General features: G+C 36.2%; 1 protein-coding gene and 1 non-coding gene across 2 annotated transcripts; both read right to left on the reverse strand.

The window, feature by feature from the left end:
• Positions 1-10,775: 10,775 nt before the first annotated feature.
• LOC148943262 (tyrosine-protein phosphatase non-receptor type 9-like) lies at positions 10,776-91,334 on the reverse strand. Its single transcript, XM_089101070.1, has 4 exons — positions 91,199-91,334; positions 69,156-69,196; positions 26,141-26,374; positions 10,776-10,979 (listed from the first exon to the last, which is right to left on the reverse strand). Exons 2-4 carry the CDS (start codon positions 69,180-69,182, stop codon positions 10,776-10,778), a joined length of 465 nt encoding a protein of 154 aa, XP_088957196.1. The 5' UTR covers positions 69,183-69,196; positions 91,199-91,334.
• TRNAA-AGC (transfer RNA alanine (anticodon AGC)) lies at positions 40,270-40,342 on the reverse strand. The gene has a single exon. It is a non-coding gene; the product is annotated as a tRNA-Ala (tRNA).
• Positions 91,335-121,108: the final 29,774 nt, after the last annotated feature.

The raw sequence follows: 121,108 nt of genomic DNA on the forward strand, positions 1-121,108 counted from the left end.
GGGCAGGGTCCTCTAGGTAAACCTGAAGATTTCCTCGATAAGTTTGCATCGCGCCTTCGGGACCAAGAGATTCAGGTTTGGCTAACGAGTCTGGAAAAGTCTAGTAGCCTGCATTTTTATAGACAGATTAAAGATGTGTATGGGGAGGAGTTTTATTTGAAGCTGAACCTACCATGGAGAACCCTTAAGTATTGGTTGAAGGCGCGGGCAAATTGCATACTACTTCGTAAAGGATACTGGGAGTCTTATGATGAGGATGGCTCGGAAAGTAGGCGTGCCTGCCCCCTCTGTGGGGAGTTTGGGGATTCGATGGACCATTTTCTGAGTAGATGCCAAAGTTTGGCGAATTTTAGGGATAAATTTTTCCATGGGGATGTACCACTGCTACTGGGTATTTTGGGGACACCTTCGAGGGACCTAATTATTGCGTTAGGTTGTTTTATAGAGAACAGTCTGATGGCGCGGAAAGAAGCTGTAGTTTGAATTTGTTGAGTGTTATTGTTCTTTCCTTATTGTTTTTTTGTTTCTTTGTTTTTGTATACATGGCCACTGGTTTTTAAATACACGCATGTATGTATGCATGTATGTATTAAACAATAAATGAAACCCAAAACGAACAGAAATTAAATAAACAATCATAGCAAAAACATACAACAAGTAATAATATAAATGAATAAATAGATCTTAAGTGAGTAATGCTTAGATTGAATATGAAAATCAAGCTTAAAACGAAAAATAATATTTTGCTATTGAAGTATAAATGAAACTAAAAACGAACAGAAATTAAAAAAACAATCAATGCAAACAAACATACAATAGATATTAATGTAAGTGAATAAATAAATCTTAAAACAAGTGCAACTTAAATTGAATATGCAAATCAAGCTTGAGACACACAAAAATCATTACAAACAAGAGTTTGGGTATCGCCTCCTTCTCTCACTGTAAAAGTCTAAAACCTACTGCGTCATTGGCGCTTTACTGAAAACCAATTATATGACAAATATTTTCTTTCGTGCTTGACGTCTATAGCAAACATCACAACTATAGTAACTTTTCGAAGTAATGAACTCTCGGTACCAGAAATCATCATATATCAAACCTACAGTTTAAACTATTAGCTCTTTATTAAGTTGCGCTTGATAATCAAAGTTTCCCCACAGACATATGTAGAAAGCTATCTTATACTCCGAGCGGGACTCCTTATTTGGGCATAGAGTCCCTAGGGAGAACACGTGGATAATGGGGTCATTGACATCTTTTTCCAAGGTCGATTTATTTGCTGTTGTTGTTGTTGTTTTGGCCAAGTGCATGCTCGAGGTGAATGTTATGAGTTTCCAGAAATAGGAAACAGTTAGATCACGTGTTTCCTTCTCAGCCAATCAGAGGGCTTGCTTACATAGGATTTCCCCGTTACATAACAATTCACCCTTGAGATTTTGTATATAACGGGTATGCAATGTGATTAAATTATCAGAAAGTATTTTGACATAGTTGATGACACAAGAATGGATAAATTTGACTCTTTAGAAGCCTTGGCAACTTCAATTTGCTATGTAAGTCCTGATTTAATACATTTTCATTTTTTATTTTCAAAATAAGATTATTTTCCTTGGTCACCCTCCAGTATATTCAGGTAAATCCCCTCCCCCCTCCCACTCTAATACAAACATCACTATACAATCTTTATACTCGATAGAAAACATAAAATATGTTCTTTTACCCTCAAAACCTAACGCCCTCCCCCATTGTTTTACAACCAAAATTCTCATAATAGAAATAATTTTCTTTTCGTTAAATTTATACAATTTTAAGCATTCTATATCCTAGCAGAAAGCAACCACTGACTTCCGACAATTCTTAATGCAATATGCCGCTCTGGTTTGACATAATGAGTTTTGTCCCCCTTTTCCTATGTGTTTATGAACGCGGTGCCAAGTCAAAGGAACTGTTTCTCCGTCAAAATTAAAACACTTTCAGACAATTGCAATAATTTAGCGCAGGCCTATTAAATTTCTATTTGGAGAAGCGAAGCGGATTTTTTTCAAGCTTTCTTTCGATAAAGTTTCTTATATATTGCCAGAAGGGAGGCAGGAGTCCAAGATTTTTGATGGGGAGGCGATTAGCACTTTTAATAGTGAAAAAAAAGAAATGAAAAGATAATTGTTTTTACCATAATTGTTTTCGACTTCAGTGTCTAACCATTTCTCTTCGACATTTTAGTGATTTTAGCTATAACATTTGAATAAAAGGCAGTAAGATATATTTTTTATTGATATGCCTTGCCCTTGAATAAATCGCAAGATTAACTCAATGAGAGGGTAAACCTAGGGTGGCTTAATATTCCCAAATTTAGGGGAGGGGGTCAATTTTGTATCCAGGATTTTTGTTGGGGAAGGGGTTAACACTTTTAATAATGACAAAATAAAAATGAAAAGATAATTGTTTTTACCATAATTGTTTTCGACTTCAGTGTCTAACCATTTCTTTTCGACATTTTATTGATTTTGGCTATAACATTTGAATAAAAGGCAGTACGATATATTCTTTATTGATATGCTTTGCGCTTGAATAAATCGCAAGATTAACTTAATGAGAGGGTAGACCTAGGGGGGGTTACTTTTCCTAGATTTAGGGGAGGGGGTCAATATTGTTTTCAGGATTTTTGTTGGGGAGGGGGCTAGCACTTTTAATAGTAACACAACAGAAATGAAAAGATAATTGTTTTTACCATAATTGTTTTCGAATTCAGTGTCTAACCATTTCTCTTCAACATTTTAGTGATTTTAGCTATAACATTTGAATAAAAGGCAGTAAGATATATTCTTTATTGATATGCCTTGCGCTTGAATAAATCGCAAGATTAACTCAATGAGAGGGTAGACCTAGGGTAGCTTTATTGTCCTAAATTAGGGGGGGGGGTCAATTTTGTATCCAGGATTTTTGCGGGGGAGGGGGTTAGCACTTTTAATAGTGACAAAATAGAAATGAAAAGATAATTGTTTTTACCATAATTGTTTTCGAATTCAGTGTCTAACCATTTCTCTTTGACATTTTAGTGATTTTTGCTATAGCATTTGAATAAAAGGCAGTAAGATATATTCTTTATTGATCTGCCTTGCACTTGAATAAATTACAAGACTAACTCAATGAGAGGGTACACCTAGGGTGGGTTAATTTTCCTAAATTTAGGGGGGGGGGGTAGACAAAATTATTGTTAGTGGGGACACTAATTTTCCTTCTTTAAAAAAGGGGAAATTATTTTCCATACTAACTTTTTTCTCTTCTTTAAGGCAAATAGTGAAGAATGCCCGTCGCCACCCTGTAAGAGAGCAAGGGGTAAGGCAAATTGTGAAGAATGCCCGTCGCCTCCCAGTAAGAGAGCTAGAGTCCAAGATAAAACCCATGTGAGGGAGTCAGTTATACAACATGGCCACTGTCCGATGTCCTCTAGCTCTACACTGCCTGCCCAAGCTTCATCTGCACAGCCAGGCCGAAAACTCAAAAGAGAGTGGATGGTTACTTTCAATGCCGCATTTGCGGAAAATTGTGAGGTAGCTTACCCGTCATCCTCTTATCCTACATTGTCGAGGGTCTCAGGAACTATACAAAATCACGAGGCTGCCCTCGAACACACGCTACCTGGACCATCCGGCACCCAAGTGCAGCCAGGATTTGCAAATGTGAGCATTTTTTCTTACCTATCTAAAAACAAAACTATTTTTCAACCCAATATAAACTTGTCTCAGAGATATTAAAATACTATTTTTTCTATAATCTCACACCCCTTGTTTTAAATTTATCTGCTCCCCCCCCTCCCTGAGAGATCTAAATATAATGTAATTTTTTTGCATGTCTAAGAAACCACTCTTTCTAATCTTTGCTATTTTATTTGGTCCCCCCCTGTTGCTATATTTTCGCTATCTTATCATTATATTTTTTGCTTATTTTCTAGTTTACCGGTATCTCACAGTTTGAAACTCAACATTCTATTTTTCAACGTCAATATTATAGTTTTAATTTTTGGCATAAGGCTCCGCACGTGCATATAGATAGATCTTTTCCACCCCTTTTCCTGTTTAGTTCGATCATTCGCGGTTTTAGCCAAGTCTAGGTTTTCAATACTTTTACGTAATTCTGTTGTTTAGCCAAGAAAATAGCGAAATTGTCTGCAAAATTAACGATAGATATTTAGGACATTGGAATTCTATATATAAGAGCAAAACATGTTATACCCCCAAAAATAATAATTGCTATTTAAGACATTACTGAAAGGGGGAGACATGCCTCAATTCTATCACCACCAAAATGAAAAACAAAACTTTTTCTGCACGTGAAAAGTATGGGGCCGGGAATTTCACTAAGAAAAATATAGCCTTTTACAACCTGGCTCCCGGGAAGCGCTGAGGCTCGGAAGCGCTGCGGGGAAGCGCCGCGGGCCGGAAGCGCCGCGGGAAGCGCTGCGATGGTCTCTAATACAAAAAAAAATTACAACTTCTATGTAATGTGTTTTAGATTGTAAATATCGTATATTAAGTTGGAAATTGGAACTTTCAGAATATCAGTGGAGTGTGGAACAGTGAATTAACCAAATGCTACTATGTGCATACTGCTACTACTACTACTACTACTAAGCATGTTTTAAATAATAATAATCCAAATTTTAAAAAACAGTAGGGGTGATTTGAACACAATGAAAATAAGCTATTTTTCATTTATAGGTTGGACCATTGGTCCCTTATTCCTTGTCACCATCATCATCATCAGTTGGTGAAGGAGAGGAAGAACTCGCGTCTACGGAATTTCATGTCATTCAGGACAATTCATATATCAATGAATGGGATGGTACTGTTCGATTAAACGCCTTTTAATATTAATAGTTTTCTAAGTAATTATTTCAATGTAGAACCTAGCACAGTTGAGGAAGGTAATGTTCCTAGTTCAGAGGGTTGTCATTGCTAGGTCCAAACACCATGCTCATTTTAGACGATTTTACAAAAGAATTAAGTGGGAGCCCTCCTCTATCCCCCACTGATTACCTACTTCCACTTCAAACAACTGAAGTGGAGCATTCGCATACCCCAAATATTGAACAAAGTGGGGGAGGGGGTGTTGTTAAAATACAAGAGGGGGAGGGGGGTAATGTCCAATTCACGAATTTTCCAGACTTTCAATTATCTAATACAATTTTAAATGCAATAGTTGTTTACACTGTGACTTTTGGGGACCCTTTTAATTCACTTATGGGGGGAAAATTTGTTTTTGACCCCGTAGAAATTATGCATGAATACGTAATAAAATTCGTGCACTGCTGGAGAACCAAATTCAGTTTTGGGGGAGGGATTCAATTAAGGTTTCTATTGTTTTAAAGGTTTTTTATTTAAATGAGGGGAAAAGTGAAGTTTATTATCATTATATACATTCCGAGATGCGCGTGATTTATCCGAATTTAGAAAATTTTTTAGGGTGTTTTTTCGGAGTGGGTAGGTCAAATTATTGCGCATCTTGAGAACTATAACGAAAATGGGAGCGGGTCTGTAGTTTTATTTATTGAAAATTTAAGTGTAAATATTTGTAAATTTAAGAAACATTTTATTTTAAGAGGGGGCATAGGGATAAGGGTATAGTTTTAAAATATAATCCAGATCTAGCAGGTTGTCAAGGTGTCCAGCGGATTTGTTTTGAAACAGGTCAAAATTGTTTCAAGTATGCTTTCCTCATATCAGCATTCGAGCCTCTAGCACGTGATGCTACCAAGACGGATTTAGACGATTGGGCTGTACATGGGAAGGACGGGTCCAATTTCCCCATTGTAGATTTTTCTTGTTTAGAGGGGAAATACCCAGTAACGCTAAGATCTATTGATCTTTTTGAAAGGGCTAATGCCCATTTAAAGTACCTACGCAATTAGGCTAAAAATGAAGATATTTATGCCCAGTTTCAACTAGCTATGGCTAAGTTTGCTAAAGACGAACTACTTTGTTGTGAAAACGCAAAAACTCAGAAAAAATGTTCATTTTTCCTTTATTAGCTACACTTATATACTTAAATTAGAAATGTTTATGCAGAGTTTCAAATAGCTATGACTAATTTTCCTACAGACCAGCTATTTTATTGCGAAAACACACAAAATCAGAAAAAATGTTTAATGTTCCTTTAGTACCTACGCAATTAGGCTAAAAATGAAGATATTTATGCAGAGTTTCAACTAGCTAAGGCTAAGTTTGCTAGACACAAGCTATTTTCTTGCGAAAACACACAAAAACAGAAAAAATTTTCAATGTTCCTTTAGTACCTACGCAATTAGGCTAAAAATGAAGATATTTATGCAGAGTTTCAACTAGATATGGATAAGTTTGCTAAAGACAAGCTATTTTCTTGCGAAAACACACAAAATCAGAAAAAATTTTCAATGTTCCTTTAGTACCTACGAAATCAGGCTAAAAATGCAGATATTTATGCACAGTTTTAACTAGTTATGGCTAATTTTGCTAAAGACAAGCTATTTTCTTGTGAAAAAACAAAAAATCAGAAAAAATGTTCAATGTTCCTCTAGTACCTACACAATTAGGCTACAAATTAAGATATTTATGTGGATTTTCCTCGATGTATTGCTTAGATTGCTACACACATTCTATTTCAATGTGACAACACACACCCCAAAAGGATTTATTAACTATTTAGATCTATGACAGACGCAAAGTGGCCAATATTGCAGTTATTGAGTATGATTGTTAACGAGAACTGGCCCCATTTTCTATAGCACAGCTAAAACCTAGCAACAACACACGAGAACAGGAAAAATGATAAATGTACCGTTTTTCTAGATGCATTAAGACTAAAAAAGCAATTATTTATGCACAGCTTAAACTCTATCTGGATGAGTTTGCTAAAGACAAGCTATTTTCATGCGAAAACACACAAAATCAGAAAAAAATGTTCAATGTTCCTTTAGTACATACGCAATTAGGCTAAAAATGAAGATATCTATTCAGAGTTTCAACTAGCTATGGCTAAGTTTGCTAAAGACAAGCTATTTTCTTGCGAAAACACACAAAATCAGAAAAAATGTTCAATGTTCCTTTAGTACCTACGCAATTAGACTAAAAATGAAGATATTTATGCATAGTTTCTACTAGCTATGGCTAAGTTTGCTAAAGACACGCTATTTTCTTGCGAAAACATACAAAATCAGAAAAAATGTTCAATGTTCCTTTAGTACCTACGCAATTAGACTAAAAATGAAGATATTTATGCAGAGTTTCATTTTTAGCCTAATTGCGTAGGTACTAAAGGAACATTGAACATTTTTTCTGATTTTGTGTGTTTTCGCAAGACAATAGCTTGTCTTTAGAAAACTTAGCCTTAACTAGTTGAAACAGTGCATAAATATCTTCATTTTTAGCCCAGTTGCGTAGGTACTAAAGGAATATTGAACATTTTTGTCTGATTTTGTGCGTTTTCGCAAGAAAATAGCTTGTCTTTAGCAAACTTAGCCATAGCTAGTTGAAACTGGGCATAAATAACTTCATTTTTAGCCTAATTGCGTAGGTACTAAAGGAAAATTGAACATTTTTTTAGATTTTGTGTGTTTTAGCAAGAAAGTAGCTTGTCTTTAACAAACTTAGCCATAGCTAGCTGAAACTGTGCATAAATATCTTCATTTTTAGCCTAATTGCGTAGGTACTAAAGGAACATTGTACATTTTTTCTGATTTTGTGTGTTTTTGCAAGAAAATAGCTTGTCTTTAGCAAACTTACCCATAGCTTGTTGAAACTTTGCATAAATAATTTCATTTTTAGCCTAATTGCGTAGGTACTAAAGGAACATTGATCATTTGTTCTGATTTTGTGTGTTTTCACAAGAAAATAGCTTGTCTTTAACAACCTTAGCCATAGCTAGTTGAAACTCTGAATAAATATATTAATTTTTAGCATAGATTTGTAGAAAATAAATGAACATTTAACATTTTTTATGAGTTTTAATGTTTTTGCAAGAAAAAATCCGGTCTTTATAAAAAATATCCATCTCTAGAATAGAATCTGAAAAAATAAATAAACATAAATCCTAATAGCTTATTTTAATCAGGAAATAAGAACATTTTTTCTGATTTTGTGTGTTTTCGACTGAAAAGAGATTGTATTCAGCAAACGTAGTCATAGATTTTCGAAACGGTAAATAGATATTTTCATTTATAGTCTATTATCTTGTCAACTAAAGTAGAAGATAACATTCTTTATGATTTTGTGTGTTTTCGCAAGAAAATAGCTTGTCTTTAACAAACTTAGCCATAGCTAGTTGAAACTCCGCATAAATATCTTCATTTTTAGCCTAATTGCGTAGGTACTTTAAATGGGCATTAGCCCTTTCAAAAATATCAACAGATCTTAGCGTTACTGGGTATTTCCCCTCTAAACAAGAAAAATTTACAATGGGGAAACTGGACCCGTCCTTCCCATGTACAGCCCAATCGTCTAAATTCATCTTGGTAGCGTCACGTGCTAGAGGCTCGAATGCTGATATGAGGAAAGCGTACCTGAAACATTTTTGACCTGTTTCAAAACAGATCCGCTGGACACCTTTACATCCTTCTAGATCTGGATTATATTTTAAAACTATACCCTTATCCCTATGCCCCCTCTTAAAATAAAATCTTTCTTAAATTTACAAATATTTACATTTAAATTTTCAACAAATAAAACTATAGACCCGCTCCCATTTCTACTATAGTTCTCAAGATGCGCAATAATTTGACCTACCCACTCCGAAAAAACACCCTCAAAATTTTCTAAATTCGGATAAATCACGCGCATCTCGGAATGTATATAATGATAATAAACTTCACTTTTCCCCTCATTTAAATAAAAAACTTTTAAAACAATAGAAACCATAATTGAATCCCTACCTCCCCACAACTGAATTTGGTTCTCCAGCAATGCACGAATTTTATCTACACAGTCATGCACAATTTCTACAGGATCAAACACAAATTTTCCCCCCATAAGTGAATTAAACGGGTCCCCAAAAGTCACAGTGTAAACAACTATTGCATTTAAAATTGTATTAGATAATTGAAAGTCTGGAAAATTCGTGAATTGGACATTACCCCCCTCCCCCTCTTGTATATTATCAACATCCCCTCCCCCACTTTGCTCAATATTTGGGGTATGCAAATGATCCACTTCAGTTGTTTGAAGTGGAAGTAGGTAATCAGTGGGGGATAGAGGAGGGTTCCCAGTTAATTCGTTTGTAAAATCGTCTAAAATTAGCATGGTATTTGGACTTAGCAATGGCAAGTCCCCCTCTGAACTAGGAACATTACCTTGCTCAACTGTGCTAGGTTCTACATTGAAATAATTACTTAGAAAATTATTAATATTAAAAGGTGTTTAATCGGAATTAACCATACCATCCCATTCATTGATATGTGAATTGTCCTGAATGACATGAAATTCCGTAGACGCGAGTTCTTCCTCTCCTTCACCAACTGATGATGATGATGGTGACAAGGAATAAGGGACCAATGGTCCAACCTATAAATGAAAAATAGCTTATTTTCATAGTGTTCAAATCACCCCTACTGTTTTTTAAAATTTGGATTATTATTATTTAAAACATGCTTAGTAGTAGTAGTAGTAGTAGCAGTATGCACATAGTAGCATTTGGTTAATTCACTGTTCCACACTCCACTGATATTCTGAAAGTTCCAATTTCCAACTTAATATAAGATATTTACAATCTAAAACACATTACATAGAAGTTGTAACTTTTTTTTTTGATTAGAGACCATCGCAGCGCTTCCCGCAGCGCTTCCCGCGGCGCTTCTTGCCCGCGGCGCTTTCCCGCAGCGCTTCCTGCAGCGCTTCTCGGGCCCACCGGCGCTTCCCGGGAGCCACGGTGTAAAAAGCTATCTTTTTCTTAGCGAAATTCCCGGCCCCATACTTTTCACGTGCAGAAACAGTTTTGTTTTTCATTTTGCTGGTGATAGAATTGAGGCATGTCCCCCCCCCTTTCAGCAATGTCTTAAATAGCAATTATTATTTTTGGGGGTATAACATGTTTTGCTCTTACATATAGAATTCCAATGTTCTAAATATCTATCGTTAATTTTGCAGACAATTTCGCTATTTTCTCGGCCAAACAACAGAATTACGTAAAAGTATTGAAAACCTAGACTTGGCTAAAACCGCTAATGATAGAACTAAACAGGAAAAGGGGTGGAACAGATCTATTTATATTCAAGTGCGGAGCCTTATGCCAAAAATTAAAACTATAATATTCACGGCGAAAAATAGCATTTTGAGTTTCAAATGTTGAGATACCGGTAAACTAGAAAATTAGCTAAAAATATTATTATAAGATATCGATGCGATAGCAACAGAGAAAATAGCAAAGATTAGAAAGAGAGTGGTTTCTTTGCAAAAAAAAATTACATTATATTTAGATATCTCAGGGAGGGGGGGGAGCAGAGAAATTTAAAACAAGGGGTGTGAGATTATAGAAAAAATAATATTTTAATATCTCTGAGACAAGTTTATATTGGGTTGAAAAATAGTTTTGTTTTTAGATAGGTAAGAAAAAATGCTCACATTTGCAAATCCTGGCTGCATTTGGGTGCCGGATGGTCCAGGTAGCGTGTGTTCGAGGGCAACCTCATGATTTTGTATAGTTCCTGAGACCCTCCACAATGTAGGATAAGAGGATGACGGGTAAGCTACCTCACAATTTTCCGCAAATGCGGTATTGAAAGCAACCATCCACTCTCTTTTGAGTTTTCAGCCTGGCTGTGCAGATGAGGCTTGGGCAGGCAGTGTAGAGCTAGAGGACATCGGACAGCGAGCATATTGTATAACTGACTCCCTCGCAGGGGTTATATCTAGGACCCTAGCTCTCTTACTGGGAGGCGACGGGCATTCTTCACAACTTGCCTTACCCCTTGCTCTGTTACTGGGTGGCGACGGGCATTCTTCACAATTTGCCTTAAAGAAGATAAAAAAGTTAGCATGGAAAATAATTTCCCATTTTTTAAAGAAGGAAAATTAGTGTCCCCCCTAACCCTAATTTTGTCTACCCCCCCTTAAATTTAGGAAAATTAACCCACCCTAGGTCTACCCTCTCATTGAGTTAATCTTGCAATTTATTCAAGCGCAATGCATATCAATAAAGAATATATCTTACTGCCTTTTATTCAAATGTTATAGCTAAAATCACTAAAATGTCAAAGAGAAATGGTTAGACACTGAAGTCGAAAACAATTATGTTAAAAACAATTATCTTTTCATTTTTATTTTGTCACTATTATAAATGCTAACGCCCTCCCCCACAAAATTCCTGGCTATACAGTTGACCCCCTCCCCTAAATCTAGGAAAATTAACCCACCCTAGGTCTACCCTCTCATTGAGTTAATCTTGCGATTTATTCAAGCGCAAGGCATATCAATAAAGAATATATCTTACTGCCTTTTATTCAAATGTTATAGCTAAAATCACTAAACTGTCGAAGAGAAGTGGTTAGACACTGAAGTCGAAAACAATTATGTTAAAAACAATTTCCTTTTCTTTTCTATTGTTCTACTAATAAAAATGCTAACCCCCTCCCCAACACTCGTCATGGAGCCCCTCATTACCCCCTCCCCTAAATTGAGGAAAAGACAGCCCCTAACGGTTTCTCTAATCATGGAGTTGATCCTGCGATTTATTCAAGCGCAAGGCAGATCAATAAAGAATATATCTTAATGCCTTTTATTCAAATGTTATATCTAAAATCACTAAAATGTCGAAGAGAAATGGTTAGACACTGAAGTCGAAAACAATTATGGTAAAAACAATTATCTTTTCATTTCTATTGTGTCACTATTAAAAGTGCTAGCCCCCTCCCCAACAAAAATCCTGGATACAAAATTGACCCCCTCCCCTAAATTTAGGAAAATTAACCCACCCTAGGTTTACCCTATCATTAAGTTAATCTTGCGATTTATTGAAGCTAAAAACAGACCAATAAAGAATATATCTTACTGCCTTTTATTCAAATGTTATAGTTAAAATCGCTAAAATGTCGAAGAGAAATGGTTAGACACTGAAATACAAAAAAATTATGACAAAAACAATAATCTTTTCGTTTCTATTTTGTCACTATTAAAAGTACTAACCCCCACCCCAACAAAATCTTGGACTTACGCCCCCCTTCTGGGAATATAAAAGAAAAATTTTCAACATAAAGCCTGAAAAAAATCCATTTAAATAATAAACATATAAATTTCAAAGAACTTTGCTAAATTAATTAAAGTGTATGAAAAAGTGTTTTAATTTTGACGGAGAAACAGTTAATTTGACTTGGCACCGCGTTCATAAACACATAGGAAAAGGGGGACAAAACTCATTATGTCAAACCAGAGCGGCATATTGCATTAACAATTGGCGGAAGTCAGTGGTTGCTTTTAGCTAGGATATAGAATGCTTAAAATTGTATAAATTTAACGAAAATAAAATTATTTCTATTATGAGAATTATCATTGTCAAAACAATGATGGAGGGGGGTTAGGTTTTGAGGGTAAAAAGAACATATTTTATGTTTTCTATCGAGTATAAAGATTGTATAGTGATGTTTGTACTAGAGTGGGAGGGGGAGGGGATTGACCTGAATATACTGGAGGGTGACCAAGGAAAATAACTTTATTTTGAAAATAAAAAATAAAAATGTATTAAATCAGAACTTACATTGCAAATTGAAGTTGCCAAGGCTTCTAAAGAGTCAAATTTATCCATTCTTGTGTCATCAACTATGTCAAAATACTTTCTAATAATTTAATCACAATGAATATCCGTTATATACGAAATCTCAAGGGTGAATTGTTATGTAACAGGGAAAACCATATGTAAACAAGCCCTCTGATTGGCAGAGAAAAAAACACGTGATTTAACTATTTCTCATTCCTGGAAACTCATAACAATCGCTTCGAGCATGCACTTGGCCAAAACAACAACAACAACAACAAATAAATCGACCTTGGAAAAAGAAGTCATTGACCCTATTAACCACGTGTTCTCCCTAGGGACTCTATGCCCAAATAAGGAGTCCCGCTCGGAGTATAAGATAGCTTTCTACTAACAAGTGTTTGGATACGGCCTCCTTTCCTAACTGTAAATAAAAAACAAAAGCCTACTGCGTCATTGGCGCTTAACTGAAAACGGATAATATTACAAATATTTTCTTTTCCAGTTCTTACAGTATTGAAAGCAAAAATACAATTACAGTGAAATAAATTCTTGAACTGATGGATCTTTCAACAATTAATATCATACATCAAATATTAAATTTGATGTTGTTTATACTTTCCGATATTGTTCAAGACAAATATAGTTTTCAGTAAAGCACCAATGACAAAGTGGGTTTTAAAATTTTATAGTAAGAAAAGGTTGTCATATCCAATTTCTTATTTTTAGTGATATTCAGTCGTTTCAAGCTTAATTTGTCCGTTCAATTTAATTTTTACTCGTTTTAAAAATTATTTATTAATTTAGACTGATATCCACTGTATGTTTGTTTGCATTGATTGTTTATTTATTTTTTGTTCGTTTTAAGTTTCATTTATACTTCAATAGCAAAAATAATTTTTTTTCGTTTTAAGCTTGATATTTATATTCAATCTAAGCATTACTCGCTTTAAGATCTATTTATTCATTTATATTATTACTTGTTGTATGTTTTTGCAGAGATTGTTTATTTAATTTCTGTTCGTTTTGGGTTTCATTTATTCTTTAATAGTAATTTCTGGTCATTTTGAGTTTGAATTTTAAAAGGTATTTGTAACTGCTGAGCTTAAATTTAAAATTTCAAGTTTTTAAGTTTAAAGTTTTTTTTAAATTAATTTTTGTTCGTTTTTAATAGCGAAAAATTTTAAGTTTTTTAAAATTCCTCATTTCAAAATCAAACTTTAAAAAAAAATCAAATATTGATCAAAATAAGAAAACTGATATCAAATTAACAATATCAATGTGACAAAATGGGTTTGTGTCAACCTCGGAGTTTTTATTGTCTGATGTTTGAACTATTTTTAACAAAATTGCTGTCTCAAAATTTTTATCGGATGGGTTTTAGAAAAAAGGGCGTGGGGGGACTAGATTAAGCTTTGGTCTCTTTTGACTCCTTAAAACTGAACTAGAACTTTCTATTTTCAATCAAATGAGCCCTCTTAAATTTATACGAGTATCTCTTATATAAGAACCATGTATATTTCCAGAGTATAACTTACAGCGCCTATCCCTGGGCCCTGGGGGGTTGTGTCGACCCTGGAGTTTTAATATCTGATGGTTGAACTACTTTTAACAAAATCGTCACCTGAAATTTTTCGGATGGGTTTTTCACACCCAAAGGCGTGGAGGGCAGGAGGGGCTAGTTGCCCTCTGATCTTTTTTCACTCTGAGAAAATGAACTACAACTTTTAATTTCCATCCAAATGAACCCTCTCTGAAGTTATACGAGCATACCTTCCATAAGAACCATATATGCCTCCAGAGCAATACTTACACCACCTACCCGGTTCCTGGGGGGGGGGGGGTGTCGACAAAGGAGTTTTTCTTATCAAATATTAGAACTATTTTTTACGAAACGGCCATGCACAATGGAGTTATTGTTACATCATCTTTAAACTGTTTTTAACAAAAGGACTGCCTCAAATTCTTTATTAGATTCATTTGGGGAAAAAGGGCTTGGGGTGGGGACAGTTGCCCACGGATCACTTTTGACTCTTGAAAAGGCCACTAGAACTCTCGATTTACAATCGAATGATCCCCTTTTGAAGTTTATACGACGACCCGTTCTATATGAAGTGCCTCTGGGAAAAAAATAAATGGAGTGTGGGGGGAGGCTAGCTGCCCTCCAATCACTTTTGACTCTTAAACTCGTGAATTACAACTTTCAATTTTCAATCAAATGGGCCCTCTAAGAATTTTATACGGGCATCCCTTTCATAGCCACTACACATGCCCCCAGGGCATAACTTACAACGCCTACCCCTGGGCCCTGGGGGGCTGTGTCAAAACCGGAGTTTTTTGTTATCAGAACTTTGAACTATTTTTAACAAAATGTCTATCTCAAAATTTGTATCTGATGTATTTAGGGCGTGGAGAAGAGGGGCTAGTTGCCCTCCGATCTCTGTTGACTCTTAAAAAGTGAACAAGAACTTTCAATTTCAAATCAAATGAGCCCTCTCCGAAGTTCATTAGAGCATCCCTTCCATAAGAACTATATATGCCCCTAGAGCATTACTCATAACGCCTGCCTCAGGGCCCTGGCGGGTTCCGTCGACACAGGAATTTTTCTTATCTGACCTTTGAACTATTTTTAATGAAACGGCTATTTTAAAAGTTTTATCAGATAGCGTTGGGGAAAAAGGGTTATGGGGGGGGCTAGTTCCCCTCGGATATCTTTTGACTATAAAAAATTGAACTAGAACATTCAAAGTCGTATCAAATAAGCCCTTTCAGCGTTTTATGCGAGAATTTCTTTCTTAAGAACCATATATACCCCAAGTAAAACACTTGCAACGCCTATCCCCGGGCTCTGGGGGGGGGCGTTTTTGTTATATAATTTTTGAACAATTTGCAAAACACAGGCTATCTTTAAATTTGTAGCGGACGGGTTTGGAGAAAAAAGAGCGTGAGGGGGGGGGCTAGTTTAACTCTCTTGACTCCTAAAAAGTTAACTAGAACTTTCAATTTCCAATCAAATGAGCCCTCTATGAAGTTTATACGAGCATCCCTTTCACAAGAACCATACATGCCCTTGGGGAATAACTTAGAACGCCTTCCCCTGTGCCCTGGGGGGGATTGTATTGACACCGGAGTTTTTCGTATCCAACCTTTGAACTATTTTTTTCTAAAAAGATGTCTATCTCAAAATTTTCATCAGATGGGTTTTGAAAAAGAAGGCGGGGGGGCTAGCTGCCCTCGGATCTCCTTTGGCTATTAAAAAGTAAACTAGAACTTTCAATTTCCAATCGAATGAGCGTTCTCTGAAGTTTATACGAGCATCCATTTCATACGATCCATAAATGCCCCAGGGCATAACTTACAACGCCTGCCCCCAAGCCCTGGGGGAATGTGACGACACCTGAGTTTTCGTTATCTGACTTTTGAGAAACCTTTTACTTAATAGCTATCCAAAAATTTTTATTGGATATATCTGGGGAAAAAGGGGCTTGGGGGGGGGCCTAGTTGACCTCATCCCTTTTGACATTAAAAAACTGAACTATACCTTCCCGTGCATCGTCAAATGGGCCATCCTATAAGTTTTTACGAGCTGAACTTCTGTTATAGCACAATAACCCCCCCTACAGGGGCTTATTGTACCTGTCCGTGGATCCTAGGGGACTGTGTTGTCCCCTGAGTCTTGGAACTATTTAAAAACAAAAGGCTATCTCAAAGTTCGTATCGGATAGGTTTGAGGAAAAACGGCGTGGAGGGGGGCTAGATGCCCTCCAATCTCTTTTGACTCTTAAAAGTGAACTAGAACTTTCAATTTCCAATCAAATGATCCCTCTTTGAAGTTAATACGGGCATTCCTTCCATAAGATCCATACTTGCCCCCAGGGCATAACTTACAACGCCTGCCCCCGGGCCCTGGTGGGTTGTATCGACACCAGAAATTTTGATATATGGTCTTTGAATTATTTTTAATAGAATAGCTATCTTAAAATTTTTATCGCATGCATTTGGGGGGGGGGGGTGGAAGATGGTTACCCTCCAATATCTTTTGGCGCTTAAAAAGTGAACTAGAACTTTTAATTTTCAATCAAATGAGCCCTCCCTGAAGTTTATACGAGCATTCCTTCCATAAGAACCATATATGCCCCCAGGGCATAACTTACAACCCTTGCCCCTGAAGACTGCGGGGGCGAGTGTCCTGCTCAAACATTAATTTCCAGAATTTTCAACTAAATTGAACAAAATGGCTATATCAAAATTTTGATTGGATGTGTTTGGGGAAATGGTGGGCGTGGAAGGGGTGTCAGTTGCCTTAGAATCACTTTTAACTATTAAAAAGGGAACTAGCCATTTAAATTTCCAATCGAATGAGCCCATTCTGAAGTTTCTACGACAACACTGTCTATACAAAACCTTATATGTCCCCCTGGGCATAACTTACAACCCTTGCCCTGAAGGCCGTGGGGGAGTTGTCATCCTCAAAGACCTAATTTCCTTAACTTGAAACCACATTTAATAAAATGGCTGTCTCACAAAAATTTTTGGGATGTGTTTTGGGAAAAGGTGGGCCTGAGAGGGGGGTTAGTTACCCTCAAATCACTTTCGACTATTAAAAAGGGCACTAGCCCTTTGAATTTCCAGTCGAATGAGTCTTTTTTGAAGTTTCTACGACAACACCTTCTATAAAAACCTTATATGCCTCCAGGGTATAACTTAAAACCCTTGCCTTGAGGGTTGGGGGGTAGTGTACTCCTCGAAAACATATTTTCTATCTGGAAATCAACTACGCTGAACAAAATGGCTATCTCGAAATTTTGATTGGATGTGTTTGGGAGAATGATGGGCGTGGGGGGGGGATAGTTACCCTCCAATAAATTTCATCTATTAAAAAGGCCACTAGCCCTTTGAATTTCCAATCGAATGAGCCCTTTTTGAAGTTTGTACGAAAACACCTTCTATAAAAACCTTATATGCCCCCAGGGCATAACTTAAAACCCTTGCCCTGAGGGTTTAGGGGGAATGTCCTCCTCAAAAACATATTTACTATCTTGAAATAAACTACGCTGAACAAAATGGTTATCTCAAAATTTTGATTGGATGTGTTTGGGGGACTTTCGAATATTAAAAAGGGCACTAGCCCTTTGAATTTCCAATCGAACGAGCCTTTTTTGAAGTTTCTACGACAACGCCTTGAATAAAAGCCGTATATGCAACCAGGACATAACTTAAAACCCTTGCCCTGAGGGTTGTGAGGGAGTGTCCTCCTCAAAAACTTATTTTCTATGTGGAAATCAACTACTCTGAACAAAATGGCTATTTCAAAATTTTGATTAGATGATGTTTGGTGAAATAATGGGCGTGGGGGGGGGCTAGTTGCCCTCCAATCACTTTCGACTATTAAAAAGGGTGCTAGCCCTTTGAATTTCCAATCGAATGAGCCTGTTTGGAAGTTTCTAAGACAACGCCTTCTATAAAAACATTATATGCCCCCAGGGCAAAACTTAAAACCCTTGCTCAGAGGGTTGTGGGGGATTGTCCTCCTCAAAAACATATTTTCTATGTGGAAATCAACTACACTGAACAAAATGGCTATCTGAAAATTTTGATTGGATGTGTTTGGAGGAATGATGGGCGTGGGGGGGCTAGTTGCCCTCCAATACCTTTCGACTATTAAAAAGGGCACTAGAACTCTCAATTTCCAATCGAATAAGCCCCCACTGAAGTTTCTACGACGACCCCTTGCATATGAAGTGTCTCTGGGGAAAAAAAATAATAATAAAACATTGGAACCATATGGCCTTTACTATAGGCAACGCTATAGCGTTGCCTCTGAAAAAAAAAACACGCAAACTCTGAATGAAAAAAAAATCTTAGCAAAAAATTATAACACACAAACTAAAGGGCAATAATGGTTCTTAATTTTTCGGATCGAAATTTGCAATTATACAAGGAAAAGTAGCATTTTGTGTTTACTTTTTACCAAAACAATAGTGCCGTTTTTTTGCACTAAGATCTTACATCTAAGATCTCTCATCTTTCTGCAAAGATTTCCTTCTTTTAACTCATCTTTGTTCTAAGATCTTACAGCTCACTGATGTTAGTAAAAAGTGTGAAAGACGCCATCTTTCTACCATATAGAACAATGATGAGAGAACTCTGATGATATACTCATCATTGTTCTTAGACCGCTGATCAGAGCAGAATGATGAAAGACGATTGCAAAAGAACACTATAATATGTAAGATCTTAGTGCTAAAATTTCACTTTTAAGCGTTCTTTGTCAAAAGATATAAGATCTTAAACAAAGATGAGTCAAAATAACAGGCCTAATATTGCCTTTTGAAAGAAATACTTTCAGAGCCATCTAAACTAAAAGAGAAAGTAATTTTTTATAGATGGCAGATGACGCTGAAATTTGCGGTCAGTTAAAATGCAATGCAAATATTTCGCCGAGACCTCCGCCCGACCATCCTCAGTGAAAAATAAAAAAGGACCTTAAAAAAACAAACACTAAAATCATCGTCACCTCTGCTCAAATCCTTCTGAATAGAGTACAGGAGTGGTGTCTCGTTAACTGCATGATCATCAACAGCAAGAAAAGTCAGGTTGTTTTATTTCGAACCCCTTACAAAAAAAATGAAGCTCAGCAAGCACTTGACCTAAAATATTCCACCAATCTCCTCCCGCAGGTCGAAGTTGCCAAGTTTCTTGGTGTCCACATAGACTCCTCCCCATCATTTGCAACACATGTTTTCAACATCAGAGCTATAATCTTGCAACAGATAAGTATGATTAATCGTGTGAATAATTTTCTTCCTCCTGATATACTTGTCACCCTTTATTACTCTTTTATTTACCCATATATCTCATACTGCGGATCTGTTTGGGGCAACACTTATCCTTCAGTTACTAATAAATGAAAATCTATCCAAAACCGTACCGTCAAAGCAGTTTTTCGACTGTCCCAACTATATCTCACCAAGGACTTGTACTCCGATTTTGGCATTATCCCTTTTGAACCAATAGAAAATTAAATCTATCCCTTGCATACTCCGCTTACCATAAAAATATTTCTCCCCAATTATTATCTTATTTTAATTGTAATAATTCTGAAGGCCTCTGCCTCCGTTCATCCAACCGTTCCCTTATTGTTCCCAAGTGTGTCTCTAGCTCCGCCCAGCGATCCTCCATTTATAAATCTATACTTCAACAGAATATAATACCCTCCAGTGTCGAGCTATCCACAAGTTTTCGCACGTTGTATAACAATGTTACTAAACTCTGATATTATAATTCTCTAAATTCTTAATCAATTTGCTTTAAATTACCCGTGTTTTCTCTTCTTTTTCTTTCTCTCTTCTTCATTTTCAATTTTTGTTGTTATGGTCCTCAACAAGTTTGCTTCTAGGATCCTTATTATTATTGATGTTATGTTTAATTTTTATTTTAATAAATTGAATTAAATTGAATTGAATTGAATAAAACCAAATTATAAAAAACACCCCCAAAATAAAAGTAGGTTTCGTGCGAAGCTACGTTCGCGCGAAACCTACACAGTCTCTTCCTATCATAAAAAAAAACAAGAGACAAGTCACGAGACATCAGTATTTTGAAGTCGTCAGGATCTCATCAGTATTTGAAAATACTTTTTTTCAGGAAATCTGGTGAGCGTATAGCTGCGAATAGCTGCAAAACTGCAAGCGTCACTGGCAGTGTGGCAACTTCGTAATAAAGTAGATATCCTAATAATTAGTATAATAAATCTTTCAGTATTACAGAAATCCAGCTGAAATTTACCTGTAAGTCATAATGTATAATAAGCATTATTTTGGTTTCAAGAATGATTTAAATTCAAAATCCAGTCTGTTGAAAGTAGGCCTAGATAAGCTTGGCAGGTTAATTAGGCTAGTTGACTTTAAGCTGGTATGCCTACTAGTGACAAAAACAGCCTACATTTAAACTTTCAGTAGAAAATATAAATAAGATAAAAAAAATTCTGTTCTTCTTTTCAAATTTTATTTTTGATTTTTACAAAAGCATCATAATTTATAAAAGTCTTATCAAAAAAGTCTTATCAAAGCTTGTTTTGTATCAGCCACTATTCTATCGACAAAGTTTTAAGTAGATCTTAATCCCTACAAAACTTTTCCCAAAACTCACTACAAAAATCTTACCGACACTGGTGACTTCCTTTTTTCTAAATTATTTCTAGGTGAGTCTCAAGATGTATTAACATAAACAATTCTTCAGATGTCAAATGGTGAGAAAAGATGCAAAGGGGGGGGAGGGTTGAAGGGGAATACATTCAGGTGCATCACATTGAGCCCCCAGTCGGAAAGGCATGAATCAGCTTTTTTTAAATCCAAGTTTCATGTCATTATCAACTAGAATTTTAAAAAAAAAATCGTAATTGTTTTATCAAAAGGAGACAGGCTGAGCGACTTTTTTATGGCCCATTACTGTGATTAATTAAAAAAAACTTTTTCCACAAAATAAGTTTTTCAAAGAAAAGTAAAGAACCCCATTAAACAAAAAATGAGCAAAAATAAAAGCAAATAATCTACCAAGCTCGAAACTACCACAAATCAGCATAAATAAATAACTGAAACCCAAAACGAACAGAAATTAAAATAAATAGCCAAGTCAAACTCAAAACGAGCAGAAATTAACATAATTATGGTTCATGACCAATATTCATTCCCATGATCGGATCATTATTTACACTTTACTAGAAAAATACAAATGAATGTACATTGTCAGTGTATTATACATATGATAATATTTTGTAAGCAAAATGTTAGTATTATTTGATTTATTACAGTTATAACATTAAAAAAAATTATATTTTTCAGTAAAGTACAACTTATGTTCTGGCCTTGGGAAGGCATAGGAATTTGCGCCCAACTTATGTTAATTTCTGCTCGTTTTGTGTTTGACTCGGTTAATTATTGTAATTTCTGTTCGTTTTGGGTTTCATTTATTTCATAATGGCACTTGGGAGGAAAGGGGCGTGGAGAGGGAGGGGGGGGGGGGTAGTTGCCCTCCAATCTCTTCTTACTCTAAAAAACTGAAAAATACAAATAAATGTGCATTGTCACTTTAAAGTACATATACTGATATTTAGTAATCAAAATGTTAAAATTATTTTATTTATTAAAGTTATAGAAGTAAAAACATTTATATTTTTTTCAGTAAAGTGCAAATTTTTTTCTGGCCTTGGGAAGGCATAGGGGTTTTGCGCCCAACTTATGTTAATTTCTGCTCGTTTTGAGTTTGACTCGGTTATTTATTTTAATTTCTGTTGGTTTTGTGTTTAATTTATTTGTTGATGTTGATTTGTGGCAGTTTCAAGCTTGGTAGATTATTTGATTTTTTTTTTACTCATTTTTTGTTAAATAGAGTTCATTACTTTTCTTTGAAAAAATTATTTTGTGAAACAATTTTATAAATTAATTTTTTTTCGTTTTATATTGACATAGTCTTTTCAAGGGAAAATTAAATAACACTTTAAATCTTTTCGTTTTTTAAGACTTTATAGTTTGGCCTGCTATTTGTATGCTGGAGAAAAATTTTCAGCAGTTTTTAACAACATACACCATTTTAAAAATTTGGACACAAATAGTAGTGTTTAACTCAGTTTCATAACTCCTCTAGTTGACCTGAAATGGAAAACTTGATACCATTCGCAAAAAAATCTGTTTACTTTCTTTAATAGCTTTGATACACTTACACTATTTTGATTTGGTTAAATTTTAAGAGCAGAAGTAGCCTCGAAAGTTTGAACATAATACCCTCAGTCGTTCTCGTGGATACTGCTGAGATGCCTTATTGGGATTTAGCATTATCACAGTGCATTTTGATTTAATCTTGAGGCAACATTTAGTTTTTAAACATGTTTAGTTTTAAACATGGGCAAATGGGAGGGTGGGAGTGGAAGGGGGATTGATTTCCCTCCAATCACTTTCGAATATTAAAAAGGGCATCAGCCCTTTCTATTTTCAATCGAATGAGCCCCTTTCGAAGTTCCCACGGCAACTCCTTCGAAACGAAGTGCCCTGATCTAAACAACAACAACAACAAAAATATTACTAATCACTTTCGACTATTAGAAAGGGCACCCTTTGAATTTCAAATCGAATGAGCCCTTTTCTGAATTTTTTGCGACAACTTCTTCTATAAAAACCTTATATGCCCCCAGGGCATAACTTAAGAAAGCTGTCCTTAGAGTGTTGGTGAATTATCCTCCTCAAAAACATAAATTTTATCGGGATATCAAGTACAGTGAATAAAATAATTTTAGGAAAGTTTTTATTCAGTGTTCCTTGATAAATGAAGGGCGTGGGGGGGGGGCTAGTTGCCCTCCAATCACTTTCGACCATTAAAAAGGGCACTAGCCCGTTGAATTTCCAACCGAATGAGCATTTTTTGAAGTTTCTACGACAAAACCTTCTATAAAAAACATTATATGCCCCCTGGGCATAACTTAAAACCATTGCCCTGAGGGTTGTGGGGGAGCGTCCTCCTCAAAAACATATTTACTACCTGGAAATCAACCACGCTGAACAAAATAGCTATCTAAAAATTTTGATTGGATGTGTTTGGGTGAATGATGGACGTAGGGGGGGGGCTAGTTGCCCTCCAATCACTTTCAACAATTAAAAAGGGCACTAACCCTTTGAATTTCCAATCAAATGAGCCCCTTTTGAAGTTTCTATGACAATGCCTTCCATAAAAACTTTATATACCCCAGGACATAACTTAAAACCGTTGCCCTGAGGGTTGTTGGGGAGTGTCCTCCTCAAAAACATATTTTATATCTGTAAATCAACTACGCTGAACAAAATGGCTATCTCAAAATTTTGATTGGATGCATTTGGGAGAATGATGGGCATGGGGTAGGGACTAGTTCCCCTCCAATCACTTTCGACTATTAAGAATGGAACTAGCCCTTTGAATTTCCAATCAAATGAGCCTGTTTTGAAGTTTCTACGACAACACCTTCTATAAAAACCTTATATGCCCCCAGGACTTATAACTTAAAACCCTTGCCCTGAGGGTTGTGGGGGACTGTCCTCCTCAAAAACCTATTTTCTATCTTGAAATCAATACGCTGAACAAAATGGCTATTTCAAAATTTTGATTGGACGTGTTTGGGGGAATGAAGGGCGCAGGGGGGGGGGCGAGTTGCCCTCCAATCACTTTCGACTATTGAAAAGGGCACTAGTCACTCCAATTTCCAATCGAGTGAGTCTTTTTCGAAGTTTCTACGACAACTCCTTCGATACGAAGTCCCCGGGTATGGAGAAAAAAAAACAAAAAACAACACATTGTACCCATATTGTTATTTACATAGGCAGCGCTAGCGCGCTGCCTATGAAAAGGTGGGCGTGAGAGGGGGGGTTAGTTACATTCCAATCACTTTCAACTATTAAAAAGGGCACTAGCCCTTTGAATTTCAACTCAAATGAGCCTTTTTTGAAGTTTCTATGACAACGCCTTCTATAAAAACCTTATATGCCCCCAGGCCAGAACTTAAAACCCTTGCCCCGAGGGTTGTGGGCGAGTGTCCTCCTCAAAAACATATTTTCTATCTGGAAAACAACTACGCTGAGCAAAATGGCTATTTCAAAATTTTGATTGGATGTGTTTGGGGGTATGATGGGGGTGGGGGGGGGGGGGCTAGTTGCCCCCCAATCACATTCGACTATTAAAAAGAGCAGTAGCAATTTGAATTTCCAATCCAATGAGCCTTTCTTGAAGTTTCTACGACAATGCCTTCTATAAAAACCGTATATGCCCCCAGGGCATAACTTAAAACCCTTGCCCCGAGGGTTGTAGGGGAGTATCCTCCTCAAAAACCTATTTTCTATCTAGAAATCAAATACGCTGAACAAAATGGCTATCTCAAAATTTTGATTGAATGTGTTTAGGGGAATGACGGGCGCGTAGGGGGAGGGGGGCTAGTTGCCCTCCAATCACTTTCGACTATTAACAAGGGCACTAGCCACTCCAATTTCCAATCGAGTGAGTCTTTCTCGAAGTTTCTACGAAGACTCCTTCGATACGAAGTACCCGGGTATGGAGAAAAAAAACAACACATTGTGCCCACATCATTCTTTACTTAGGCAGCGCTAGCGCGCTGCCTATTAAAAGGTGGGCGTGAGAGGGGGGGTTAGTTACCGTCCAATCACTTTCAACTATTAAAAAGGGCACCAGCCCTTTGAATTTCCAATCAAATGAGCCTTTTTTGAAGTTTCTATGACAACACCTTCAATAAAAACCTTATATGCCCCCAGGGCATAACTTAAAACCCTTGCCCCGAAGGTTGTGGGGGAGTGTCCTCCTCAAAAACATATTTTCTATCTGGAAAATAACTACGCTGAACAAAATGGCTCAAAATCTCAAAATTTTTATTGAATGTGTTTGGGGGAATGACGGGCGCGGAGGGGGGGGGCTAGTTGCCCTCCAATCACTTTCGACTATTAAAATGGGCGCTAGCCGTTTGAATTTCCAATCGAATGAGCCATTTTTGAAGTTTCTACGACAACGCCTTCTATAAAAACCTTATCTGCCCCCAGGGTATAACTTAAAACCCATACCCCGAGGGTTGTGGAGTAGTTTCCTCCTCAAAAAGATATTTTCTATCTGGAAATCAACTACGCTGAACAAAATGGCTATCTCAAAATTTTGATTGGCTGTGTTTGAGGGAATGATGGGCTTGGGGGGGGGGGGTGGTCGCCCTCCAATCACTTTCGACTATTAAAAAGGGCACTAGCCCTTTGATTTTCCAGTGGAATGAGCCTTTTTGGAAGTTTCTACGACAACGCCTTCTATAAAAACCTTATATGCACCCTGGGCATAACTTAAAACTCTTGCCCCGAGGGTTGTGGGGGTGTGCTCCTCAAAAAAGATATTTTCTAAGCATAGGGGGGGGGCTAGTTGCTCTCCAATCACTTTCGACTATTAAAAAGGGCACTAGCCACTCCAATTTGCAATCGAATGAGCCCTTTTCGAACTTTCTACGACAACTGCTTCGATACGAAGTGCCCGGGTATGGAAAAAAATACATTGTGCCCACATCGTTCTTTACTTAGGCAGCACTAGCGCTCTGCGTATGATTGTGAAAGTCAAACAAACACAGATAATCAAACAAATTTTTACCAGCACTGTAAACTTTCCAATTTCTTTTCAAGGTGTGACAGACCAAAGGAATACATTATAAATATATTCTTAACCACTATAAAAGCGTTAAAAAGAATATATAAGAATATATTATAAACCGTTATTTTTAAAATCTAAACTTTATATTTTTTCGAAAAAATTGTTTTCCAAATTATCATAACTGTTTTATCAACAGAAGAAAAGTTGAGCAACTTTGGCATGATCCATTACTTTGTTGTCAAAGTTTTGCAGAGATAATGAAACAGATTCTTACCAAAACTGTAAACTTTCCACTTTCTAATTCACTCCTAAGGGGATCTGAACATGGATCCAACATCGACAATGCTTCACGATGACGAATATTCTCATGCTGCTGGTAAAGAGCCACTGCTCGCTGAATATCAAATTTACGAGCATTAAGGAACTTCAATGCAGTCGACCAAGCCAGGGGACCAGCACCCCTTGATGTCCGGATCTGGTTTACTATACTTATGAACTCTTTTGCCGCCTATAATAAAAAAAGAAAATATAAAATTATAATAATAAAGAATATAAAAAGTAGGCTATAAATAATTTTATTATTTTTATTTTTTAAAAAATTATAATAACAAATATAAAAACAATAAAATAACTTTATTATTTAAAAAAATATATACAATAAAAATAAATGTTTTAATATATAACAAAAACCTATCATACAAAAATAATTTTATTAATATAATGAAGTTGTTTAAAAAATTAAGATGATTTATAAATTTAATTTTAAGCGTCCATAGTTAGCTAAATGTCGGCTTTAGTTAAATCTTAAGTCACATAAATTTCACGGTGAATGGGGCTTATGAGGAAGTTCTTAAGGACGTTTAGAAAGGACTAGGTCCACTTGCCTGCTATAAAAATTATCCCTCATTTTTCTGAAAACATCACTTTTTATTTGTTGCTATGAATCCATATTTATAGGGAAAATACTTGTGAATTTACAAATTAAGGATTCGCCAAAGAGCTTTGACGCCAAAAATCCCAATAAAGCTAAATAGTCGGCTTGGTCCAATTGACTTCTGTAGGGTTAATTTTGACACTTGAAAAAGCAAGACCTGGGTCTAGGTATTCAAGGAGCCATTTACCAAAAATATGACTGGATGGTGATCAGCAAGCAGCTGGAGGCTTAACAACGGATTATGGGGTAATCGATAACGTTGATTAAAAGTGTTGGCGTTAAGTAATCGGCCAGGGGAGGGTGATTACAAATATTGGCGTTAAGTAACCGGCCAGGGGAGGGTGATTAAAAATATTGGCGTTAAGTAATCGGTCAGGGGAGGGTGATTACAAATATTAGTGTTAAGTAATCGGCCAGGGGAGGTTGATTACAAATATTGGCGTTAAGTAATCAGCCAGGGAAGGGTGATTACAAATATTGGCGTTAAGTAATCGGCCAGGGAAGGGGGAATTACTAGTCTCCGAAATTCCAAACAATGGCGTTTTTTAGTTGGATTTCTTTTTTTGCTCTTAAAAATGTTTCACAAAAACTCTGGGTAATGATCATGGAGCCTGTCGTAATTCATGCCATGGATTATTATTAGCATAGATTTATTGATACTTACACAGATTTCTCACTCCCAGAAAAATATATGGGCCGAAGTGTTCCTCAATTACACTGGCTATCAAACAAAGCTTGCCTTCACGGGGAATTTCGTGCGATGTCATTGGATTAGATAAGACTCCACCCGCGCTGCATTATGAGTGCAATCAGTATGCAGCTGAGCTCATCGCTGATGACATCGATGATGTCATTGGATTAGATAATACTCCACCCGCGCTGCGTTATGAGTGCAATCAGTATGCAGCTGAGCTCATCGCTGATGACATCGCTGATGTCATTGGATTGGATAATACTCCACCCGCGCTGCGTTATGAGTGCAATCAGTATGCAGCTGAGCTCATCGCTGATGTCATTGGATTAGATAATACTCCACCCGCGCTGCGTTATGAGTGCAATCAGTATGCAGCTGAGCTCATCGCTAATGACATCGCTGATGTCATTGGATTGGATAATAGTCCACCCGCGCTGCGTTATGAGTGCAATCAGTATGCAGCTGAGCTGATCCCTGATGACCTCGAAACAATTTTATTTCGAATTGAAAAACAACTCACTTTTACAAAATCAATAAACGATTGTAATCGAAGCGGTTTTTTTACCCATTAAAATTTTTGGTATTTTCATGCGCGAAAAAAAATAACTCAAGTATATAGTGAGTAACGGATAGTTATGATTTGAAACTGGAAAAAATACCACTATGTACTCACTAGTACATGCATGAACTTAGGAATTGCCCTGCATGACCTTGAAGTATGGACATTTATCTTAATCCTCAATTTAACAAAGTTAATGCTGTTCCTTTTTCATGAAATTATATTTGGTGTTGTACGAGTATAACCCTGCATCATCTATTATGGAAGGGTGGTAGCTCATGGTGCGGGGGGAATACAGGAGGAGATACGAAAGCTTAAGAAAAGTTCATTTTAATGCCCAAATATCCCAACTCTAGCCTTCAGATACATGCAGAATGAGTTTTTGGGAATGGGAAGGGGTTGATATCTAATCCCTCTTGATTCCCGAAAATTGTTAGGTCTACGCGTTTATTATTGGTGCAAAAGGGGGAAACAGTGTCATTGTCAGAATCCTGTTCTATGTACCACAAAATATTACAATTCACATGCATAAAGGCACAGAGATGAAAAAGGTGAGACGGGGCATTATGAGCTTCACCAGAAAATTTCTTTTTTTTTGGGGGGGGGGGGGCTGGCAAGTACTACCAGGAGCTTTGTATTCAGAAATTTTAAAAAGTAATATTTCTCTTTTTCCTATTTATATACAAGGTTTAAATATACCTAAACACATGTACACATGTCAAGGAGGCACACTTGTGCCTCTATAAAGAGGCGACCCACCACAATGTTAAGCGATTTCAGGTCCTAGAGGTCGCAGAGAGACGGCGGTCATCGCATTTTTTAGCCCAAGCTCAAACTAAGAAACTTGCAAAATTTCATCCTCCTCTGACTTTATCTTCATGGGGTAAATTGGGCCGGATGTTTCGAACCTCCAATCACAGACCTCCTTTAACGTTGTGTGATTAGACTAAAATTAAGAGGTTAAGCTTTTCTAGGGCCCGGGAGCTTATCCTCAAAATTTCAGCTCAATCTGATCACTTCTTCATTGTTTTCAAAAAAACCAAATATAGCCACTTAAAATTCATCATCATCATTTCTTTTTTTTCTTAGCCACGCCTACAGGCCACAGTTGGCACCGGAGCCAATTGAATGAAGACTCATTCGAAGCAGAATTCAACCTGTTAGGGCCTTTTGATATTTTCAGACCGAAAATATTATCCCCCGAATTTACATTTACGAAAAACCTCGTTTTCCTATATTAGCCCATGTTAATTTTTCCCACCACAACCTCCCTTTAACGTTGTCTGATCGGGCTGAGATTTAGGGGATAAGCTTTCCTGGGGCCTGGGAGCTTATCCTCGAAATTTTAGCTCAATCTGATCACTTCTTCCCTGTTTTCCGAAAACCAAATATCAAGTTTTGCTTGTGTCAAAAATATTCATCACCTTATTACTAAAAAGCAATTTCTACTATGTCTCTTTAGTGTAGCGGTAAGATTACTGGCTGTCAGGCGGAAAACCCGAGTTCGATCAAACGTTAAATAAAATTTTTTATGTACTAAATTTAAATTTTTTAAAAAAAACTCATTTTCTTTTTTAAATTATTTGAAAAAATTATGTTTTCTAAAGAGTTAAAGAGGCTGAGTTACAAGGTCGACCCTTAAAACACCCTGTCGAGAAAGAAAAGAATAATACACAATCATCTAACAGTTAGTCAAGCAATAATAAGTAATAAACTGTACAAAAACGTGCAGAGATTATTTGAAAAAAACCAAATTTTCTTCAGAATTAAAGAGGCTGAGTTAAAAGGTGAAACCTTAAAACGTAGAGGGATTAGGAGACACAGTGGGGGGGGGGGGGGCTGCCGCCCCCAAACCCCCGCTTTCGCAGCCTTTAAATAAAAAAAAGTTTTTTAAACTGAAAGTAAGGAGCGACATTAAATCTTAAAACGAACAGAAATTATTCCGTATATGAAAGAGGCTGTGCCCTCCTCAACGCCTCGCTCTTTACGCTAAAGTTTGACTTTCTCACAACTCTTTTTTTTAAACAATAAAAACTTTAGCGTAAAGAGCGAGGCGTTGAGGAGGGCACAGCCTCTTTCATATACGGAATAATTTCTGTTCATTTTAAGATTTAATGTCGCTCCTTACTTTCAGTTTAAAAAACTTTTTTTATTTATTTAAAGGCTGCGAAAGCGGGGTTTGGGGGCGGCAGCCCCCCAACTGTGCCTCCTAATCCCTGTACGTTTTAAGGTTTGACCTTGTAACTCAGCCTCTTTAACTCTTTAGAAAACGTAGTTTTTTTTCAAATAATATTTATAAGCACCTGAGAACGCTATTATAGTAGGCCCCGAAGCCGCGCCGAAAACCGGCGGCGCGCCACCATGGAATCTGACAAAATACTAGGAATTGCCCTACAGGAACTTGAAGATAAATATATTTTCATACCTAAGTGAAATGTCTTATAATACGAGCAATAAAGACTAGTATGCTCTTCTGATAACAACTGCTAACTATCTCGTATAACACTCTAATTAACAAGCAAACTTTGGAAGATAATAACTCAGCATATCAAATTTACCCATCTGAGTCCGAATTATAGCCAGAACAAGCATTCATACGTCCCCCCCCCCCTCTCCCACAGCCGCAAAGCAGTCGCAAGACCTAAAGCAAAATACTAGCTAGTCTTTGATCTTGTCATTGTCCGAATTAAAGCTAGAATAAACAATCATATATTTTCCAACCACACCCACAAAGTAAGTTGAAAGGTCTAGGCTGTTTCTCGCAAATGAGACAATTACGTACATGAACTTGCCTAAATGAAATTGCTAATAAAAAATGTGAAGAAAAAAGACTGGAATGCTCTTCTAATAGCAACTGCAAACTATATCGTACAATGTAGGCTACGCATTAACATATAAACTTTCAAAGATACTAGCTCAGTAAACCAAATTTGTAATGTTCAGTCTGAATAAAAATAGAAGATACTTTAAAAATTATTGAACTAGAGGAATTAATTATAGAGCATCAAAAGAAGCATTCAAACTTTTCACGCCACAGTCACAAGTAAACCCCAAAGTCTATTTTCCGCACATGAAAAATTTTCGGTACACCGCTTGCACGAGCAGTGCTCAGGGGGCCACACCATCTGTGATTGCTTTAAGGGTGGACACAACTGGTCTAATCTCACCATCCTGAAATGTCTATCCAAACTAGGGTTAGGTCAAAAAAAAAATTCGGCTATAGTCGATTAGCTTGTAAAAAATATGCCCACCAACTGGAGGTAGACGTGCTTGGCATGGTACTCAAAGGCAGCGTCAGATGGCGGCAAATATTTGGGCTCCCACTTTCGAGGGAATAAATGTATTCGCAAGTCATCAAAAGAGGGTAAGAGGTATGGATCTTTATCGTTTATGGCGACAATGACTTTCTTCCAAATAAAAAGAAAGTTTTCTTGCGCAGAAGGATCGAGCTTTAACCTCTCTATTTCCTCCACAAGAAAAGCAATTTGTACCTGCAATCCCCGTTTCTTAACAGTCTTATTACTCCTCTTCTTCCTTTAGAGAGAAAACAACCTACTGTACCACAGGCCGAAAGCGTATGAAGAAGGCAGATCGAAAAGCTAAATCATTTGTCGAATTCCTGCAAAGTTGATGTATAGGCACTGGACATTCATGGAATCTGACAAAAAACTTTCGCTTTTCACAATTTGAGTAGTATCCAAGAAACAGCTTATGATGGAAACGATGCAAAAAGAAACCATTTCTTTGTCATTGGGATAGAAATATACAATTTCGTTACCTCTCTTCAAACATACCGACTTGTACAAAACAATCCTAGTATCCGCCTCTCAATGGGTACAACTCAAGCGTCGTCCAAAATATGTGAAAATACTTCCACTTCTGCTGAGTATCACTATTTTTATCTTGAAAGTCCTTAGAGAGGATAGACAATTAAACCTGATTGGAGCACATGGACAAAGTTTTTAAATTTGTCAAATAAAGGTTTGAATCGCTTTTGCTTGCCTTAGAATCTGATTGTATCGTGTTCCAATTAACTAGCTTTGAGTGCGAGCCAGTTCCGAATATCACCTAGAGACACTGCAAATTTGCATGGAAATGCTCACTGCTAATAACAACAACCATGGTCCTTCAAGCAGTTTATATCGTGTTTTTCGTCACCATATAAAAGCATTTGATCATATCCAGCTGCAAGGATAAGCGGTGCTTCAATATCACCGTTAAAAAAAAACACAAGAGTAAAAAATATTCAATTTCCGTAGCTCTCAATGGTTTCCGATTCAGTTAGCAGGTGGCTTCTGAGGCAAGGCATCGAGTCTACCACCCTTAAGGTCAGTCGACTCAATGTTAATTTCAACGTTAACGGGTCACTTTTCCAAAGTGCTTTTGCTTTCAAATGCTCCAGAAAAGTTGAGTTGTTGCCTGACCGAAATACATTCTTCCCAAAATTCCACTCTCTTGAGTATTAAATGTGCATATAGGAGAAGCTAATGAAAAACCGAATTCTCAAAAAGGTGAAGAGCTGTGTCACCAGCAATGTCAAGACTTACCAATACCCTTTTTCTACCCTTCCCTCTCCTAATAGCAGCTTTACCTCCGTCTAAGTCACGCTCTATTTCCAATAGCTCGCACATCGAGAAGACTGTCAGTAATATCACTATCGACTGTTTCAAGAGTTAAAATACTGAGAAAATCATCATCAAGGCATCGAAAAGGATTGAGCCTAGATTTCAGAACAGAATTCACTTTATCAACAGATTCGTGCTACCGCAGAATGAAGGAAGGGTGATCTGCGTGGTAAGCAATGTCAAAGTCACTTTGAGGTACAACACGTAGCATCTCCTTCAATGTAGCTAAGGCCGAGGCACACAGAGGAAGAGCTTAAGAACAAGGAAGATCTAAAGCAAAATCCAACGCGTTCGCGTTGGATAGATATCTATGCTTATCCTAGCTGAAAATTTAGTCGCATTGCTTCTTCGCTTAAAGTTCAAACACGAAAAGGGTTAAAGAAGTTCTAGATCAAATTTTGTAGAACAATACATTTCCTACAGAAGGTATTAAAAAAAAATACACCTTATGCAGGAAAATTTTCAAGATGGATCAAGAAAATTCCCGAATCTCTATAAATAATTTTATTTTTTTTTTGCTGAATGTAAGGGATTACAACTAAACGCTAGAAAACAAAAAAGTTTTGAAAAAAGAATATTGAGTCTTGTTCAATTTTCCTTTGATTTGAGCATTAATTGAGTAATTTTAGAGCAGTTCGGAATTTTTGATTGATTTTAAGGGATTGTTTGTCCGTTGAGATCGATTTTAAGTACAGAGAAAACTATGTATTGAACTTCCCAAGTCGGTGAGGAGGTAATGTCACGCATTTATTTCTGAGAAGTAACGATGTCCATACAGGATTAATGGTTAGTGTGGACATGTATCTTAATCCTTAATTTAACAAAGTTAATGCCGTTGCTTTTTTCATGAAATTAATTAAAAAAAACTTTTTCTACAACATAAGTTTTTCAAAGAAAAGTAAAGAACTCCATTAAACAAAAAAAAGAGCAAAATAAAATCAAATAATCTACCAAGTGTGAAACTACCACAAATCAGCATCGGTAAATAAATGAAACCCAAAACGAACAGAAATTACAATAAATAACCGAGTCAAACTCAAGACAAGCAGAGATTTACATAAGTTGGACTCAAAACCCCTATGCCTTCTCAAGGCCAGAACATAATTTGCACTTTACTGAAAAAAAAATACAAATGAATGTGCATTGTCAGTTTAATATATATATACTTGATAACTTCAATTCAAAATCAATGGACTTGATTCCGTTGATTTTGAATTGAAGTTATCAAGTATTTTGCAGTAGGTTGCATCAAGACATGGCTAATTGCAGACAGAGAAAAGCCAAGACAGATAGTCCAAGTAATTGAGAGGCCAATGTTTAAATGGCTGGGGCATAGGCATAGGCTGGGGCATCATAGGCAGCGCGCCAGCGCTGCCTATGATTATATTTGGTGATGTACGAAGAGGGGTGGTAGCTCATGGTGGGGGGGGGGAAGAGGGGGAGATACGACAGATTAAAAAAAAGTGCATTTTAATGCCCAAATATTTCAACTCTAGCCTTCAGATAAACGCAGAATAAGTTTTGGGAAGGGAAGGAGGTTGATATCTAATTTCTCTTCGGTGTCACGACGCGGGAATCTAAGCGCCGAAATATTTTCTGAGATTATTGAAAGGCAAATATAATGCAAAATCTACTATTTAACGGTACATGCAGAAATTTTGGATCCTCTCAAAATGTTTTGGAATCTACTCGTCAACTATGGATTTTAGATTATCATTCATTTGTTTCTGTTCCCTTTGCCACAATGTAATATTTTTCAAATAAAATGAGTTTCGACTAACCATAATATTCCTTGAATACCTTATTTATAAATGTTTTACCATATGCAAAAATGCAGCTATTCTACAAAGGCCTGAAAGCATTGTGGAGAAATTTTAGAAGTAACATCCCCCCCCCGCTCTCCCATCCAAAATGTTTTTTATACATATTTACATGGAAGCATGTACAAAGTGGAAGATCTAAAATTATAAACAAATTTTTTGCCTTCCTAACAGCCTTCTCGAAAATATTCAATTTTAAAATAGCAATGAATTCCTTAAAAGATTTTGTGATTTAGATGTGGCTCTTGATTCTGGTGCTCAGTTGCCCATTGTGCAGGTTGCTGATGATCTGCCTTCTATGTTATCAAGATATTAACAATGCAGGTCACTAGAGCTGGGTTTGCCGACAATGGAATGCAACATATACTATGATGCAATGTATTATTCAATACAAATTGGGAAACCTGACCATGTTCTAGATGATGAGGAATATGAACTAATGCGTGATCTTTGCTCTCTACTACCAAATTTTCCTACAACAGCTGAGACTATTGAGGAAGTATGCCTTCCCACCCTAAATGTTGCTTTGCTCTGTCGGGGCCTCCTAAAAGCTCACCTTGAGGAGCAACCTAACGATAGTAGCTGTATTTTGATTCGGGAAAGAAAATGGGAAAAACACGTTTGACTTTGGTTTCCCAAGGGATGATCGCATGGTGACAGCTGGACTTTTGGACTTCGAAATATTCAAGATAGATGAAATTGATGAGCGCCTAAACCTTCTTGATGGTTCACTGACAAGAAGGGAATTCTTATTCAAAATGGTTAATCCCTAAAAGCAGGCGGCTAAAATAAGGTACTTTATCAGATATCCTGTGAACCGAATTTGTTCAATCAACACTCCAGGTCCTTCCACTTCAACTTGTGGTGAGCATTTTAGTCTAGTAGAAATTCTTTTGTACGAAAAGGAGAGAGCCCTCGAACAGCCTGATGAGGAGGCTGTATTCTCTGGTGCTGTTGGTGGATCAGCTACCCAATCAGTTGTGTATATATGGCTAGTCGGTTTTCTCAGAAGAGCAGCAACTGTAAATCTCCTCATGATCATACATGGAAAGAAAAAGTTTTTTTTTCATACATGAAAAAAAACGTTGTCAGAATGAAAATGTAGAACAGGAGGAAAACGATGATGTAAATAAGGGTCAAGTAGATTTATATCCGGACTTGTCAGCCCATGGCAGGAGATCAAAAGATCCTGCCCCGGTTGATGCAAGCATACCATTGCCTCCTGGAAAAGATACTTTACTCAGCCACCATGGATTGCAGCTATGGCAAGAAAAGTTCTATCGTTACTGGCAACAAGTGCCGCAGCAGAAAGGGTTTTCAGGGGTGCAGGACTGAGTGTTGTTGCTAAGCTCTATGTTCTTTACTGCTAAGCTCTAGGTTGGCCCCACACCGTGTAAACAACCTTATTTTTATACATAATAACTACAAGCTTGTCAAAGCTTTAAAGAAAAGTAATAGAATTTATTTCTAGTGCTTAAACCACACTAAGAATTGACAAAACAGGGAATTTAAAACTTAATTCAAATTAAACCCCGAAATTTAAAGCCAGAATTAAAAATGTAGTTATGTATAATGCTTTTCTTTTTAAGATGTTGCCTCTTTTTATACAAAAGCTTTTCTTTACAAAATGTTGCTTCATTTCCTTCTAACAGCTGGGAACGAACTGTTCTTAAAGAACGACATGCAATGTTTTTTGAAAATTGACAACTAGACTGATTTTTTTTTGGGGGGGGGGGGTAGACAGAAATTGATATCTAGTCCGTCTCGATTCCCGGGAATATTTTTGGTCTAGTTTTTTATTATTGGTGCTGGTGGGGGCGGGGGTAATAGTTCCCCTTCCATTTCGAATATCTTTTTCTTTATAAAATAAATAATACATTCACATAACTACCGGTAGAGAGGGAAAAACCCAAGGCAGGGCATCATGATTCTTGCCAGGAAGGTTCTTCGATGAGGGGGTTAGGTTACTGTGCATCGAAAATTGTGACTAAATATTAAAATTTTGTCCAGAATTATAATTATAATCTAACATTTTAATTCTTAATTCTTTAATTCTAATATTGGGACGCTACCAATTAATTTACAATTACTGATATATACAATTTAACAGCAAGAAATCGGGGATGCCGGTAACCTGTAGCCCCTATTATGGTTTCGGTAGCCCACATTATATCTTGGTTACGCTTGTGCACAATTTGAAAAACGATCAGAAAGCAAAAAAAAAAGTTTTTTCAACTGAAATTAACGAGCAACATTAAAACTTAAAACGAACAGAAATTATTCCGTATACGAGGGGAGCTGCCCCTCCTAAACTCTTTGCTCTTTACGCTAGAGTTTTATTTTGTGTCCCAATTCTTTAAGAACGACTGCTGAAATACAAGGGCTATGAATTGAAATAAGCTATTAAGACCACTAAAAAGCTTTAGCGTAGCTATCGATGGTTGAGGAGGGGGCAGGGGGAAGAGGGGGCAATTCTCTTCGTATAGGGAACAATTTTTGTTAGTTTGTTTTAATGTTAGTCCTTGCTTTCAGCTGTATATATCTTGTTTTTTTATATAATATCTACAAAAAGCCACAATTTCATTTTATCTGAAACACTGGTACGATTGAAAAATATTGAAAAATGACAGAGAAAAATAAGGAAAACTATTTGTATTTCAAAATTGCTGCTATTAATTTGAAATTCACGTTCGAGTTTCAAAGAATGCTGATTATATCACCGTTTATTTTTAGAACTATGGTTAAAAGATGAGAGAATGATGTGTTCCGCTGTCAAAATGACCGTGGAAAGGGTGGACCACGTTCACCGCCCTCAAATGGGAAAGTCCATAAATTCCCTTTAAAAAGTAACAGCTCCTCGGAGAGCAAAAAAATCTTTGTATTTTTATGAGACCTAGTAGTCCTACCGAAAAAATGGACATACCACTGTTACCCATAAAAAAAGTCCATAAAGTCCCTTTAAAAAGTAGCAGCTCCTCGGTGAGCAAAAACAATCTTTGTATTTTTAAGAGACCTGGTAGTCCTACCGAAAAAATGGACATACCACTGTTACCCATAAAAAAAGTCCATAAATTCCCTTTAAAAAGTAGCAGCTCCTCGGTGAGCAAAAAAAATCTTTGTATTTTTATGATACCTGGTAGTCCTACCGAAAAAATGGACATACCACTGTTACCCATAAAAAAAAGTCCATAAATTCCCTTTAAAAAGTAGCAGCTCCTCGGTGAGCAAAAAAATCTTTGTATTTTTATGAGACCTGGTAGTCCTACCGAAAAAATGGACATAACACTGTTACCCATAAAAAAAAGTCCATAAATTCCCTTTAAAAAGTAGCAGCTCCTCGGTGAGCAAAAAAAATCTTTGTATTTTTATGAGACCTGGTAGCCCTACCGAAAAAATGGACATACCACTGTTACCCATAAAAAAATTCCATAAATTCCCTTTAAAAAGCAGCAGCTCCTCGGTTATCAAAAAAAATATTTTTATTTTTATGAGACCTATTAGTCCAAACTAAACAATTGACAAACCACTGATTCCCATAAAAAAAAGTCCTTAAAGTCCCTTTAAAAATTGGAAGCTCCTCGGTAATCAAAAAAAATATTTGTATCTTTATGAGACCTTGTAGCCCTACCGAAAAAATGGACATACAACTGTTCACCATAAAAAAAGTCCATAAATTCACTTTAAAAAGTAGCAGCTCCTCGGTGAGCAAAAAAAAATCTTTGTATTTTCATGAGACCTGGTAGTCCTACCGAAAAAATGGACATACCACTGTTACCCATAAAAAAAAGTCCATAAATTCCCTTTAAAAAGTAGCAGCTCCTCGGTGAGCAAAAAAATCTTTGTATTTTCATGAGACCTGGTAGTCCTACCGAAAAAATGGACATACCACTGTTACCCATAAAAAAAGTCCATAAATTCCCTTTAAAAAGTAGCAGCTCCTCGGTGAGCAAAAAAAATCTTTGTATTTTTATGAGACCTGGTAGTCCTACAGAAAAAATGGACATACCAGTGATACCCATAAAAAAAGTCCATAAATTCCCTTTAAAAAGTAGCAGCTCCTCGGTGATCAAAAAAAATATTTTTATTTTCATTAGACCTGGTAGTCCTACCGAAAAAATGGACATACCACTGTTACCCATAAACAAAGTCCATAAATTCCCTTTAAAAAGTAGCAGCTCCTCGGTGATCAAAAAAAATATTTGTATTTTTATGAGACCTGGTAGTCCTACCGAAAAAATGGACATACCACTGTTACCCATAAAAAAAAGACAAAAAATACCATTTAAAAAGTAGCAGCTCCTCGGTAAGCAAAAAAAATCTTTGTATTTTTATGAGACCTGGTAGTCCTACCGAAAAAATGGACATACCACTGTTACCCATAAAAAAAAGTCCATAAATTCCCTTTAAAAAGTAGCAGCTCCTCGTTGATAAAAAAAAATATTTGTATTTTTATGAGACCTGGTAGTCCTACCGAAAAAATGGACATACCATTGATACCCATAAACAAAGTCCATAAATTCCCTTTAAAAAGTAGCAGCTCCTCGGTGATCAAAAAATCTTGTATTTTTATGAGACCTGGTAGTCCTACCGAAAAAATGGACATACCACTGATACCCATAAAAAAAGTCCATAAATTCCCTTTAAAAAGTAGCAGCTCCTCGGTGAGCAAAAAAAATCTTTGTATTTTTATGAGACCTGGTAGTCCTACCGAAAAAATGGACATACCACTGTTACCCATAAAAAAAGTCCATAAATTCCCTTTAAAAAGCAGCAGCTCCTCGGTGAGCAAAAAAAATCTTTGTATTTTTATTAGACCTGGTAGTCCTACCGAAAAAATGGACATACCACTGTTACCCATAAAAAAAGTCCATAAATTCCCTTTAAAAAGTAGCAGCTCCTCTGTGAGCAAAAAAAATCTTTGTATTTTTATGAGACCTAGTAGTCCTACCGAAAAAATGGACATACCACTGTTACCCATAAAAAAAAGTCCATAAATTCCCTTTAAAAAGTAGCAGCTCCTCGGTAAGCAAAAAAAATCTTTGTATTTTTATGAGACCTGGTAGTCCTACCGAAAAAATGGACATACCACTGTTACCCATAAAAAAAAGTCCATAAATTCCCTTTAAAAAGTGGCAGCTCCTCGGTGAGCAAAAAAAATCTTTGTATTTTTATGAGACCTGGTAGTCCTACCGAAAAAATGGACATACCACTGTTACCCCTAAAAAAAACAATTTTCCTTATTTTCTAATATGGGGTTTTCAAAACTTACCGTATAGATATTTTAACCATAGTAACTCCAATTATAAAATTTTCTTTTCGAGTTCATTATTAAGGGTTTCAAACTTTTCCAGAATTCCCGCAATTTTGTTTTTGCAATAAACTTTTACTACTAATTTAAATTTTTATAATATTTATTATTCATAAATCACTTTTAAATGAAAATTATTCTTACAAAAAAAGTTTTTTTTTTCAAATAGGTTCTTATTATTTCGATTATTATGGGTTTTGGTTCGCTTTTTACAAGGTTGCAGCAATTAATGCAAATATAAAAATCATATTCTATCCTTTTGTCAATTTAAATAAATTCGCTCGGAATGTTTACGTTACAGTTAATAGTTAAAATTTATACACTATGAATATTTACTAAACTTTTTGTGTTGAGATACTGTATTACACCTTAATCCGAATGATCAAACACCACATTGTTTTTTCTCTGTTGAATCTACCGACCAACATGCTTCAATTTTATACTCATATCTTTGTAAAAAAATTGGAGGTGCGGGGCATCGATCCCCGTACCTCTCGCATGCTAAGCGATCGCTCTACCATCTGAGCTACACCCCCATGACGGCAAATATAAGCATTTGAAGTATTCAAATATTTGAGGGATTTTTTATTCATGTATACTACTACTAACAACTCACCGCAGCACCAAGCCGCCTGAGGCCAACACAGCGGTCAATATCTACAAAATCATATTATTGAGTTAGGACTAAAGTGAATACACCATTTGATGCCTTTTTTTATGCTGATTACGAATATAATAAGCATTTATATCGTAAATGAGTTTCCGCCCCCCCCCCCTATATAGGCCAATTCAGGGTTAGGTTAGGTTAGATTAGGTTGGTTTAGGTTAGGTATATCCTTTATATCGGGGAGGGCCTGAAATGCTTATTATATTCGTAATCAGCATAAAAAAGGCATCGAATGATGTATTCACTTTATTCCTAACTCAATAATATGATTTGGTAGATATTGACCAACCAAGCTACGCACAATCCTCCTCCACCCCAATCTATTCAAAGCCTCCCTTTTTACACCCGCCCATGAAGTTCCCATTTCCTTTAAATCTTTCTTTATCTTTCTTTCTTTAAATCTTTTTTTATTCATGTATATGCAAAATATTCCTTTTTATTTTGATCTGCTCTAAGTTTCGAGTTATGAAAGTGCCTCAATAAATTTTAAGAACCAAGGGTACCTAAACCAGATAAACAGCCTATTTTTATGTTTTAAACAGCAAAACAGATGCAGTGACGGATCCGGGGGGGGGGGAAGGGGGCGCTCACCTCCCTAACGTAGTTTACAGTAGTGTAATTTGCTTAATTAACGCAAGTTTGCGTTAATTAAACTTGCACCTAACGTAAGTATATCGGATCAACCTATTTTGCGCCCCCCTCCTAAAAAAAATCCTGGATCGGCCCTTGAACAGATGTATTTTTAATAAATACGCTGAAAATGTACTTAGGTACTTCCGTAATATATGGTACACACTCGAGATGTCGAGTTTGGTGAATGCTAATGAAATAAACAGTACTTATCGGTTAGCTGGAAGAAACGTGACAAGAACCGTATATAGAATCTCAAAGATCCTAATGAAAAGCAAGTTTCCTCTGCCTAGTGAGGTATCGCTCATTCCATGAAAAATATTTAAACCTTAGTCCTTCGGGATTGAAGGGGCAAAAAGAAGGTACCTAGGTTAGGTTAGGGTACGTATTCAATATATGCTATACTTTACCCCCACCCCCCCCCTAATATGCAAATATATAGCCCAAATTTGTTTCTCAACTATTATATTTTCATCCTATTTTGTTTTATTTCATTAGCATTAACCAAACTTCACTTCTCGCGTGTGTTCCAGCCACTGTATAAAGATAATATAATTATTTATATTTATATACTGTGGTTCCAGCTAACCGATAAGTACCAAATAAACAAAATAGGATGAAAATACACTAGTGGATTCAGGGGGGAAGGCCCCCCGCAAGACTTTTTCTGGTGCCCTCTTATCCTGTTTTTTTTCGTTTTTATTCTTTTTTTAGAATACATTCGGTCAATTATTGGCACCTTTGTCACATTGCTTCCCCCCCCCCCCAAGATTTTTCTCATTGGCGCCCTTTTTACATTGGACCTACCCCAAGAGTTTTCTCTAGACCCACCCCTGTGAAAATACAATACTTTAGTAACAAAATTATGAAAACTACAACAAAGAATTATGGTAGGGGGGCGCATAGAACGCATTACATTAAATACCTAACCTAACCAAAATACTAACTAAATATTTAATTAAAATATAGCTACAATGTAGTTTTCCACCGAGCCGATGCTAATTGTCTGGTATAAAGACCGTGAAAAACCGGTTATTGTCTCATCTTCGCCCAAATTCTCGAGCGTGTACTATATAATACGGAAGTACCCTCTTTACTTAAACAACAAGCAGCTATAACAAAATACAATGCAATAAGATTCTTACAAATCTTACAATCATATGGTCGACTGGTCAATTGGTTGACCTTCATTCTATATGATCGAAAACATATTAATGCCACGAAGACTAAACAAGAATTTAGGCTATACACTCGTCAATATACAAAATAAAACATGCGTTAAGAAACAAAAGTTCACACAACGAACCGTTCATAGATACTCATTAGCCACAAATATTATTTGACTTTTTCGGTGGCCGGCGTTTACCCCCCCCCCCTCCCGCGGAAAATACCCCCCGCGAAAAAAATACCCCCGGAAAATACCTCCCGGATAAGGTTTTCCAAATTTGAGAATTTTATTTGAGGTTTATTTTTTTAATTTCCGTAGGGAGAAGGAATTTTGGTACTTGTGTATTATGCGCAACTAACTCAAGTTTACACTGTGTAAAACTCAAAAACAAAACCGGTTTCTTCGTTAGTTTGTTTTCCAGCTTAGCGCGAGACAAGACAAAGACAAGTGACAGAACAGATGGGAAATATATAATTTGGGCTATATAGTTGCACATAGGAGGGGGGGGTAAAGTATTTGGAGAGTTTGAAGTCAGAAAACAATTCTTACTTCATAATATGCAGAATAGGTACTGGTGCATTAAACATACTCTTTTATATACTGCTAAAGAAGTCAAGTTTGGTTAATGCTAATGAAATAAAATAAAATAGGGTGAATACATAATAGTTTAGAAACGAATTTGGGATATATATTTGCACATTAGGGGGGGGGGGTGTAAAGCATAACATATATTGAATACGTAGCCTAACCTAACCTAGGTACCTTTTTCCCCCCTAAACCCCAAAAAACAACAGTTTAAACATCGTTAACGCAATGAAAACTACTCATTGCATTCCAATTCTTATTAGCGTTCTATTGAAATAACCAGTCTGGCGGGTTTCGTCCCGTGTCTGTAGCATCTCCAGTTTGACATTGCATATACAGTATATAAAAGAGTACGTTTAATGCACAAGTACCGCAGAATAATTGTGCCTACTGTACCTACTATCTAAAGTAACAAAGAAACCAGTTTGTTCTTGAGTTTTACACATCGCAATCTTGAGTCAGTGGCGTATAACCACAGTTTATATAATATACCAGAAAGTTTACCGCAGATGATTTCTGGCTCTTCATTCTCGGTGCGAACAAAAAGCTCCTCCCACTTATTTCTGCACTTATTGTCCACTTATTGGTTGAGCCAGCCAAGTGGTTTTGTCAGTACTTGCTCCGTAGGTGATTATTCTTTGTCTACCCGTGAAAAGATCTAATGCCTCTTATGTTCATATCTGCAGAAAACATTCTCTGGAGCACTCGCACCTCGGTCCGGGTTTTTATAATGGGTGAGATAGGGAAAGATCATACTGGATAATTATATAAACTGTGCGTATAACACACAAGTATTGGATTTTTTTTATGGAGAGAGAACTTTAACGTTAAGACCGAGGTCTTGAGGAGGAGGCAGCCCCTTTCATATATGTAATAATTTCAGTTCGTTTTAAGGTTCGATGTTGCTCCTCACTTTCAGTTGAAAAACTTGTTCTTTTTATTTGATCGCTTACAGATGGTATTTGTTAATGGGAAACATAAATTTTTTAAAGAAAAGTAAAGAGCCTCATTAAACCAAAAATGAGCAGAAATAAAGTCAAATAATCTTCAAAGTAAAAACTATGGAGTATAATAGAAAAAAAAATTAAAAAGATATAAAATATTTTTAAATAGGGCTGAACCCCCCTCCACTTCCCCAAGACCAGAGCATAATTTGCACTTTAGTGAAAACAAAATACATTTTAAATATTTTCACTTTTTTGACTTTAACAAATAAAGAAGTATTAAACTATAAGGCATAGATATCAGAATATGTATATCAAACTGACAATACATGTTTTTTTGTTTTTTTTTTTTTAATGTAAAGTGCAAACTATGTCCTGGTCTGAAGAAGAGATGGGTGTTGTCAGCCATACTCCTTTTACTCCTTTTAATTTTTTACTCCTTTTAATTTTTACTCCTTTTACTCCTTTTACTCCTTTTAATTTTTGCTCGTTTTAAGTTTGACTAAGCTATCTATTCTAATTTCTGTTAGTTTTGGGTTTCATTTATTTGTTAATGGTGATTTGTGGTAGTTTAACACTTGGAAGATAAGGCAAACAAACTCGTAGAATTTGTCAACGGTTTGGTCCGTAAAACTTAAACAATTTAGAATTTGTTGGTTCCCAAAGCCAACTATTTTTTCAAAGGATAGCCAAACCGTCTTAAAATTTTTGGTGCCATATGTTTTAGCTTAATTTTGATGATTGTTCGCCTATATTCTTTTTCTTCTTCAATTTTTTTTTTTTAATTTGGCACCCGCTATTGCCAAAAATTGCAGAAGTTCATATGGAAGTCTTTTAAACACAAATGGATTTCTTTTTTTTTTTTTTCTAAGTTTTTAAGATACTTCTGGTGTTTAAATTCCTCTTTTTCCCGTTCCTTAGCACTTTTCAACGAAACTAAAAAAAAACTCAAATAAAAGTTTCAAATTTAAAATTTTTATTTTGCACAGAAGGGGGGGGGGGGTATTTTCCGCGAGGATATTTTCCAAGGAGGAGGTATTTTCCACGGGGGTTACTTTCCGTGGGGGGGGGAGTATTTTGCGTGGGGAGGATATTTTTCGTGGGAGGGCATTTTACAAGGGGATTTTCCGGGTTGGGGTTCTGGGGGGTTAAACAACCCCCCCCCCTCATATTTGGCTTTAAAATACACTTATTTATCTATCTATCTAATATGCAGAATAATTTTACCAAACACATTTTGCAAGCAGACCCGCTATATTTTACCCCCGCCCCAATGTACAAATCTATAGCCCAAATTTATTACTAAAGTAACGAAAAAACTAACTAAAAATTGTGTGCTCGAATTTTACAGAGCGTAAACCTGAGTGAGCGGCGCATAATACACAAGTCCCAAAATTCCTTCCCCCTACGGAAATTAAAAAAATAAAACACAAATAAAATTCTCAAATTTGGAAAGCCTTATTTTACACAGGGGGAGGGTATTTTCCAGGAGGGGGTATTTACCGGGGGGATTTTCCGCAAGGGGGGTTGTTCTGGGGGGGGGTATTTTCCGCGGGGGGATATTTTCCGCGGGGGGTATTTTCTGCAGGGTGGGGTATTTTCTGCGGGGGGGGGGGGTATTTTCCGGGGTATAATCGTCGGGGGGGGGGGTAAACCCCTGGAACCAACTTTTTGATGAAATTTTATTTGACTTTTTTTTCTGCTCGTCGTTCCTTTAATCTATTTACCTTTTCTTGAAAAACTTTTCTTTTAAAAAAAGTCTTTTTGCGTTAATATAAGAAAAGATAAAACCTAGAACTCCGGGATAAAGACCAATACATTTCTTTCTGTTTCATACCTAAGGTTGTTTGCGTACAATGAATGTAGAGAGAAGGAGGGAAGACCTCAGGTATAGGAGGGAAAGAAAGGCAAATTTGGTACTTAAATGCAGGGCTCCCATGGAATCAATAAAGTTAATAAAGTTGTCTACAAAGTTAATAAATCGTTTTCCTCGCATATCTTTGTTGACTTAATTGCTGGCGGAAAAAAGTTCAACTATATTTTCATTTAAGCCTGACTTTTGAACGGGAAAATTATACTTTAAAAGATTGTATTCTCTGCTCCATGTTTGATTAATTCAGTTATTCGCTATGAAAAATACTTGTAAAGACAAAAAGATAAAATTCTTATCCGAGTGAGGCAAACTTTATTGAGTGCAATTTCATGAAAAACTTTATTAACTTTGATGACGCCGTGGGAGCCCCAAATGACACTTTAATAGTTTAAATTTAATAGTTTAAATTAATAATTTAACAGTTTCAAACTAACGGTTTTTACGGTAATCGGAACAGTAACACAAGTAACGGTTTAATTAGAAACTAAAAATGATTGGCATTACTTGCAGACAGTGTAGTGTGCCTCAGCCGGATTTGAAAGTCAAACTACGCACGATCTTAATTTATTAATCGTTCACATTTCAGTTAAACATTTTAACTCAACTGCAATAAAGACTAAATTGTGTGAAAGTAGGCATAGCCTTTGTATTTGCAAGTCCTATAATGATTAAATATGTTATGCGCTACATATGACCTACATAAATATACGACATATAACTACATATATATATATATATCATATATATATTTATTATATTTATATATATTTATATATATATATATATATATATTATATATATTATATATATATATATATATATATATATATATATATATATATATATATATATATATATATATATATATATATATATATATATATATATATATATATATATATATATATATATATATATATATATATATATATATATATATATATATATATATATATATATATATATATATATATATATATATATATATATATATATATATATATATATATATATATATATATATATATATATATATATATATATATATATATATATATATATATATATATATATATATATATATATATATATATATATATATATATATATATATATATATATATATATATATATATATATATATATATATATATATATATATATATATATATATATATATATATATATATATATATATATATATATATATATATATATATATATATATATATATATATATATATATATATATATATATATATATATATATATATATATATATATATATATATATATATATATATATATATATATATATATATATATATATATATATATATATATATATATATACATCATCATCCTAGATGAAAGTGTGAGCAAAATGAATGAAGTTTTAGAGGTTTTGGCGAGTTCAGGGTGCTAGAATTGGTTTGAAAATTAATGTTAGGAAGACTAAGTCCCTAAGGCTAGGAATAAGTGAAGATGACAAGGTGACGTTGGGTAATGATAAGATTGATCAGGTGGGCAGCTTCACTTACCTTGGTAGTATTATTAGTAAAGATGGTGGGAGCAGTGAAGATGTTAAAAATAGAATAGCCAAGGCTCAGGGTGTTTTTTCACAGTTAAAGTTTGGAAGAATAGGAAGATAAGTCTGCAAAACAAGATTAGAATATTAGAAGCTACAATGGTGACAGTGGTCAATTATGGCTCTGAAGCATGGGCACTCCCAAAAGCGGATGAAGATTTCGTAGATGTTTTCAAGAGAAATTGCTTGAGGATTGTACTGGGTACCCGGCTGACTCACCGTATTTCAAACAATAGGCTGTACGAAAGGTGTGGTTCAATACCGCTCTCTAGGGCTATAATGAAAGAAAGGTTGAGGTGGCTAGGGCACGTTGTGCGGATGAAGGATGACAGATTGCTGAAGATTGTTCGTTTCGGCCAACCATCTAGGGCTAAACGGAAAGCAGGTCGTCCCCGTCTGGGGTGGGAGGACATCATAAAGAAAAATTTAGAGGAAGTGGGAACTTCGTGGGCGGGTGTAAAAGGGAGGCTTTGAATAGATTAGGGTGGAGGAGGATCGTGCGTAGCTGTGTTGGCCTCAGGCGGCTTGGTGCTGCGGTGAGTTATTAGTAGTAGTAGTGTAGTAGTATATACATAACAACCCCCTTTCTAGCTAGAAATTTCAAATCCCTTTAGTCTTCATAGAGTGTATTTGCATATATCGGGTATTCACTTGGTGATATTATGTATAGAAGTTCCTGTACTATACTATGTAGACCTTACTATACTATGTACAGAAGTTAGTGATACTATGTATTGATGTATATGTAATTGTATAGAAGTTCCCGTACTATACTATGTAGACCGTACAATACTGTGTACAGAAGAAGTGATACTATGCATGGATTTATATGTAATCGTATAGAAGTTCCCGTACTATATATGTAGACCGTACTATACTATGTACAGAAGAAGTGATACTATGTATAGATGTATATGTAATTGTATAGAAGTTCCTGTACTATACCATGTAGACCATACTATACTATGTAGAGAAGAAGTGATACTATGTATAGATGTATATGTAATTGTATAGAAGTTCCCGTAAGTTCCAAATACGGTATCAAACAGTTCGTGGTAACGAACTGTAAGTAAGGAGCGACCCGGCTCAATGGTAACCGAAACTCTAAAAAACGGAATTTTGGTACCAATAGATACATCAAAAGAATTAGATTTTAATTCTGATTTCAAATATATTTCATCAAGTTTCATCTTACCCATCAAAAGTTACGCGCCTGAGAAAATTTGGCTGATTTTCGAAAAAAGGGGGAAAGACCTCCAAAAGTTATAGAAATCTAATGAAATTCACACCATCATATTCAGCGTATCAGAGAACCCTACTGTAGAGATTTAGTGCTCCTATCTACAAAAATGTGGAATTTTGCATTTTTTGCCAGAAGAAAGATCACGGGTGCGTGTTTATTTGTTTGTTTGTTTTTTTTTTCCCAGGGGTAATCGTATTGACCCAGTGGTCCTAGAATATCGTAAGAGGGCTCATTAGAACGGAAATTAAAAGTTCTAGTGCCTCTTTTAAGTGACCAAAAAAAATGGAGGGCAACTTGGCCCTCCTCTACGCTCATTTTTTCTCAAAGTCACCCGATTAATATTTTGAGATACGCCATTTTGTTCAGCATAGTCGAAAATCTAATAAATATGTCTTTTACGATGACTTAATCTCCCTACAGTTCCTAGGGGAAGGGACCGCAAAGTTATGAACTTTGCCCATTGCTTACATATTGTATTGCAGGTATTGGGAAGTATACAGACATTTTCAGGAAGAATTTTTTTCTGGTGGGGGGGGGGGCTGGAGAGGGGGTTAACCGGGAGAATCTTTCCGTGGAGGATGTTTTCTTTGGGGCAAGGGACATTTGTATGACGGGGAAGTCGTGATTTCAAGCATTATTTAAAAAACGATCAGAAATTAAATTAAAAAACGAATGTGTTTTCAACTGAAAGTAAGAAGCAGAATTAGAACTTAAAATGAACAGAAATTATTACGTATATAAAAGGGTTCTCGCCCAAGTCAAAAACACGCTCTTTAAGCTAAAGTTTTTTTTTGTGCTTTCAAAATATTTATTAATTCTAATTGAACGGCCTTTGTGGTTCAGTGGTTTGTGAATTAAATTTTTTTTTTTACTTTTAACGTAAAGAGCGTGGTAATGGACGGAGTGAGAACTCCCATCATATACGTAATAACATATACGTAATAAAAAAAACAATAAAACAAAGCGATACGGCTCAATAGTAATCGAACCTCTTACCGGAACTTTGATGTCGATGGAATGTATCAAAAGAATAGTGCTTAGAAGGCTTGATTCTTAAAAGAGCATGAATTTTATTAAGTTTAGTATTACTCATCAAAGGCTGACGGAGCCTGAGAAAATTTACCTCGATTTTTTAAAGAGGGGGAAACCTCCCCTACAAGCGGAAGAATAAATTAACAAAAATCACACCGTCAGATTCAGCGTATCAGAAAACCCTATTACATAGTTTCAAGCTCATATCTGCAAAAAAATCTGCAACTTTGTATTTTTTGCCAGAAGAAAAATATACGAATATAGAAGTTCGTTACGTAAGTTAATTTGTAAATTACGTCAGAACCAAATTTAGAGACAGCCATTTAGCAAAAGAAAAGTGAAATTTTTATGCAAATTTTGTTTACTTATTCAATGACGGCGAGCCAAAATAAAAGCTGCATTAACTAAAAAACGATCAGAAATTAAAATAAAAAAAACAAGTTTTTTAAACTGAAAGCAAGGAGCGACATTAAAACTTAAAACGAACAGAAATTGTTCCGTATATAGAAAGGGGCTGTCCCCTCTCAGCGCCTCGCTCTTTACGCTAAAGTTTGACTCTGTCTCACAACTTTATTTTTAAAACAATAAAAAACTTTAGCGTAAAGAGCAAGGCGTTGAGGAGGGGGCAGCCCCTTTCATATACGGAATAATTTCTGTTTGTTTTAAGTTTTAATGTCGCTCCTTACTTTCAGTTTAAAAAACTTGTTTTTTTTATTTAATAACATTGAAAAGACGCTGAAACATCTACATTAGTCAAAGAAGAGCTGTCAGAGATATAATTTTAACACTTTGCTCCTAGATGTCGCAATTCACTCCTGGAAACAACAGCGAGGTTAGAATGCCCCCCTCTTACGTATAGTTACAAGACGATCTATTTTTGGGTGCGATAAATATCCATTAGAAAACTCACTAAAAAGAATGCTAAATCGGATAAGCAGCAAACACTGTCAGATTTGTTTGTTCATTCAGCAGACATACTGTAATAACAGTTTTTTTTGGCGTTTGAACTTAAAAGAGAAAAAAACTTCCCTTGTCATCACACATGTTTACGTTTAGAAGAACCAATCCTAACTGAAAGAATTCAAGAATATCCGGAATCTTTCAGCTCACGAAACTAGAGATAAATTAGAGACGGAAGTGGATTGTTAGGTTTAGAGAGGGGGTTTAACTAATTGAGAGCTCAATATATCCCTTAGCATACCAACCCCAATGGTAGGATATTTGTCTTTTAACTGAATACTATGCCACAGAGAACCACTAAGACCATTGCTGCAACAAGGGGAAAATATCCCCCAAAAGCTTTTGCAGGGGAAGGGACTTACGGCCCACCCCTCTAAAAAAATTTATTATTTTCTAAATTTTGAGGTAGGCTATTTCTATTTCACATTATCACATAGAATTTTGGGTACTTATTATCCCCCTCCCCAGAAATTGTTACGTGCGTGCCTTTCCTTCCTAGGATGGTTTACCCACTCTGTAAAGATGCTTGGCCAAAAACGACACTCGAAGGTGTTAAGCCCGGCCCTTACAGGAGTAAGGTAAATCTAGTAGAATACCTTGACAGAAATGATGGTTCAAAAGAACTAGTTAGGAGGAAAAAATAAATCAAACCGTTCTGTAACGTTCTGATAACGTTCTGATAACGAACTGTAAGTAATGAGCGACCTGAGCTCGGATAGTAGGCTAACCAGAACTCTAAAAAAAGATCATTGTTGGTACAAGGGAAAAAATCCCCCATAAACTTTTGCATGTGAAAGGACTTAGGGTCAACCCCTCTAAAAAAATATTATTTTACAAATTTTTGGGTTGGCTACTTCGGTGCTTGTGCATTATAACTAAACCAGGACTATACACGAAAGAAGTCAAGTTTGGTTGATGCTAATGAAATAAAAATAAAATAGGATGGAAATATAATAGTTTAGAAACAAATTTGGGCTATATATTTGCACTTTACAGGGGGAGGGGGTAAAGCATAGCATATATTAAATACGTAACCTAACCTAGGTACCTATTCCCCTCCCCTAAACCCCAAAAAACAATCATTTAAATATTGTAAACTCAATGAGAAACCACGCTTTGTAATCCATTTATATCTTGCAAATAGTCGTTTGACGGGTTTCGTGTCTGGTTTCCTTGTACAGTCTATATCGCTGGTTTAGTTATAATGCACAAGTACCGCTAGTTCTATTTCAAAATCCCCAAATTCTAAAAAAAATAGGTTTTTAATGTTCCCCTCCCCCAGGAAAATGCTACATGCGTGCCTCTATCCCCCCTACCCATGGTTGGTTGAGCCATTTTGGGAAGGTTCTTGGCCAAAAAAGACACGCAAATGTGTTGAACTCGGCCCTTACAGGAGTAAGGTAGATCTAGCAGGCTACCTAGAAAGGCATGATAGTTCTAAAAAGAACTAGTTAGGAGTAAACAAAAAATCAAACCATTCCTGATAATTATTTATAAGAAATGGGCGACATGAGCTGATAGTAACAATATGTACTGTATGTACAATATGTACATCAAAACAATCTGCTTTTTATTATTACTATTATTATTCTCTGCCCAGACGGCATCGTTTCAAAGAAATGGTCCTAGAAAATCGGGAGACAACTCATTCGAAAAGTTATAGTGACCTTTTTAAGTAGCCGAAAAGATTAAGCCACAGCAAAGTGACGTTTTCTGCGATTCTATGGCACTAAATTACAAATTTGACCCAAAGAGGGCAAAGCTGCCATTGACTCGAAATTCCTGGATTACAAATCCGTTTAAAAATTATCGAAATTATATAATATAAAACTATTATATTATATATTATACTATTATATATTCTATATATAAACTATTATAAATTATAACAATATACTGAGCTTTCCAATTTCACAGACAGTAATGCCACATGGTGGCACATTCGTCCCTAAAGAGTCATCTAGTCCATACAAAATAAACGGTTAATTTAGGCACTGTTTTTAGACTTCATCTAATCAAGTTGACTCACTCTATATTTGATAAAACTATGAACAGTTATGTGTAATTTCGCATCAGCTATTCTGGAAGAGGGTCTATGTGTCATTGCATAAGGGGGAAGCGGGGCGTGGTTGATGTGTCAAAAAGTGCATTTGTATATCCAAATTTTCTAACTGCCCGTGAGCATTCAGGTAAATAAAGAAGATTTTCCAAAAAGATTTCTAAAGGCCATTTGGGCATAAATTAACCTCTATGCCTTCATTTTCACTAAGCCTGAATATAGGTGATAACTCCTCTCTTATTGTAGGATTAAATAAACAAAAGTTTTTTAAACTGAAAGTAAGGAGCGACATTAAAACTTAAAACGAACAGAAATTATTCCGTATATGAAAGGGGCTGTCCCCTCCTCAACGCTACGCTCTTTACGCTAAAGTTTTTTATTGTTTTAAAAAATAAAGTTGTGAGACAGAGTCAAACTTTAGCGTAAAGAGCGAGGCGTTGAGGAGGCGAAAGCCCCTTCCATATACGGAATAATCTCTGTTCGTTGTAAGTTTTAATGTCGCTCCTTACTTTCTGTTTAAAAAACTTGTTGTTTTTTTTTTATTAAATTTCTGATAGTTTTTTTAGTTAAAGCAGCTTTTATTTTGGCTAACCGTCATTGAATAAGTAAACGAAATTTGCATAAAAATTTTACTTTTCTTTTGCTAAATGGATGTCTTTACAAATTAAGTTACATAACGAACTTCTATATTCGTATATTTTTCTTCTGGCAAAAAATACAAAGTTGCAGATTTTTGCAGATTTGAGCTTGAAACCTATGTAAAAGGGTTTTCTGATACCCTGAATCGGACGGTGTGATTTTCATTAAAATTCTTTACCTTGTAGGGGATGTTTCCCCCCTCTTTAAAAAATCAAGTAAATTTTCTCAGGCCCGTAGCCTTTGATGATTAATACTAAACTTAATAAAATTTATGTATTTAGAATCAGCATTATAAACACATTCTTTTGATACATTTATTGACATCAAAATTCTGTTTTTAAAAGTTTCGATTACTATTGAACCGTATCGCTTGTTTTTTATTGTTTTTTTTATTATGTATATGAGGGGGTTGTCCCCTTAGTCAATACCACGCTGTTTACGTTAAAAGTTTAAAAAAAATTTTGATTCACAAACCCCTGAATCACAAAGGCCGTATAATTAGAATAGATAGCTCTTTTGAAAGCACTAAAAAAAACTGTAGCGTAAAGAGCGAGGTATTGACTTGGGGGAGAACCCCCTCACAAACGTTATAATTTCTGTTCGTTTTAAGTTCTAATATTCCTTCTTACTTTCAGTTGAAAAAACTTGTTTTTTTTATTTAATTTCTGATCGTTTTTTAAATAATGCTTGGAAATCCAGCACCCCCTTCATAGAAATGTCCCTTACCCCAAAGAAACATCCTCCACAGAAAAATTTTCCAGAGTAACCCCCTCCTCCATCCCCCCCTCCAGAACAAAATCCTTCCTGGAAATGCCTGTATACTTCCCAATAACCAATAAATAATGCTGGCAAGTCCGGCGCCCCCTTCATGGCAATTTCCCTTCCCCCATGAAAACTTCCTTCATGGAAAGATCCTCTAACATAACCCCCGACCCACCCTTCCCTCCCACTACCAGAAAAAACTCTCCTGAAAACTTCTGTATACTTCCTAATCACCCATAACCTGTCTTAACATGGGGAGAAGTCCAGAAATCCCAAACTTTTTCCTGGAGACTGCGGAGAGTTTTATCATTCTGTCATAAGCAGTTATCATACTTAAAATCAAGCTATATGAAATAGCTCTCTAAAAATTTTTAACAAGTGACTGGGGCAAAAATAAGAATGGGAGGGGGCCTAGTTTAAGCGTGCCCTCCATTTTTTGTGGTCACTTAAAAAGGGCACTAGAACTTTTAATTTCCGTTCCAATGAGCCCTCCTACGATATTCTGGGACCACTGGGTCAATACGATCACCCCTTGGAAAAAAAAATAAATAAACACGCACCCGTGACCTTTCTACTGGCACAAAATGGAAAATTCTATATTTTGGCAGACAGGAGCTTAAAACCTCTACAGTAGGGTTGTCTGATACGCTGAATCTGATGGTGTGATTTTCATTAAGATTCTACGACTTTTAGGGGGTCTTTCCTCTTTTTTTTGAAAATCAGCCAAATTTTCTCAGGCGCGTAACTTTTGATGGGTAGCACTAAACTTGATGAAAGTTAAATATTTGAAATCAGCATTGAAAAATGATTCTTTGTATGTATCAATTGGTATCAAAAACCCGTTTTCTAGAGTTTCGGTTACCATTGAGCCGGGTCGCTCCTTACTTACAGTTCGTTACCACGAACGGTTTGATAATGTTTTCTTTGTGAAATAAAAAAAAATATATTCGCATGCTTACCGGCACACACGATGGACAGGTGGGGGGTATCTTGAGTGTTGTCTGGGATTTTCCCAAGAGAAGGGGAGTAAGTGTTCCTAGAACTTTTTCTATCAACGTTTAGTTGGAAATATTGGGTTTTGTGTTTATCTCTTTCTTCACACAATTATTACTCCGCCTGCCAAAATGTTTAAAAAATCAGACAACCAGTCCGAAGCCTGGAAAGGTGAGGAGGATTGGGCTGTGGGTCTGAAACTCATACCCGGGACTTTGAGGATACCTTAGGGGAAAACAAATCGCAACTTAAATCTCAAGATTGAGCCTCGGACCTACCCCTTAATGATAACACCAGCGCGCCCAATGATTTGACTAAAGAAAGCAATTACATTGGCAACTGTCAGGAAGTCGTAGTCGGGGAAGACCCAACAATACACTATGCTAGACCTATCAGAGGAACCTACACAATCTGCATACCTCTATTCAACAAGACAATGAGGACATTATTGCAGCTACCAGCCAAAAGGACGATTGGCGGCTTCTCCTCGATGCCCTGGGTGACTCAGAAGGCGCAGGCGGTCCTAAGGTCTAGACTGACCATCTTAAGATTTGCAATCTTACATGTTTTTAAACTACTAAGCCAGAACTTATAAAAGCCAGAACTTATAATCAGAACTTATAAAAGTTTAGAAGCAATGTATGCATTAAAAGAATTTTATTTTTATGGCAATTCGAAAAAAAAATATAATTTGTTTCAAGTCACCTAACAAAAGTTGCGAGCCGAAAAGATATTTGCTCCATTTACGAAGAAAGAAGAAACTCTTTCGCAGCTAAGTTCTTTCATTCGCGAAATGGCATAAGCTTCAGATTCATTCTAGCTAATCTTCTGTCACTTATATTTTTCAAATACATTCTATCACTTTATTCGTTACTACTTGAAAGCAATTAGAGCCAGAGAAATTGTGTTAATCCTCAGAAAAATTGTGCACTACCAATCAAGCAATCCTAGTGCACTATCTACTAAAGGCTAGCAATCAATTTGTACTAATATATAATTTAAAGCAAGCAGTAAGGGGTTTATGACGCCGTTTGTCCCCATCACATGTTCGATAGGCCTGCGCATGATATGAAAAACGATCCTAAATCAAATAAAGGAACGACTTTAAAACTTAAAACGAACAGAAATTATTACCTGTCTGAAGCAGGCCACCCCCTTCCTTATCCCACCGCTCCTTACTTGCATTTGAAAACACTTGCTTTTGTTAATAAGTAAGTAGCAAGCCACTTTGACATAACTATTATCCTACAGGCTGCATCTAATCAAATAAAGAAGCAGGAAAATGTGTTGCTGTAATGCTAAAATGACTGAAAAGCTGGTAGACTTTACCTGATGGAGGTAAACAATGGCAGACATATTTGCACTACCAAGGAAAGCTCTGCTAAAAAAAAAAAAAAATAATAATAATAATAAAAAAAAATAGGCATGCCCTACCCGGAAAGGGGCCGTCAGGGTAAAGGACCTTTGCAGCATGAGCCCCAACTTAGCTTTATGGGTCTGCCCTTAATAATAATTATAATAATAATGGCTCACATAAATTGACTCATTACATTTCCCTATATATGAAGAATTATGCAACACCAGCGCTTTACTGAAAACACTACAATGATTTCTGGGTAGTAAAAACATTAAGCACATCAGAATTCTTCCTTACATAAAAAATAAATCATTTAGGATGTTTTCATATGATTTGGACTTAATTTCGTATGAATGATGCCAAACGAGGTATTTCAGTTTCAACTGGATATAACACGATTATTTTGTAGAAAAACCTGACCTGAAGGTGTCCCAGGTAGTATTGGGAGCATGGACTAACTATAGACAAATAAATTGGTATCACGGCTTGAAATTCTCCAAAGTTCGGGTGGAAATGCAAGCAAAAAAGTGGTGCCGCTTTTCAAGAGTGAGAAACATATGATACTTGGGAGTCAAAGTCATAGCCGTCTACTTAAAACTTAAATGAGACACAATAGAGTAACCAGAGTTCCCATTTCCTTTTAATCTTTCTTTAAGATGTCCTCCCACCCCAAAAGGACGACCTGCTTTCCGTTTTGCCCTAGACGGTAGGCCGAAAAGAAAATTATTCGGCGATCTGTCATCCTTCATCCGCACAACGTACCCTAGCCACCTCAACCTTTCTTTCATTATAGTCCTAGAGAGTGGTATTGGTCCACATTTTTCGTACGGCCTATTGTTTGAAATACGGTCAGTCCGCCGGGTACCCAGAACAATCCTTAAGCAATTTCTCTGGAAAACATCTAGCAAATCTTCATCCGCTTTTTGGACCGTCTATGCTTCAGAGCCATATTTGACCACTGTCATCACTGTAGCTTCTAATATACTAATCTTGTTTTGCAGACTTATCTTCCTATTCTTCCAAACTTTTTTAACAGTGAAAAAAACACCCTGAGCCTTGGCTATTTTACTTATAACATCTTCACTGCTCCTACCATCTTTACTAATAATACTACCAAGGTAAGTGAAGCTGCCCGCCTGATCAATTTTTTCATTACACAACGTCACCTTTTCATCTTCACCTATTCCTCGCCTTAGTGACTTAGTCTTCTTAACATTAATTTTCAAATCTATTCTAGCACCCTGAACTCGCAAAACCTCTATAAGTTCATTCATTTTGCTCACACTTTCACCTAGGATGCTTAAATCATCAGCATAATCTAAGTCCAGGAGACTTTTTCCTCCCCATTTGATTCCGTGGTCTCCCATGGCTTTCCTGTGCTCCTTAAGACAAACTCCATCAAGATAATCCATATAAAGGGGGATAGAACACAACCCTGCTTAACTCCTGATTTAATACAAAGCCAGATGCTAACCTCATGAAAAAAGGACAAATAAAATGAAAAATTACTGCGTGTAGCCGAATAATGTAGATTTAATTTGCTTTGTTGGATTTCAAACCATTGGCTTCTACCGATGGCAAGTTTTTTTACGTAAATGAAGAATCTCTATTTTTCTTGATAACTAGAAATTAATATTTTTTTCTCTTTTATTTCATTTGGAGAAAAGCGTTCTTTTTTGTGATTTAAGGATTTTTGTGCTAATTTTCTTATTCTTTTTTAAATTCTGTAGTAAGTTATCACCTGAATTCGTCCTAATTGTTTGTCCTTAAATCATGATAAAGTTAAAAACTGATCCATGAAAAACTTTTCAAGTCTTAACGAATATGCTTTACCAAAACTTTTTCGTTTCTTTGACAGAGGAAGTATGATAAAAGGGTCTGAAATTCCGTGAAACTTTACTTGAAATAATAAAAAAAGAATACCTCAATCTCTCTGTCGGTTAACGTACACACATGGAACGTAGCCCTACTCCTCATAACTAATGTCAACTAAATCATCGTCAGTTAGCAAAATCCGCACCTGTCCTAAATGTTTCAGAGACAGGACATTAGGATACTATTGACTCAAGTACCGGTAACTAAGAGAAATATCTAGTTCCAAGCGCAAGCTCTAGTTCCAGTTCCAAGCGCAAGGTCAGGGAAGCAATAATTTTTTAGTACGCAATAAAACTGTCAGCATTGGATTATAGTTTAAGGATAAAAAGTACATACTACATGGGTTAATAAAAGAGATAGGAGTCTCAGCAGGTAATTTCTGGCACACCCTCCCCAACAAAAGTAATTTCACACTATAAGAGAAGAAGAGGTAGAAAAGGATATTGGGCCTCAACCCATCCTTGCAAGAAAATTCTTGAGTCTTGTTTCCACCCTATGCATGTTGTCTCCTCCTCCGAACAGTGGAATAACACTTTTACTTAACCAAAACAAGAACAACAAAGAAACAGCCACTTTCAAACAAGATGATCGTTACTAGTTAATGAAGTCATACATAAGTGGATAGTTTTAGAAAAATGATCTAATATTGATTAAACCATATAAGTTTAATTTTGCAACTAGTCTAGAAATGAGGGGGCATATGTTGTTTAACAAAAAAAAGCTATATCAACTAACGTAAATGTGGCAGCGGTTGTATATATAATGGTAAATATAATGTAATGTAATGGTGGTATATATACAGCAATCGTCATCAGCAGAAATACGTCACCAGTATTTCTGCTGATGACAATCGCTACTCATTTTATTCGTTCGTCATAGAGTGACCACAAAAAATGGAGGGCAACTAGGCCCCCTCCCACGCTTATTTTTTCCCAAAGTCACCCGATCAAAATTTTGAGATAGCCATTTTTTTTTCACACCAGTATTTCTGCTGATGACAATCGCTACTCATTTTATTCGTTCGTCATAGAAAGGCAGTGTGGTCTTGGGAAAAAATAGCTAATTTAAGGTATTATGTCGAAGATTGACGTTACATATTTCTAAATAGCTTTAGGTGATGATTTTGATTACAATATAACATCATTTCTTACTTGACTTACTTGACTTAAGGCTCCTGCCGAGGGTTCGGCGTAGAGAACGATGAGACTAGGCGCCTCCAGGTTGACCTATCGCTTGCCAGGCTCGCAGCTTCTTCCACCGGGATGTGGGCTTTGGTGAGGAATTCATCTTCTTTGTCTTTCCACCTAAAGGGTGGGCGTCCTCTGGGTCGCTTCCATCCGTGTAGGGTGGGGTTGAAGTCAAATGTGACTCATGCTGGGGCATTGCATGACATGCAAAGGAGGTAGCTGTACCACCGTACAGTAAGCTGGGTAAGCTGTGTCGAGAAAGGAGTTTGAGCGGTACTTGACAGAATTGTCTGGTTGCTAAGGAAGTCAGACCTGTGAAGTCTTTCGATTCTTCGGAGAAGTTTCGTCTTTGCGACATCGACGGCGCTGAGGATAGATTTTGCAGCTGGCCACGTCTCCGCTCCATACAGCAGGATGGTTCTGACTGACGCATTGTAAATGTACATTTTGGTAAAGTTGCTTATGTTTGGCTTTCGCCAGCTGCTACTAAGCCCCCCAACAAGTGCTGACGCTTTGGCTATTCGAGATGTAATCTCTTTTGTGATCAAACCATCTTTCAACAGAATAGATCCCAGGTAAGTGAAGTCTTCAACCACATCTACTCGGTTGCTTCCTATGTTGACTTCCTTTACAGTAGAACGGGACGTGGGAGGCTCAAGGAGCAAAATTTTGTATTTCTGCAAGTTGATCTTCCGTCAAACTTTCGAGGCTTCTTCTGATGGCACCTGGAGAGCTTAGGTGACCTTTTTAACGGTGCCCGCAATTAGCACTATGTCATCGGAGAAGTCAGCATTAGAGAGTATCCGGTCTCCGAACTGAAGGCGATTCGTTTTGCTGGCCACAACATGGTCTATGACGCATTTGAAAAGCTCGGGAGCGGCGGCGCAAACTTGCCGGACGCCAGTCTTCACCGCGAATGTGGGACTGCGTCTTCCATTGACTTGCACGCAGCTTTCCGTATCCTCATACACCTTTTCAAAAAGTGAGCAATATTTCTTGGGTAGACCCGTGGGTCTACGTTGGAATACGCCGTTGGGTATTTCTTGGGTATAACATCACTTCCATTTGTTTGATTTTTCACGCTGAAAATTAGAAATTATTTTTGAAAAACGTACAATATACCGAGCTTTAAGGTATATTCTTTCTAAAAATAGAGATTTTGCGACAAGCCCGCAGATGTAGCCTGCAATAAAAGGACAGCTTGTACTCATGTCATCAGATTCTTTAGTCTCATATCTACCCATTCACTCAAGATCTTTCAAAAAATTTGGAAGAAAAGGAAGATAAGTATGCAAACCAATATTATAAAATTGGATGCTACAGTGACGACAGTGGTCAAGTATGGTTCTGAAGCATGGCACTCCAAAAAACGGAGGAAGATCTGCCCCATGTTTTTCATAGAAATTGCCTACGGATTGATTTGTGTATTCGACTGACTGACCGTATTTCAAACAGTAGGCTGTACGAAAAGTGTGATTCGATCCCGTTTCTAAGGCTATAATGAGAAAAAGGTTGAGAGGGCTAGGGCGCGTTCTGTGGATGAAAGAAGATAGATTGGCAAAGATTGCCCTTTTCGGCCAACCGTCTAGACCTAAACAAAAAGTAGGTCGTCCTCGGTTGGGGTGGGAGGGTGTTGTGAGAAGAGATTTAAGAGAAATGGGAACTTCCTTGGATGGTGTAAAGAGGGAGACTTTCAATACATTGGGATGGAGCAGGAGCTTGCGTAGCTGCGTTGGCATCGGGCGGCTTGGTACTGCGGTGAGTTGTTAGTAGTAGTAATATCTATTCACTTAGAATTTCTCCCAGAGGAGGATCTAGAATTGCATAAAAGTTGGAAAAATGTTCTTTTTTCGATAATTTTTAACAAACTTTGAAACAAACGTGACAATTTTTTAATAAACGAGAGCAGAAAAATAACATACCAGGACTTTAAAAGGGATTATAAACCTTAAATGTGGGGAAACAAAAGCCATTTTACTAGAAAGAACAATTTTTTGGTTGTGTTTCCGTTTCTTTATTATTATTGTTTAATGCTCAAAGATGGCAAAATGACTTGACATTATTGATATACCCTTAAAATAGTGTTTGAAAAAGGTTTCAAAACTTGTTTAAAATTTAACTCCCTTCTGATACTGATAAATAACGAAAAAACTTATTTTTTCAAATGAACGTAAGGAGCAACATTAAAACTTAAAACGAACAGAAATTATTACGTATATGAAGCAGGTTTCCTCGTCAACATCTCGCTCTTTACGCTTATTTATTTTTTTTTTACTTTTGAAAAAAGCTTCTTATTGTTCCAATTAAACGACCCTTGTGTTTCAGGAGTCGTTCTTAAAGAATTGGGACACAATTCAAACTTTAGCGTAAAGAGCGTGGTGTTGAGGACGAGACAACCCCCTTCATACACAATAATTTCTGTTTGTTTTTAGTTTTAATGTTGCTCCTTACTTTCAGTTGAAAAAACTTGTTTTTTTTATTTAATTTCTGATCGTTTTTCAATTAATGCCAGGAAATCTTGCCCCAAATCCACGGAGAAATACCCTCCCCACAAATGTATCCTCTAGACAATTCAATCCCGGCCGGTAAAACTCCACGCACAACTCCACGCGTAAAATTGAGACGGAAAAGAGAAAGCAATTCCAATAAAAAGAATCTTGTATAGAAATTCTGGCAAATTCCCCAAGTATATAATTTCGTCTAACAAGTTCACCCCCTGGAAACTTCCCTCTCCATGGAAAGTTCCCACGTAAAGAAAAAAAACAGCAGAAAATTCGTCTTCCGACCCTAAAATGTATGCAAGCTTCCCAATAACAAATTCTTTGCGTAAACGATGGGTAGTTTTTATAAGTTAGATCTTTCCCCTGGTGCTGGGGGGGGGGGGTCATGTTATATCCAAAGGCATAGTTATTGGGTCTTTCAATTACGAGGAACAAAATGGCAATACCAAAATTTTAATCGGAAAATTTTTGGGAGAAAAGGAGTGGGGAGGAGTCCTCCAATCTTTTTGGTCACTCAAAAAGGGTGTTAGAACTTTTTATTTTCTCTTCGAATGAGCCCTTTCAGGATATTTTAAGACCACTGGGTCAATACGATCACCCCTGGGAAAATAAAAACAATACTGATAATAATAAACACATTATTCTGCATCCGTGATCTTTCTTCTGGCAAAAAATATAAATTCCACATTTTTGTAGATAGAAGCTGTAAACCTTTAAAAATAGGGTTTTCTGATACGCTGTATCCGATGGTGTGATTTTCCTTAAGACTATGTGACTTTTAGGGAGTGTTTCCCCCTTTTCTTGAAAATAAGGCAAATTTTCTCTGGCTCGTAACTTTTGATGGATAAGACTAAACTTAATGAAACTTATATATTTGAAATCAGCATAAAATCTGATTCTTTTGATTTATCTAGTGGTATCTAAATTCCGCTTTTTAGAGTTTCCAATACTATTGAGCCAGGTCGTTCCTTACATACAGATCGTGATCACGAACTGTTTGAAAAAGGAAAAGTATAATAGAAAACGCTCTCTTTTCAGCAAAATTATCTCGATCTTTCTTTAACTTGTCGAACTATTTAACTAGCTATTTAACTATTTAACAAACTATTTAACTAGCCGAAATATTTTTAAGGTCGAAACAAATTTCACTGCCTTGGGTAATTCTCTGTTGTTTTACAATTTAAAACATTTGCATAATATAAGGGCTTTAAACCTCCACAATGGGGTTCTTTAATTGTTTTGCAGCTATGGAGGGAGGGAGTTGCCTCAAAGAGCTCATTTTAATGCCAAAACATCGCAAGTCTCACTGAGTCTTCAGATAAATACAGAATTAGTTCTAAGGGAGAGACGAGGGGAGGGTGGAGGTATAAATTTATGTATAATTCCCAGAGCCATATCTAGGAACTGTGTTTAGGGGGTTATTTTTTTCTGGGAGGGGGAGTTACAAAAAACTTTTAAAAATGCATCAAAAATGTAAAATTGGTATTTAATTCCTCTTGTTTTCTGGGAAAATCTCTGGTCTATGCTGTTATTATGAAATTAAAGAGTAACATTAAACTCCAAAATGAGCAGAATCCATTCTGTATAGGAGGGGGACTGCCTCTTCCTCGTCCCCACCTCCACCTCATGGTCGTAGAAACTTCGGAGGGTGCATTACGTCTGAAATTCAGAGTTTTAGTACTTCTTTTTTATAAGCCGAAAGTGATTGGACACCATCCAACGACAGGGTGAGGGGGGATTCTACTGGAGGTATTTTCCCAGTGGGGGGTGGGGGATAAACATTGGCTCTCTAATCAAATAGCTATCATAAAATTTTAATCGGATGTACTTGGGGAAAAAGGGACGTTGAAGAAGGGACAAGTTGCCCTTCAATCTTTTTGGTCACTTAAAAAAGACACTAAAACGTTCGAAAGAGCCCTATCCCGGTTTTCTATGACCATTCGTTCGAGACGATCACCCTTGAGAAAAAAAAATAAACACACATCTATGATCTATCTTCTGGCGAAAAAGATAAATATTCCACATTTTTGTAGATAAGCGCTTGAAACCTCTACAGTAGCGTTCTCCGATATGCTGAATTTTGAGGTTGGTATTTTATTAAGAAGGTTTGTCTTTTGGGGCCATTCCCCCTTGTTTTTGCGAAAATCAGGCAAATTTCCTCAGGATTGTAGCTTTTGGTGCGTAACATTAACCATAAATGAATTGATAAAACGAAACAATAGTAAAAAAAAAGAGAAAAACGAGGATTATACAAGCCAGTGAAATATATGGACTAAAATACAAATACTTCGGTGAAGACTTCCACTTGACCGTCCCCAGTGCAAGATAATAATATCAAAATTACTAATAAAAATCCATGGATACTATAAAAAAAAAAATTTAAATTTTTAATTTTTAATTTTTTTTTATTTGTTTTGTTTTTTTTTTTTATAGTATCCATGGATTTTTATTAGTAATTTTGATGTTATTATCTTGCACTGGGGACGGTCAAGCGGATGTCTTGACCGAAATATTTGCATTTTAGTTCATATGTTTCACTGGCTTGTATACTCCTCGTTTTTCTCTTTTTTTTTACTATTGTTTCGTTTTATCATGATTAGCCAGTGTGGTCTTAGAAATTATTTACATAAATGAATTATATATATTTGGAATTAGCATAAAAATCTAATTCTTTTGATTTGTCCATTGTTATCAAGTTCGGTTTTCTAGAGTCTCGATTTTTCTTGGGCGTAGTCGCTACTTACTTATACTTCATTGCCATAGACTGTTTGAAAATGGAGCAAAATCAGAAGTGTCTTAAAACTTCCTCAAAGGAGGTTCTGAGGCCTTTTTCCAAATTTTTCTCTCCTCTGATCACATTACTTCCTCTTCTTATTGATAGAGCCCGAGGAAAGGGCTAATTTGTCAAAACCCCCTGAAAACCGGCATTTGATTATCAATACGGATCTTTTGTAACGACAGACTGATTAAACTAATTAACTGAATTTAATTAACTGATTTTCCGGTACCGTTTACATTTATCCACGAGGGAAAAAAAATCAGAAAAGCAATAGCTTTCTTCACAAAAGCAAGAAATGAGTGCAGCAGCTTGATTCTAAGAGATGAAGATGTAAAACCCAATTGTTTAACCATGACAAGACAAAGAAAGACATTCTGTGAAGAACAACGGGTCCATGGCCAAAAGGAAGAAAAAAAAGAAATCAACCACACGAATATTTTGCAAAGACTTTGGTTGACTTTGTCCTAGCGAAGTGGTTGGGGTGCTACACTTAACATCTTTTGTCCTTCTGGACAGGGGTTCGATTCCTGGTGTCGCTGCTTATTTGGTTTGGAAAGGGAGTCAGCGGTGCGACTTTGAAAACTCAGTCAGAGTCGGCCCAGCTCTAAATGGGCACCCGGATAAATATGGGGGGGACGGGGGAAGCGTCAGATGATTTGCTCCAGGCCGAACACATTGCACTCCGGGCCGAAGGCAGAGAATCAGGAGATTGGTACCTGCGCTACACAATCCATTGGTCTGTATACGAAAAAGATGAGTTTTCTGTATCGTATCAAAACTTGGCGTCTTCAGCGTTAGAACAGAAATAACCGAAAACCTAACGATTGAAAGAAAAAAAAATAAAGATACAGATACTTTTAATATTAGACACAGCAGTAGGAAACATTTAGCGAGATACTTCCATGACAACCCAAAAGCAACTGGCAAAAATAAGACAATGAAACATAATTATTCCATAGGGAAATAATCCTTTGTTGACATCCAATGCTGCTATGCTTTTGTCCTATATTTATTTTAATCCCTTGGTAATTTTGCAGGACTATATAACGATTTACCACTATGGCTTCATTTTATTTTAAATAATATAATAAGTTGAATGAACATTTTAATTTCCTGCGTGTCTGTTATTTTCTGTGTCCCAGTTTATGATAGTATTTTTAAAATAAATCCATGGTCAAAAATTTAATAGTCTTACAAAATCACCAAGGGAACTCCAAGCTTCCTAAAGCAGTAAACCTATAGGCAGTGGCACCGAGTCAGCAGAAGTCTAATAACAATGAGCAATTTAATTTACAATAATATGTGCGGCACCTTTGCAATAATACATGCGGCACTTTAAAAAAATCGCCTCTAGAAGTAGTTTTTATTTTGTCAAGCTTTTTTTGTCAAGAACACGCAGAGGAGGAATTCACACCTGAAAATTGTTTAGAGGACCCCTCCCCCACCAAATAGTGGCTCAAAAAAGGGAATATGTTTTCTGGTTAAAATAAACTAATTCAAATTGTCATTTTCCAAACTCAATTGCTCATTCAATATTAGCGGCAGAACTTACAGATTTCAGATATGATAGTAATGCAAAATTAATATCAGAGTTAGCCTACATTGGACACGGATGATCTTTAAGAAAAGGTAAAGTGCAGCAATTCTTCACACTGTAGTATCACTTTTGCTTTACAGAAAAACCTCAAGTGTTACATCAAGTTATGGTGAAGTTGACATTTGAATTACTCTCAATGCTGAAGTTATCTACACTTATAGACTAAAGAATGGTGAGCGGCAAATTTTCCCCAAGAGATGGCCAAAGAGTTTCTTTCTCCAGGGTTGGCTAAGTAATAAATCAGGTCTCACACAACAAAACTTCAAGCTACAAAAAATAACATTTCAGATATAATTTGAAGCAAATGGATTCATCGTCCAAAGCAACAGTTTAATTTCCTTACACTATATCTTTTTCCTTCTTTACAATGAATAAGTAAAATTCATAAAATTTGAAATGAGTGCTGATGTCAAAAAGCAGAGCTGCCAACAACATATAGCGCTTAATAAGTTTGCTCCTTTTTTAATCTACTCTATACTCGTCTTTTGGGGTTTTAAAATTTAGGGGTTTAAATTGTCTTTTGGTGTTTAAAATCCTGAGTTTTGGGGTTTTAGTCTTTTGTTGTTTTTTTAAGCAGAAAATAGTAAAGAAAGTAGAATTCTCTTATTAGAAGGCCTGCCAGTTTGATTTGAAAAATCTCAAGGAAAATCTTGATTTTCACAAGCTAATATGGGCCTAGTTTTTAATAACTAAACTCTAACTTAATATAATTCTTGAAAAAACTGCTAACAAGTTATCATTTAAAGAAAAATTCCCAGTTTAATTTTATGTCAGTACAGATTAGCTATGACTTACTAATTAAAATTAACTATGATAGCCTATATATTAACTAATTAACTAATGATATATATAAATAAGCAAAGATAATGGGAAATTTCTTTAATCTTTGGCAATTTTACATGAGAAGAAAAAAAAAACTGCTACTGCCAGTGACATTTAAACGTCTAGAGACTCTATTAGAAAAGTATTTAAAAGAAGACTGGACGATTAGGAATTAATTGGAAAATTGGATATTTATTTCTTTTTTTAACGCAGTTGTCAAATGCTACAATGCCAGTGGCACCAACAGTTTTTAGTCTTTATCTTAAATATTAAATTGTATTCCTGTTTTTTGTGTAAACTGGTTCAACTTAAATTTTAACTATAGTATTGCCAAAAACATTAGATGATAGAGATTAAAACTGCTAGCGTCGCTGACATTATAGCGTCTAGAGACTCCATTAATAAAACAAAGAATTTCAAAGAAAATTGGATAGTTTGCAAATAATTGGATACTTGGATATATATTAAATTTAGTTTTATTTTCTTTAACAAAGTACTCAGACGCTACAATGTTAGTGGCCCTAGAAGTCTTTAATTTTTATCGTCAAATAATAAATTGCCAAAAAGTCAACTCTAAAAAATTTTCCATTCTCTTTGCTTCTTTGAATAAACCAGTTAAACTAAATTTGGTAGATTTGTATACCAGTAAAATTACAGTATTTTGCGGTGCGATTTTATGGCCTCAATTCCTTTTCCGGCTGGCTGAAGAACCTAGAGCCTGAAGACCCTAGAGCAGACCCGAGACCCTAGACCCAACCGATTTCGGGCCATGCCCCACCTAGGCATATCTAAAATTATGATGATATTTAGACTTTGATATTCAAAACTTTATATGCATTCACCTGAAGGAAGCTTAAAGGGTCATTGACTTGGTATCTTTTTTGGGTTATCCTCTAGGCATATTTTAAATTAAGGGCTCGGCACAAGTAGCTGATTTCGGGAACTGATTTCCAAATCAGCGCCGATTTTAAAAGAAATCAGCGTCGATTTGAGCTTGAAAAATTTTCCAGTTTTCAGCACCGATTTACAAAATCAGTGCCAATTTTCATCATGATCATCACAAAAAAGGGATACAAACAAATAGTCAGCCAGAGATATTATGTGGTGAAAGACTCCGCTATTGAGCAGAGAACTAAGCTGAGATCAATCACGCAACTATTAATAAACTCCAATTGACAATTTGTGTCCATGATTTTTTGTTTTGAAAACCTCGCGCAATAGATTTTTCTTTCAACAAATGTTTCTTACCGCTATCGTTTGTCCACAGATGCTGAAATCAGTTCCAGAAATCAGCTGCTTGTGCCGAGCCCTTTAGTGAAAAATATTGTCTAAATACAACACCTGTTATGCAATGTATAACGTCATGGGCTATAACGTCAGGCCTACTATCATGATTTTTTTTTTGCTCTGTAGATACATTTGAATGCGCGAAAACTTTCCAGCGATTTTTTGTTCAAAATGAAGGATTAAATATGTATTCAGCCAATGGGTGCGCGTACTGCCCATGACCCTCCAAAATATTGATATACCCAATATTTTGGGTATATACCATTGCTATACCAATCATTGGTAATCATTGGTATGATATACCAAAACATGTTGAGACAAAAGCCCCACCGGTGGGGCTTTCGCCCCATGTTGGGAGTCACGGCACTAGAAGGATACAGCATCTGGATGTTTTGGTAGAATAATACCCTTAGTTCCCGCTTATTCTACAGAAAATGTTTTATTCTGGTTTTAAAGTTTCCCACAAATCTTTTTTTACCAAAAGATTCAAAATTCAATTTAGGAATTCAAGTTGCATAGGATTGAAACACTGCAAGTAAAAGAGAAACAGTGCCATTTTTTAAAAAAGCATAAAGGTCCTGTAGAGCTATTGCTAGCGCAGAGCATCGAATTGGCGTTTCAGTGGTTGGGTCCTTATTTTGAAGGGACAAGTAGCAAGCCTGTCACCCAATCCTGCTGCCGCAGGGATTCATCCCTGGGCCCCGTTTTGCCAAGCAAAGAATCAATCCACTGTGCTGCCACAGGGTGGAACACTATTATAAAAAGGGTAAAAATAGTTCAATATTTTTTATTTTGACTTACCAATTCTTCTGTGTCTGAATAATCCATATTTGTCTCTGACCCTGCAAAAAGAAAAAGTAAAACTAAAATGATTTAAACAAAGTCATTAGATAAATCTAAAGGAATAAAACAGAAGTATTATTAATAAGGTTTATATTGAAAAATCTATTATTGATACTAAAGAATTTTCACTTTGTCTTTAGATCTTCCTTGCTAAAAAATGCATTTTGATACCAAACTGGTTACACATTTTTTTTTCTTAACTGTTTTTCTTCAAAATTTTGTTCTTTGATTGCATACCTTTTTTCCTCAAACTGGACTCTCTTTAAAAAATAAATTTGTAGAGTTGAGTTACCATTTTACTAGTAGCTATGTTTAGCTACTAGTAGTTAGTTCAGGCCAATTCATTTAAAGTTAATTAGTGACAGGATTTAGTAATTTATGTTAATTACACGTAATTTATCAATTACAAGTTAATTATAAAGTTAATTTATAATTAGTTAATTTATGTTTAGATGAGTCATTAAAAGAATATGAATTACAGTTTAAACATACAACAGTTAGCATTTTTCTTCAAAATTTCCTTCTTGCTTGTTTCATCAACCCCTTTATAAATTAAATTGGGGAGTATCTTCCCAAAACTAGTAAATGTGACCATAGGGTAAATTATCAGTGAAGGGATTTTTCTTATTTTCTAATAAATATTCGAAAAATTTGCATGGAAAAATCGTCTGAATAATGAATCTTTCGTTTCAAAATTTTCTTCTCACTTGTTTCCTCAACCCCTTTATAAAGTTATTTAAGGAATATCTCCTTAGAACTAGTAAATGTGACAATGGGGTAAATTGCCAGTGAAGAGATTTTTCTTATTTTCTAGCAAATCTTTGAAAAATTTGCAAGGAAAAATCTTTGAATAATAAATTTTTCTTTTCAAAATTTCCTTATTGCTTGTTTCCTCAACCCCCTTATAAAGCAAATTAGGGAGTATCTTCCCAATACTAGTAAATGTGACCATAGGGTAAATTGCCAGAGAAGGGATTTTTCTTATTTTCTAACAAATCTTTGAAAAATTTGCAAGGAAAAATCGTTTGAATAATAATTTTTTCTTTTCAAAATTCCCTTATTGCTTGTTTCCTCATTCCCTTTATAAAGTAAATTAGGGAGTATCTTCCTAATACTAGTAAATGTGACCATAGGGTAAATTGCCAGTGAAAGGATTTTTCTTATTTTCTAACAAATCTTTGAAAAATTTGCCCTGAGGGCTGTGAGGAATTGTTATCCTCAAGACCTAATTTCCTGAATTTTCAACTACATTGAACAAAGTGGCTATCTCAAAATTTTGATTAGATGTGTCTGGGGAAAAAGTGGGCCTGAGAGGGGGGTTAGCTTCCCTCTAATCACTTTCGACTATTAAAAAGGGCACTAGCCCTTTGAATTTCCAATTGAATGAGTTCTTTTTGAAGTTGCTATGACAAAGCTTTCCACAAAAACCTTATATGACCCCAGGGCATAACTTACAACCCTTGCCCTGTGGACTGTGGGGGAATGTCCTACTCAAAAACATAATTTCTATTTGGAAATCAACTACGTTGAACAAAATGGCTATCTCAAAATTTTGATTGGATGTGTTTGGGGAACTGCTGGGCGTGGAAGGGCGTTAGTTGCCTTCCAATCACTTTTGGCCCTTAAAAAAGGCACTAGAACTCTCGATTTCCAATCGAATGAGCCCCCTTTGAAGTTTCTACGACGACCCCTTCCATATGAAGTGCCTCTCGGAAGAAAAAAAATAATAAGTAATAACATATTGGAGCCGCATGGCCTTTACTATAGGCAAAGCAATAGCGTTGCCTTTAATTTCTGTTCATTTTGGGTTTTATTTATCTTTTGGTAGTGCTTTATGGCAGTTTTACCTTGAAATATTGTTTAACTTCACTATTATTTAACCTTCACTATTTCTGCTTATCTTTGGTTAAGCTGCATATGCCAACACACATAGTAATTTCTATTCGTTTTAAGTTTGAATGTTGCTCCCTACTTTCAGTAGAATTTTTTTTTCATTTGATATTCTTGAGGGGTGGTACTCCTCAAGGTCACCCTTCAGTGCTGTTAGTAGTCACAGTTTTGGTTAGGAAAACTTGGATATTTGACATAGTTTGGCAGATATATCTTTTGATAATCTACTGCAGTTTTTTAGCAGCTGTGAAAGACATCTTATAGTTGCTGGAGTGACTTTTATCACAACCTTCAGACTTCTGTCTGATTTTGGTGATTTGGTGACTAATCAACAGATGAACTGTTCAATTTTAATCCTGGCTAATATCAGAATTTTGGAGATTATAATTTTGATAATCTTTGTCCTAAGGAGCATGGTGAAGGTAATGGGAGAGCATGCACTCAAGTAGGAAGGTATAGATCTCCATAACTTTTTTGGAGGTTGTGAGAGTTCAAGCTACATGAGTAGCTTTGAAAATTAATATAAAGAACACTAAGTTGTTCAGACTGGGTGTAAGTGAAGAGGTTATGTTGGGCAGCAAGAAAATCAATCAAGGGGATAGCTTCACGTATCTAGATAATACTACTAGTAAGTCTAGATACCAATACTTCTAGATAAAAAGACGCAGTAGACTATGTGGAGCAGGAACTTCGCAAATGAAGCAATTTTTTAATACATGTTCTCATGGCAGTAAAGACCAAAGTTGAAACTTCAAACAAACAAAACTTATTGTTTCACAAGCTATGCAAGATATATCTGCAAAGCTATCTCAAATAAATTGATTGGTGATATTTATATATTTTTGTGGAATTCACAAAACTAGTGCTCAATTAAAAACTGAGCATGCTTGAGTTTTACAGATATTTCAAAGTGTATTTAAAAAATTGTCAGCATCATGACCAGAGGGAAACTACTGAAAGCCCTATAAATTTGGCTTTTATTTTCTGCAGGCTATGTATGGACTTTTTCGCTGCTTTCCCAAATTTCAGCAAATGATTTCAGCATAGTACAACTACTACTACTACTAACAACTCACCATAGCACCAAGCCGCCTGAGACCAATACAGCTATACATGCTTCTCCTAATTCTCAATCTTTTTGAAACCTCCTTCTTTACAACCTCCCAAGAAGTTTCCATTTCCCTTAAATCTTTTCTTACAACATCCTTCACCCCATTTGGGGATAACATGCTTTTTGTTTGGTCTTAGATGGTTGGCCAACAGGGACAATCTATGCAATCTGTCATCCTTCATCATGCAGAATATGTCCCAGCCATCTCTTCCTTTCTAGCCCTACAAAGCAGCCTCACTATCATTATAGCCCTACAAAGCAGGATTGAGACACATTTAATGTACATCTCTCTGTTTGAGATCTTTGTTTGATTACCAATCCAATGAGCCCCCTTTGAAGTTTATATGGCCAAACTTTCAATAAAGACCTTATATGCCCCCAGGGTACAACTTACAACCCTTGTCTTGAGGGCTGGGGGGTTTTGTTATCCTCAAAGACATAATTTCCAGACCTTTCTGAGAAGTTTAACAAAATGGCTATATCAAAATTTTTATTGGAAGTGTTTGGGGAAATGATATGCTTAGAGGGAGACATTTGCCCTCTGATCGCTTTCAACTAATAAGAGAGGCACTACTCCTCTCGATTTCCAATCGACTGAACCCTTTTTGAAGCTTCTACAACAAAACTATAAAAATATTATATACCCCAAGGGCATAATTCACAACCCTTGTCATAAGGGCTATGGTGGGAGGGTTGTCATCCTCAAAGACATAATTTCCAAACCTTTCAACTATGTTGAACAAAATAGCCATATCCAAATGTTGATCAGAAATGTTTGGGGAAATGATGGGCATTGGGGGGGGGGCGATTATCCCTCCCATCCACTACAAATTTTGAGATAGCCAGTATTTTGAAATTGTTCACAAATTAGATAACAAAAACTCCCCCCAGGGCCTGGGGGGATAGGCGTTGTAAGTGTTGTCCTGGGGGTGTATATGGTTCTTATGAAAGGGATGCTTGTATAAACTTCAGAGAGGACTCATTTGATTGGAAATTGAAAGTTCTAGTTCAATTTTTCGGAGTCAAAAGATATCTGAGGGCAACTAGCCCCCTCCCCACATACCCTTTTTTCCCCAAGCCAATCCAATACAATTTTTATAATGGCCATTTCATTAAAAATACTTCAAAGGTCAGATAAGAAAAATTCCTGTGTTGACGCAACCCCCAGGGCCCAAAGGCAGGCATTTTGAGTAATGCTCTAGGGGCATGTATAGTTCTTATGGAAGGGATGCTCATATAAAGTTTGGAGATCTCACTTCATTGGAAATTGAAAGTTGTAACTCAATTTTTTAGAGTAAAAAGGGACCAAAGGGCAATTAGCCCCCCCAGCCCTTTTCCCCAAATACATCTGATAAAAAAAAATTTGAGGTAGCCATTCTGTTGAAAATAGTTCAAAGATCATATAACAAAAACTCCTTTATGTATGACCATAAACTTCGGAGACGGATCTTATGACTAGGAAGTGACAGTTCTAATTCACATTTTTAGTGTAGAAGGCGATTGGAGGACACCTGTACCCCCTCCTTTACGCCCTATTTTTCCTCAAGAGTATTCAATATGAACTTGAAGGGACCTATTTTCTCTAAATAGTAGGAAAACCAGAAAAAAAAAACTCTGGTATCAACACAACCCCCAAGGCCCGGGGGGCAGGCATTGTAAGCTTTGCCCTGGGGCTGTATGTGGTTCTTATAAAAAGATGCTCGTATAAACTTCAGAGAGGGTTCATTTGAATGGAAATTCAAAAGCTGTGGTTCATTTTCTCAGAGTGAAAAAAGATTGGAGGGCACCTGGCCCCTCCCGCCCACCACCCCTTTTGGTTTATCAGATTGATAAACCCATCCGATAAAAATTTGAGGTGACCATTTTGTCAAAAATAGTTCAACCATCAGATATTTAAACTCCAGGGTTGACACAAACCCCCAGGGCCCGGGGACAGGCATTTTAAGTTATGCCCTAGGAGTTTATATGGTTGTTATAGAAAGGATGCTCGTATAAACTTCAGAGAGGGCTCATTTGATTGAAAATAGAAAGTTCTAGTTTGCTTTTCAAGAGTTAAAAGGGATTGAAGGTTAATTAGCCCCCCCCCCCACGCCCTTTTTCCCCAAACCTGTCGAATAAAAATTTTGAGATAGCCATTTTGTTAAAAATAGTTCAAATGTCAGATAATAAAAACTCCAAGGCTGACAAAAACCCATTTTTTCACTTTCATATTGTTACTTTGATACCAGTTTTGATACTTTAATGAAGATTTGATTTTTTTTTTTAAAGTTTGATTTTGAAATAAGGAATTTTTTAAACTTGAAACTTTTTGCAATCAAAAACAAACAAAAATTAATTCAAGAAAACTTTCTGAAAAATAAGTTTTTCAAAGAAAAGTAAAGGCCATTTTAAACTTAAGCTCAGCAAATACAAATACCTGTTAAAATTCAAACTCAAAACGACCAGAAATTACTATTAAAGAATAAATGAAACATAAAATGAACAGAAATTAAATAAACAAACATAGCAAAAAACATGATGCAGAAGGTTTTAGACTTTTACAGTGAGAGAAGGAGGTGATACCCAAACTCTTGTTTGTAGTGATTTTAGTTTGTTTCAAGCTTGATTTGCATATTCAATTTAAGTTATACTCGTTATAAGATTTATTTATTAATTTACATTAAAATCTATTGTATGTTTATTTGCATTGATTGTTTATTTAATTTCTGTTCGTTTTAAGTCTCATTTATACTTCAATAAGAACTTTTTTTTTCATTTTAAGCTTGAATTTCATATTCAATTTAAGCATTACTGGCTTTAAGATCTATTTATTCATTTATATTGTTGCTTGTTGTATGTTTTTTGCTATGATTGTTTATCTAATTTCTGTTTGTTTTTGGTTTCATTTATTCTTTAATAGTAATTTCTGGTCGTTTTGAGTTTGAATTTTAATAAGTATTTATATCTCCTGAGCTTAAGTTTAAAATGGCCTCTACTTTTCTTTGAAAAACTTATTTTTCAGAAAGTTTTTATTTTAATTAATTACAATAAATGACCAAGTCAAACTCAAAAACCGCAAAAACTAAGAGGAGTGAGGCTTACACCCCTTGTAGCTTCTAAGTACCAGAATATAATTTGCACTTTACTAAAAACAATCATTAGTTCAAGCAATAAGTTTTTCTTGTAATATCATAGGCAGCGCAATTGCGCTGCATAAGTAAAGAACAATGTTGGAACAAGGCATTATTTATTTTTTGTTTTCTTTGTATCAAAGGATTTGTTGTAGAAACTTCGAAAAGGCCTCATTTGATTGGAAATTGGAGTGACAGGTGCCTTTTTAATAGTAGAAAGTGATTGGAAGGCAAATAACAACCCTTCCATACCCACTATTTCCCCAAACACATCCAATCAAAATTTTGAGATAGCCATTTTGTTCAGCATAGTTGATTTCCAGAAACAAATTATGTTTTTGAGGACAACACTCCCCCCCCCTCAAGGCAAGGGTTGTAAGTTATGCCCTGGGGGCATATAAAATTTTTATAGAAAGAGTTGTTGTAAAAACTGCAAAAAAGGCTCATTTGATTGGAAATTCAAAGAGCTAGTGCCCTTTTTAATAGTCAAAAGTGCACCTAACCCCTAACCCTGTTGGCACCTAACCCCTGTTTCATGCCCACCTTTTCCCCAAACACATCCAATCAAAATTTTGAGATAGAAATTGTGTTCAGTGTAGTTGAAAGTTCTGAAAGACCCTTGCCCTCAGAGCAACCAGGGCATTAGCTATGCCCCGGGGGCATATACAGTTTTCATAGAAAGCATTGTAATAGAAACTTCAAAGGGGGCTCATTCAATTGGAAATTGAAATGGCTAGTGCCCTTTTTAATAGTCAAAAGTGATTGGAAGGCAACAAACACCCCTTCCACGCCCACTATTTATCCAAACACATCCAATCAAAATTTTGAGATAGCCATTTTGTTCAACGTAGTTGAAAGTTCTGGAAATTAGGTCTTTGAGGATGATAACCCCCTCAGAGCCCTCAGGGCAAGGGTTGTAAGTTATGCCCTGGGGCCATATAAGGTTTTTATAGAAAGCGTTGTTGTAGAAACTTGAAAAAAGGTGCATTCTACTGGAAATTCAAATAGCTAATGCCCTTTTTAATAATTAAAAGTGAATGGAGGGCAACCAACCTCCCTCTCATGCCCTCCTTTTCCCCAGACACATACAACCAAAATTTTTAGATAGCCATTTTGTTCAACACTGTTGAAAGTTTTGGAAATTGGGTTGTTAAGTGTGCCACCCCCTCCCCCTCAGGCCTCAGGACAAAGATTTTAAGTTATGCCCATGGGGCATATAAAGTTTTTTATAGAAAACGTTGTCATAGAAACTTCTAAAAGGGCTCATTCCATTGGAAATTGAAATGGCTGGTGGCCTTTTTATTAGTTGAAAGTAATTGGAGGGCAACTAACCCCCTTCTCATGCACACCATTTTTCCAAACACATATAATCAAAATTTTGAGATAGCCATTTTTTTAACATAGTTGAAAGTTCTGGAAATTATGCCTTTGAGGATGACAACCCCACACAGCCCTCAGGGCAACAGTTGTAAGTTGTGCCCTTGGGGCATATGAGGTTCTTATAGAAAGCGTTGTCGTAAAACTGCAAAAAGGGCTCATTTAATTGAAAATTGAAAGGGCTAATGCCCTTTTTAATAGTTGAAAGGGATTGGAGGGCAACTAAACCCCCTCTCACACCCACCATTTCCTGAAACACATCCAATCAAAATTTTGAGACATTCATTTTGTTCAATGTAGTAAAAAGTTCTGGAAATTAGGTCCTTTAGGATGACAACCCCCTCAGAGCCCTCTGCAAATTATGTCTTTGAGGATGACACTCCTCCCATAGTCCTGAGGGCAAGGGTTGTAAGTTATGCCCTGGGGGCATATATAAGGTTTTTATAGAAAGTAATGTTGTAAAAAACTTCAAAAGGGTTCATTTGATTGGAAATTTAAAGGGCTAGTGCCCTTTTTAATAGCGGAAAGTGATTGGAGGGCAACTAACCACCCTCTCATGCAAACCATTTCCTCAAACACATCCAATTAAAAATTTTGAGATAGCCATTTTATTCAATGTAGTTAAATGTTCTGAAAATTAGGTCTTTACCCTGGTAATACCCTGGAAAGTATAAAGTTTATATAAAGGCATATAAAGTTTTGAAAGAAAAGTGTTGTCATAGAAACTTCAAAAAGGACTCATTTGATTGGAAATTCAAAGGGCTTAGTGCCCTTTTTAATAGTCAAATTGATTGGAGGGCAACTAGCCCCCCTCTCACGCTCAGCATTTCCCTGAACACAGACGATCAAAATTTTGAGATAGCCATTTTGTTCAACATAGTTGAAAGGTCTGGGAAATTATGTCTTTGAGGATGACAACCCCCTCAAAGCCCTCAGGGCAAGGGGTGTAAGTTATGCCCTGGGGTCATATAATGTGTTTATAGAAAGCATTGTTATGTATATATATATATATATATATATATATATATATATATATATATATATATATATATATATATATATATATATATATATATATATATATATATATATATATATATATATATATATCAATACAGTAGCAAAGTAAATTTAAATTTAAGAGTTGCATCATTAAAAATTAATTGAGTATATATTCACCCTTTTCCTACACTGTTAGAGGTAATACCCTTAGTAGGGTATTTAAGACTGTTCCTGATCTTGTAAAAATATCTTGATTAAAATACAACTTTCCTAAACATGGATAGCCTTCTCCTAATTGTGAACATGATGTATATATGTTTACATAGCTAGTATTGTCTTATGATAGACAATTAATTAGAAAAAAAAACTTTCGAAAAATAAGTTTTTCAAAGAAAAGTAGAGGCCATTTTAAACTTAGGCTCAGGATATACAAATACCTGTTAAAATTCAAACTCAAAACGACCAGAAATTACTATTAAAGAATAAATCAAACACAAAACGAACAGAAATTAAAAAAACAATCATAAAAAAAAACATACAACAAGTAATAATATAAATGAATAAATAGATCTTAAAGCGAGTAATGCTTGGATTGAATGTGAAAATCAAGCTTAAAATGAAAACAAATATTTTGCTATTAAAGTATAAATGAAACTTAAAATGAACAGAAATTAAATAAACAATCAATGGGAACAAACATACAATATATATTAATGTAATGAATAAATAAATCTTAAAACGAGTGAAACTTAAATTGAATATGCAAATCAAGTTTGAATAAAATAAAAATAACTACAAATAAGAGTTTGGGTATTGTATCACTGCAGAAGCTTAAAACCTACTGCGTCATTGGCGCTTTACTGAAAACAATTCTTTGAAATATTTTCACTTTTGTAACTTTAAGAAATCAAAAATTAATTACGATTTTAGTGAATAAATATCAGCATATGTATATTAAATTGACAATGCAAATTTTTTTTCAATAAACTCATTTGAATTTTGTTTTTCTATAAAGTACAAATTATATTCTGGCTTTTAGAAAGCATAGGGGTTTTGAACCCTACTCACATTAATTTATGCTCGTTTTGAGTTTGACTCTAATATTTATTTTAATTTTGTTCATTTTGGGTTTCATTTATTTATTGATACTGATTTGGGGTAGTTGTATGCTTGGTGGATTATATGATAGTCCGGACGACAGGTGTTGAAAATGTGAACCATACCACGACGGAATGGGGCTGCTACGAGAATTAGCCTACCCTCCATCCCCTAAATTGACCATGCCGATTCAAAAATACCAATGGCACTTGCTTGCAAGGGGTGGAACACTCCGAAACTTGAAATTTTATTATATTTTGGTGCTTCATGCAAGAAAATGCATGTTCCACAAAGTTTGAGGTGCAGTTTTCCGCTCAAATAGAAATGCCTAGAAGCTATAGAATGTTTTCATAACAAACTAACACGATTAGTTACAAAAAGTGGCAGAGTTAAAAAAAATGGCAAAACTACATGAGTCTTGAACAGTCTTGGAAAATATAAACAAAATCAAATTGAATATTAGATATATAATGATATTAATTGTTTGAAAGATCCATCAGTTCAAGATTTTTTTTTCACTGTAATTTTTATTTTCATTTTCAATGCTGTAAGAACAGGAAAATAATAAATTTGTAAAATACGAGTAATTCGTTTTGAGTGAAGCACCGATGACGCAGAAGGCTTTAGGTTTTTACAGTTAAAGAAGGGGGCAGTATCCAAATTTTGCTTGTAGTGAAACTATATTTGTCTTGACCAATCTTGAACAGAACTAATAAATTAAACTGAATATTTGATGCATAATGATACTAATTGCTAAAAGCTCATCAGTTCAAAATTTTACTGTAATTTTAACATTGATTTTCAATATTAAGTACAAAAGAAAACATTTTTAATATAATTCGTTTTCAGTAAAGCGCCAATGACGCAGTAGGTTTTAGACTTCTGCAGTGAGACGATACCCAAACTCTTGTTTTTAGTTATTTTTATTCGATTCAAACTTTATTTGCATATTCAATTTAAGTTTCACTCGTTTTAAGATTTATTTATTCATTTACATTAATATATATTTTATGTTTGTTCCCATTGATTGTTTATTTAATTTCTGTTCGTTTTAAGTTTCATTTATACTTTAATAGCAAAATATTTGTTTTCGTTTTAAGCTTTATTTTCATATTCAATTTAGGCATTACTCGCTTTAAGATCTATTTATTCATTTATATTATTACTTGTTGTATGTTTTTTGCCATGATTGTTTATTTAATTTCTACTCGTTTTGGGTTTCATTTATTCTTTAATAGTAATTTCTGGTCGTTTTGAGTTTAAATTTTAACAGGTATTTCTATCTGCTGAGCTTAAGTTTAAAATGGCCTTTAATTTTCTTTGAAAAACTTATTTTTCGGAAAGTTTTTTTTTAATTAATTTTTGTTCGTTTTTGATAGCAAAAAGTTTCAATTTTTTTGGCATGGGGGGGGGGTGCTTACTGTCCGATTATTCTTGACTTTAAAAAACGGATCTAGAACTTTCAATTTAAATCGAATGAGGCTTTTTTCGAAGTCTATACAATTACCTCTTTGATAAAAACCTTATATATGAACAATTGACAGCTTGCATAACTTGTGGACAGCGATTGACAACAATGAATGGATTGAAAAAATAGCTCCAATAAGGGGGTTTAGACCATTTCACTTGCTGACACAAATAGAACACGACTGTTTGGAATTGACCTTAATAGGAATTTGTGTGCCAAAGCAATTTTGCATCTGTCACAGAGTATGTACTTTAACCTTATAATTGGATAATTATAATAGATTTCCTATGTGTTCTTCCCATACAAAACCCCTTCCCATAAGTTATAAACCCCCCTTAATAAGTTATGCTTCAGGGCATAACTTACAACGCCTACCCCTGGGCCCTGGTGGGCTGTGTCGACAACAGAATTTTTTGTTATCAGAATTTTGAACTATTTTAACAAAATGTCTATCTCAAAATTTTTATCGGATGCATTTAGGGCGTGGAGGAGGGAGAGGGGTTAGTTGCCCCTTTCAATCTCTTTTGACTCTTAAAAAGTGAACAAGAACTTTATATTTTCAATCAAATGAGCACTCTCTAAAGTTTATATGAGCATCCCTTCCACAAGAAATAATATGAAGGATTCGGAGAATCTTTAAGTTGTAACCCTTGCCCGGAGGGCTTTGGGGGAGTTGTAATCCTCAAAGACCTAATTTCCAGAACTTAAAACTATGTTTAATAAAATGACTGTCTTAAAATTTTATTGGATGTGTTTGGGGAAAAGCTGGGAGTAAGGGGGGGGGGATTAGTTGCCTTCAAATCACTTTCAACTATTACAAAGGGCAATAGCCCTCGGAATTTCCAATCGAATGAGCCTTTTTTAAATTTCTATGAAACCGCCTTCTATAAAAACCTTATATGCCCCCAGGGCATAACTTAAAACCCTTGCCCTGAGGGTTGTGGGGGATTGTCCTCCTCAAAAACATATTTTCTATCAACTACGCTCAACAAAATGGCTATCTCAAAATTTTGATTGGATGTGTTTGGGGGAATGATGGGCGTGGGGGATGGGGGGGGGGCTAGTTGCCCTCCAATTACTTTCTACTATTCTAAAGGGCACTAGCCCTTTGAATTTCCAATTGAATGAGCCTGTTTTGAAGTTTCTACGACAATGCCTTCTATAAAAACCTTATATGCCCCAGGGCATAACTTAAAAGTCTTGCCTTGAGGGTTGTGGGGGAGTGTCCTCCTCAAAAACATATTTCCTTTCTGGAAATTAGCTACACTGAACAAAATGGCTATCTCAAAAGTTTGATTGGATGTGTTTGGGGAAATGATGGGCGTGGGGGGGGACTAGTTGCCCTCCAATCACTTTCGACTATTAAAAAGGGCACCATCCCTTTGAATTTCCAATCGAATGAGCCTTTTTTGAAATTTCTATGACAATGCCTTCTATTAAAACCTTATATGCCCCCAGGGCATAACTTAAAACCCTTGCCCTGAGGGTTGTGGGGGATTGTCCTCCTCAAAAACATGCTTTCTATCTGAAAATCCACTACGCTGAACAAAATGGCTATCTCAAAATTTTGATTGGATGTGTTTGGGGGAATGATGGGAGTGGGGGGGGGGGGGGGCTAGTTAACCTCCAATCAGTTTCGACTATTAAAAAGGGCACTATCCCTTTCAATTTCCAATTGAATAAACCTGTATTGAAGTTCTTACGACAATTCCTTCAATAAATACCTTATATGCCCACAGGGCATAACTTACAACCCTTCCCCTGATTGCTCTAGGGGAGTGTCCTTCTCAAAAATATATTACCCATATGGAAACAAATTACGCTGAACAAAATGGCTATCACAATGGTTTGAATGGATGTGTTTGGAGAAATGATGGGCGTAGGCGGGGGAGGGGGGCTAGTTACACTCCAATCACTTTTGACTATTAAAAAAAGCACTAGCCCTTTAATTTCTAATCGAATGAGCATGTTTTGAAGTTTCTACGACAACGCCTTCTATAAAAACCTTACATGCAGCCAGGGCATGACTTAAAACTCTTGCCCTGAGGATTGTGGGGGAGTTTCCTCCTCAAAAATGTATTTTCTATCTGGAAATCAACTATGCTGAACAAAATGGCTATCTCAAAATTTTGATTGGATGAGTTTGGGGGAATGATGGGCGTGGGTGGGGGGGGGGGCTAGTTGCCCTCCAATCATTTTGGACTATTAAAAAGGGCACTAGCACTTTAATTTCCAATCGAATGAGCCTGTTTTGAAGTTTCTACAACAACGCCTTCTGTAAAAACCTTATATGCCCCCGCGACATAACTTAAAACCCTTGCCCTGAGGGTTGTGGGGGAGTGTCCACCTCAAAAATATATTTTCTATCTGGAAATCAACTATGCTGAACAAAATGGCTATCTGAAAATTTTGATTTGATGTGTTTGGGGAAATGATGGGCGTAGGCGGGGGAGGGGGGCTAGTTACACTCCAATCACTTTTGACTATTAAAAAAAGCACTAGCCCTTTAATTTCTAATCGAATGAGCATGTTTTGAAGTTTCTACGACAACGCCTTCTATAAAAACCTTACATGCAGCCAGGGCATAACTTAAAACCCTTGACCTGAGGGTTGTGGGGGACAATCCTCCTGAAAAATATATTTTCTATCTGGAAATCAACTATGCTGAACAAAATGGCTATCTCAAAGTTTTGATTGGATGAGTTTGGGGGAATGATGGGCGTGGGGGGGGGACTAGTTGCTCTCCAATCATTTTGGACTATTAAAAAGGGCACTAGCACTTTAATTTCCAATCAAATGAGCCTGTTTTGAAGTTTCTACGACAATGCCTTCTATAAAAACCTCAAATGCCCCCAGGGCATAACTTAAAACCCTCGCCCTGAGGGTTGTGGTGGAGTGTCCTCCTCAAAAATATATTTTCTATCAGGAAATCAACTATGCTGAACAAAATGACTATCTGAAAATTTTGATTGGATGTGTTTGGGGAAATTATGGGAGTGGGGGGAGGGGGCTAGTTACACTCAAATCATTTTTGACTATTAAAAAGGACACTAGCTCTTTAATTTTCGATCGAATGAGCATGTTTTGAAGTTTCTACAACAATGCCTTCTATAAAAACCTTATATGCCCCCAGGGTATAACTCAAAACTCTTGCTCTGAGGGCTGTTGGGGAGTATCCTCCTCAAAAATATATTTTCTCTTTGGAAATAAATTATGCTGAACAAAATGGCTATCTCAAAATTTTTATTGGATGTGTTTGGGGAAATGATGGGATGGGGGGGGCTAGTTGCCCTCCAATCATTTTCGACTATTAAAAAGGCACTAGAAATCTCAATTTCCAATCAAATGAGCCCCCTTTGAAGCTTCTACGACGACCCCTTCCATATGAAGTGCCTCTGGAAATAAATAATAAATAATAATAATAAAACATTGGAGTCGTATTTTCTATCTGGAAAACAACTATGCTGAACAAAATGGCCCAAATACCATCACTTTTGACTATTAAAAAGGGCACTAGCCCTTTGAATTTCTAATCGAATGAGCCTTTTTTGAAGTTTCTATGACAATGCCTTCTATAAAAACCTTATATGCCCCCAGGGCTTAACTTAAAACCCTTGCCCTGAAGGTTTTGGGGGAGTGTCCTCCTCAAAAACATATTTTCTATTTGGAAATCAACTATGCTGAACGAAATGGCTATCTCAAAGTTTTGATTGGATGTGTTTGGGGGAATGATTAGCGTGGGGGGGCTAGTTACCCTCCAATCACTTTTGACTATTAAAAAGGGCACTATCCCTTTGAATTTCCAATCGAATGAGCCTTTTTTGAAGTTTCTACAACAACGCCTTCTATAAAAACCTTATAAGCTCCCAGGGAATAACTTAAAACCCTTGCCCGGAGGGTTGTGGGGGATTGTCCTCCTAAAAAACATATTTTCTATCTGGAAATCAACTACACTTACCAAAATGGCTATCTCAAAATTTTGATTTGATGTGTTTGGGGGAATGAGGGGCGTGGGGGGGGGGGCTAGTTGCCCTCCAATCACTTTCGACTATTAAAAAGGGCAGTAGCCCTTTAATTTCCAATCGAATGAGCCTTTTTTGAAGTTTCTATGACAACGCCTTCTATAAAAACCTTATATGCCCCTAGGGCATAACTTAAAACCCTTGCCCTGAGGGTTGTGGGGGATTGTCCTCGTCAAAAACATGATTTGTATGTGAAAATCAATGACGCTGAACAAAATGGCTATCTCAAAATTTTGATTGGATGTGTTTGGGGGAATGATGGGCATTGGGGGGGGGGCTAGTTCCCCTCCTATCACCTTTGACTATTAAAAAGGGTACTATCCCTTTGAATTTCCAGTCGAATGAGCCTTTTTGAAGTTTCTAGGAAACGCCTTCTACAAAAACCTTATATGCCCCCAGGGCATAACTTAAAACCCTTAACCTGAGGGTTGTGGGAGTGTCCTCCTCAAATATATATTTTCTATCTGGAAATCAACTATGCTGAACAAAATGGCTATCTCAAAAGTTTGATTCGATGTGTTTGGGGAAATGATGGGCATGGGGGGGGGGGGGGGGCTAGTTCCACTCCAATCACTTTTGACTATCAAAAAGGGCACTAGTCCTTTAATTTCCAATCAAATGAGCATGTTTGGAAGTTTCTACAACAACGCCTTTTATAAAAACCTTATATGCCCCCAGGGCATAACTTAAAACACTTGCCCTGGGAGTTGTGGGGGAGTATCCTCCTCAAAAATATATTTTATATCTGGAAATCAACTATGCTGAACAAAATGGCTATCTCAAAGTTTTTATTGGATGAGTTTGGGGGAATGATGGGCGTGAGAGGGGGCTAGTTGCCCTCGAATCATTTTGGACTATGAAAAAGGGCACTAGCCCTTTAATTTCCAATCGAATGAGCCTGTTTTGAAGTTTCTACGATAATGCCCTCTTTAAAAACCTTATATGCCCCCAGGGCATAACTTAAAACCCTTGCCCTGAGGGTTGTGGGGGAGTGTCCTCCCCCACAAAATATATTTTGTGAATATATATTTTCTATCTGGAAATCAACCATGCTTAAAAAATGGCTATCTGAAAATTTTGATTGGATGTGTTTGGGGAAATGATGGGCATGGGGGGAGGGGGCTAGTTTAACTCCAATCACTTTTGACTATTAAAAAGGGCACTAGCTCTTTAATTTCCAATCAAATGAGCCTGTTTTGAAGTTTCTATGACAATGCCTTCTATAAAAACCTTATATGCCCCCAGGGCATAAATTAAAACCCTTGCCCTGAGGGTTGTGGGGGAGTATCCTCCTCAAAAATATATTTTCTATCTGGAAATCAACTTGAAACAGGCTATTAAAAAGGGCACTATCCCTTTGAATTTCAAATCGAATGAGCCTTTTTTTAAGTTTCTACGACAACGCCTTCTATAAAAACCTTATAAGCCCCCAGGGCGTAACTTAAAACCCTTGCCCTGAGGGTTTTGGGGGATTGTCCTCCTCAAAAACATATTTTCTACTTGGAAATCAACTATGATATACAAAATGGCTATCTCAAAATTTTGATTTGATGTGTTTGGGGGAATGATGGGCGTAGGGGGGGGGGGGCTAGTTGCCCTACAATCACTTTTGACTATTAAAAAGGGCACTAGCCCTTTGAATTTCCAATCGAATGAGCCTTTTTTGAAGTTTCTATGACAATGCCTTCTATAAAAACCTTATATGCCCCCAGGGCATAACTTAAAACCCTTACCCTAAGGGTTGTGGGGGATTGTCCTCCTCAAAAACATGTTTTCTATGTGAAAATCAATGACGCTGAACAAAATGGCTATCTCAAATTTTGATTGGATGTGTTTGGGGGAATGATGGGCATTGGGGGGGGCTAGTTCCACTCCAATCACTTTCGACTATTAAAAAGAGCACTAGCCCTTTGAATTTCCAATTGAACGAGCCTTTTTGAAGTTTCTATGACAAAGCTTTCCACAAAAACCTCATATTCCCCCAGGGCATAACTTACAACCCTTGCCCTGAGGGTTGTGGGAGAGTGTCCTCCTCAAAAATATATTTTCTATCTGGAAATCAACTACGCTGAACAAAATGGTTATCGGAAAATTTTGATTGGATGTGTTTGGGGACATGATGGGCGTGAGGGGGGGGGGGGCTAGTTCCACTCCAATCAGTTTCTACTATCAAAAAGGGCACTAGTCATTTAATTTCCAATCGAATGAGCCTGTTTTGAAGTTTCTACGACAATGCCTTCTATAAAAACCTTATATGCCCCCACGGCATAACTTAAAACACTTGCCCTGGGAGTAGTTGGGGAGTATTCTCCTCAAAAATGTATTTTATATCTGGGAATCCACTATGCCGAACAAAATGGCTATCTGAAAATTTTGATTGGATGAGTTTGGGGGAATGATGGGCGTGGGAAGGGGACTAGTTGCCCTCCAATCATTTTGGACTATTAATAAGGCCACTAGCCCTTTCAATTTCCAATTGAATGAGCCTGTTTTGAAGTTTCTACGACTAAGCCTTCTATGAAAACCTTATATGCCCCCAGGGCATAACTTAAAACCCTTGCCCTGAGGGTTGTGGGGGAGTGTCCTCCTCAAAAATGTATTTTCTATCTGGAAATCAACTACGCTGAACAAAATGGCTATCTGAAAATTTTGATTGGATGTGTTTGGGGAAATGATGGGCGTGGGGAGGGGGCTAGTTAAACTCCAATCACTTTTGACTATTAAAAAGTGCACTAGCTCTTTAATTTCCAATTAAATGTGCCTGTTTTGAATTTTCTACAAGAATACCTTCTATAAAAACCGTATATGCCCCCAGGGCATAACTCAAAACCCTTGCCCTTAGGGTTGTGGGGGAGTATCCTCCTCAAAAATATATTTTCTATCTGGAAATCAACTATGCTGAACAAAATGGCTATCTCAAAATTTGGTTTAGATGTGTTTGGGGGAATGATGGGCATGGGGGGGAGCTAGTTGCCCTCCAATCATTGTTGACTATTAATAAGGGCACTAGAACTCTCAATTTCCAATCAAATGAGCCCCCTTTGAAGCTTCTACGACGACCCCTTCCATATGAAGTGCCTGTGGGAAAAAAAAATAATAATAATAAAACACTGGAACTGTATTTTCTATCTGGAAATCAACTATGCTGAACAAAATGGCCCAAATAACATCACTTTTGACTATTAAAAAGGGCACTAGCCCTTTGAATTTCTAATTGAATGAGCCTTTTTTGAAGTTTATATGACAACACCTTCTATAAAAACCTTATATGCCCCCAGGGCAAAACTTAAAACCCTTGTCCTGAGAGTTGTGGGGCATTGTCCTCCTCAGAAATATATTTTCTATCTGGAAATCATCTATGCTCAACGAAATGGCTATTTCAAAATTGTAATGGGATGTGTTTGGGGGAATGATTCGCGTGGGGGGGGGGCTAGTTGCCCTCCAATCATTTTTGACTCTTAAAAAGGACCCTATCTCTTTGAATTTCCAATTAAATGAGCCTTTTTTAAGTTTCTAAAACAGCGCCTTCTATAAAAACCTTATAAGCCCCCAGGGCATAACTTATACCCCTTGCCCTAAGGGTTTTGTGGGAATGTCCTCCTCAAAAACATATTTTCTATCTGGAAATCAACTATGCTGAACAAAATGGCTACCTCAAAATTTTGATTTGATGTGCTTGGGGAAATGATGGGCGTGGTGGGGGGGGCTAGTTGCCCTCCAATCACTTTTGACTATTAAAAAGGACACTATCCCTTTGAATTTCCAATCAAATGAGCCTTTTTTGAAGTTTGTATGACAACGCCTTCTATAAAACCTCATATGCCCCCAGGGCATAACTTAAAACTCTTGCCCAGAGGGTTGTGGCGGATTGTCCTCCTCAAAAACATGTTTTCTATGTGAAAATCAACAATGCTGAACAAAATGGCTTTCTCAAAATTTTGATTGGAGGTGTTTGGGGGAGTGATGGGCGTTGGGGGGGGCTAGTTCCCCTCCAATCACTTTCAACTATTAAAAATGGCACTATCCCTTTGAATGTCCAATCGAATGAGCCTTTTTGAAGTTTCTACAACAATGCCTTCTATAAAAACCTTACATGCCCCCAGGGCATAACTTAAAACCCTTGCCCTGAGGGTTGTGGGGGAGTGTCCTCCTCAAAAATATATTTTCTATCTGGAAATCAAGAACACTGAACAAAATGGCTATCTCAAAATTTTGATTGGATGTGTTTGGGGAAATGATGGGTGTGAGGGGGGGCTAGTTATACTCCAATCCCTTTTGACTATTATAAAGGGTACTAGCCCTTTAATTTCCAATCGAATGAGCCTGTTTTGAAGTTTCTACGACAACACCTTATATAAAAACCTTATTTGCCCCAAGGGCGTAACTTAAAACACTTGCCCTGAGAGTGGTGGGGGAGATTCCTCCTCAAAAACATATTTGCTATCTGGAAATCGACTACGCTGAAGAAAATGGCTTTCTCAAAAATTTGATTGGATGTATTTGGGGGAATGATGGGCGTGGGTGGGGGGGGGGGCTAGCTGCCCCCCAATCACTTTTGACTAATAAAAAGGGCACTAGCTTTTTTAATTTCCAATCAAATGAGCTTTTTTTGAAGTTTCTACTACAATGCCTTCTATAAAAACCTTATATGCCCCCACGGCATAAATTAAAACCCTTACCCTGAGGGTTGTGGGAGAGTGTCCTCCTCAAAAACATATTTACTATCTGGGAATCAACTACGCTGAGCAAAATGGATATCTCAAAATTTTGATTGGATGTGTTTGGGGGAGTGATGGGCATGGGGGGGGGGGGGGGGGGTTCTAGTTGATCTGCCATCATTTTTGACTATTAAAAAGGGCCCTAAAACACTCAATTTCCAATCGAATGAGCCCCCTTTAAGTTTCTATGACAACCCCTTCTGTATAAAGTGCCTCTGGGAAAAAAACAAGTAAAAAATAATAATAAAACATTGGAGCTGTATGGCCTTTACTATAGGCAACACTACAGCATTGCCTCTTATATAGCTGGTATTAGGGCTAGACCAGTCAGGATTGTCTCATGATAACAATAAGAAACTTTTTTAAACATTTAAAATTAGACAATAGTTATCCCTGTAGCCTAGCCTATTTAAATAGAATTATTCTGCTTCACAACACTTGTCCTGCAGTAAACCTGGTCAAGATTTAGAGACTTTGTTCTAACTATGTCTGCATCAAAGATTAGACTGCATTTTCTAGATTAGGCTTAAGCTTAAATCATTTGCACAAGATTAGGCTCTACTATTAACTGTCAGGGTGTTCAAAATATATAGTATTGTTTATGACTTAAAAAATATTCAAGCTAACCATATTCCTTGTTAAGGAAATCTAGACAAATTCAATGGTGTTATAATAGAGACTTAAAAACAATATAAATGTTGAAGTTGTGATTAGCTGTCAAACCAACCTAATAGATAAAGTTTAAACTTACTTATCATTTGAATCAGAAATAAACTTTACCCCCCCCCCCCTAATGTGTAAATATATAACCTGAATTGGTATATATAGGGCTGGGGGTAAAATTTATTTTTAACAAAAATGGTTAGTATACTTGGAAAGAGAATAAAAAAAGTCATTGAGTGGTATGTTCAGTGGCATATTTACTTTATTTTTAATTCAATAATATGAACTGCCAAAAATTTACCATAGACTTTACCCTCACCCTCCTAATATGCAAATATAGGTAAATTTTTCACAGTTCATTTTATTGACTTATGAATAAACATATAAACCCTGGACTGGTATATTTAGGGGTGGGGTTAAAATTCATTTTCAACAAAATTAATTATTAAATTCGGAAAGAGCATAAAAAGGCATCAAATGTTATCTTTACTTTATTTGTAGGTCAATAACATGAATTGCAAAAACATTTACCCAAATATATAGGCTACTTTAAATTGGTATATACATAGGGGTGGGGGTAAAATTCATTTCTGACAAAAATGATTGATATATTTGGAAAAAGCATAAAAAAGGCATTGCATAGTAGGACTATCTTTACTTTATTCATAAGTCAATAATATGAACTGCCAAAAATTCACCAAAAAATTAGACTGAAAAACTGGAAAACAAGGAAATTAGTGAGGATAAAGTTGGGAAAATTTTTACCAGATCATATTATTGACTTACAAATAAAGTGAATAGCCTATACCACTCAATGCCTTTTGTTATGCTCTTTCCAAATAGGCTATAAAATCATTTTGCCAGAAATGAATTTTACCCCCATCCCTAAATACAAATTCAGGGTATATATTTGCACATTAGGGGGTGGGGTTAAAGCTTAAACTTACCTCTCATTTACATCAGAAACAAAATTTACCCCCAACCCCCCTAATGTGCAAATATATAGGCCTACCCTGAATTGGTATATATAGGAGTGGTGGTAAAATTGATTTTCAACAAACATGATTATTATGTTTGACAAGAGCATAAAAAAGGCACTGAGTTGTATATTCACTTTATTTGTAAGTCAATAATATGATTTGGTAAAAATTTACCTAAAGGTGCTCCCCCTGGAAAATATGTTAACTAGGATAATTTTGCATATTATGAAGTCAGAATTGTTTTATTAACATGCCTCCTTATGACCAGGAGTGGTTGTAAATTTACACAATTTACTGATGTAAAAATTTCAGAAGATCTTTTGATGATGTAAATTAGGCTCAGAAGACTTCAATGAATATTTTTCCACCTAACTCCATTACTTTCCAAGACAGAAAAAGGCCCTCTTCAAGAATTTTACCAAAAAATCCTCAAAATAGAGCAGAACAGACCCAACATGGACCACAATCAGTCTAGACTGCACATATGGCCTACTGTAGGTTGTCTCATAGCTTAGCCTAGGCCAACTTTAGCATCTTGAAAAAAAAAGTTTAATTTGATTACCTTTTATTTTTAGGAGCTATTCTAATAAACACTTATTTCCCTGAAATGGACACACCTTGCAAGAGTTATTTCTATGGACAATACTACACAATGTAAATATTTTTGTTTTAGTTAAATGTAAATATTGACATATTTGAAATCTTTTCTTCTTCTTTGTGTATGGCTTGTAGTAAGCATTGTTTCCATTTGATACTTCACAGATATTACGTGCGAAAAACTGATCAGCCAAAGAAAATGCGGGAGAACCTTTTTATCAACAATGCAGAACATGGAGTAATTGTATATCTGTGCAGTTACTCTATGCAGCAAAACAAACATGGTATACTGTATGCAGAAACGTTTGGTACTTTTTCTTGGAAAGGGCTAATGAAAGTGCCGTTTAAAAGTTGGACTTGACTAGTCTTGATCCCCTGTTTTTTTATTTTATCCTTTCTTTATAAGCTAAACAATACGGTGTTGGGTCGGTACTTAAATACATGTACTTAAGTACAGTTCCAAATACTGAAATATATACTTAAAGACATTTTTTGAAGGATGCTTTAAGTACATACTTGAATACATTTCTCATGTATTTATCGGTACTAAAATGTCAAATGCATATTCGTCTTCAACTTCTCTAAAGTCGTCTAGAAACTAGAAGAAATTCGTGAGTAACTCACTACCAACTTTCACAAGTATCTGAAGGTAAATGTATGGTGAAGAAAACAAATAATTTTAGTCTTCTGAATTATAGGACACATCAGCCTTCTGCAAATAGGCTTTTGTTTGACAACTATTATCAAATTACTATGATCTTTTAACAGCCTTAACTGTCCAGAAATTATGCACAACTGCATTAAAACTTCAGAAGCATGGTTTCTGACAGTTAGACAGAATCCAGAAAGAGGTTAACTGTAATGTAGCTTTGGAGCTCTATCACACCAGGGACACACATATAGTTACTTATTTTAGTTCGAGTATATTCAGCTAATTGCCATCTTCAACAAGAGAATAAATAAATTAGTGCAGTTAGCTGCTTGTAATGTTACCCAATACATTTGGATTTGGATTCTTATCAATATGTAAGGCACCTCTCCTCGGGCAGGTACGAAAATTGCTGTGGGAAAGGGAAGCAGTTGTCCCCTCTCCCTTGCCAGTCAATATTGATCTTTCAGTTTTACCTTCTCGAAAATAATTCTTTAAAAGGAATTTACAAGGGATATGACATTTTTGAATAATATATTTCTGTAGTTTCCGCCACTTTGTAGCAGAAAAATATTGTTTTAAAACCGTTCACTTGGCTTTTAACAAAAAACTTTCACCACTTAAAACTATCATTTTAAATAAAACATAGTCGGCATGTTTTTGTCTCACATTTTTGCAGCCCTCTCCCAAAGGAAAAGGGGCGATGACACTTTTCGCTGCAACTATAAGTACACCTTTGGCTGCAACTATAAGATTGTAATTTAATATCGTAGTCAAGCCCCTAACCCCTTCCCGGAATCCTTCGTCTACCGCTGTATCTGTCTTGTAAATATTAGAAAGAATATACTTTTAGGTTGAAAATTTGCATAGTTTTCCGCCACGAGGTTGTGGAATTTTGGGAAGTTTGTACCCCCCCCCCCCTTCACAATTCCTATATATTCATGTCACTGATCTCAGGCCTTAGTTTTCAGAAATTATCTTTGCTCTTAAGCCTCAATAACACCAATTTGAAAATTATGGTTACCAGGCACCTAAATCACAAAAATTAAAATCCATACCCAATCTTTCAATAACTGAACGAAAATAGGTATATGAACAAGAGGCTTTAGATGAGCTACAACCATCTTATAATTAATTATTTGAGAAGACTCTAGACTATTTAATGATGCTTGGTCCAATTCTTTTTCATTACCATTTTAAATCTTCTAATCTCTTTATTCTTCAAATCCCAACATCAACCAATGTTATTTCAGTGTATCTGCGGTGTATTCCTTTTTTTATTTATTATTATTATTTTTTTGTAGCTGGTCTACCCTCGCTTGCATCAGCCATACAAGATGGAAGCAAGAAAAACACAAGATGGAAGATGGAAATACAAGAAACACAAGATGGAAGCAGAAAAATAGTCTGCTGAAAGAAAAATACTCCTAATGAATGATGAAGGAAATGAAGAAAACATGGAAGAGGGGGCCCAGCAAGAGTTGTTTTCTCTTCTAAGTACAAGTAGCTCTGAAAAGGTGCAGAATTATAGAAGAGCGAGAACCTCGAGTGGAGAATTTTTTGAAAAAAGACTGGTGAAACTGAATAAAAGCCAAGTTGCTGATTTGATAGTCAACTATATAGATGAGTCTACTCACCCTTTAAGCACAGTTGAGCAACCTAATTTCAGAAAACTGGTTCAAGAATTGACTCCATATAAACCGTAATGACACGAAAAGCGCTATATTTGTGTGTTGAATTGAAGTATTTGTTTAACGTAGCTGAAGGACCTGAAAATCAAGTCTTTGAGGAGGACACTCCCCCCAAAGCCCTCAAGGGAAGGGTTGTAAGTTATGCCCTGGGGGCATCTAAGGTTTTTACAGAAAGCGTAGTCATAAAAACTTCAAAAAGGGCTCATTAAATTGGAAATTCAAAGGGCTAGTGCCCTTTTTAATAATTGAAAGTGATTGGAGGACAACCTACCCCCCTCTCACGCCCAACCTTCCCAAAAACACATCCAATCAAAATTTTGAGATATCCATTTTGTTCAACGTAGTTGAAAGTTCTGGAAATTAGGTCTTTGAGGATGATAACCACCTCAAAGCCCTCAGGTTAAGGGTTGTAAGTTATGCCCTGGGGGCATATAAGATTTTTTATAGAAAGCGTTGTCAAATAAAGTTCAAAAAGGGCTCGTTTGATTGGAAATTGAAAAATCTAGTGTCGTTTTTAACAGTATAAAGCGATTGGAGGGCAACTAACCCCCGTCTCACGCCCGCCATTTCCACAAACACATCCAATAAAAATTTTGACATAGCCATTTCTTTCAACATAGTTGAAAGTTCTGGAAATTAGGTATTTCAGGATGATAACCCCCTCAAAGCCCTCAGGGCAAGGTTTCTAAGTTATGCCCCGGGGGTATGCAAGGTTTTCAAGGAAAGATTGTCGTAGGAACTTTATAAAGGGCTTATTCGATCGGAAATTGAAATGGCTAGTGCCCTTTTTAATAGTAAAAAATAATTGGAGGGCAACTAACCCCCCTCTCACGCCCACCATTTCCGCAAATACATCCAAAGAAAATTTTTAGATAGCCATGTTTTTCAACATAGTTGAAAATTTTGGAAATTAGGTCTTTGAGGATGATAACCCCCTCAGAGCCCTCAGGGAAAGGGTTGCAAATTATGCTCTGGGGACATATCAGGTTTTTATAGAAAGCGCTGTCGTAGAAACTTCAAAAGGGCTCATTTGATAGGAAAGTGAAAGGGCTATGTCCTTTTTAATACTCGAAACTGATTGGAGGGCAACTAGCCCCCCCCTCTCACAACCACCCTTTCATCAAACACATCACATCACAATTTTGAGATGTCCATTTTGTTCAACGTTGTTGAAAGTTTTGGAAATTAGCTCTCTGAGGATGACATTCTCCTCACACCCCTCAGGGCAAGGGTTTTAAGTTATGCCCTAGGGGCATATAAGGTGTTTATAGATAACGTTATCGTAAAAACTTCAAAAAGGGCTCATTCAATTGGAAATTGAAAGGGCTAGTGAACTAATTAAAAGTCGAAATTGATTGGAGGGCAACTAACCCCCCTCTCACACCCACCATTTCCCCAAACACATCCAATAAAAATTTTGAGATAGCAATTTTGTTCAAAGTAGTTGAAAATTCTGGGAATTATGTCTTTGAGGATTGACAACCCCCCCCCCCCCCCGCAGCCCTCATGGTAAGAGTTGGAAGTTATGCCCTGGGGGAATATAAATTTTTCATAGAAAGGGTTGTCGTAGAAACTTCAAAAAGGGCTCTCTTGATTTGAAATTGAAAGGGCTAGTGCCTTTTTAATTGTAGAAAGTTGTTGGAGGGCAACTAACCCTCCTCTCAGACCCAGCATTTCCCCAAGCACATCCAATCAAAATTTTGAGAAAGCAATTTTTTCAACGTAGTTAAAATTTCTGCAAATTAGGTCTTTGAGGATAACAACCCCCCGCCCCCTCCCCCCTCCAGCCCTCAGGAAAAAGGTTGTAATTTATGCCCAGGGTGCATATAATGTTTTTATATAAAGGGTTGTTCTAGAAACTTCAAAAAGGGTTTTCGATTGGAAATTAATTAATTAATTTTTAATAGCAGAAAGCTATTGGAGGGCAATTAACCCCCTCTCACGCCCAACATTTTCCCAAACGCATCCAATCTAGATTTTCAGATAGCCATTTTTTCAATGTAGTTGAGAGTTTTGGAAATAAGGTATTTGAGGATGACAACCCCAGCCACAGCCCTCAAGGTAAGGGTTCTAAGTTATGCCCTGGGGGCATATACGGTTTTATAGAAAGTGTTGTTGTAGAAACTTCAAAAAGGTATCATTCGATTGGAAATCGTAAGGGCTAGTGCCCTTTTGAATAGTCGAAAGTTATTGAAGAGCAACTAATCCCCCTCTCACGCCCATCATTTCCCAAACGCATCCAATTAAAATTTTTAGATAGCCATTTTGTTCAACGCAGTTTAAAGTTCTGGAAATTATGTCTTTAAGGATGACAGTCTCCTCACAATCCTCAGGGCAAGGGCTGTAAGTCATGCCCTGGGGGCATGTAAGGTTTTTATAGAAAGTGTTGTAGCAAAAACTTCTTAATGGGCTCATTCGATTGAAAACTTAAAGGGCTAGTGCCCTTATTGATAATTGAAAGTGGTTGTAGGGCAACAAACACCCCTCTCACGCCCACTATTTCCCCGTACAAATTAAATCAAAATTTTGAGATAGCCATTTTGTTCAACGTAGTTGAAAGGTCCAGAAATTATGTCTTTAAGGATAACAAACCCCCTAAAACCCACAGGGCAAAGGTTTTAAGTTATATCCTGGGGGTATATAAGGTTTCTAGAAAGCGTTGTCGTAGAAACTTCAAAATGGGTTCATTCAATTGGGAATTGAGAGGGCTAGTGACCTTATTTTTAGTCAAAAGCTGTCGGAAGGTGAATGCCCCCTCCACGCCCATCATTTCCCCAAATATTTCCGATCAACATTTTGATATAGACAATTTTTTCAACGTAGTTGAAGGGTCTGAAAACTATGTCTTTGAACATGACAACCCCCCCCCCCCAGCCGTCAGGGCTAAGGTTGTAATATATGCCCTGGGGCATATACGGTCCTTATAGAAAGCGTTGTTGTAAAAACTTTAAAAAGGGGTCATTCGATTGAAAATTGAGAGGGTTATTGTCCTTTTTAATAGTCGAAAGTAATCCGAGGGAGAATCGCCCCCTTCTCCCACGCCCATCATTTTTCCAAAAATTTCCGATCAACATTTCGATATGGCCATTCTGTTCCACGTAGTTGAAACATTTAGAAATGATTTCTTTGAGGGTGACCACCCTCCTCCCATAGCCCTCAGAACAAGAGTCGTAAGTTATGCCCTTCGGGCATATAGAGTTTTTATAGAAAGTTTTATCGTAGAATCTTCAAAAAGGGGTCATTCGATTGGAAATTGAGAGGAATGGTGCCTTTTTAATAATCTACCAAGCATACAACTACCGCAAATCAGTATCAATAAATAAATAAAACCCAAAACTAACAGAAATCAAAATAAACAACAGAGTCAAACTCAAAACGAGCAGAAATTTCTTGCTTGATTTTGTTTCTTACACATTTATTGATACTGATTGACAACACTGACTAAACTGACAATGCACATTTTTATCAATAAATTCATTTGAATATTTTTCAGTAATTTTAATTTCTTGCTTGATTTTGGTTCTTCCACATTTATTGATAGTGATTTGTGGTAGTTGTATGCTTCGTAGATTATTTGATTCTATTTTTGTTCATCTTTGGTTTATTGGAGTTATTTATTTTTTTTGAAAAACTTATTTTGTAGAAATTTTTTTTATATTCATAACAATGAAAAAATCCTTGATTGAACCATTTCGTCAAACTGATTATCTTTGTACCACTGCTGACATTTGAGCACAAATCACAAGAGTTGCATAGGTGTTACGGAACCCATTTTATTGGAACCCATGATTTTTCTGCTTGTGCTCCCCATCTAAACTTAATTAATGAAGACTGGAGCTTATGCCAGACAAAAATAGTCTAAACAGTCACAGACAATAGCAGAAATCTTGTAAAAGCTTTCAGGGAGTATGCTGCTCCATCAGTGACAGAGAAAGAGAGTGAATTACAAGTTTTTAGTGTTTTGGAAGGTTTTGATGATGGGTTTGACTGTGATGAAGACGCTGTTGCTATAGAATCTGTAGGTCACATTCTCGACAACAGCAGTAATGATATCAACTGTAACAATTTTTATCTTCCAGAGCATTTGAGATGCGGCAGTCTTACGCTGAACCTGGTTCACAAAAAAAAATAGTGAGAGAGCATTTGCTAATGTTTCATTTCAAAGACTCTATTAATCCGCTATGTCCAAATGCTAAAGCATATGGAATGCAACAAATCATAGTACAAAAACTGCCGACAAGTTTTTGGGAATTGCTGGAAGGCACCCAGTCGTACCAAGTGCTACACTCTGGAACTCTCTCCATGTTGCAGTAAAGCGTGTTGTAGACATGTCTGTTGTGGAAAAGTTATCCAGTGCCTGTAATGAACTAAAACTTCCAAAGTTGAAGCCGGTGGAGAGGGATCTGCTTAAGGGGTATGTGCTTATAACAGATTCATTGTGTCCAAGCCTTAGATTTTTCGCAAGGCAAAGAAAATTGCTATCTTGGTGCTGTTTTGCCTGTACTTTATGGTTTGGAGACTAGACTAAAAGGACTTAAGAATATCCGTTTTCTCAAGCATGCTTTACCGTTATTAGAGGCCTTTGTAGGTGGTCTGCATGGACACTTCTCCCATGTTTTCTCAATGGAATTGGAAGAGAAAGCCTTCAGTGAACTAGTCATAGCTACTTGCTCTCACCCGAGTTTGAAATTACGATGGTTGACCTCAGCTTTGTAAGGGCAAAAAAACGAATAATTGACATAGTGAATTTATAGAAAAAGTGGCCAAGCGATGAGCGTCTCCACTGATGAGCTGGCTGAAAGTGCTGAGAAACCTGGTACAAATGAGACTAATGATTTATTTTCGTTTATGAAAGATGATGATGCTGTCAGTAATCAAAAAGTAAATATAGACACTAGTCTTAAAGCTGAATTCTAAATAAAGCCATCATCTGCACCTGTTGAACACCTATTTTCCACTGCAGAAGATGTGACTACAATAAAAATTGACTATTGACTACACTTAAAAACCACTTAGAAGATGCTAAGCTTGAGAAGCTTTTGTAACTAGAAGTGAACAAATATGTCATGACTCCTCATTAAAATAAGGACTATTTTTCAGACATATTTTTCGAAGTAGGGGGATATTAAACTGCGCTATTGATGATAGTGCTATGGAAATTGTTTAGAAGAAGTTTTCATGGTTTAAGTTCAGTCTTTTTTAACAGATTCTGGTGCCAGATTCCGGTTCCGAACCGATGACAGTCATCTGTTGACGGTTCTGTCAATCTGTCAAAAATGATCGGTCTTCATTGGTCCAGATTCCCGATTCTGACGTCAGAATCTGCCAATGAAGATTGAAGTTTAGTTTTTTAAGTAAATGTAATACATTGTTCATATTAGCGTGATAACCATTGTGTGGTAAGCAATTTTACGAAACTACATCCAAATATACTAAAACAGCCACGTGAAACTAATATTGTGTTCATTTCTACTTCCATATTTTTCTTGACGCGTTGACACCATCAACTAAGCATTCTGATTGGTGATGCATGCTACAAAACAGAACCGAGTTTCCTTATTCCTCTTATCACAGCAATGTGAACAATGCTTAATGCAGCGTTCAGACGGGCGACAAAAGAAAAACAAAAACCTGAAAAAGGTAGAAAAGACAGCTTTTAATTCCAGCCCGAAATAAATTTTAATAAAGACCAGCAGAAATAAATTCAAACACAAAACTACCAAAAATTGTTTTTAAAGAATAAATCAAACCCAATATGAGAAGAAATAAAAATACACGACCATAGGAAACATAGCGATAGCCGGTACTTATCTAAATGAATAAATAAATCTAAAAACAAATAAAGATTAAATTGAACATTTAAGTCAGGCCTAAATTGACAAGAAATTACTACAAACAGGAGTGTGGCTATTGTCCTTTTTCTCCTCCCCTAAAGGGCTGTAGCTGATTTCGGGAACTGATTTCCAAATCAGCGCCGATTTTAAAAGAAATCGGCGTCGATTTGAGCATGAAAAATTTTCTAGTTTTCGGGGCCGATTTACAAAATTAGCGCTGATTTTCATCATGATCATCACAAAAAATAAATGGTGATACAAATGAATAGTCAGCCAGAGGTATCGAGGGTGAAAGACCCCACTACTGAGATGAGAACTAATCTGAGATCAATCAAGCAACTATTAATAAACTCCAGTTGACTGTTTGTGTCCATGATTTTTTGTTTTGAAAATTCTGCGCAATAAATTTTCCTTTCAACAAATTTTTCTTACCGCTATCATTTGTCCAGTGATGCTGAAATCGGTTCCCGAAATCAGCTACGTGTGCCTAGCCCTTAACTGTAAAAGTATAAAGCCTATTGTTTAATTTGCGTTTTATTGAAATTCTATGCATCTTAAACACTAGACTGTGCTTTTGTTTTTGAAAATATCAACAACAAATAAATAGAAAATCACTATGATAATCAAGATGACTGGAAAGAACTAATGAAGATTATCTGAATATTTAATGTGTAGTTATATTTATTCTTGGAAACTCAGCAATTAAAGATATTATTTCACTGCAATTTCAATTTTTTTTTAAATGCAAAAGTAAATGTTTGCAATTTATTACATTTTCGGTAAGGCGCAAATGACGCAGCAAGCCTTAAATTTTTATGGTCAGGTAAAAATAGTAGTAGCGCCACACTTTTGTTTGTAGTAATTTTTGGCCACTTTAGGCTTGACTTGAATGTTCAGTTCAATTTTTTATTTGTTTTATGATTTATTTATTCATTTACATTAGCAGAGGCTGTCTCTGTATTGTTTATTTTAACTTCTACTCGTTTTGGGTTTCATTTATTCTTGAATAGTAATTTCTGGTCGTTTTGAATTTGAACTATACGAGGAATTTCCGTCTGATCGTCTTAATTTTAATATGGTTGTTCACTTTTCTTTGAAAAAGCTATTTTTCGGAAAGTTTTTTTTCCATTAAGTTCTGTTCGTTTTTGTTATCAGTCGAGAGCAAAGTCAACGCAAGAATCGCTAAGGTAACTTCCACCCTTGGGAGACTCAATTGCATTTGGCAAAACCCTCTTGTCAACAGTCTTACAAAAATGCAGATATTTAACGCATCTGTCAGCTCAGTTCTACTATATTGCGCGGAAACTTGGCCAACAACCACCATGACTTTAATAAAGCTGGATTTAATCATAGGCAGCGCAATAGAAAAGAACATAGAAGAACATAGAAAAGAACATAGAAGAATCATAGGCAGCGCAATAGAAAAGAACAAGAAAAGAACGATGTTGGCACAATGTGTTATTATTTTTTTTTTCTTTGGACCAGGGCACTTCGTATCCAAGGAGTTGTCTTGAAACTTCGAAAAGGGCTCATTCGATTGGAAATTGGAGTGGCTTGTCCCCTTTTTAATAGCCGAATGTGATTGGAAGACAACTAACACCCCTTCCACACCCACCATTTCCCCAAACACATCCAATCAAAATTTTGAGATAGCAATTTTGTTCTTGTAGTTGATTTTCAGATAGAAAATAGGTTTTTGAGAAGGACGCTCCCCAAAGCATGTAAGTTATGCCCTGGGGGCATATAAGGCTTTTATAAAAAGTGTTGTCGTCGAAACCTCAAAAAATACTCATTTGATTGGAAATTCAAAGGGCTAGTGCCTTTTTTAATAGTAGAAAGTGATTGGAGGGCAACTAACCCCCTCTCACGCCCACCATTTGCCCAAACACATCTAATCAAAATTTTGAGATATCCATTTTGTTCAACGTAGTTGAAAGTTCTGTAATTTAGGTCTTTTAGGATGATAACCCCCCCCAGAGCCCTTAGTACAAGGGTTGTAAGTAATGCCCTGGGGCCATATAAGGTTTATATAGAAATTTGTTGTAGAAATTTCAAAAAGAGTTCATTTAATTAGAAATTGAAAGAACCAGTGCCCTTTTTAATAGTGGAAAGTGAGTGGAGAGTAATTAACCCCCCTCTAACGCCCACCATTTCCCCAAACACATTCTATCAAAGATTAAAGATAGCCATTTTGTTCAACGCAGTTGAAAGTTCCGGAAATTTTGTATTTGAGGATGACAAACCCCCCAGAGCCCCAAGGGCAAAGGTTGTAAGTTATACCCTGGAGGCATATAAGGTTTTTATAGATAGTGTTGTCGTAAGAACTTCAAAAGGGGCTCATTCAATTGGAAATTGAGAGGGCTAGTGCCCTTTTTAATAGTCGAAAGCTTTTGGAGGGTAGGTAACCCCCCTCTCACGCCCACCATTCCCCAAAACACATCCAATCAAAATTTTCATATAGCCATTTTGTTCAACATAGTAGAAAGTTCTCGAAATGAAGTCTTTGAGGATGACAACCCCCCCCCCCAGCCTTCAGGGCAAGGGTTGTAAGTTATACCCTGGGGGAATATAAGGTTGTTATAGAAAGTATTGTTGTAGAAACTTCAAAAAAGGCTCATTCTATTGGAATTCAAAGGGCTAGTGCCCTTTTTATTAGTCAAAAGTGATTGGAAGGCAATTAACACCCTTTCAACGACCGCCATTTCCCCAAACTCATCCAATCTAAATTTTGAGATAGCCATTTTGTTCCACGCAGTTGAAAGTTCTGGAAATTATATCTTTGAGCAGGACAATCCCCCCACAGTCTTCAGGGTTATACGTTATACCCTGGGGGCATATCAGGTTTTTATTGAAATCTTTGTCGTAGAGACTTGAAAATGGGGTCATTTGTTTGGAAATTCAAAGGGCTGGTGTTCTTTTTTAATAGTAGAAATTGATTTGAGGGCAACTAACCTTTAACGGCTAGTACAATTTTCAATAGTTGAAAGTGACTGGAGGGTAACTAACCCCCCTCTCACACCCACCTTTTCCCCAAACATATCCAATCAAAATTTTTAGATAGCCATTTTATTCAACGTAGTTGAAAGTTTTGGAAATTAGGTCTTTAGGGATGACAACCCCCCACAGCCCTCGGAGCAAGGATTGTAAGTTATGCCCTAGGGTCTTACAAGGTTTTTTTTATAGAAAGTGATGTTGTAGGAACTTAAAAAAGGGCTCCTTCAATTGGAAATTGAAAGGGTTAGTGCCCTTTTTAATAGTCGAAAGTAATTGAAGGGCAACTAACCCCCCCCTCACGCCCAGCATTTCCCCAAAAACATCCAATTAAAATTTTGAGACATCCATTTTGTTCAACGCAGTTGAAAGTTCTGGAAATTAGGTCTTTTAGGATGATAACCCCCCCACCTCCCAGAAGCCTTAGTAAAAGGGTTGTAAGTTTTGCCTGGGGCCATGTAAGGCTTATATAGAAATCTGGTAAGGTAGTTAAGTGGTGTAGTGGTAGATGCTTTTATTCTCCCTTTATAGGGGAGATAAACTCTGGCCCTAAGGTATTTAAACTTTGGTAGCTTGTCTTAGGCTATGACCGGACTAATGAGGCGTACCAATTGGGTAAATTCGAGGGACTAATTCTAGATTGTAGAGAGATTGGCTATAACACAATACGTTTATTCAGTTAACATATAATAATACCAGATATATATATATTCTACTGGGACTGGCTGTCCCAAGTAGACCACAAGTCTCAGAAAAGTACAATAATATATAATAAGATACTTAGACACTTAACAACAAAAGTACGAAGAACAATAGGGAAATCGTTTTGCGAGACAGTGTAGATAATTTGAATGAATATTTCGGCCCTATGTCCAAGGGCCGTCCTCAGCAAGACAAAAATATATGAAAGAAAAAAGACTCACAACAACATGCGACCAATAAAACCAAAATGTAAAAAAAAATTCAAAGCAGTCCTAGCATCTTTACTTCAGCGAAGTTCAACCAGGACTGATAAAAAGTAAGGTAAAACAAGGCGATTCAATGAGATGAAAGAAAAATAATTTAAAAATACGTTCTTATTGCTAATCCAGCCTTTTTGGCAGCTAACCTCAAAGGTCTTTGTGACCGGTTCTGTGTTAATGTCTATCGGTTTTTTAAAATATTTTGTAAGATCATTTTTAATTAAATTTGTGTATAGAGCATTTAGTGAATATTCCCCCAAGTCCCTATTTAAGGAAATATTATTATTTATCGTAAGTCTAATTTCAATTGCTTCTCGAACTACCTGCTTTATGCCTAGGTCATTGCTAATAAGAGCGGATTCATCAAAAAGTATATTGTGGATAGGATTTTCACAAATATGGCTGCCTAATGCAGAATCAGATGAAACAGTGGATACATTAGAATTTAGAGCTTTGACTATATCATCTTTATGCTGTTGTATGCGCTTTTCTAAATTCTGGTGTGTTCTACCTTTATAATATTTGCCGCAATCGCATGGTATTTGATAGACCCCTCTTTGGCGAGTAACTGAAGTTTTATCTTTACCAGAATTTAAAAATTTATGATTCTAAAATTATTTGTGAATACTACATACAGATTATTTTTTGTGCAAACTTTTTTAAGATTTGTAGTGATTTTTGGGATATAGGGGAGGTAAATTGTGTTTAAGGGCTTGTCAGACATCTCACTTGGTAAACTATGATTAATTTTACAGGAATGTCTTTTCAGTCTACAGTTAATTACACTATTAATAAATAAAATAGGATACCCATTTCCAAAAAGTATGTCCCTGATAAAGTTTAGTTCTGCTGTGATGTGGGAATCAGGACAAACGTTAGGGCACGATCAACAATAGATATTACGACAGCTCTTTTAACTTGTGGGGTTGATTTGATTTAAAATACAAATATCTATTATTTTGTGTTGGTTTTCTATAAATAGTAAAATTGAGTTTATCGAAGCTACGAATAATTAATACATCTAGAAATGGGATTTTATTTGCGATTTCGATTTTAAAGTAAACTGTAAATTTCTATCGTATGTATTAAGGTGATCTAAATAACCCTTAAGCTTAAAAAACCCTATGGGGAAAATGAGCTTAAGGGTTTATTAGATCACCTTAATATATACGATAGAAATTTACAGTTCAGAACTTCGCTGAAGTGAGGATGCTAGGACTGTTTTGAAAAAATTTTTACTTTTTAGTTTTATTGGTCGCAGATTGTTGTGAGTCTTTTTTCTTTCATATATTTTTGTCTTACAGAGGAAGGATCTTTGACAAGTGGCAAAGATATTAATTAAAGTCTTCTCCACAATCTTTCAAAAAGATTTCCCTATTGTTCTTCGTACTTTTGTTGTTTTGTTATGGAAAGGCAGTGTGGTCTTTGTCGCTTTTTTCGACTTAGACACTTACAATGATCCGACAAGATTCCAATTATTTCTAAATCAACGGACCAGAGTTCAATCCGGTATAAAGTTAGTATCCGTCTACCTCTTCCTATAAAATGTGTCTTTTATACATTTTTATCAACTACACCTTCCTGGACCCAACCGACGCAATAGCTAGGAAGTGGTGATTTCTCAATTTCCTGTTAAGCAGAAACTTGGCAGGATATGTTCCTTATCTTAATAAAAAGTGGCATTTCGAAACTTTGTATTGGCGTCTTAATATATTTTTACCAAATTTAAATTGAATTAAATTAGAAAGCTTCACCACAATACTCCCCATTTAAAGAAGAGTTGTACCAACTCTCAATATTTTATTTTTAAAACAACTTAATTTTGTTTACAGGTATTATGCTGCTATCTTTGGGTAATTATATGCATATACCCTCTATGGGTTTCCTTAGGGTCATGTTTCTGGTCCAATATAGGCCATGTTCTTTTTTTTGTTGAAAGATTTCAATTTGAAATTCATCCTTGTTTCTCTTTTTCTCTGTCTCTAGGACTGGAAAATTCTCTTTTTACCCTTTTCATATGCATCTTCTGTTTTAGCTTGACCCCAAGCGGCATAAGCCTTATATTAGCGGTTCTGCTTAAATTAGATTTCAAGTTATAGTAGGAACGTTTATGAATTATTTGAGTTTAAATTTAATTCCCATTAATAATTTAATTTATCTGTGTGATGTTATTGATATACTGTTTATTTTTCAGGTTTATAAATGCATCGGATAAAGTACATATAACAATTTTGGATTTTAAATTTTCACATATTTTTCCAGCACAAAGCATTTTCACATATTTCAATACTAAAGCCTTGAGGCTATGTAGCACATTCTCTAGGCCTAAATTAAGTTCTGATTTTACGTATGAGATGTTAGTATCAGGATACATTTGAAGTGGCTTCAAAATTTGTTACTTTCTATAAGTTTGTCAAAAAGTGATTGAAAAAAATGGATCCGAAAGGATTTTATGAAGAATTTGATTTCCGAAAAAAGCTAAGGCTGTATCTAAAATAAATATTCACATTAGAATACACATAAAGCATAATTTGTTACCTATATATAGTAAAATGAAACACTCAATTTTGTAATTTTTAATTACTTTTCCCTCTTTTAATTAGTCCAAAGATAATATGCCACTTAAATCGAAACATTATGTTTCTTGCTGGATTATTCTTTTCAAATTTAATACTTAACAGATTATTTCATAAAAGAAATATTTATATGTTGACTCGAAGTCAAACATTTACATATAAAATTAAATTACTAGATAAAACTTAAAGTAAATAAAAACATAGTATATATATATATATATATATATATATATATATATATATATATATATATATATATATATATATATATATATATATATATATATATATATATATATATATATATATATATATATATATATATATATATATATATATATATATATATATATATATATTCGTCATTAACTGTTTTTATATATATATATATATATATATATATATATATATATATATATATATATATATATATATATATATATATATATATATATATATATATATATATATATATATATATATATATATATATATATATATATATATATTTATATATATATTAACAGAAGTTATGTTGATACATAACTTAATTATTAAAAACAAACAATAATTATGAACTCTAACAATTTATTTAGTCACTGCAATATTTGTTCTTTTTACAACTTTTAAATAAGTCTGTCAAGACTTTTATCTGATAAGTCTTAACTGCAATTGAAATATTTACCAAAAAAATCAACTCCAATACATAGATTTTGCACTATAATTGAGAACTGTGATTAGCCTCTATATAATGGCTTGGCAAGAGTTCATATAACATGACTTTGCTATTTATATTTCTATATTTACAATTTTTTTATGATAACAATTCCATATTTATAAAGGGTTTTCAAAATATCTTTATAACTGTATATATTTTCTCAACAACATTTGTTACCACTATATAAATTTTCCATATACGACTATATACATTTTCTTATCTTTGTTTTACCACTTTGGTTCTATTTCGAACCAATTTGCGTCATTAACTGTTTTTAGCTTACTATATGTCTGTTTGTTTATTCAAACTTTTGAGCTTTTTAGTTCTTTTCGAAGTTTAGGTACATGAGACAGTTTTATAACATTTTTGCCTGTAATCTCTCTTTTTTTAGCTTTAATGTCCTTTTGGGATAAGGCTCCATTTACAGCTTAGATCTGATAAGCTAAAAATGTTGCTGTTCTCCTTATACCTGTTATGCCATTATCAATTGACTCGTGTCTCTACTCTGAAGGTTTGCTTACCAGGGCTGCCATCTGGTAGTTCGTTACAACGTTTCTAGGTTCTCTGTCATCGGCTACAGCTAAAAGGACTATTATGAACCTGCACCTACAATAATTAATTATTTATAGTATTGCCACACTTTTTTTTATTTGTAGCCACAGTTTCCTCTTGGGCTATTCTGTTCTCAAACAAAGTGGCCCTTCTGCAGAAAATATACCTTGCCTTCATGGCACACAGTAATTTATATTTAGACATACAAGTGACATGGACTATTTTCACTTTAACTTCCCAACTTTTAGTGGTCTTGTCTTTATGCCATGCTATTCATTTTTCCTAAAACGACTCCCACATATGAGCATAAATTTCCTTTCTACTTGGAGCATTTCTCCAATAATTCTATTAGTCTCGGCCCGAGTTAACCACTGTAACGGTGGCTCCGTAGTATTAATGCTACTTATTTTGTACAATTTTCCTACTAGTCTCATTCGGTCAGTTCAATATGCGCGTATAACAGAGTTTAACTGACTCCGTTAAATTTCTTTTCCTTTTAATTTCGTCTGGCTATATTTTCAACTTGAACCCCTTTTTTTATTATTTACTTCAATAAAGCCTAAGGATTTTTCAAGTTTTTTTCCGCTTTTTCAGTAAAATAAGTTTTTGCGCGACATAATTACCTTAATCGTGACAGGATTTACTTCAATTCATCAGCCTTAGGAATAGTCAAATGAAAGCTACATTTTTTTTATAAACACATATAAAAACAGTTTGCACACATTCGGCCATTAATGTGCACCTATATCCTAAAAATATCCTAAAATACTATATTAAATTAGCAGCTTGTTTTCTTATTTAAGGTCTCTCCAATTTAAAATTTTTTTCTTTTAAACAATAATTTGTCCTATTGAAATGCAATTCTGGCAATGATCTGGTTGTAAATGATTTTTCAAGCTATAATATTTTATAACTCTAATTTCGATCTTAATTATTACGTCTATAAAATTCTAAAATATTTGGCAGATTTCATGAAGGAACTAATCTCTTTACAGCGGAAATACTCTTCTGATAATTAATAATTGGAACAAAATGAGAAGCCTTCTGTTCATTTTGAATTGTTCATTTCCGTGGCAATGTGATAGTTTATAATTTTGTGCTTAAATAAGTGAGTTTTTTTCATACTAAGTTCCCGACTTGTGAGGATGGCTGCGGGAATTTGGGGTAGAGGATAATTTAATCTCTAAAAAAACTGGCGAATATTTATGTGGAACATATTGAAAATTGGGCATTAGATTCGTATTTTTTGAAACATATCTTTTGGGGACGGTACATGGATGACGTAATTTCACTCTGGAACTATGGGGGAAATGAGCTTAAGGGTTTTTTAGATCACCTTAATACATACGATAGAAATTTACAGTTTACTTTAGAAATTTAAATCGCAAATAAAATCCCATTCCTATATGTTTTAATTATTCGCATCTCCGATAAACTAAATTTTACGATTTATATAAAACCAACACAAAATAATAGGTTTTTGCATTTTAAATCAACCCACCCCCTCCCCAAGTTAAAAGAGCAGTTTTAATATCCCTCGTCGATCGAGCCCTAAATATTTGTTCTGATTCCCACATCACAACATAATTAAACTTTATCAAGGACATACTTTTTGGAAATGGGTATCCTATGTTATTTATTAATAGTGTAATTAACTGTAGACTGAAAAGACATTCCCGTAAAATTAATGATAGTTTACGAAGTGAGGTGTCTGACAAGCCCTTAGACATAATTTACCTCCCCTATATCCCAAAAATCACTACAAATCTTAAAAAGTTTGCACAAAAAATAATCTGTATGTAGTTTTCACAAATAATTTTAGATTCATAAATTTTCTAAATACCGGTAAAGATAAAACCACAGTTACTCTCCAAGGAGGGGTCTATCAAATACCATGTGATTTTGGCAAATATTATATGGGTAGAACCCACCAGAATTTAGAAAAGCGTATACAACAGCATAGAGATGATATTGTCAAAGTTCTAAATTCTAATGTTTCCACTGTTTCATCTGATTCTGCATTAGGCAGCCATATTTTTGAAAATCCTAACCACAATATACTTTTTGATGAATCTGCCCTTATTAGCAATGACCTAGGCATAAAGCAGGTAGTCTGAGAATCAATTGAAATCAAACTTCAGATTAATAATAATATTTCCTTAAATAAGAACATGGGGGAATATACACTAAATGCTCTATACACAAATTTAATTAAAAACCTTATTACAAAATATTTTAAAAAACTGATAGACATTAACACAGAACCGGTCACAAAACGACCTTTGAGGTTAGCTGCCAAAAAGCCTGGATTAGCAATAAGAACGTGTTTTAAATTATTTTTCTTTCATCTCATTGAATCGCCTTGGTTTTACATTACTTTTTATAAGTCCTGGTTGAAATTCACTGAAGTAAGGATGCTAGGACTGCTCTGAAAAATTTTTTTCACTTTTTTGGTTTTGTTGGTCGCGTGTTGTTGTGAGTCTTTTTTCTTTTATATATTTTTGTCTTGCTGAGGACGGCCCTTGGACATAGGGCCGAAATATTCATTCAAATTATTCCCACTGTCTTACAAAAAGATTTCCCTTTTGTTCTTCCTACTTTTGTTGTTTGTTAATTTAATCTCTGCCCCTTTCGCAGCTGTCTTGATCTGTTGGTGAAATTCTCCGTTTCGTGTCAACTTCTGTCTGTGGATTAATGAAGTTATTTTTGGTTATCTTTTTATTTCTTTAAGGATATAATGACTTTTCATCCTTTTTCGTAAGTTTTACCATAGCTTTTTTCCACTTATTTTTTTCTTTTTTGTCTGTTTGACTAAACTGTACTGATTTGTAATTAGACTAGGCTTGAGAATGCTTCATCATTGAGTAACCGTAAGAGTGGACCAGAATTATCAATATTATCTATCCCAAACGGATGCATTGCCTTCTCTGTTTGTCCTAATGTGGGCTAATATTCTATGTAAACAAGCATAACAGTTTTCAAACACTGGCTTGTTTTACATTTACATGACTCCAAAGCAGCCACGGTTTAAAATTTAAATTTGAACTTTTTTGTGGCTCATTTTGTGCAGCTGATTCAGAATTTGAACTTTTTCTAGAACCATTGTGCAAATAAAGGTCCTCTGTGTAGAGAAAGGAGACCCTTTTAAGACCCATCCCCTACCTCCATTTTCTGTGATTATCGGTTTCTCTCACCGAATTTCTTGCCTTATGCAGACTTCCCATCACAGCTGGGTAGCAATTCTTTTTTTTTGCTTCCTTCTGCGACATTTACTAAGTTTCCACATTTGTTTTCTTACTTATAAAGTTACTTTTCTCTTTTTTTCATCCTTTTCCTCAAGGGCTTTCATTACAAATTATATATCTTTTCCTTCCCTTTGCTTGTGAAACTACACAACTAACATAGTATTCGGATTAGCTTAAACAATGGTAATTCTATTCCTTATTACGCGGTAAAATGCCATATATTTGAAGCGTCTCTACTCCTAAAACACTCGGAAATGGCAGCTTCTAACCTATAATTGTTCGGAACCCAATTTATGTGTTTCATTTCCTAAATTATAGCAGTGTTGTCCTTGAACAATAAGTCTATAGCCTGTAACTGTAGTAAGGCTGAATTAGGACCCTATTTGCTACTATTATGCCTAAAATTCTTCTGTTTCCACCAAAGTTTCATCAGTCCAGCTAGATTTTTCTTTACGCATTATCTTTTATTTTATTCTTTTAATTCATGGTACAAATACTTTATTATTTGGTAATATACGGCACTTCTACACTACAGTTATTACTAACACCTAAGAAAACTACTAATTATACACTTACTTTCTACTTGCTAAAAACTAGATACTGTATGTTTTTTTTTGTTTTTTTTACAATTCTTGATTGATCCTTTTTTCCATTTTATCTATTGTATCTAAACCATTGAGGGGACTAAAATATACTTCTAATAACCAAAGTTGGAGCAAAACTGCTTAGAGTTACGCTAATTTCAGTGCTGCTAAAAAAGAAATCTATTTGCTTACCCCTTCTAATAAGGCCATTTTGATTTTTTTTATTATTTTGTAACCTTATTCAGTCTCCTGCACCCAGTTTTTCCGCAATGCCACCAGTTGTGGTAATGTGATTCCTATTGTATTTAGGTGATACAGTGGTAGATGATTTTATTCTACATAGGGAAGATAAACTTTGGCCATATGGTATTTTAAACTTTGGTAGCGTGCCTTAGGCTATGACCGGACTAATGAGGCGTACCAGCTGGGTATATTCAAGGGACTAAATGTAGAAGAGAGGTTGGCTATAGCACAATACTTTTATTCAGTTAACATATAATAATACAGACAGATATATATATATATATATATATATATATATATATATATATATATATATATATATATATATATATATATATATATATATATATATATATATATATATATATATATATATATATATATATATATATATATATATATATATATATATATATATATATATATATATATATATATATATATATATATATATATATATATATATATATATATATTCTACTGGGACTGGCTGTCCCAAGTAGATCACAAGTCTCAGAAAACTACAACAATATATAAAAAGATGCTTAGAAACTTACGATGATCCGACAAGATTCCAAGGTATTTATAAATCAACGAACCAGAGGTCTGTCCAGCATAAAGTTAGTATCAGTCTACCCCTTCCCATAAAATGTATATTTTATACATTTTTGTCCACCACACCTTCCTGGACTCAAGTAATCAAGATTACTTGATTGTTGCTTGAGACTTCAACGCAAGAGTTGGTCCCTCTGACCAAACCACAAGACAAGTCCTGGGAAAATTTGGACAAGGTCACAGATGCGAGAATGGGCAAAGGTTGTTAAACTACGCCTTGATGAACCACCTTGTTGTCACCAATACCATATTTCAGCACAAACCTAGCCACCTTTTAACTTGGCATTCAAATGATGGTGTCACTAAGGCTCAAATAGACTTCATTCTCGTACGCCAGCGCTGGAGAAGCTCCGTACAGGACTCTCGCTCTTAGAACGACGCGGACACAGGCTCGCAGTCTGGGTCTGACCACAGCCTTGTTGCTGCAAAAATTTTGCTACGTCTTGCAACTCGGAGGAAAAACAAACCCAAGGCCGGATTCGACATCGGTAAGCTCCAAGACAAAGAAGTTCGGCAGGCCCTCAATTTGGAACTGACTAACCGATTTGACGACCTCAGTTCTGATGAAAACCCATCCCCCGAGAAGAGATGGGAGACCTTTAAAACAGTGATGACAGAGACTGCTGATGAGATCCTAGGCCGAGCAAAAATCCAACGACAGCATTGGATTACCGCTAGGACCCTGTCAATAGTCGGTGAGCAGAAGACAAAAGATGAGCGGCCCTAAAGAAGAAACAAAAGAGCTGCGCGGACAGGTAAAACGCTACCGATGGAGGCTATCAGATATTAATTTTAATAAGATTAATCCTATCCTTTCCCCCTTTCCCAATAAGTATCTTTCTAAAATTTATCATAGAATTCGTTCTGGAACAAATGGACTAAATTTCCTTTCATTCTCATATAAGATTTCTAATTCAAGTGGTTCAATTCCCCTGTCCCCTCTTTGCAGGCATTGTAATATGAATAATGAAACAATTGACCATTGCCTATTTGAATGTAATATGCTGACGTCTGCACAACATACCTTGCTTTCTAAACTGTTAAAATACTTCAAACACCACAAAATCCCACTATCAGTCAAGAGCCTAGCCAACTATACCTGCACACAGAGCATAGAAATAGACATCTATCATCTTATATTTGAACTCCTAGAGTCGAAAGATCTACTGAAAGATATCTGAAAATATCTAATAAATATGAGGCAATCAAGCCAGTAGCTCTGTAGCCCACAGAGTGAAGCAAAAGGAAAAGGGCTAAATAGTTTTACTGAAAAGCCCGCCTGCTGTTAAATAGAAGAAGAAGAAGCTCTGTTCGTCTGGACCGCCGCCAAATGTGGGAAGATGCTACCGTGTCGTTAGAGAAAGCAGCACGCTCACATGATACCCGCAAGCTTTACCGGATCCTGAAAGAGTCCGTTGGTAAAAAAGCTGCTGTCTCAGAAATAGTCAAAGACAGATCAGGAAAAATCATCAGTTGTCAGAAGGAGCGCTTAGCAAGATGGAAGGATCACTTTCAGATCCTCCTAAACCCATCCCCATCATCCGCCCCTGATGCTTTCCCACCTGCCGTCTCTAAAGAACCCAACGACGTCGAGCTGGATACACCGACCAGACCCGAAATACTAAAAGCGATCAAGACCCTGAAGAACCACAAAGCCCCAGATGAAGACGGCCTCCCCCCGGAAGTGTACAAACAATGCCCTGAGGTCCCTGCTGAACAGCTCCATGGCATTCTCGAAGAAGTGTGGAGGACCAATTCTTTCCCAAAAGATTGGAAGACATCAGTCATTCTCCCTTCTATAAGAAAGGAGATAAAACCGAATGCAAAAATTACCGCGGAATAAGTCTTATAGACATTGCGGTCAAAATATTTGGGATTATACTCTTGAACCGCTTCAAAGGGGCAAGGAAGGAAAGAACTCGAGAAAATCAAGCCGGCTTTCTGCCAGGTAGAGGCTGTACTGATAATATATTCGTTTTTCGCCTCATTATCCAGCAGTTTGAAAAGTACAATCTACCCCTGATCTTGATGTTCCTGGACTTCATTGCCGCCTTCGATTCTGTCACTCGCCAGAAACTTTGGAAGATCCTAGATAATGACGGAATGCCGCTGAAGTTTGTTGAACTGATGAAGGCATACTATGACGCGTCAGCGAGCCGAGTTCGAGTCTATGGTGAAGAAACTGAAAAATTCCTGGTTGAGTTCGGAGTAAAACAAGGGTGTATCCTCTCTCCGACTCTGTTCAATTATTGCGTCGATTGGGTGCTTGAAAATGCACTGTCGTCCTATCCAGGAGTTCAGATCGGACAGAATCTCTCACTGACTGACCTCGATTATGCGGATGATGTTGGCCTCCTGTCAGAACCCGTAGAAGCTCAAAACATGCTTGACAGCGTGTTGGCCTGGGCAGACCTGATCGGCTTGAAAGTCAGCACAGAGAAAATCGAAATTCATGGCTATTAACCACGACACAGAACCATTCACACTAACTGTCAATCAAGTTCAGCTGGAGAAAGTCAACTGTTTTACATACTTAGGCTCCCAAATATGCATTGACGGATCCTACGACGCTGATATCCAACAGAGAATACAGAAAGCGCAGACAGTCTTTGCCTCCCTTCGGAAACCCTTATGGAATCGCCGCGAAGTCAGTGTCCGAACGAAAGTTCGAATCTACATGGCACTTGTCCGCACCGTTCTCCTTTACGGATGCGAAACATGGTCGGTAAAACTACAGCATGAGAATACGCTGAAGGTGTTTGAGCATACCTGTCTGCGAAGAATTCTCCGAATACAGCTGCGTGACCGTATCACCAGCACGGATCGACGTAAAATGTGCAATATTCAGAGAGATGTGGCGCTCACTATAAAGGAACGCCGTTTGAAATGGTTGGTCCATGTATTACGGAAGCCGCCAGAATACTTGCCTCGCCAAATACTTCTAGTCGAGCCTATTAGCTCCTGGAAGAGACGCCAAGGAGGACAGAGGAAAAACTGGTGGAACCTGGCCAAATCAGACCTTGAACCTATCGGGGGATTCAGAAAGTTCGGACACAGATGGTCAACTCAGTGGCTTACTTTTGCAGAGCAGCTGGCAGAAGATCGCTCAACATGGTCCAAGAAGGTTTCCAAGATCATCGATGCCGGGCGAGGTGGAAACGCCTGATTCCCGCCACAAGTACAAAAAGTACACCTTCCTGGACCCGACCGACGCAATAGCTAGGAAGTGGTGATTTCTCAATTTCCTTTTAAGCAGAAACTTTGCGGGATATGTTCCCTATCTTAATAAAAAGTGGCATTTCGAATCTTTGTATTTGCGTCTTAATATATTTTTACTAAACTTCAAATCGACTTAAATTAGAAGGCTTCAAAACAGAAATTTTTTGTAGAAATTTAGAAAACAGTTCATTTGATTGGAAATTGAAAGAGCTAGTGCCACTTTTTAATAGTCAAAAGTGATTGGATAGTAATTAACCCCCCTCTCACGCCCACCATTCCCCAAAACACATCCAATCAAAATTGTCATATAACCATTTTCTTCAACGTAGTAGAGAGTTCTGTAAATTTTGTATTTGTGGATGACAACCCCCCCCCAAGCCCTCAGGGCAAGGGGTGTAAGTTATGCCCTTGGGGCATATAAGGTTTACATTGAAAGCGTTGTCGTAGAAACTTCAAAAGGGGTTCATTTGATTGGAAATTGAAAGGGCTAGTGCCTTTTTTAATAGTTGAAAGTGAATAGAGGGCAACTAACGTGACCACGTGGTTGCCCAAGAACAAGATGGTCGGATAGTGCACATTATTTCCTAGGCAAGGCAAGAATAAGATCTGAACATGTACCCAGCTGGTTCAAGACCAGGTTTACTGGAGAAGGATGCGGTCTTCTCTCTTGACGCTGGCACCAAGTCAGCAGGAGAATTAAGTCAAATTAAGTCAGGTTTTTGCTACCCAAAGTTTTGTTATTGGTGAATATAATGAAAATTTATCCAGTTTTCTTGTTTTAGCGTAAGAATTAACATATACGAATCTAATTTAATAGTTTTAATTAGTGTCTTTTTATTTAATCAGCACGACCCTCATCATTGCCTGAAAGTTATATCTAAATGCCATTAGCCCTTCCTGGGATATTTCAACCACACCGTTCTGTCAGCGAAGATACGCATACCATATTTTGATTATCTGGAATTTTTTTTAAGTAATCCAAAGTAAAGGACACTGAAAGATAGAAGGACTTTGCTGGTACGACTTTACCAGCAACATCGCTTTCCTGTACGATGCAGATTATATTTTCCCCGCAAGTTGCACAGCATACAGTGACATGGTACGGCCACCTCCTCTGGAAGTCAGAAGAAACGCATTGTCTCAACGTATATGATTTCAAACCTGTGACCACTGGATAGAAATGACCACGTGGTTGCCCAAGAACAAGATAGTCGGATAGTGCACATTATTTCCTAGGCAAGGCAAGAATAAGATCTGAACATGTACCCAGCTGGTTCAAGACCAGGTTTACTGGAGAAGGATGCGGTCTTCTCTCTTGACGCTGGCACTAAGTCAGCAGGAGAATTAAGTCAAATTAAGTCAGGTTTTTGCTACCCAAAGTTTTGTTATTGGTGACTATAATGAATATTTATCCAGTTTTCTTGTCTTTAGCGTAAGAATTAACATATACGAATCTAGTTTAATAGTTTTAATTAGTCGTCTTTTTATTTAATCAGCAAGACCCTCATCATTGCCTGAAAGTTATATCTAAATGCCATTAGCCCTTCCTGGGATATTTCAACCACACCGTTCTGACAGCCAAGATACACATACCATATTTTGATTGGACATTTCAACCCTTAGCAAGTCAAATGATATTATAGATATACCTTTTTGATAGCCTGGATACATATAGTGTCTTTTGATTAGTTTAGCATACCCCTAAGCCGTCCCTCAAGGTTCAAGCGCTGCTGAACATGCCCTGAAAGTTTCAACTTAGTATCGTCGACCTTTCCTGAGATAATGCTGATGCGCTCTTTTGGCAATCAGAATGCACATATATTGTGTTTTCATTTTGTATAACATTCCCTGGAAGTAGTCACAAGGAGAAGTGGTACCAGTTGCAAGCAGTCACTGTCACAATCACAAGTTGTCAGAGTCAAAAGTAGTCATTGTTGCAGTTGCAACTAGCGCTTGCACTTTACTGAAAAAACTACAAATGATTGTGCATTGTCAGATTAATATGCGTATACTGATATTTAGTAATCAAAATGTTAATATTATTCGATTCCATTCATTAAACTTATAAAAGTAAAAACACTTATATTTTTTCATTAAAGTGCAAATTATGTTCTAGCCTTGGGAAGGCTTAGGGGTTTTGAGCCCAACTCACGTTAATTTCTGCTGGTTTTTTAGTTTGACTCGGTTATTTATTGTAATTTCTGTTCGTTTTGAGTTTCATTTAGTTATCGATGCTGATTTGTGGTAGTTTCACGCTTGGTAAATTGTTTGATTTTATTTTTGCTCATTTTTGGTTTAATGGAGTTTTCTACTTTTCTTGGAAAAACTTATTTTGTGGAAATTTTTTTTACGTAATCCAAAATAAAGGACACAGAAAGATAGAAGGACTTTGCTGGTACGACTTTACCAGCAACATCGATTTCCTGTACGATGCAGATTATATTCTCCCCGCAAGTTGCACAGCATACAGTGAGATGGTACGGCCACCTCCTCTGGAAGTCAGAAGAAACACCTTGTCTCATCGTATATGATTTCAAACCTGTGACCACTGGATAGAAACGACCAAGTGGTTGCCCAAGAACAAGATGATCCGATAGTGTACATTATTTCATAAGCAAGGCAAGAACAAGATCTGAACATATACCCAGCTGGCTCAAGACCAGGTTTACTGTAGAAGGATGCGGTCTTTTCTCTTGACGCTGGCACCAAGTCAGCAGGAGAATTAAGTCAAATTAAGTCAGGTTTTTGCTAACCAAAGTTTTTTTATTGGTGAATATAATGAATATTTTTCCAGTTTTTCTGTCTGAATTAACATATCCGAATCTAATTTAATAGTTTTAATTAGTGTCTTTTGATTTAATCAACACGACCCTCATCATTGCCTGAAAGTTATATTTGAGTGCCATTAGCCGTTCCTGGAATATTTCAACCACAACACAACCACACATAGAGCGCTACAAACATCAGAATCAACTTTAGAGGACAATTTTTGTCATAAGAAGATGTTTTGAAAGCCACCTTTCCCCAATACTCAAAATTTTCCAAGATTACACTTTAGAAGGTTTTTTAAAATATTTCTAAAGCGCTAAGACGTAGAGCACTACAAACATCAGAATTAATTGTAGAGGACAAGTTATGTCATGGGGAGATGTTTTTGAAATCCCCCCTTCCCCCCAAACTCAATATTTTCTAAAATTCTGCTCTAGAAGCTTTTAGAAGTGCCATTAGCCGTTCCTGGAATATTTCAACCACAACACAACCAAATATAGAGCGCTACAAACATCAGAATCGACTTTAGAGGACAATTTATGTCATGGGAAGATGTTTTTGAAATCCCCCTTTGCCCACTACTCAAAATATTCCAAAATTCTACTTTAGAGGCTTTTTTAAAATATTTCTAAAGCGCTAAGACATAGAGCGCTACAAACATCAGAATCGACTTTAGAGGACAAGTTATGTCATGGGGAGATGCTTTTAAAATCCCCTTCCCCCCAAACTCAATATTTTCTAAAATTCTACTCTAGAAGCTTTTTAAATATTTCCAAAGCAATAACAGATAGCGCGCTAAAAACGTTAGAATCGACTTTAGAGGCCAAATTAATTCTAGAATAATTCCCCCTTCCCCCAAAACTCATTTTTTTAATCCCCCTTCACCCCAAACTCAAAATTTTCCAAAATTCCACTTTAGAAGCTTTTTTAAATATTTCTAAAGCGCTAAGACATAGAGCGCTACAAACATCTTAATCGACTTTAGATAACAAGTTATATTATGGGAAGACGTTTTTGAAACGCCCAGTCCCCCCAAACTAAAAAATTTCCAAAATTTGACTTCATAAGCTTTTTAAAATATTTCTAAAGAGCTACGACATAAAGCGCTACAAACATCATAATCAATTTTAGAAGACAAATAATGTTATGGGAAGATGTTCTTGAAACCCCCCTTCTCCCCAAACTCAAAATTTTCCAAAATTTTACTTTAGAAGTTTTTTTAAATGTTTCTAAAGCGCTAAGACATGGGCCGCTACAAACATCAGAATCAACTTTAGATGACAAATTATGTTATAGGAAGATGTTCTTGAAATCCCCCTTCCCCCCAAACTCAAAAATTTCCAAAATTCTACTTTAGAAGCTTTTTTAAATATTTCTAAAGCACTATGGCATAGCACTAGATTATATCCTCCCCGCAAGTTGCACAGCATACAGTGAGATGGTACGGCCACATCCTCTGGAAGTCAGAAGAAACACATTGTCTCATCGTATATGATTTCAAACCTGTGACCACTGGATAGAAACGACCACGTGGTTGCCCAAGAACAAGATGGTCCGATAGTGTACATTATTTCATAAGCAATGCAAGAACAAGATCTGAACATGTACCCAGCTGGCTCAAGACCAGGTTTACTGTAGAAGGATGCGGTCTTCTCTCTTGACGCTGGCACCAAGTCAGCAGGAGAATTAAGTCAAATTAAGTCAGGTTTTTGCTAACCAAAGTTTTGTTATTGGTGAATATAATGAATATTTATCCAGTTTTCCTGTCTGAATTAACATATCCGAATCTAATCTAATAGTTTTAATTAGTGTCTTTTGATTTAATCAACACGACCCTCATCATTCCCTGAAAGTTATATCTCAGTGCCATTAGCCGTTCCTGGGATATTTCAACCACACCGTTCTGACAGCCAAGATACACATACCATATTTTGATTAGAAATTTCGACCCTTAGCAACTCAAATGATATTACAGATATACCTTTTTGATAACCTGGATACATATAGTGTCTTTTGATTAGTTTAGCATACCCCTCAGCCGTCCCTCAAGGTTCAAGCGCCATTCAACATGCCCTGAAAGTTTCAACTTAGTATCCTCGACTTTTCCTGAGATAATGCTGGTACGCCCTTTTGGCAATCAGAATGCACATGTAGTGTGTTTTGATTTTGTATAGCATTTCCTGGAAGTAGTCACAAGTAGAAGTGGTACCAGTAGGAAGCAGTCACTGTCACAATCACAAGTTGTCAGAGTCAAAAGTAGTCATTGTTGCAGTTGCAACTAGTTGTATTTGCAGCTGCAGTAGTAGTAGTAGCAGTAGTGGCCCTGAAAGTTTCAAGTTAATACCCTTATCTGTCCCTAAGGACAAATTGGATAATTTACAATCTTTGCCCCGGGCGCTGTAGGGGTATCGCGTCCCCGGAGGCATAGCTATTAAACCTTGTGACGTTTTTGAATAAAATAGCTTTTTCGGATTTCTATCAGTGTTAAAGGGGGCATCTATCATTACTAAGAGGGGTAGTTGCGCTACCTTCCTTTTTCAACATCTCTCTTAACATATCTTTAAACTGTCTACTTAATATCCTTAGCCACTCCTTAGATAGTGCCTCCTTAGATATTGCTGTTGTGCCCTATTGCTAACCCGCCTGCACATAGTGTGTTTTAATTTTGTTTGACATCTCCCTCAGTAGCTTTTAAAAGTTTTACTTTAATACCTTTAGTTTTTAGCCTTTTTGGAGACTCAAGACAAATTATGTCCCCTTTTTCTAATAACCAGCCGTATATTTAAACAATGCGCAACTTATATAACGTGCACGACTTGTCCCATGGGCTGTGGGGGATTTCAAAATCCCTGGAGGCATAGTTATTCGACTTTTCGATAATTATGAACATGATGGCTATTCCGAAAATTTGGATCAAATTTCTTTGTGGAGATGGCAGCTAAAAAGGGAATGGGAGGGGAAATGGGTGCCCCTGACCACTTTTAATGCGTCTCAACGTCCCCCGAAGTTTCACAGTAGTTCAAATAGCCTTTCCAAACACACACAGAATCAAACATTCACTCTCTTTCTAATACCTTTTACCTGATGTCTTATTTTCTGCGCAAACGGTGCAAACATTTAAGAGAGCTCTCGTGGAAATTGAGTTCTATGGAAAACAGTTTCTGTAACATAGTTGTTGTATAGTTATTTTTTGTACTGAAGAATATATATATTTTTTTTCTTGTGTG

Source organism: Artemia sp. Qi Xiang Cuo, chromosome 15 (genome assembly GCF_049724085.1).
Source record: "Artemia sp. Qi Xiang Cuo chromosome 15, ASM4972408v1, whole genome shotgun sequence".
Lineage (NCBI taxonomy): Eukaryota > Metazoa > Arthropoda > Branchiopoda > Anostraca > Artemiidae > Artemia > Artemia sp. Qi Xiang Cuo.

Bases quoted from the DNA above. Each gene is read 5' to 3' on its own strand.
- LOC148943262 (XM_089101070.1), bottom strand. From the start codon at position 69,182: ATGGATTATTCAGACACAGAAGAATTG. The intron at 26,375-69,155 runs GTAAGTCAAAAT...TTTTTATTATAG, and splicing joins ATTCAGACACAGAAGAATTG to GCGGCAAAAGAGTTCATAAG. The intron at 10,980-26,140 runs GTAAGAATCTGT...ATCTTCTTTAAG, and splicing joins GTGGAAAGTTTACAGTTTTG to GCAAATTGTGAAGAATGCCC.